General features: G+C 40.4%; 1 protein-coding gene across 1 annotated transcript; it reads right to left on the bottom strand.

Annotated features, from left to right (window-relative positions):
- Positions 1-76078: 76078 nt before the first annotated feature.
- Positions 76079-134095, bottom strand: EFNB2 (ephrin B2). The gene is made up of 5 exons (XM_077482913.1): positions 133668-134095; positions 101814-102094; positions 83432-83524; positions 81714-81827; positions 76079-79706 (listed from the first exon to the last, which is right to left on the bottom strand). Exons 1-5 carry the CDS (start codon positions 133787-133789, stop codon positions 79324-79326), a joined length of 993 nt encoding a protein of 330 aa, XP_077339039.1. The 5' UTR covers positions 133790-134095; the 3' UTR covers positions 76079-79323.
- Between the last annotated feature and the right edge of the window lie 10084 nt (positions 134096-144179).

Genomic DNA, 144179 nt, shown 5'->3' with positions numbered 1-144179 from the left:
ATGCCATGTACATACAAGCAGAAAAAGTCTGATGGAAGCTTTTCATCGTATATATTGATCGTGTGTATGCCTCATCTGACTTTTTTTTTCAAAATTTCTGACAGACCTAGAAATAGAACATGTTCTAAATATTTACGATGGAACCAATTCCTATTGGGAAAACCGCTCGTCTGTATGCTGTTACGATGAACCAAAAATGATGCATGCTCTGAAGTAAGTACAAGACAGAAGCAGTCGGTGTGGTAAAACTAGCGTTCTTATTGGAGCTAGCACATTCCTCACGCTGCTAATTCTGTGATCTTTTAATGCAGCGCATTCTTTTGTTCTTTATAATGCTAGAAGAATTAAATTGTTTTGCTGCTCATATTCACACAGAGTTCTCACAAACTTATTTCTTCATTATTTATCCTGATCTCATGAATAATATTCTATTTTTTAGAAGCGCGATCTCCATAATAATGTTTACATTTATTTTTTATAGTCATCTTTTATAATTTTTTATTTCATCAAGATTATTTTTAGGATTACATAAAAATAATTTTCAAGTGATCTCCATATCATTTTTTTTGGTGTGTCAAGTTACCACAATAACATTATTATCTTGTATTTTTTATTAAGCTCAAGGAGGTTGGTGTCCCTTTTTAATTTGATTTAGTCTTTTTGAAATGTACCTGCCTAATCACAAACAAAACTGTCCTATTTGAAGAAAAACACATAGGAAAGTATTTTCTGAAAATAAAATATCCATTTATTCTTGGTAAGAAAATAAAGAGGAAGACAACGCTGGAGAAACTTTTGGAATTTGCAAAGCCTTTTTCCCCCAGGGCACACATCAAGTCTGTGGAAAGGAAAATTGTTAGCTTGAGGAGTCCATATAATTTGAAGCACAATCTGGTCCAGGAATCCCAGAGATTAGGTCCAGCAGCAGATGACATATATGTCCCCAGGCTGTAGTACTGCAACAGCCTGCATCTTCTGTCAGACCAGACTGAACCCAGGCATCTCTTTCTTATCTTTCCTGCAGCCTTCCCTCCACACTTGGAGGCTGTGACTCTGGTGGTGGACTTGTGGCAGGAGGAGGAGGAGGAGGATGGGCTTGCTCATATATGTGGCTGTTCTCAGTCAGCTGGCCCCTAAACCACTTCTAAAGGGCATCAAAAAAATTCCCTTACAGAGGAGGCATTGGCCCTTCTCCAATCCTAGCAACCTGGTGGCTAGATAGTAGCCATAGGCCTCTTCAGCATTGGGGGGGGGGGCTCCTGAGGAAATCGCTGGCTTCCCTTATGAGGCCCAGTGCTGCCTCCTCTGTCATCGTCCCCTTCCTGGGCCTTTTGGTTGTAAGGCAGAGGGGAGGCACCTGGGATTGGGTGAGGCTCCTACTGGGCCCAGCCACCTCCTGGCTGCCACTGGGCATGGCCTCCTCCTGGCTGCCACTGGGCCCGCCCACCTCCTGGCTGACACTGGGCATGGCCTCCTCCTGGCTGACACTTTCCAGAACCTCCTCCTGGCTGAGCTCATCCTGTGTATAAAAAAGGGACATAGTTTTAGTTGTTGCTTCATAAATCACACACAATTTTTAGCTCCTGACTTGCAAATTGAATGTTAATAAATAGAAAAGACTATCATTCTGACTTCAGCATTTTTCTTTCTTGTCCCAAACATTTTGGCCACTACTGTCTATTCATATGTAAACCACTTTGTTTAAAATCATTAATTAGCTATCAATTATAACATCTAGTTAACATCACTAATTTTAGGACAATAAATATGTCTAAAAATAATATACCTAGCTCCAGCTGGGCGCATCTACTTCTTCCAGGATGGAAGGCCTAGGTTGTTCCTTTTCAGCCTCTGCTGGAGTTGGGGGAAGGGTGGAGGGAAGGCTGCAGGGAAGGGTAGAAAGTGATTCCCTCACTTCAGTCTGGTCATCCAGAAACCGCAGTTTGTTGAAGTACCACAGCCTGGGGATATACACTTGTGCTTCTGATGCTCCTGATTGGAGTGATTTCTGGATCTTATTATGCTCCTTCTTATACATGTTCCTCAAGATCCCAATTTTCTTTTCCAAGAACACCATGGTTGCATCGGGGACCCAAGTCTTTACAAATTCCAGAAGTTTCTCCAGCGATGACCTCCTAGCTTGTTTATTATAATATAAGCTGTGTTTCTCTCGAATTGGGCGGTGTGTGTGTCCATGGACAAACACAGCGCAGCTCTGCCCCCTCCCTACAAGATTTGAATGGCAGCAGTGGGAGCAGTGATGTAGAGAGCAGTGCCCCTGTAGACTGGCACAGTACTGTATAGAGATCAGGTAAGGATAAGGAGGGTGAGGGGGCGATACTTCTACTGGAACATTTTTACCTTAATGCAGGGAATGCATTAAGGTTAAAAATATTCTGCCTTTAGAAACACTTTAAAAAAATCTTATAGCATGTAATCAATAATTAAATGCATTCATATCATTGTGTATTTGTTGACACCTGTTTTGCATATAATATTTTTGATCCCATTGTAGGTCCTTAAACCTTAATTTATAGCTGCATTCCTGCCTTCCCTGTTCTAGTAGGTCTGGTTTGTGTACTGACACACCACATTCTACACCACAATACATTATCTTTGATGTGGTGGTCAACTTATTTCTTCCTTGAATATATAATTCATTGATTCAATTAACATAAATTAAGTTTGGGTTACCATATACAAATATATAAGCCCTGCATTCCTCTGACAATACATATGCTTCACTATAGCTAGGCAACAAGATGCTGTCTACAGATGGTACTTTCAGACAGAGCTGTCAGACATACTATGTTGAATTCCATAAGGTGGATGTAAGCTGATCTACATATTTTCAGACCAGCAACATGTCTAGGTCTCTATTTTTATAAGATGAAACTGTATGTGGCATTATTTTCTATCAACCTGTCAGTTTTACCTCTCGATATTTGGAGTCTAAGTATGATAAGACAGTTTACAACATCTGCTCCCAATATTCATATTAATTCAGAAGCTTTGTGAGTCAGGATATGAATGATGTCTTGATGGAAAAAGAACATACAAATGAACTACAGTGACTCTACTATTCATACTAGCAAGGTTACTCCAAACATTTGTGACCCTCACTGAAAGGTAATAAAATAAGGTCCAAACAACTTTAAATTGTTTTCCCCTATACATGTGAACACCACAAGGAAAGGACAACCTCAGACTATAATTGCTTGTATAAGTGTGGAAACAAAAATGAGTACTAAATAGACAATTTTCAAATTCAACTTCATTTTAAATTACAGGTACTCCTCACCTAATGACCAGGTTCCATTCCAACGACCAGGTCGTTACATAAATTGGTCATTAAACGAGGAGCCACAAGTAATCAATTTTTTAAGCATTCTTAACTACTGTACTGTACTGTGTTGTGAAATAAATAAATACAAAACTCTAGTTCAATAAGGTTGTTTAATTTGCATAAGTACATAACAAAAACATAAATTCTGTACTGTGCTATACAATAGAATTATGTATAGTGCGACGTTGGGGTGGGGAGAGTTGGTCGTAAGTCAGAGTGGTCTTAACACAGGTAGGTAGTTAAACAGGGAGTATCTGTATAGCTAACATTTTAGTGCAAATCAACCCATCCTTAAAATTTAAGAACAGTAACAGCTCAAAAATTCTGTAAAATGTGTTTGCTAGAATTCTGCAGAAAAACAAGGATATCACTAATGATTCATTCTTTTAATTCAATTATTTACTGATGAAATATATTGAAGTATACATAATAAAAGAGTCAAATCCAGCTGAAACTATTTATATTTTTGGTATTTACTAGTGAATTAAAAAAAAAAACTATTTCTTTTTTTCTGCTGGGAGATTCAGTTGTAGGGTCTCCATGCTTAACCACTTCAATACAGGGCACTTAAACACCTTCCTGCCCAGACCAATTTTGAGCTTTCAGCACTGTCGCACTTTGAATAACAATTGCTCGGTCATGCTACACTGTACCCAAATGAAATTTTTATCATTTTTTTTCCCACAAATAGAGCTTTCTTTTGGTGGTATTTGATCACCTCTACGGTTTTTATTTTTTGCGCTACAAATAAAAAAATACCGAAAGTTTTGAAAAAAAAATGTTTTTCTTTGTTTCAGTTTCAAAACTTTGTAAATAAGTACGTTTTCTCCTTCACTGATGGGCACTGATGGGGCTACACTGATGGGCACTGATAAGGCGGCACTGATGGGCACCAATGATGTGGCACCAATGAAGTGGCACTGATGAGGTGGCATTGATGGACACTGATATGTGGCACTGATAGGTGGCACGGATGGGTGACACGGATGGGCGACACGGATGGACACTGATAGGTGGCACAAATTGGCACTGATAGCTGGCACGGATTGGCATGGATGGGCGGCACAGATGGGCATGGATAGGCGGCACAGATGGGCATGGATAGGCAGCACAGATGGGCATGGGTGGGCACTGATAGGCGGCACAGGTGGGCACTCATAGGCGGCATTGGTGTTATACTGTACTAATGGATGCCAATCAGTGCCAAACAATAATGCATGCCAATCAGTGATGCCCATTGTGGGCACTGATTGGCATCCATTATGGGCACTGATTGGCATCCATTGTGCTGACTGGCATCCCTGGTGGTCTAGGTAGGATTACCTTTTTCTGGGCATCCCTGGTGGTCTGGTGGTGTCCCTGGTGGTCCAGTGTGGGCATCCTCGGGGGGTCTGTGCTGATCTGACAGACGCGAGTGAGGAAAAGCCGATCACCGGCTCTTCCTATTTACACTGTGATCAGCCGTGATTGGACACGGCTGATCACGTGGTAAAGAGTCTCCGTCGGAGACTCTTTACCGAGATCGTAGTTGCCGGGTGTCAGACTGACACCCCGCAACAACGATCGCCGCGATGCGCGCCCCCGGGGGCGCGCAGCGGCTCATAATCCTGATCACGTCATATGACGTCCGATCAGGATTATGAAACCTCTTTGCCACCGTCAATTGTCTATAGGGCGGGCGGCAAGTGGTTAAACACCTGGTTTGGCCAACTGGCCATTACAATGGTTTTTACATTTTACCTATAAAATATTTTTATTTATCTTATATATCTGGAAAGAAAGGAGATGATAATTGTGCAAAGGTGAGAAAACCAAAAACTCCAAGGTGGTTAAGATAGAACAGACTGGAAGTCTGTTAAGAAATATGGGAGATGGGGATTACTTACTATATTTACTAGAATAGAAACTGTTTACTGCCAAGACAACTATAGCATACATCGCATCACCACCCTCTTGATAACTATGGTTGTATCATGGTGGCATCACTACATGTCACCCTTCAGAATGGTCCTAGTTTCTGTGCCATTCACTGGAAAAATCCCTGGTGTTAATTCAGTCTTCTTCCAAGTGCTTGGAGAATTTTTTGTACCATTTGTGGTATATTACCATGTGGACATATGGGTAGAAATATCAATTCAATACAAGAAAGCAGTGCTGTTTAAAGGGATTGCATCCAACCTCAGATGGTTTGACATTAAAAATTCCCCTAGCAAATGTCAAAGCTGCATATTTTAATATTTCCTTGACCATTATTGTAATAGCCTATTCTCTAACAAATGACCTGACTATGTATTCTATATTCCACTATAGTTTGAATGGCAGCATTAAAAAAAAACAATGAGCCAACTGATATCTAAGGGTGGTACAGGGGGTGAGAGATTGTCAAATCATATTATATACATTGGTAAATTGTTTAGACTTGACAATTGGAGACCAGCATGCATCTGGTTGAAAAAATGCAGTGAGAGAGTATATTTTATAATAATCACCCATTGATTTCTGCTGACTTCCAAGTAATAAATTGACACTGTTTCCTGCCTCTGGTAATCTCTACCAACACGCAGTGAACAAAGTGTATGCCTGCTTGAGGTTGAAGTTGGGGTAGGGTAACTGCGTTTTTTTTCATTTATAACAGCGCATGCCCAATGCAATTGGTTAATTCCATCTAATTGGATGTGTCTTGTTAGGTAATTAGTAGATGTTCTCAGTTAATTAACCCTTTTGATGCTAATCTCAATCCTATCACTTCTAATATATCTTTGAAATGTGTTTTTTTCTTTTTTTACCCAAATATTTCAATACATTACAAAGAACATAGAAGTGTTTCTAAACCCAATAAATTAATATTTTAAAATCTTTTTTCGTTTCAATATGTTTTTATTTTGCATCAAGTACAGTAAACAAAGTCAACGTGAAAATGACTAAAACAGTAAGTGAAAGACAATATAGAGATATGGACATTCTTAAGATTGAATATGTCAAGCCAGTTTGCAAGCATACAGAGCATTATAATACTGACCAAAATCCAATACGAAATACATATGATGGGAAGTGCACATTCATGTAACTGAGGTAAACATTTGCCTCTAATAGGCCTGAGCTAACATAAGCATTAGAACAAATTCCCAGTCAAATAATGAAGAAAATACGTATAAAATATAATGGTCATAGAAGGAGGGAGGGATCTCCGCCACCCCATAAGGGCTCTTTGCTGTGGCCAAAGGCCCCCATCCCCCTGCCAAGAATAAAGACAGATAGGACCAGGATTAGATCAACAAGGGTTAGTAAATTATATACGTGAGCCATCATATGTAACAAAAACAGATAGCAAGGCTATAATGTAACAGTAATCCTGAGATGAAAGGAACAACATCCCTAATGGGCACAGAAACCCAGTGCAACTGGATGAAAGTACGTAAATCAGGTTTCTATGAACCGTGTGTAAAATACTGAGATCCACATTGCGATGCAGGAACTGGCCCTGAAATCAGCTGGCCCGGCCCAACTCCGCAATGAAGAGTCCATGAAAGATCGTCTCTCACTAAGCTCCTTAGAAGAAGGTGAAGAATAAAAAAATAGTAGAAAAGGAGAAGAAGAGGAAGGGAGAAAGATATAAAAAAGGAAAAGGGAAGTGGCATTTTACCACAGGAGTCGCCTGGGGGTAACAGAACCGTACTCAGGGTCTCAAACCGGGAGCATTTATGTGGATAGAGAAACTCCCACGAAGTGCGCCCATGGTTCCCAAGTGGCCCTGAATTTATCCGAGCGGTCCAGGAGTACGCTTACCATCTTTTCTTGTAACATAATCCAGCAAATTTTCCTTTTGGCCTGTATAGTGGAGACATAGGGTTGCTTCCAAGCTTTGGCAAGAGTGAGCTTAGCGCCCAATAAAATGAAAGTGATGAGGCGTTGCGTACTCCTGGAGGCTCCCTCTGTGGGGAAATTAAGAAGTGCCACCAGAGGAGACATCTGAACCGGTGTTGCAGAGACTCTGGATATCCAGGTAAAGATCCTATACCAGAACTTCCGTATTCTAGGGCATGTCCACCACGTGTGTATCATGTCACCTCGAAGGCCGCATCCCCTGAAGCACAGTGGGGAGGCGGAAGGGAACATTTTGGCCAATTTCGAAGGGACTAGGTACCATCTTGTAAGCACCTTGACACCAGCCTCTATCAAACTTGGGTTAAGGATACCTCTGAAGGATTTCAGGAACACCCCATGCCACTGCTCAATGCTCCAGGATTGGTTAAGGTCCTCTTCCCAGGCCGACATATAAGATGTCTTGGACTTTGTGGAAGACAGTGCCCTATAAATGACTGAAATCCCCCCCCTCTGCTCATCGGACTGACAGCACCACGCCTCATAAGATGTCACCTGAGGACCACTGGGAAGGGACTTGCATTTTTTGTGTAGGAAATTTGAGATCTGAGTAAATCGAAATATTTCAGTGGGGGGCATATCAAGTTTGCTGGTGCAGTAGGCTTTAGAGATTGGGCCCACTGGTCTAAGGAAATGACCTATTCTATATAGCCCCTTGTCCAGCCACCATTGAAAGGCTTTAATGTTCAGGCCCGGAGGGAAGTCTGGGTTATGGAACAGGTGAGATAAAGGTTTTAATTGGGAAATTAGGGAGCAATTATGTTTAAGGCCATCCCAAACTGCGAAGGAGTGCGAGAGAGTTGGTGAAAGGATCGGAGGTCTCATCTTTTTAGGGCTCCACATCAGGAAGTCTAGCGTGTGCCTAGGTACCGCTTGTCTCTCTATCTGTATCCAATCAGGCTGTTCCCATCTAGAATAGACAGCTGACATCTGTGCCAATTGGGCTGCTTGATAATATAAACGTAAGTTTGGAAGTCCCAAACCACCTTCCAATTTGGATCGGAATAAAATAGATTTAGAAAATCTATGTCCACCCTTACCCCAGACAAATTTAATAACTTTAGCTTGAAAGCGTTGCAGGCGTACTCTATCCACCGGGATGGGAAGAGCCCTGAAATAATACAGAATGCGAGGGAGCAGCGTCATCTTTATAGCATTGATTCTGCCCAGCCAGGATAGGGACAGCCCAGTCCACCCGATGAGATCCTCCTCCAATTTGTGGAATAACGAAGGGTAATTAGCTTGATGGAGGAGATCAATCCTAGAGGTTAATTTAATCCCCAGATACGATATTGATGTGTCACTCCAGGTGAACTTGAAGCTGTCCCTAAGCCTTTCTATGAGTGAGCTAGGAATATTAACATTAAGAGCTTGAGATTTCTGATAATTAACCCTGAGACCCGAAATCGATCCAAAGTCATCTAAGAGACTACAAATATTGGGCAACGAGGTCAGGGGGGAAGAGACGAACATAAGGATGTCGTCTGCAAATAAAGCACATTTGTGTTGGATAGAACCGCAATGGATACCTTGTATATTAGGGTTATGTCTAATGGCTATGGCCAGGGATTCGATCGCTAATGCAAAAATTAAAGGGGAAAGCGGACATCCCTGTCTTGTCCCTCTGGATATGGGGAAAGATTCCGAATAAAATCCCTGCAGACGTACCTGGGCCTTTGGGGACGAGTACAAGGCTCGCAAGACATTGAGAAAAGACTCTCCAAATCCCCAACGTTGTAGGGTGGTGAAAATATATGACCAGTGTACCGAATCAAACGCTTTTTGGAGATCCAAAGACAAGAGACATCCCTGTCTGGAAGATTTCCCGTCCCAGTTCGAGTTAAGAAGCGATATGATGTCAATGGCCCTTCTAGTTTGGTCCGGACCTTGTCGACCCGGAATGAATCCCACTTGGTCCTTATGTATGTATAAGCTAATGAAGGAAGCCAGACGGTCCGCAAGGATCTTGGTCAGAATCTTTAAATCATTATTAATAAGAGAGATTGGTCTATAATTACCGACTGAACTGGCATCTTTATTAGGCTTAGGGAGAACAGTGATGTAAGCCTCATTGAGAGAGGAATCTAAACTCCCCCCCCTTCGGAGAGCGTTGAAAAAACGGGCCATGTACGGGGCAAGCGTAGGGGCAAACGCCTTATAGTAGGGAATTGAAAACCCGTCCGGACCAGGGGCCGAATGCGTTTTCAAGTTTTTAATCACCGCGCACACCTCATCCGCTGAAATGGGCGAATCCATCCTAGATTTGTGTCTATCTTCTAGTGAGGGGATCGGGAGGGTATCTAGGAATTTGTTGATCTCTGCAGGGGATAGACTATGAGTACTACTGTACAATGCTGTGTAAAAGTCGTGGAATTCGCGCATAATGCGCTGGGGATTCTGGGAAATAGAACCTCCTTGTATTCTGATTCTGGGAAGTGCCGGGGATCGGAATTTAGGTGTCAATCGCTTGGCCAGCATAGAACCAATGTTATCACCCTGATGGTAGAATCTTGCTCTATTCCAACGAAGCCATTTTTCGGCTTTGGTGGTTAGGGCCAAGTTCAAAGCCACTCTAGCAGCATCAAGTTGGGGAATGGGGACCGAGTTTGGGTTCTTTTTATGTTGTTTGGCTAGATTGGTGTACTCCTTGTCCAGATTTTCAATGTTAACTTTGTTAGCTTTGTTGATTTGTGAAGAAAGTTGTATAAGTTGACCCCTAATTACCGCCTTATGGGCAGCCCACAGGCAAGTGTCATTTATGTCAGGTGTGTCATTTGTGGCAAAGTATTGAAGGATGTTACGTTCAATTTCTTGAACGTTAGCGGGATCACTCAAGGTAGACTCATTAAGTCTCCAACGTCTACTCGGCCTGTGATTAGCAGGACGAGAGAGGCACAAAACTACCATTGAGTGATCCGACCAGACCACCTCCTGAATACTAGCCCTTGTAGCCAGAGGAATAGAGGCAGATTCGACAAGGATGTGGTCTATCCGGGAGAAGGAACCATGAGGGTTAGAATAGTGAGTAAAGTCTTTTAGGGTCGGATTCACTTCTCTCCAGATGTCGACCAAACCCTGCTGAAAGAGCAGCTTGGCTATACGTAGGCTTTGAGTGGTGGGTCTGGTCAGGCGATGACCAGGAGGGCGTGACTTGTCTAAACCCTGGTCAAATGCGGTATTGGAGTCCCCACCGAAAACCACAGTACCTTCCAATAATGGTGATAGAGTAGAAAGCATACGTTTAAAAAAGGCTAGCTGGCCCTTGTTGGGAGCATAATAAGAAACTAAAGAGTACAGCTTTCCATCGAGATCACCCACCACTAACAAGAACCTACCCTCCGTATCCTTGAATTCGGATTTAAGTGTAAATTTGCAGCGTTTAGAAATAAAGATGCCCACTCCCCTAGTTTTATCCTCTGCATTGGCCAGATAAAATAGAGGGAATTTAGAGTGTATAAAGGAGGGGTTAAATCTATTAGGGAAGTGTGTTTCCTGAAGCATAGCCACCTCTACCCCATGTTTGTATAGATACTGAAATACTTTGCGACGTTTAATGGGAGAGTTCAGTCCCTGGGAATTGTGGGAGATAATTTTGAGTGGGGATGGTGGAGGCATGGGCGTATCAACCATTGAGCAGAGAGGGGGGACCGCCATAGAAATCAAAAGCACTTACCCCACAGAGCCCTCCAAACCCAATCCATACTACCAACCAAGGAAGTAGCCCCTGAGGAAGATGAATGTTCTGATGTGAGGAACCTCCGGCGACTCCTGTAACGAAGGTGTAAAAATAAATGCAGAGGAAAAGAAGAAAAGAGAGAAGGAAAGATAGAAAGACGGGTGACAAGAGAGCCAACCGAATAGTTGAGGGGACAGGGCCCTCAACAAGCAACGACAAAACATTCACACAAACCGTCCCTTCAAAAAATTGGGACATGGTTTGTCCAGTCACTGGGACCAATACGCCCCAGTAAGCCAGACAAATGGGGGGAACATGAGTACCGCCGCAGCAGGCAGACCCCAACAATTATGGGTAAACCATAAAACATATAAAAATAAGCTGAAATAAGGCACCATTACAACCAAGGCTTCTCGTGACCCCACTGTGAATAATAAGTTTGGATAGGCTAAAGTGGGGGGAGAAGACCGAGAGCCCGACATGCAGCAATAAATGTGTAGAAGATCAACATATGAAATATGTAAGGAAAGTGCACGCAAAAGGAACATAAAGGACACCTGAAACTGATATGAATTTAAATTCACGGACATTTGGCAGGTAGATGAGCGATCATAAAAAAAGAAAAAAAAAAAAAAAAAAAAAAAAAAAAAAAAAAAAAGGGACCCCGAACTCACGGGAGAGCGAGGATAGGAACACCTTCCTCCCCCCCCCAGAAACATGCATGACAAGGAATGGGACCTGGGGAGAAACAATGGGAAGTCCCAAAGGATGGCACACGGCCTAGTCACTCTCCAGAGTCCACCTCATGTCCACCGTGGGTGTGAGAGGCAGCAGTATACAAAGAAAAGGAACAGAATCCAAGGCACAAGTGTGGTGGCATTTGCTCCCGGGGAGCATCTGAGTGGTTAAACTTGAACAGTTTGTGGTTGGTGCTTTCAGGGGGGACCAGTTTCCTTAGACTTTTTGGAACGTACTGTCTCCCACACTGGGGGCAGGGGGCTGGTGGGCAGTTGTCTCTTGGCAGATTGTAGCGTGTTTCCATGAGGAGCTTGATTTGGAGTCTGGCTGATGAGGCCTAGCTGCAGCAGGAGTTTTTCCCCTTCATGCAGGGAACCGAAAGTGTAGGCTTTGCCTCTCCAGACAAATTTGAGCTGGAATGGAAAGAGCCACCAATATTTGATTTCTTTCTCCATCAGGACTTGAAGCAGAGGTTTCAATGTTCTCCTTTTTTGGATAGTAGACGGAGATAAGTCCGCGAAGATCTGCAAATGATGGCCTTGAAAAAGGATCTTCGGTAAGGATCTTGACTTGCGCATTATTTCCTCTTTGACTGAATAGAAGTGGGGTTTAACCACGATGTCTCGGGGGAGGCCATCCGCCCTGGGAGGCCTGAGGGCTCTGTGGGCCCTATCCAATTCCAGTCGGTGGGTCGGGATATCTGGAATTAGTGTTTTGATGAGAGAAGAAACCGCCTCAGGGACATCTTTGAAGGATTCAGGAAGCCCCCTGACCCGAAAATTGTACCTTCGATTTCTATTTTCGAGATCGTCTATTTTAGCTTGTGCAGTTTCCAATTGTTCTTGTAGATTCTGTATGCACGCCGTGTTTTGATTGGTCCTGGTAATAGTGGATTCCAAATTAGACTCAACTATTTCAATGCGAGAGCCTATATGCTGAAGGTCCGCCTTAATGTCACTTGTAATCTTATGTGCCGTTACATTCAGGAGTTCAGCAAACTTAGTAAAGAGATCAGACACATTCAAGTTATGATGTAGGCTCGAGTCCTCAGGCTGTAGTGAGGGATGCGACTGAGGTGGACCTGCCTCCATGGGTGAAAGACCCATGTCCGCCAGGGTATGCTCCAGGAGGGATGCAGTAGAGGCAGGAGAGGAGGCTCCCAGGGGGGGGAAGTCAGCTAAGGGGTCCGGAGCCAGTAAGGACGGGGATGCCGCTGTGTGTAGGCTAGACGAGCGAGCGGGGCCTGGGCCACACGGATCCGCCGCCATCTTGGCTGTTTCTGACAGGGACACAGCGGCTTCGAATGCAGGCTTCAGGTTTCTTCTTACAGCTCCCGCATACATTGGATGTGTCCCCGAAGTTTCCGCTGGCTGCGTGGGTACTTTCCGAATGAAAATTGCTGCTGGAGGTGCCAAAAAGAGAGGCCGGAGCTGCTGCGGCGGGACGGGGCTCTTGGACTACGCGTCCATCTTAGGAGCCTCCGCGCATGCGCCCCCCTTTAACTCATTTAAAGTTCACGATGGTTGTAGATGACAGACAACATTTAGATGACAGATAATGGGTGTAGATATTGTCAGAAGAATCCACTCCTCTTGCTCACTATGAGGCTGTGGTGATAGCAACTGTGAGGTACTGGGTGTAGTAAGATGGATGCCTACACCCAGAATAGGCCGAAGCCAGGGCCTTGCCTGAGTAGGACTGCAGATGGGGACTGGCTGAGTCTGCTGTAGGCTATTATATAGTCCGTGGCCCCCTTTGGAGAGGTAGAATCAAGCAAAATGAGCTCCCATCAGACAGGGGGGAGACTGGAAGGGAGGAATCATCTGAAAAGATCTTTTAGAGGCTCACCGGCAGGTGGAGGCAGGATAGAATAGCCCTAGATAGTGTCCGCCTGTGTAGGGCTTCAATTAGGAGCCACCCCCCGGGATTGCTTCACTCCGCCGCCGGAGCGGCTTCCGGCGGGTCCCGTAGGAAAGTGCGGTGCCTCCGGAGGCTTTGTAGGCCGCAAGATGGCGTCCGGCAGTGCGGCCTAACCAGAGTACAACGGGCCGAATCCCGCGGTCCCCCCCGAACAGATTTCGGAAAAAAAGGTACGGGCGTGTAGCGGGGGTCTCGGTGAACAATATGCTGCAGTCAATTGGTGAGAAAAGCTAACCGTAGCGGAGGATGGCCGCGGATTGCTGTTTAGTCAGCGGAGCTCCTGTATCTTGCGTCCGTCCTCGGATCCGGCCGGCCACGCCCCTCCAATATTTTAAAATCTTGATCTTTAAAAGTGACCGTACACTGCAATCAGTTAGATCACAAATAAATTAGATTTAGTGCAAGAGCCTGTTTGATTACCTATAACTTAAAAAAATACATAAAGGTGAACCAGCGTAAAAAAAATTGTCAAGTTTAGAGGTGCAACTGTTCAACCAGTGCAATTGCATGTACGTTGCTTAACATTTACTAAGATTTTGGCTGTGCAGTGAAAAAACTCATGTGAACGAGCGCAAGAGCCGCTTGCACATGAGCACTGCTTACATACATCTCATGCAGTTCTAAATGTACTTGCAGGCACAGCAGGCTTTCTCATTCTATTTTGGGCATATTTGTTACTTGGGCAGTTGTTACTAAACTTCCTCACATCACCCCATAATATTGGCACCTCCATCTTCTGTCAATATTGAATTGGAGATGCAGGGCGCACAGATTATTCTCCCGTGCTCCAAGATCGCAATAGTAAATGGGGGATTCGAGCTCTGTTACCGGCATACCGTTTCGTAAACATGGAAATGTGTGCTGTGCCTCGCCGTGCGCCTCTACTGATGGTGATTCGAAAATCACCCCCAATGTGTACATTTTATCATGCTGTTTAATTTTTTTTATCTTTACCTTAAACAATACATGAATTCACAAATTTATAATAGGTTTTTATAATGGGTTAAGAAGATGTAAATACTGAAACACAGTCTGACAACAGGGAATTATTATTTGGAGAGGTGCTGATAGAATTTGATTTCAAATATTTCTTTATTTAGGTTTTGCATTGTAAGATTTTAATGCAAAGTTAAACAAGACAAAACAGTAAGAACTGAATTTGTACCCATCTTACATTTGTAGGTTCAAGAGGCCTTATGGCATAGTTTGCATTCAATGTACCAGTATGATCTCTAAAAACAGAAACATTTTAGACATCTTTCCTGAATATTTCTTTGTATTTATTTATTCTTACTTAATATCAAGAATCCTTTCTAATTTCTATATAACAGGGATCAAAATCTGTTACTCCAGGCAATATATTGTTTAGGTTTTAAGACATGATATATCAGTAAATCTGACAGTTTAATTTGTTTCACCTTAGGCAAGTAGCATTTTGTAGCGATTAAAGTAATGAATATACAAATATTTTGTCCTTTATTGTAAGGTCGTCTGTATTGAAATAGCTGTTTTATTGTTTACTGCATCAGTTAGGATATTTGACATGCAGAAGAAGCAAGTGTCTGGAAGAATGTAAGATTTGTCTTTAAAGTGTATCTAAACCTTAAAACAAAAATTTAAGTGATACTAAAGGATCGTTTTGCACAGAGTGGCCCCGAACATCCATTTCTGGGGTCCCTCAGGGGCTCTTGTGGCTCCTCCCGGCATTCGATAACACCCTTGGAGAAACGTTCTCCCGGGAGGGGGGAAGATTACCTCGCGGGCGCGCTCTCGAGTCCAGCATCCATAGAGGCCAAATGTAGGACTCGACCCCACCCCCCGGCGCCCACATCATTGGATTTGATTGACAGCAGCAGGAGCCAATGTCAATGGAAATTCGGAGCTCAGGTAAGTAAAACGGGGGGGGGGGGGGCTAGGGGGCCGGTGACTGCAAGATGTTTGTTCACCTTAATTCATAGGATGTATTAAGGTGAAACAACATGAGGGTTTACAACCCCTTTAAATGTATTGCAGCTTAGTGTTTCATAGATGGGCTGCATTTGTTTTATTTTTTCAGGCTAAGTACATTTTGTATACAGAAAGTACAGAAAAAATAACTTTTTATTTTGTCAGAATTCCAGTATCGCTTTAACTTCATGTGCACTGAATTGATATATCAAACCATTTTACTAGTTTTCCCAGCTGTATTCTATGATCTACAAAAGAATGCCTCTGTAACAGAGGGAAGGAGAGGTTAATAGAGCAGACTAGTGACCAACCATGGATACCTTCATAGATACAGTGGAGACGTGAGCATAGCTACCACCCCTCGACCAGGATAAAAATGTTTTATTTGCAGGATTACCAGGTGAAAATAAAGAAAAGAAGCATGAAAAAGAAAGCTATGACTTAGTCAAACCTTATGACTTAAAAATTGCAATATATTATATTTCTGATTTGGGGTTTAGATACGGTTTAACTTCCAGTTAACAAACGTTCTACCCTAGATCCAGTCTGGATATCTTGAAACCTTTTTTTTTTGAGACCTTGTATATACTCGGTCTCTGAGGATTTACCTTTTCCCCGGCTGTGAGTTGTTTTTTGAAATCTTGGGGGGTATGTAACTATCCATATAGACCGTTGTTTGAGTCACACAAGCCACCTGATCTATACCACATCGGTGTTCTTAACTGGACGGATATGTCTGGGTCTCGGCTAATCTCTAATTTTTTTCTCTTCTTTTTTTCATTCACTTTTATTTGTTCTCTTCCCCTCTTTCTCTTTTTTCCTTTCTTCTTTTCCTAAGTGTGGCTATCGAGATCTGAAATTGATTCTAGATTTTGGTATACTTTATTCCTAGCTGACCCTTGCCGTCACCGTTTTTACTCTACCCCCCTTGTCCGTCCCCAGGGGGGGTGCCCCTCAGTTAGGGCACCTCAGCAATTGCCTTCTCTGCTTTTTGGGATTACCTCTCTATATGGGTGAGTCATTTGATTTTTTATAATACTCCAGTGTTATTATCATGTAGTTTATGTTTCTAATGTTCTTTAGTGACAATGTTATATTTGTTATATCTAATTTTGTATATGGATTCTCTTTAATAAATAATTGTTATATTTTGATAGATTTTATGGGTGACGCCTCTTGAGAAAGCGGCTTTTTTGTCGCAAAACCGGTCGAGGAATACGTCCAAACCCTCTATCCAATGGCCCCTGACCTACTGGAGGGGCACTAGACAACATTTGAACTCTATCTATTTACTATGCAGTGTTTCCATTATGTGGTTTTTCTGTGATTGTTTTCTTTAAATTTGTGCTATTGTCACCAATTCTTTAATAAATATGTACCGGTATTCGTATTTTAATATCTTTCAAATTTGACTTATTACATACTGGTACCATAATAGCCCCTTTTCCCTTTTTGCTCAAAGGTACCCTCTGGAGTTACCACTATTTGAGCTTTTGCTTCCCTATTGAAATCTTTATGGGATGATGGTACCCCTTACAACAATTTATTTACAAGGCGACACCCAATTCAAACAAAAGTGTCAGTTTTTAGTTACATAGTTAGTAAGGTTGAATAAAGACACCAGTCCATCCAGTTCAACCTGAGTGTTTACAATTTTCCCTATCCCTGTACTCATATCAGTCCCTACCCTCAAGGAGCCCACAATCGAAGGTCCCCATTCTTATACTAGGGCCAATTTTGGACAGAAGCCAATTAACCTACCCGCATGTCTTTGGAGTGCGGGAGGAAACCCACACAAGCACAGGGAAAACATGCAAACTCCAGGCAGGTAGTGTTGTGGTGTGGTGTGGTTGGGATTCAAACCAGTGATCCTTTTTACTGCTAGGCAAGAGTGTTACCCACTACACCACTGTGCCATTGTTAGCAGGGTAGAAAGCTATGCAAGAACCACCTGTAACAAGCTGTGTTGAACACTAGATGCACCATAATAAGCACCATAATACGGTATTATGTATATCGTTAGGTTGGTACTTGTTGGCTAGGGACATTACTGGAACCATTTTAATTAATTCTCATTATATACTGAATATGATATTTTGATTCAGAAAGCATATCTCCTACATTATGACTTTGAAAATTGCTTGTAACAATATTGCAATGTCTGGGTTCTTAGAGGTGATAAAAAGCCCCTCTGTGAGCTGAGCAGGGTCAATCCTTCACCCATCTATAGAGAAGAGTGGTGGCTCAAAAGTATTAAACATGTGTCAGTATCAACCTCAAGTGGGATATCTTCCCACCCTGTATGCTTGTGATGATACCTGCCTATCTATGGCCACAAAGTCTAGATTAACAGAATTTTCCCATATGATCTTCTAATTTACTAGAAATAAGCATTCTAGATAAAGGCTTTCATGATTACCTGGAGAGCCTGTTGAAAAAGAGTGGTTAGATGGGGATAATCAGATTACTGAATAGCGTAATTTTTAGTTAATTAAAGTGGCTAGTCTAAGTACACAAAGCTTCAGGCATTTTAATTAACTGTTGGACAGCTGGTTCAGGCCCAGCAGCAGATGGTAATTTCAAAAGTATACATATTGGTCTAAATCGCTAACAAAACTTGCGTTAAGAATTGCAACTAGCTATGTAGTATCCTGCTCTATGCCTTCAGCGAGCTGCATATGGGCTAATGATGACAATGGTTATGTTTAATTCATTTATACTGTAACTTGTATTTCCTTTAGCAAGAGCTGTCTAAGCAGGTGTCTCACTCATGGAGAGATAAATGAATTTCAACCAATATATTTATATTTGCCTATATGATTCTACCATGGTGGCAAATGCTTTATGTTAATATTTTTACTTTGTGCATAATGTGCTTGTTAGTTTGCAGATATACTGAAAAACATGTCTCTGGGTCTCCTCTTTCTGAACAATACTATGACTATGAAGTTTTTTTTTTCTGTTCATTGTTGTCCAATATCAAGCATTTTTCACTAACACAATGCAGCCAATGCAATACACACCATACATTATGTACAGCTCTCCAGACACATGAAACCATTTTTCAAAAAAAGTTGTTTATTAGTACCAAACTTTGTGAAATTTTTCAGTAGGAACAGAAGTTGAACTTTAGGTACAAAGGATACATAAACATGTGATACTTGACATTGTATAGTAAAAATAATATATTTACTCTTTGCTGACTTTCCTGGCATAAATCCAATGACTTTTGGATAAACTCGTGCAGATTTGGCTGTTTAGTTCAGGTTTAAAAGTCGAGTTTTTCATACCAAAATACTGATAGTGTTGGGCATGGAACAATGGAAATACTGGACCCCAATGCTGCTATTATAAAAATCAAAGAACTGGAGGTATTAAATATATTCTGCTATATATAGCCAACATCCCAAACATTAGAAATTCTCCAAAATGTTCCCCTTAAAAGGGCGGGACTTTATAGACATGAACTGTGAGACTTACAAAAAATTGTAAAAACGTATAAATTATTTTTATTTTAACAATGTATCAAAAAGACAAAAAATCTGAATATTCAAAACGTAGAACGTTATTTCCTTCATACAATCATGTTGTTTAAAACAATGTGTACATATCATCTACATTCAAAATTGCATATTTGCATATATGAAGCAAGTAGATAAATAGTGTGCATTCGATGTAGCCTACGCGTTACAGAGTGTTACTGTACTCCTTCTTCAGGTATCATTCGTTATGCACGTTTAATGCTGCTATTATGGTGGGTTGTAGAAGGATATTTGCAGCCAGGATTAGCTCACAGTAAATTTGCTTTATCAGGTATGACACTGATGAAGGTGCTGATAGCGGCCTCTATGCTGACTAATAAATATTTTTTCAGGTCCCATCCAGTTCACCATACAAAAGATTTCTTTCATTCAGGCTGAGGGCTAAACAAAAGAAATCAAGCAGATTACCTAAAGCCCTGTACACACGGGCCCAAATTATGGGGCGGTATCATTCGTTCCGTGTGTATGGCAGCTGCTCCGACAGAAGCCAGCCAAATGTCCGGCTTCTGTCAAGGGAGCGTGACCAAAAAAGGTCTACTGAACGGTGTCCAATCAGCGCTTTCAGACCCTGCTAGGCTATTGAATTCTGACAGCTGCTGGCAACAGCTATCAGAAAACTCAATCAGCGGCTGATTTGGTCTCAAATGAGTGTACTTTTTGGCTGAAACCTTTCCAGCAGGTTCCTTTAACAAAAGTTAATCAAAGATTGTCTTAACAGAGTGGGACCAGTAATGCTACCAACTAAGCAAATTTTTGCTGGTTCATCAGGAACTGGCAAAATGCTCTCAATGGCCAGCTAGTGCAGGCCATAGGGCCATAGGGTCCTCATATAGCTGTTGGAGTCAATGCACACGTGTAACACAACAGAATCAATTATCCTATTCCATGTATTGTATATTGTATTTCTATGTGAAAAGTGTGAAATTGTCTAAGCTTATAATTAATTATTTTCTCTCAATAACTGTGTGAATAATTGATTCTAGCTACTTTCTGAATACTGTATATCATTTATAATGTGAATTAATAATAAAACAGTTATTTTTCTACAATTGTGGTTTTTAATGATTTAATACTCTACCTATAAAATGGTTACTGATGAAATGTGTCTCTTAACATGATGCCAGTCATAATCTGTGTGCAATTTACATTGTGCTCAAGGAAGATACAAAATAATCACAAATAAACGCAGTTGAGGATTTCTTTAATAAATTAAATGCATTTTTACATTTAGCTAGTATAAGTATTTGAATCTGTCTTGATAGCAACATCATACTTACTAACTGTCCCGGCTATGACAGGATGTGCCTCTTTATTGGTTGTTAATCCTGGTCACCATGGTGACTGGACTCTGTGGTCATAGCATTGGGAGGGGATGGCTAACTGGTAGAGAGACAGCAGGCGGTTCTGCAGGCAGACGTCAATCCCTACAAGGAGACTTCACAAAACCACTCCCTGGTCCCACCCCTCCTCAGCACATGGCATGTTTGTTTTGCCTATATTGCATGTTTTGCCTATACTGCATGCTACTGTCTACATCAGCAGGGTGATCTGGCTGTGGAAAAAGGATCTCTGCACTGTGGAGTGAGTTCTAAAATTAACTGCGGTCAGTACAAGTGGCATTGCCTCACTAATACTACCTTATTTGGCTGAGATGTACAGTGGAACAAAGGTGTACAGGGGTGTAGCTGGGGAAGTAGACAGGGGGGGGGGGCAGGGGGGCAGTGGTGGCTGAGATGTGTTTGAGTTAATGTGGGGGTTCAGGGGTATGCTGTGGGGGATACATGCAGTGGGGAGGTTTGTTGCAGAGGTAGAAGGGAAAAATGCAGGGGTGGCATCATATGGGCCTGGCCACACCCTAATCTGGGGGTTGGCAACCCATTGGTTGTGATCTACCTATCAATTATGGGCAGGTGATGGGAAGGCCGCAATCCTTCCTTGCCAACCCCTGGACCCGAACTGTATTTTCCTCCTACAGCAGCTGATTCTCCTCCTCTCTCTCCCCCTCCTTAAATTAGGCTTCCCCTCCTCTCCTCTTCAGCTGGTTGCTGGTGGGAATGGTTTTAGGATGATGAGCAGGGAAAGTGGCAGCTAACATGAATGAACTCAGTGAGAATTCTGCGGAGAGTGTTATGGAGGCAAAGGGGTACAGTGGTAGCTAATAGGTGCAAAGGGGTACAGTGATAGCAGAGGTGTGTGAAGGGATACAGTGGTGGCAGAGGTATGCAAAGGGGTACAGTAGTGGTAGAGTTATGCTGCGAGTGCAATGGTGGAAGAGTTGTGCGGGGAGTGCTTTAGTGGCAGAATTGTGCAAAGGAGTACATTAGTGGCAGAGTTGTGTGGGGAGTGCAGTGGTGGAAGAAATGTGCAAGGAGCACAGTGGTGGAAGATGTATGAGAAGGGGAACTGTAGTGATATAAATCTGCAAAGGGGAAGAAACAGCCAGATCGCCGTTCTGTGTGTTTGTAAACACAGAACTCTTCTGTGATTGCCCACTTCCGATCAGCAGGTATACAGAATCCTTGGTTGTAACCTGCTGATAAACTCATGATGTGTCCGATCACAGCACAGATCAGCCGGGGCGTGCGCAAGCACACCCAAAAACCAGGAAGTGGATCGGGATGTACAAGTACATTGCCATGCATGGCTGCACCGCCCACTAGCAGTAAATGTACTAATAGTAGGCGGCAAGTAGTTAGGTAAGTAAAACTAGAACAAATAAAGTAATAGAAAATACACAAGCGCCCCCACCCTGTACACAGAAATTTTAAACTGGATTCACAATTTTTGCGCTGAGTTATGGTGGTCCCTGCACACATGTTAAGGCACATTGCATCACAGAAGCCCAATCATTTAAAATGGGTTGCCAACACACCCCAACACAGGCTCAAACTTACAGGGCCCAATTACATATTTGTGGTGCATGAATGCATGCATGTGCATTATGTAAGGCTTTAATGTGCGTTACGTTGAGGCAGCTCATTCAAAATTATTGTGATGCTAACACACTCTAATGTGCTTAAAAAATATACACAATGCTTTTTTTTTACCTACAGTGCATTGTGGCATGTTGCAATGCAGGTGCATTGCTTTAGTATGTTGGGGTACCATTAAAAATGAATGGCAATGCAATGTAATGGTGCATACCAAACTGCATAGAAGTTGTGCTGTAATGAGCTGCAATGTGGATGCATTGCTCTCTACTGTATTATGTGTAGTACATGTGTTGCTGTGCATTGTGGTAATAGGCAGTAAAACAAGTGTTTCACCACATTAATGCAAAGAAAAGTATCCATAAGACATTAGGGGCCCATGTATGGCAAAAGGACAGTGCATATGAAAATTTCCCCTCTCATCCTGCGAATTACTAATACCACACTCAGCAATCTCCCACTGTTCCTGTCTCCGTTCTTTTTTAATGGAGTGTCAGAACACCACAATGCACATAACATTTTTTGCAATGCCGAGCCTCGCCACACACATAGTTCCCAGGTGTGCACTGTTTTATGTTAAACCATATGTACATTGAGATTCAGTGGTAGAATTCATTGAAGTGCCAGTCAAAGTGAATGGCACCACAACTCACCACTTGCAGACTGTGAATTACCCAAATGCATATTTTTATGTTACTTTGATTTTCACCTTTTCACAAAAACCTTTTCACAACAATTTAAAGTTCACATTATTTATTAGCAATAATATAGTGTTTACTTTTTTCGAATTAGTAAGAATTTTGGAAGTCACCTAACAATGATTTTAGTCTATTTTTAAGGAAATTATAAATTATAATTTTGATAAAAATTAGTGACACCATCATGGGATGTACAAAATCACTGGAAAATTGTTTTAATTTATAGGTCCTATGTTTACAGGTGGCTATGCCAGTCACCCAGAGTGAAAAACAATGGATTGTTCCCAGCAGTGAAGGGGTCAAAGGGAAGGAGCTTTGTTTATCATTATCAGACTTAAATTCATTAAAAAGGTTATGTGTACTTCTGCCATTCATACAAATTCAGGTCTAAGACAAGAGATAGAGGTTGGGACAAACATACCATTTCTAGTTTATTGTTTAACTATTCCTTCTGGTGAGTTAACCACCTCAATACCAGACACTTTTAACCCCTTCCTGCTCAGGCCAATTTTCAGCCTAACAATTGCAAGATCGTGCAGCACTGTACCCATATAAAATGTTTTTGAGACAGATAAAGCTTTCTATTGATGTTATTTAATCACCACTGGCTTTTTAGTTTTTTGCTAAACAAACTAAAAAAGACTAAAAATTTTGAAAAAAACTAACTTTTCTCTGTTTCTGATATAAAAATTTGTAAACTTCACCGATGTGCACTGATGAGGTTGCACTGATGAGGCTGCACTTATGGTCACTGATGAAGTTGCACTGATGGGCACTGATGAGATGGCACTAATGGGCACTGAGGGGCACTGATGAGACAGCACTGATATGTTGCACTGATGGGCTCTGATATGCTGCACTGATGGGGCTGTCACAGGAAAGCCGGTTATCGACTTTCCTTTCATCAGACAGTAACAGCGGTGAGGAAAAATCCTCATAACCGGCATTTCTTTACATGTGATTAGCTGTGATTGGACACAGCTGATCACATGGTTAAGAGCCAACATCATTGGCTCTTTACCTTAATCGGTGATGCACTGTGTCCAATGGACACAGCTCACCACCGATCGCCATGCTGCTCAAATGGGAGGATGTAACATAATTCCAGAACAAGATCCCGCCCAGCGATCATTGTACAATGGGCTGGGTGGGAACCAGTTAAATTATCTGTCGGCATCTTATACCTCTCAGATAAAAAAAGTGACAAGAATTTTATACAGTATTGGTGCCCTTTTGACAAAGTCATGAAGAGGGTTTCCTTTGTTTTTTTTAATGGCTATAATTGGGTAGAAATAAAAGTTTAGCAAGGATACATTTCTGCTGATGGTTATGATAGTAACAAGCCAGAGTGATTCCAATGGCTAACAAGCACAAAAAACTAAAATATCACTTTTTTTACAAGTTGACAGAGAAGGACAATCCGCTTTTCCATGTTTCACTATTTAACTATATTTATAACGACATTGTGGTTAGTCTGCTATAGCATACACCATCATATTACTAGCTAGCCATACACATATTGATTTCTCTAGTCTATTCATCTAATACAGTGGTCATCAACCCTGTCCTCAGGGCCCACTAACAGGCCAGGTTTGCAAGATAACTGAAATACATCGCAGGTGATATCATTTGCCACTCAGTGATTGCAGTATTCTAGTCTGCATCTCCCCAAGGTAATACCCAAAACCTGGCCTGTTAGTGGGCCCTGAGGACAGGGTTGATGACCACTGATCTAATAGATTCCTCCACCCCTGTTGTCTAGTAGAAGGAATCTCTCCTGCCAGCTGTTGTATTCTGACAGCTGAAGCACGTATGGCTCCAGAACAGCTCCTTTGATTGGATGCAGTCAATGTTCAGCCGCCAATTTCTCATACAGCGCCTTTGATTGGATGCAGTCAATGTTCAGTCACCAATTTCTCATACAGCTCCTTTGATTGGATGCAGTCAATGTTCAGCCGCCAATTTCTCATACAGCGCCTTTGATTGGATGCAGTCAATGTTCAGCCACCAATTTCTCATACAGCGCCTTTGATTGGATGCAGTCAATGTTCAGCCACCAATTTCTCATACAGCTCCTTTGATTGGATGCAAAGTTCAGCCACTAATTTCTCATACAGCTCCTTTGATTGGATGCAGTCAATGTTCAGCCACCGATTTCTCATACAGCTCATTTGATTGGATGCAGTCAATATTCAGCCACCAATTTCTCATACAGCGCCTTTGATTGGATGCAGTCAACGTTCAGCCTCCAGTTTCTTATATAGCTTCTTTGATTGGATGCAGTCAATGTTCAGCCACCAATTTCTCATACAGCTCCTTTGATTGGATGCAGTCAATGTTCAGCCTCCAGTTTCTCATACAGCTCCTTTGATTGGATGAAGTCAATGTTCAGCCGCCAATTTCTCATACAGCTCCTTTGATTGGATGCAGTCAATGTTCAGCCACCGATTTCTCATACAGCTCATTGGATTGGATGCAGTCAATGTTCAGCCACTAATTTCTCATACAGCTCTTTTGATTGGATGCAGTCAATGTTCAGCCACCAATTTCTCATAAAGCTCCTTTGATTGGATGCAGTCAATGTTCAGCCACCAATTTCTCATACAGCTCCTTTGATTGGATGCAGTCAATGTTCAGCCACTAATTTCTCATACAGCTCTTTTGATTGGATGCAGTCAATGTTCAGCCACCAATTTCTCATACAGCTCATTGGATTGGATGCAGTCAATGTTCAGCCACCAATTTCTCATACAGCTCCTTTGATTGGATGCAGTCAATGTTCAGCCTCCAGTTTCTCATACAGCTCCTTTGATTGGATGCAGTCAATGTTCAGCCGCCAATTTCTCATAGCTCCTTTGATTGGGTGCAGTCAATGTTCAGCCGCCAATTTCTCATACAGCTCTTTTGATTAGATGCAGTCAATGTTCAGCCGCCAATTTCTCCTACAGCTCCTTTGATTTAATGCGGTCAATGTTCAGCCGCCAATTTCTCCTACAGCTCCTTTGATTTAATGTGGTCAATGTTCAGCCGCCAATTTCTCATGCAGCTCCTTTGATTTTCATTTGAAGTTTGTCAAGCAGAGTGGTGCCACTCATCGTTTAAATTCCAGTAAATTTGTCAGTAGTCAAACAAAATTTGAGTCATAAATTCCCAGCTCTACCCAAGCAGAGATTTGCAGCCAGGTCTGACAATAAAGTGACTCTTTCATTAGAAAAGCATGAGGGCTGCCAATGCAGGCCCTATGTTAAAAGTGCTAATTTGCTGGCTGTGGCTCCTGGCTTTAGGTTCAATACTGTTGAGTTACAGAATATGAACAAGCATGCTGTAAATGTGTGTCAGCAAAGTGTCAGAATTCCTCATCTCTATACTTGTTGTGGGTCAGGGAGTTGAAGCCAAAGCCTTAACATGACAGTCAGTGGAAAAAAAAAATTCTCAGAGCAAAGGTCAGAAATGGCAGTCCCCATAGTTTTCCCATGAAAGAGACAAATTTTGAAGAGGAACTTTACTCCATCCCATTTTTTGAATCATCTCTTTCTATTTGATGCTGGGTTATCTCCAAATAAATACACTAAGGCCGCGTACACACGAGAGGACTGTCCGTCCAACTTAGTCCGCTGAAACACATTTCAGCGGACAGTCCGCTCGTGTGTGGGCTTCAGCTGACTTTTTCAGCGGACAGTCTGGCGGACTAAGTCTTTCGGAATTTCCGTAATATTGTCCGTCCAACTTTGGTTTCAGCGGACAGTCCGCTCGTGAGTAGGCAAGTTGGACGGACTAAGTATGGCGCATGCTCAGAAAGGATTTACACGGCCGAAGGTTGCATTGCAGTGTATTGGACGTCGTATTTCTAGTCCCGTCGTACGTGCTGTACACGTCATCGCGCAAGCTTTCAGCGGACTGTCTGTTCATCGTGTGTGGTCAAGTCCGTTCATTCAAAAGTAGGACGGACTGTCTGTCGGATTGTCTGACAGACTTAGTTGGCCAGACAGTCCGCCCGTGTGTACGTGGCTTTACACATCTGGTGAATCCAGCATTGATCTGCTGGGATCCACTGTTTCATGCTACACATCAGGACCTGCGCTATCTTAATTTCTGACATAATCGGGAGCTGACTGTCTTTTCTTGTTTCAGGCAGCTGGCCATCTAATGATGTGCCAAAAGGTCTGCCCTTCTCTGACCACTGTATTTGCAGCTGCTGACTCCTCGAGTATGTGGCATACCTATTACAGGAAGCTTCAGAAAATGAGGAAATATAACTCTCTCCTAAAAATGAATAGGGGCCTGGAGCGGGATGGAGCTGAAACAAAAGTGGTACCTAAACAAAAAGGTTGCCATGTAGATGGAGGGGGGTTCGCTGGTTTGAATTAGTTTGAAGGTCATCTTTAGACATAATATGGTTATCACTCAATCTGGTTAATAACACAATGTCAATTTGACACAACTGTTCTGTTAATTCTAGATATAAAAAACCTGTACCTGTAATTTCAGGCATACCAAGAATCACCACAATAATGAATTTTCAGGGTGGTGTTATTTTTTTTTTTTTTCATTTTATTGCGTTTATTCAGTTTGTAAGCCACAGCATACTCAAGATGAGGCCACACTTGAACTTTTTATAGAATCATAAGCATTTCTTTTAAAGGTTTTTCTTTTAAAGCCAGTGTGCAGATACTCACCCTCTTCCACCAATGCAAATCTTACATCCCCTGGTTGGTGCTGGGCTTCTTCTGTGTGTTGGTTTTGGATGTGACTCCTGCACATGTGCACAGGAATCATTTATCCTGGCAAACAGGCATGCAGAGTTCAGTGTACAATTAATAGGCAAGTGCGTTCGTTTTATTGCAGAGACACATTGGGGTTGATTTACTAAAACTGGAGAGTGCAATATTTGGTGCAGCTCTACAGAGAAACCGATAAGCCGTTTTTGTCAAAACTTAATTGAACATCAATTGAACAGCTATCATGCACAGCTGCATCCGATTTTGCACTCTCCCGTTTTAGTAAATCAACCCCATAGCATGTCTCACCTGTAATAATAAAAAAAAGCTCACACTTTTTTAAAATGTAGGTTTAGCTTCACTTTAAAATATTTGTGCCTGATTTACTTAAGATGTAGATCATGTTTACTTACCTTAATGAATGTGATGAAAAAATACACAATCATGTGCAATAACTATGAAGAAAAAATAAATATTTTTGCTTGCACATAAGCGTCACCTCATTCACGATGCTAAGCGAAAAATCCCTTGCAGAGTGAAAATTCACTTTGCAAAGTGAACATGCTTTACACCTTTAGTAATTCAGACACTTTCTGTATGACTTTTGCTGGGGACCAGGGTCAAACATCACAGTACCTGAGACATATTTTTTCCTTCTACAAGTCTGTAGGTTCTTAAAAACACACTCTTTATATTCCAAATGTGAACTATCAACAACATTTCTGTGGTTCATGCAAAAATATTTTAGATCGTAATCCTACTAACAAAGTCCACTTTATGAGAAAGTACTGAATTGAGAAGAAGGAGTGAAAAGCAGTTCTCAGACACAACCAAATGTGTGGAAAGCAAAGGATATAACATGCTTGTAATGTGCCTAGAGTGGTTCTCAGGATATGTATAATCGTGGGCAGATGGATATCATTTTGACAAGGGATGTCTCTACAAAGACCTCTTCATTCAGCTTTAGTGTAGTACTTAGCTGGAAAAATACCATGTAGCTTTCAAATAAAAACAACAACCAGATGGTAAATATGTGGGTAATTTTATTTAATGAACATTTATGTTAAAATTGTACCTTATGAAATATATTAATTCACTCCTTGTGAATGAATAATTCCAGTATTATTCACAGTTGAAAAGTGTTATCAGAATCTAAGCTTTAAAGCTGATTTATAGTTTTTTTTTTTTAATTGCATTGTTACATTGGCCCAGCTCGGATCAATGTAGGTATGCATATTCCATTAGACTTCAACAAAATGGCGGCCCAAAGACACCAACTCCCCATAGCATAAATGTAATGAGATAGGAATAAGATGGCTTTAGCTCCTGTTCTCCACCTGTGGAGATCTCCTCAGACACGCTTCGCCATTTATGGGGCTTAATCGTAGAGCCTTCAATGATTTAGCCCCTAAAAAGACACAACACAACCATATGGCTGAAGTCTACTGGTGCCTGACAAGCCAATTCTGTCTGTCTTTTCACATGCTGATCAAACTGACACAGGTTTAGAGGAGCAATCGAGCAGTATATTTTCATTGTTTTGGGATATATATATATATATATATATATATATATACAAACATATTCAATTTCTAACTGATCCCTGTGGATCCATTAGATCAGCAGTGGATCCCTACTTCTACTAAAGCGATCCTCACTGTCTTCTGGGTCCTGTGCTGAGCGGCTACCCTGCTACATGGTAACCACAGGGGGTCACTGACTAAGCAGGGGCGCTCTTTTTAATGAAAACTTTAAAGAAATTTGATAAATGCAAAGCATTCTTTCATTAGACGAGGTGGGGGGATAATCTTATAATAGTTACTAGGCAGCAGAGTAGCTGCTCAGGATGGGATCCAGAAGACAGCGAGGATCACCTTGGAACTGGCGGCCATGGAGATCAATCAAGCTTGACTAATGTAACAAATTATAAATTATTTTATTAATAAATATTTATAGAATTCTCAAGTTTGCCACTGAATATTCTATATACAGTATTGCTCATAGATATTCGTTTATTGTCCATTAGCTGGGTCAGTCAATGGTCTAAAATCTGCAAGGCTCCAGCTGACACTTCTGGGTAAATAAAAATCACAGTGGTTAGTAAACCTAGTTGGATTGTTATTTTTTCCATGTAATAAGCTTATAGTGCAGGTGCATGTAGTTTGCCAAACTGCCTTGCCCATAGGGTCAAACGCTCATAACAACTATTTTCTGTTTAGGGGTCCAGCAGTTGACATAGACACCTGAGGATGGTTGGATTAAACTTGCACACTCAACAAACCTTTAAGCTGGGTTCACACTGAAGCATGGAGTGGCTTACAGAAGGGGTACGGTGCATCCCTGTTCACCATTTCAAGTCTGATTTCAGTCCAAATTTTTGTCTGAAATGGGCTAGAAGATGCACAGGAGTCCTGTGCAATTTGCACCGGAGCCGCTCCCGAGATGTGTGAACCGGCTCCATAGAGAGCACACAATCTCCTGACATGCAAATCGGATGGGGGGAAACCCACATCCAATTTACAATAGCGCGAACCCAGCCTTACTGTCTATAAACCTTTTTAGGTCTTGGATCTTATTGTTGGACACTACATTTGCATTTAAACCTTGCGCTACACAAACACATGAATTCAAACTGAAAAGACATGCCAGTAGGGTAAAGAGTTACTAAACCCACAGCAGTAAAATCAGTCTGTAAATGCAGTGAAGCATACTTGTTATACTCACTGTGGAACTTAAAGCGGAGTTCCACCCAAAAATGAACTTCCACTTTAAGGGAAGGTGACCCCCTGACATGCCACATTTAGCATGCCATTTTTTTGGGGGGTTGGATACCCTCTTTTTAGGGGGATCCAGTTCCCACTTTCTCCCGGCGCACCTTGGCATCGGAAGGGAGATCACCTCTCCCCCTCCCTCTCGGCAATCATCTGGGACACGTCACACATGCCATGTGATTGCCTGGCCAGTCACGGCACGCTACGTGGCTCGCGTATGCGCAGTGGGTGTCCGGCTTTTAAAGCCACAGCCGGGCGCCCACAGTGACAATGCTGGCGCCGCAGAGAGTAAGGGAAGAAGAGCGGGGCTTTGATTCCCTGCATTGCTGGACCCTGGGACAGGTAAGTGTCTGATTATTAAAAGTCAGCAGCTGTAGTATTTGGTTTTTTTTTAAGCGGAATTCCACTTTAAGGGGTTAATCCTCTGCTTTGTGTAAAAAGGCTGTTTGATCTTGTATGCACAGATCCTCCTCTTCCTCCCTTGATTTCAAAACATTCAACACATGCTCAGTTTGGTGCATACTGTTAGAGAGGATTTTGTTTCTTGGGAGAGTGCATGTGATCAGCACAGGGCCAATTAGCACTGTCCAGACAGAGGGTCAGGGGTCCTACATCCTGATAAGACAGCCAGTGCAGTCTGAAAACTCCTCCTACAAGTTTTAACCAGGAACTGATAGAAGACACAAGACTGCTATATACTGCTGATGAGAAAAGATATTTAGCAGTTTACATTTACTAAAATAAATGTATTTTCATTTTCTGCGTACTGTGGGAGACCAGATTTAGTGAATGCAAGCTCCTGGGTTTAGTAGCACTTTAATTGGCCTCTGTCTAAATTGACTCTAGCATGTGTATGTATGAATGCGGGTTAGGGACCTTAGATTGTAGGCTTCTTGAGGGCAGGGACTGATGTGAATGTACAATATTTATGTAAAGTGCTGCGTAAATTGTTGGTACTATATAAATACCAGCAATAAATAAATAAATAAAATATGCAGGAGCTGAGATTGACTTACTTTGGTGGCAAAGTGAAAGGATCCCAACAGGACCTTTTTTGTCCAATGAAATGCAACACAGGTTAAAGAGGAAGTAAACTTTTTACCTATAGGTGAGCCTATAATAAGGCTTACCTATAGGTAGTGTAAATATCTCATAAATGTGCACCATTTAGGAGATATTTACTGTGCATGCAGCCAGTGACATCATTGGCTGAGACACAGCAACAGCGCCATTGGCTCCCGCTGCTGTCAATCAGTCAGTTAGCCAATCAGGAGAGGGGGTAGTGCCAAACTGCAGCTCTGTGTTTGAATGGAAACATGGAACTTCGACTTTGCTCGACTGCCCCCATAGCAAGCTGCTGGCGGTGGGGGCACTCGACAGGAGGGAGGGGCCAGGAGCATCGAAGAGGGATCAGAGAAGAGGAGGTCTCTTGGCTGCTATGTGCAAAACCATTTCACAGAGCAGGTAAGTATTTATTAAGAAAACACAAAAAAACAAGACTTTAGTATCACTTTAAAGTGGTTGTAAATCTGTTACACCACTTGTACATACAGGTAAGCCTATAATAAGTAGGTACTGTAAATATCTCCTAAACCTACATGGTTTAGGAGATATTTACTCCGTCCAATCAAAGTGCCGGAGCCCGCAAGCCTGGAAATAACTCCAGGAGACATGTCGCTGGTCACAGCGGTGTACGGGGATTGCTGCAACAGCTTCGATCTAAGGTAAGTATTTCATAATGAGCTAGTAGGCAATGCATAGCTCACTATGTCTTGGTCTTGCAGTTTTTTTTTTGGGGGGTTTTTTTGATGGGTTTACAACCACTTTAAGGTTTGGTTCATACACATGTCAAACCTAAAAAAAAGCCTGATTTACTTAAGATGTAGATCATGTTTACTTACCTTAATGAATGTGATGAAAAAATACACAATCATGTGCAATAACTATGAAGAAAAAATAAATATTTTTGCTTGCACATAAGCGTCACCTCATTCACAATGCTAAGCGAAAAATCCCTTGCAGAGTGAAAATTCACTTTGCAAAGTGAACACAGTTATTACATCAATTATTTTATTTATTTATTTATTTTAGTGTGATTATTTGTTGTTAGGAGTGTATCATGATTGTTTGTTGTTGGGGCATTTATACGTTATGGTAATTACATTAATTCTTCATATTTATTTATTTTAGTTTTTTCTGATTATGTATCGATATGATTATATCAGTTTACTTATCATGTTTATGATTTATGTGCATTATGTACATCTATATATATATGAATTAAATAAATACTTTTTATGCTTTTGGACAAATGTTATCAATCCAGCATTATTTATATTATTTATTTATTAATTATCTCCATTATACAACTGCTTCATTTAAAGTCCCAAACTACCCTGTATCTTTTAATTCAAAAAAAAAGCTTGTCACAAGCCTATACTTTTATTTCAGCAATTATGCAGACATTTTAACTGTAAATATGATTTAACTTGTCACTGGTGCGCAGCTGATTATGGCAATTTAATATAAAGACAGGCAGCAGATAATTAATGATATAAAATCTGAAATAATGTTAGCACATTTTAACTTTACTACTGTTTCTTTGAATACGTGCATTATATTTGTTAATCATTACTTGAGATATATGCATACCAAATTATAACTATGCAAAAACATACATGCCTTGATATTTATTTTACCCTTATTCTGTTAGCTACTATTTTTACCAATACTTGCCATCCTGGCACTGGAACGTAGCTATAACAAACAAAACAATAAATGGCTTTATACCTGAAGTGATTGTAAAGTCTTGTTTTCTTTTCTACAAAAATAACAAACATGTTATACTTACCTCCTCTATGTAGTAGTTTTGCACAGAGCAGCCCAGATCCTCCTCTTCTCCAGTCCCTCTTCTGTGCTCCTGGCCCTTCCCTCCTGATGAGTGCTCCCACAACAAGCAGCTTACTATGGGAACACCAGATCTGAGTCACAGCTACCTGTGTCCATTCAGACACAGAGCCCCAGCTAGGCCCCACCCCCCCTCCTGATTGGCTAACTGACTTTGATTGACAGCAGCTGGAGCCAATGGCGCTGCTGCTGTGTATCAGCCAATCAGGAGGGAAAGTCTCAGATGGCCAAGACACTCGTGGACATTGCTGGATAGAGATGGGGCTCACATAAGTATTAAAGGGGCTGGGGGGGGGGGCTGCTGCACACAGAAGGCGTTTTATCTTAATGCACAGAATGCATTAAGATTTAAAAAAAACTTCTGACTTTACAACCCCTTTAACCACTTCCCGCCCGGCCTATAGCAGAATGACGGCCGGGCGGTGGTTGCCTTATCCTGACTGGGCGTCATATGACGCGATGCAGGATAACAGCCAGTGGGGTCGTGCATTGCGACGATTGGTGGTGCGGTGTGTCAGTCTCCAAGCATGGCTGATCACAATGTAAACAGGAAGAGCCGGTGATTGACTTTTCCTCGTTTGTGTCTGACAGACGTGAGTAGAGGAGAGCAAATCGGCGGCTCTCCTGACAGGGGGGTCTTCGCTGATTGTTTATCAGTGCATCCCCCCCTTTGGATGCCCACACTGGACCACCAGGGAAGCCGCCAGGACCACCGGGGAGGCACATAACATTTGGATGGCCAGGTACATCCCCCATGGCCATCCACATGTGCAAATTAATGCCAAATCTGTGCCAATTAGTGCCCACATAGTGCCCAGCAATGCCACCCATCAGTGTCATCAGTGCCACCCATCAGAGTCTATCAGTGTCACCTATCAGTGCTCATCCATGCCCATCAGTGCCCACCTATCAGTGCCACCCATAAGCACCCATCAGTGCCACCCATAAGTACCCATCAGTGCCGCCTATGAGTGCCCATCAGTGTTGCATACCAGTGCCACCTATCAGTGCCCATCAGTGCCACCTATCAGTGCCCATCATCAGTGCCCATCAGTGCCTCCTCATCAGTGCCATTTCATTGGTGCCACCTCATCTGTGCCCATCAGTGCCTGTAAGTGCAGCCATATTAGTGCCCATCATTGAAGAAGAAAATGCACTTATTTACAAAAAAAGTAACAGAAATAAAGAAAAACTTGTTTTTTTCAAAATTTTCGGTCTTTTTTTTATTTGTTGCACAAAAAATAAAAATTGCAGAGGTGATCAAATACCACCAAAAGAAAGCTCTATTTGTGGGAACAAAATGATAAAAAAACTTGTTTGAGTACAGTGTAGCATGACCGCGCAATTGTCATTCAAATTGCGACAGCGCTGAAAGTTGAAATTTGGCTTGGGCAAGTGTTTGGTATTGAAGTGGTTAAGTAGAAAAACACAGATTTGTCCAATAGGCAATGTGCATGAAAGGTATGACATGCTGGTCTGATGATAGTTATTTTCTGGGTAAGAAGATGGCAATCATTTCCTCTGCTGCGAAACCTCCTTCAGTCCTTCAGTGTTTGATTGGCCCTTTTTTTTTTTTACTTTTATGTATCATGTGCTCAGTTATTCTGTCCAATGTGTTTTGTCTTTCTTTGAAATTATAGTTCAAATAAACAAAATATGACACATTCACTTCCCAAATGTAGGTAAATCTAAAACTTATTAAAGTAGATCTAAGATCAATTACAATCTTTGACAATGAACTTTGGCATGCTATTACTTAAATGTAAAAATGTGTTTTACTTGTTTTTAAATCTGCAGCTTTCATTAGAAGAATACCTGGTGATCCTGCCATGAAGGTCCTTGTTCAGGCAATTTCCATTATGGGGTGACAACTGTCTCCTGTGCTCCTGTTTTGTCACCCTGCCACATGCACCCCTGGTGGAGAGTTTAAGAGGTCACAACAATTCCCAATGCACAGGCATAGACCACCATTATGACTGTCAGGAAGGTCCAGTGCAACAATGTACAGCGGAGACTGCAGGAAGTGGCTAAAAGAGCCTGGAGGATCTAAGATCTAAGATCTAAGATCTAAGATGATCTAGCTTTAAGATTAGACAAAAAAAGCAATGGTAATTGTATTTTTAATCTTGGCAAACATCATCCCGTTAGGATTTATATCTACTTAAAGCAACATACTTAGTATGAATATACTCCTCACTGTGCTATTAAAGTATCACTCAAAATATTTGCTTTGTTATGAACAGCTATTGTAGAAATTAGAAGGAGCCTGACTGTACAGCTGAGACCTTTGATAGCTTAACAAAACCCACAGTATATATATAGTACCATGATTTTTTGATAAACTCCAACCAAACAGTAGATATAGGTCTGTATAATGTATGCTGAAACTGAGTAAAAATGTAAGTAGTTATGGTGCTGCAAACTTCCCTCTTTCCCTGTATCTCCAGCATCCATCAGGTGCATGCACAGGAGCATACTCCTCCTTAGCTGCTGCCTGTCAAGCAGAAATGAATGCACTACACCCTGATCATGTCTCAGATGTAAAACTTGAATTGATAAAATAGAGGATTCACAACATATTGTCTCACTTGTCCACCTTCTGCTCCAACGCATTTCACCCCACTAAGGGCTTAATCATGGAGACATGATTATGGAAATTTTTTGAGCACAAAACATGGCTGATTAGTGGGAGCCAGGAAATGCACTTTTGATCATAGCTGAATCTCTAATCCAACCAATGGGCTAACAAGGAGTAAGGTGATACTTTAAATAGGGAGCTTAAAGTGATTTTAAACAATCACCTTGTAAAACAACCCACTCAGAAATAGAAATGAAAGGCAAAATATTTGTGTATAAATTAAAAAAATATATATAACTACCTTTTTTTTATAAGGGATCACATTCCCTCTGTTCTCAGCTGCAAACAAACTGGTGGGAGGGGAAGCAGCAGTACACTGAGCTTCCCAGTGAATGGCTGTGCAGGAGAGTTGTTTCAGAACAAGCCTGATCAGGAGGAGAGGATTGGAGGAGAGTACCCAGAATACCTAGAGAACTCATCACGGTGTGCTCTCCTGCTTAATGTGGTCAGCGTTTAATAGGAAAGCAGAGGGACTGTTAAGAAAACCAGGAGTCTCACATAAAGGAAGCAATACAAAGAGAACAGGATATGTTACCATACAATTACATGGTACAGCAGGCACATATCAGAAATATGAAATGTTGGGGTAACAAATGCTTTAAATAAAACCAATAGTCTAATCAGCTGCTTGGTAAGCGCTTTTATTACCCATTACCATGTAAATGTACCCATACATTCAGATGAATTCTCAATGATTTCAAGGTTTATATAGTGGATGAAGAAATGCTGCATTGGCCATCAGAACATCAGTGTGAAAGGTAAAAAACATTCAACGTTTGTTCCCAACAGGATTATCCCATATTGCATTAGCATATATATATATATATATATATATATATATATATATATATATATATATATATATATATGCATATATATATATATATATATATATATATATATATATATATATATATTTTTTTTTTTTTTTTTTAAGAATTAATTTGAATGACAGTCTGTAGATCAATTCACTCAAAAGTAGCAGCATTTCATTCCAATGTATTGCAAGGCAACACTTTGGTGGGGAAAGACTTTTGAAAACAATGAATTTCAGATATCATTTCATTTAGCTTGCGTGATAAAATGCAGCAAATGTATGACAATGCACCTGGTGGAAAGGTGCCCTTTGGCAGTTGCTATTGTTCTCTACCAGTTAAACAGAGATAAGCTGGCATTTTACATACTCATGAAGAACTTGTCTGACATGCCTATCCTCATGAAAGTGGAAAGATTATCATTGAAGAGTCTTACAATACCCGTTGACATAATCCAGACAATAGTGGTCACTTTGGGAAATTACTGTATGTCTGTGAACACTGTGATCTCTGTGAGCAGCCTCTGGCTGACCAATGGAAAACAAAACTATCCTCAATGGGAATTTCCTGAATGATCACTACTACTCTGGGATAAAGCCAGCACCGCCAGGTATATCTGCTGAGTGCATACAGATGTACATTTGACTGAACAGTGCCTATTTATGGAAATGTATTTCATTGGAAAGACTTTGGGGTTGATTAAGTAAAGGAGTAGAGGCCCCATGAACATACATCATGACATACAGAAAGATTTTTACTAGAATATGATTTATTAATTTTGTTAATTGTTATGAACATAAATTTGCCTTAATTATTAAGCTCAGTGAACATACACATAAACATACACTTCCCTAAGCTATCAGTCTCTACTTCATCGACTTACCTGTATTTATATATACACTGCTCAAAAAAAGTAACAGTTTTTAAGCAGAGTATAGCCAAGGATGGGCGAACAGTTTGGTCCGAGCCCGAGTTCAGGCCGAACATTTGCCTGTTCGGCCGTTCGCTGAACACTTGAATTTGCAGGGTGTACGTCCCGTCGAACACACTGCAATGCCCCCAGATCCAGACCCCCGCCATGTTAATGGGTGTCAGGTCACCTGAGACCAGGTGACAGATGCACACCATGGGAGTCGGAAGTGCACCGCTGGGTAGTGGACCTTAGGACTGACTGCTGCGGATTGTACCCAGGGAGATTCAGGACACAGGTCTACAGGATCACTAACACAGATCCCAATGGGAGCTGGAGCATAGATTCCCCAGGGTGCGGAGTCAAAGAGCCAGCAGGTGTTCGCCAGAGCCTCCAGTGGTGAGGATGGACTTCGCTGCAGTATGGCTCCAGGTCGCGGCCCCTAGATTCTCACAGCTCACACTCACAGTAGACTATAGGAGAAGGAAGCAGCAGGCTGGGACGACAAGGATAGTAAGGGGATAAGGCAGAGGTCAGGGCAACTAGCAGACAGGAACAACAGAGTACACACCAAAGGTTCGGGGTCACAGGCAGACAGGGATGGTTGGGGACATGCCAAAAGGTCAAGGTCACAAGCATACAGGAATCATTGAGAACATGCCAAGGTCGGTAACAGAGACAAACGTAGAGCACACGGCATGCAGGAAACAGGAAGCCAAACACACAATGGATACACAATGGTTGATCAGCACCGCTGGCTTGCAGTGCACAGGTTAATATAGGGTTCCCTGATAGGGCCTGGGGTGGAGCCACGCTTAGAGGAGAGGTTATAAAAACCACCAGGTGGAAGTGGCTGGCCTCTTAGCCCTTGTACACACGATTGGACATTCCGATGGACAATGTCCAATCGGACCGTGTTGTCGGATAATCTGACAGTGTGTGGACTCCATTGGACGGTTTCCGTCAGAGTATCCGACAGACCAAGTTTTACAGCTGGGCTATAACATTTTCCGACAACATGATCCGATCGGACTTTGTCCAATCATGTATAGAGAATTCCGATTGGACAAAGTGCCACGCTTGCTCAGATCAAATTCCTAGACCAAAGCTATTGGCTACTAGCCTGAACATAGTCCCGTCCTAACGAAATAACGTTATGGATTTTCTGACAACTTTGTTCGACTGTGTGTATGCAACAGTTTCGGACAAAATCCGTCGGACAAAATCCGACGGATTTGGTTGTCGGAATGTCCGACCGTGTGTACTAGGGCTAAGTCTGAACACATGAGGAGAGGTAAGCAAACAGAGGAAGATTACTGCATAACCATGACAATGGGTTTCGGGTACATCGTACCCCTAAAATTCACCAAAAAGTAAAAAACACAAGAGACAAATTTTTAAAATTCCTTTATTAAAAAATAAAAAATAGTGTCCCTCAATACCATTGTCAATCACGCTGCCCGCTGACCCAAAAAAAAAAAAAATTAAAAAACACTCCGCCTCCTGGGAGGCCTGCTCTGCGCTTTTACATTTCTTATATAGGTAAGGGTTGGAGCCACCTGGCCATGTCACCGGCGATCCTGCCCCCTTCTGACATCACATGCCCAGCATGCACCAGTCCGTGACCTCAGAAAGGGGCAGGGTCACTGGGTGACATGGCCAGGTGACCCCCTTACCTATATAGGAAATGTCAAAGCGCAGAGTGTTTATTGCTTTTTGACACTTTTTGCTGAATGTTTAGGGGTACAATGTACCCAATACCCATTCACAAGATGGGTCTGGATCTGGGGGCCCCTTATTTAAAGGGAGCTTCCAGATTAAGATAAGCCCCCACTGCCCGCAGACCCCTACAACCACTGGGCACAGTTGTAGGGATGAGGCCCTTGTCCCTATCAACATGGAGACAAGGTGCTTTGGAGCGAGGGGGCAGAGCCCCAAAGCACCCATACCCCCATGTTGAGGGCATGTTAAGGAAGGGGGGCGCTCGTCCCAGACTGCATGCTTGGATAAAGGTCTGGTATGGATTTTTGGGAGAACCCCACACCATTTTTATTTTTGGCGTGGGGGTTCCCCTCAAAATGCAAATCAGACCCAAAGGGACTGGTATGGACTGGGGAGACCCCACACCATTTTTTTCTTCATTTTTTCAATATCTGGATGCCAGCAATTGTAACCATGAGTCATTTTAATTGGGATTTTACTTGTTGTTTTTCTTTCGTTTAAAAAAAAAAGTTTTATTGCTACATATCCCCCAGGGCAGTACCCAGACCTCCATACCCCCTTTATGGCCAATTACATGCATATAAACCTTCAAAATGGGCACTTTTGATTTTTCCTGTTTGTTTCCTATAGACTTCAATGGGGTTCACCGTTCGGGTTAGAAGATTTCCCCTGTTCGGGAATGGGCAAGAACCACTACACTACCAAATTGATGAGGTGTGACAAGCATGGAACATGGTTCAAGTGTCTCTGTCGGAGGGCGGAGAGAAGGTTGGTGCCATTGTCACATACAACCATTCCTGGCTAAACCACCTCTGAGCCTGCCCCTGCAGAGCTGACAGAATCTCTGCCCCAGTGTGGCTCCTGTCCCCTAAGCAGACCAATTCAAGCACCGCATGGAATCTTTTTGCCATAGAGGAAGAAGAAGAGGAGGGGGTGGAGGAGAGAGCTGTGGCAGAATCGCCACTAGCATTTTGGAGGTGTGGTGACGGAACAAGCTCCAACAATACTGAACACTGTCCTGCATCCTTCCCAGCTGCCAGCAGAGTTAACCAGTGCACTGTGAAGGAAAGGTAACGTCCCCGCCCATGCCTGCTGGACCATGAGTCAGTGGTAATATGCAACTTACTGCTGACCGCCCTGTCCAATGAGGCCAAAATATTGCTTTCCACATGCCAGTAGAGAGCCGGAATGGTCTTCCGTGAAAATAAATGGCGTTTTGGAACCTGCCACTGAGGTAAAGCACATTCCACAAATTCACGAAAGGGGGCAGGCAGAATCTACCAGCTAAAAAGGCAGCAGTTGCAGTGCTAGCAATTTGGTCAGGCTAGCATTTTAATGCTGAGCATGTGGATGGCTTGGACCAAATTTATTTTAAGGTTCTACAACTGGGGTAGGGAAATTTGCCTGCTAAAATCAGATGGTGGTGTACTGCTAGCAGATTGGCTGCAAGTTCTTGGGACACCTATTGCTATACCTTCATTCCTCTCAGTGCAGGTTTTTGAGAGGACTGGAGGTATAGTAGGGTTGGAGATCCCAGATGAGAAGCAAGGAGAAGTTCGCCTTTTTCTATGATTTGGGTCTTTCAAGTTCTGTTGCCAATGGTCTGCATGGCAGGTCGTCATATGTCTGATCAAGCATGTAGTGCCCAAGCGGGTGATGTTTTGGCCACGCTTGATCAGTTTCAGACATAGGTTGCAAACAGCAACGTTGCGATCTGCTGCACACGTGTCGAAAAAGGCCCACACCAAGGAACTTTTAAAAGTCAGCGGGGAGTCAGCAGCGCCCTGCACCTGTGGAGCTCTGCGGTGTGATGCAATAGGGTGGCTGCCCTTAAGCTGACCCCTAGAGGACATCCTGCCTCGTTGGAGTTGTCCTCCCTCCTTGTCCTCCTCTCTTCTGTACCCAAGTACAGTCAGTGACCTCATCATCCCCTCCCTGTTTGTCACTGGAGCAAACTTGGCAGTATGCTGCAGCTGGGGGAACATTACTGCCAGTTTCTTGTCCTTCTTGGGCACCCCCTCTCTCTAGGGTCACGTTAATCCCTTCCTCAACCTAGGAACCAACATCGGAGCCTTCAAATCGCTGCGCATCCTTCAGCAGCATGTACCCAACACTGTGGTCGAATAATTCTGGGGACTCCTCCGTGTATGATGGTGGGGCTACAGAAGGAGTGACTGTGGACAAGGAGCCAGTGGAATAGGCTGCTTTGGCAGCTGCGTTGGAAGGCAAACTACTCTGAGCCTGGGTGATAGAGGATGAGGATGAGGACAGCTTTGTTATCCACTCCATCAACTCTTCTGCATGTTGTGACTCAATAACATGGCCAGCAGCAGAAAAAAAGGACAAGAGTGCCCCACGGCCACCTGCAGAGGATGCACCATGTCCATGACCAGCACTGTTGCCTGCAGACACAGACGGTTCCTTGCCCTCTTTTAGTGGACTGTGAGCATCTGCTGCTCTTTGGTGGCCTTCCGGACATGATGTAGTAGAAACTGTACTACGGCTGCTCTGTATTTTGTACTGTGTGCACCACCAGAAGTGTAGTAAAAACTGTACACACTGTATTAAAAACTGTGTACACCGCTTGCACTATATTAGCAACTATACTACGGCTGCACTGTTTTTTGTACTGTGTACACCACCAGAAGTGTAGTAGAAACTTTACACACTGTATTAGATACTGTGTGTCAGGAAATGTTCCATCCGCTGATAATATCTGTCTTTTGGCATGCAGTACTGGGGTCCACCAGCAGGTGTCTCCTGGCAAATTTGGAACTGTCAGGAGAGCTTTTCCCTGCTGATATGTCATCTTTGGGCTGCAGTACTGGCGTCTACCAGCGGATGGATCCTGGCAGTATGGAGCAGACAGCACCTCCTGCAATCAGGTGTCACTTGAGGCCAATCACAGGCCTATAAATAGCTGGCAAGCACTCACATGTTTACCTTGGTATTGTCCTTGTGCCCTGACCTGCTGCTTGTGATCCTGAGCCTGATTCTGAGCCTGTTCCTGTGACCCAAACCTGTGACCCGTGTTTCTGATCATGTTTCCCTGTCCTGTCCCACCTGTTATCATCATCCCTGTCCTGCATTCTTACCCCATCTGCTGATCTCCCCGTGTATGACCTTGGCCTGGCTTGTGTCTCAGATTCTGGATTGCCCTGTGTTTATCTACTGATCCTCTGTGCATGACCCTGGCCTGCCTATCGTTTACAATCCTGGTATTTCCCATTTATTGTACATATCTGTCTGTTGTTATTTGGGGGTCTCTATTGGTTGATTTATTGCACTGTGTGGTTGTATTTATATTATTCACTTTCCTTAATAAATCATTATATTTCACTTATACACGTTTGGGTTTCCTCTGTTGCAGTCCACACAGTTCTGGTCTCATCTGATATATGACACTGCGTACACCACCTGCACTGTATTAGCAACTGCACTACTGCTGCACTGTATTGTGTACTGTGTACACCACCAGAAGTGTAGTAGAAACTGTACACACTATATTAGATACTGTGTACACCGCCTGCACTTTATTATCAAATGTACTATGGCTGCACTGTATTGTGTACTGTGTACACCACCAGAAGTGTAGTAGAAACTGTACACACTGTATTAGATACTGTATACACCGCTTGCACTGTATTATCAATTTTACTACGGCTGTACTGTATTGTGTACTGTGTACACCGCCAGAAGTGTAGTAGAAACTGTACACACTGTATTAGATTCTGTGTACACCGCCTGCACTATATTAGCAACTATACTATGGCTGCACTGTTTTTTGTACTGTGTACACCACCAGAAGTGTAGTAGAAACTTTACACACTGTATTAGATACTGGGTACACCACCTGCACTGTATTAGCAACTGCACTACTGCTGCACTGTATTGTGTACTGTGTACACCACCAGAAGTGTAGTAGAAACTGTACACACTGTATTAGATTCTGTGTACACTGCCTACACTGTATTAGCAACTGTACTACGCCTGCACTGTATTGTGTACTGTGTACATCACCAGAAGTGTAGTAGAAACTGTACACACTGTATTCAATACTGTATACACTGCCTGCACTGTATTAGCAACTTTACTACGGCTGCACTGAATTGTGTACTATGTACACCACCAGAAGTGTAGTAGAAACTGTACACAATGTATTAGATACTGGGTACACCGCTTGCACTTTATTAGCAAATGTACTATGGCTGCACTGTATTGTGTACTGTGTACATCACCAGAAGTGTAGTAGAAACTGTACAGACTGTATTAGATACTGTATACACTGCCTGCACTGTATTAGCAACTTTACTATGGCTTCACTGAATTGTGTACTGTGTACACCACCAGAAGTGTAGTAGAAACTGCACACACTGTATTAGATACTGTGTACACCGCCTGCACTGTATTAGCAACTGTACAATGGCTGCACTGTATTTTATACTGTGTACACCACCAGAAGTGTAGCACAAACCCAACGCATCACATCACCCAAAGAACACCAGTGAAACATGGTGGTGGCAGCATCATGCTGTAGGGATGTTTTTCAACAGTCGGGACTAGTAAACTGGTCAGAGTTAAAGGGAAAGATGGATGCTGCTAAATACTGGGATATTCTTGAGTAAAACTTGTACCACTCAGTGTGATTTGAGGGTAGGACGGAGGTTCGCCTTCCATTAGGACAATGACCCCAAACACACTGCTAAAGAAACACTTGAGTGGTTTAAGGGGAAACGTAAATGTGTTGGAATGGCCTAATCAAAGCCCAGTCCTCAATCCAATAGAAAATCTGTGGTCAGACTTAAAGATTGCTGTTCACAAGTGCAAACCATCCAACTTGAAGGAGCTGGATCAATTTTTGCAAGGAGGAATGGGAAAAAATCTCAGTGGTGACAAGCTCATTTAGACTTATCCAAAGTGACTTGGAGCTGTGATAGCCGCAAAAAGGTGGCTCTACAAAGTATTGACTTTGGGGGTGAATAGTTATGCACATTGACTTTATCTGTTATTTTGTCCTATTTGTTGTTTGCTTCACAATAAATAAAAAGTTGTGGGCATGTTCTGTAAATGAAATGATGCAAATCCTCAAACAATCAATGTTAATTCCAGGTTGTGAGGCAACAAAACGCAAACCAGAGGTTGCAGAGCAGGACGTAGGACCCAACAAAAAAAGAATGAGGAAAACAGATTAGAAGGCATTTTTAATTTAAGCAATACAGTATTGTCAGATAAAGAAAAAGACATTTTGCATCAAGGATTGAAATGTGGACTGAAAAGACCCATAAGCAAGTTCAATGTATATGTGGATATACATAAATATATGCAGAAGCTAAGTATTAAAAAATATTTATTTTTATTTTTATTTTTATTTTTAACCCTGTAAGCGCAACTGGAAATAGTGCAGTTAGTTTAACAGCAGTAGATAGCGGTTTAAAAAAAAAACCTTGCTTTTTAATCCTCCTAATACTGCCACTCAGCACTTGGAAGTGTTTAAAAAATTGGTGTTGCAGGATCTAGACAAATTAAAACCTAAAAAGAATATAAACCCCAGGTATATACAAGAAGGGATTAAGTCTTTGGAAAAAAGGAAAGATATCGGGGGGGGGGGGGGTGGTTATACTGTCAAAAGATTATTACAATAAGCAGCTGATAGAGATGCTTTCTGATGGTGATACATATTGTAAATTAAACAGTGACCCCACTGTGCACTATAAGCCCTTGTACACACGGTCGGACATTCCGACCACAAAATCCGTCTGATTTTTTCAAACGGATTTTGTCCGAAACTGGCGTTGCATACACACGGTCGGACAAAGTTGTCGGAAAATCCGATCGTGCGGAATGTGATGATGTTTGTTTGTTCCGATGGGACTACGTTCAGCCTAGTAGCCAATAGCTTTGGTCTCCTAATTTGATCTGATCATGCGTGGCACTTTGTCCGATTGGAATTCTCTACAAACGATCAGACAAAGTCCAGTCAGATCGTGTTGTCGGAAAATTTAATATACAGCTCTCAAACTTTGTTGGTCGTACATTCCGACGGAAAAAGTCAGATGGAGCCCACACACGGTCGGATTATTCAACAACACCGTCAGATCGGACATTTTCTGTTGGAATGTCCGACCATCTGTACAAGGGCTTAGAAGCAATTAGAATCTCTGATATAGTGTGGTTATCGATCGCATGTACTATCAGAAAAAGAAAAGAGGTTCCTTGTTCCTAGCAGTTCTCGTACACCATCGATATATACTCTGCCCAAAGTACATAAAGATCGATTAAACCCTCCCCCCAGACCCATTGTGAACGAGATAGGGTCAGTTACAGCTAGGTTAGGTCAATATTTAGATAGATTCCTTCAGAAAAGTGTGACAGAGACTAGAGCATATCTTAAAGATACTAAAAGTATGTTACAATTACTGCAGGAGGTTAATTTAATGGGAAGGGATGAAGTATTTTTTTGAACTTCAGCTGTATCCTCCCTCTACACAGTGATCCAACATGAGGATGCCCTATTAGCCCTCAATTGGGCACTGAGTAAGAGGAAGGATTTACCACATGGGCAGAAAGTTTTCCTACGAAATGCGCTGGATTTCTGCCTCGCACATAATTCTTTTTGGTTTAATAGTTGCTTTTTTACCCAGAAGAGAGGTGTGGCTATGGGCGCTAGGTTTGCGCCCAGCATAGCCAACCTCTTCATGGGGGAATGGGAAGATAAGGTAGTATTTCATCAGAACTAAATAAATACCGCATCAAAATAAGGTATCTGGCCAAATTTGAACAAGGTCTGTGGCAATATTGTAAAGAGGACAAGTTTGGTTGATTTTATCTTATTTAATACATTGTGGGATTTTAATAAAAGTTATAAATAGAACTGGGCTATGTGGAGCTTTTCTCTTTTCCCATATGGTGTTTTTGGATAACCATAGGCATAGGAGTTCCGGGATATTTCCGGGATATTTTAAGTGAGGTCTAATATTTTTGGAATTGCGGTGAGTGCAAACCCCCGTGTGGAGGAATCCGGTGGATGGGTGCACAACTCATAGATAAAATATCATCATCTGTGTCTGGACTTTTACTCTGCACTTTTTTATCACTATTTTGAAACCACTATTGGGTGCCAAGTGTTCAGTTTTATTATAATTAATACCTTTGATGTTATATTGGATAAGAATTTTACTTGGTCATTATAAGAATGACAGGAGTACTGCTAATGATGAATGTCATCTGATGATTTATTTGTGATCAATAAGTTGCGTTTATCATATTATAAAACACGAAATATGCCAAGGGGGTGAATACTTTTGCAAGGCACTGTATATTAATACACTGCCTGCACTGACTAACTATAGAGTAAACACTGAATTTATAAGCTATGCTAAATGCAGAGTATATATATATATATATATATATATATATATATATATATATATATATATACTAGACTGACTGTAAATATATCAAATACACTGTCACTAACTGAATAACCTGCCTGCTTAATCTAACTCAAGCTATCTCTCTGTCCATGCCAACAACACTACACAGGGCCGCCGTGTAAGCTGCCTTATATAGTCTGGGGAGTGGACAATTATGTCTCTCTTAGCAGATGGCACTGTGATTGGCCAAAGCATGCAGGTCATGTGCATGCTTTGTCCAATCAACATACAGCAATGTACTGTGATCTCGCAGTGCATTATGGGGCATTCCATGGTGCTCGAATTTGCCGTTAACGCCCCATAATGTTCGCTGTTCTTGCGAATGGGCGAATGCCCGATGTTCGAGACGAACTTATGTTTGACCTGAACATCAAGCTCATCCCTATTTTTCACTAGTTTTGCATTTGGCTAGGGTCAGTGTCACTACTGGTAGCATGAGGCAACACCTGGACCCTATAGAGATTGCATAGACAGTCCAGCGACAGTTCACATCAATACGTGCCATTGTCAGAAGGTTTGCTGTGTCTCCCAGCAGTCTCAAGAGCATGGAGTAGATTCCAGGCAATTACTCTAGGAGAGCTGGACAGGGCTGTTGAAGTTCCTTAGACCATTAACAGGACCATTATGTGCTCCTTTGTGCAAAAAAGAACAGGATGAGCACTGCCAGAGCCCTACAAATTGACCTCCAGCAGGCCACTGGTGTGAAGGTCTCTGACCAAACAATCAGAAACAGACTTCATGAGGGTGTATCCAAAAACTGTCAATGACAATCAACACTGCGCTATCCCCAAAAAACTATAAACAAAAAGAAGCTGCTAACACGATCACAAGGATATAAAACAGTGAACAGAATTCCAAATGTTAAGTTATAGTGTAGCGCTATAAAAAAGAAAAGTAACCTGTTTATAACTACTTAGTGATATAACAATATTATATAAGTGTCAAAATTAAATGACATTCAATGATGCTTCTCAGACTGCACCACACTTGCATAGATTCGTGAAAAAAAATATAGTGAATGTGAAAAAGTCCAAAAAAATCAATAAATGATATACAAAAAAAGTCTATTATTCGATTTAAATTAAATCCAATCCACACCTGAGAGGGAAAGAACCATCCACCTTCTTCTTATGAAGACCACATGCAGGCACCCTGTGGCATTTCCATCACCAAATAGGATGTAAGCTTACCAAATTGAATGGATCCAAACGAATATACATTCGAAGGATCAATCAGGCTTTTGAACACTCTTGTATAGAGCTATCCAACATAAAAGACTCTCCAGGGAATTTTCAACCAGGTACTCAAACGATGGGAAAATCTTCCGCTTTAAACTCCAACGCACATTGTAGAACTCATACAGAAAGAAAATGAGGGCCACAATAGTGTAAATCCGTTTAAAAATTTTTTAATAAAATAAGTAATGAACTTACATGTATCCAATGAATTAAGCGCTTATATCATATAAAAATAGAGCTGCAGTAGGAGTCCCGACGCGTTTCGTCCTCAAAAGACGTCATCTGGGGTACTACTCCACTGCAAACCACTTACTTATATACTAGACATACCAATCTGGGCGAAAATTCGATCTGCCTGTGTCACCGCATGTTACTTCCGGTTTGGCATGGCGTCCGGCGTGCGTTCCACGCCTCATTGCCGTGTTATTACATAAACAACCCCATAATCATATGTCCCGAAATATTGAGAATAAGACCTTCCATAATCAGTATCACAGCTGACTTTACGAACGTTCTATGACCCAGAAAAATGAATATTTAAAAACCGTGACGCTATATACAACACGTCACTTCCGGGTCATGGGCAACAGTGAACTAATCAGCCAATCAGAGGGACGACCCAAAGCCATTCAGACATCACGTCCGGTCTACGCTGGGCTATGGCCAGACAAAGGCTGAGACGCACCACACATATAAAGTTCCCACGTGGGGATGCGTCAGACCCCGGAAGTGATGTCCATAGAAACGCCCCAATGCCAATTATTGATGGAACGCAAATAGACGTGCGCCGGAGCGCACACCTTGTAAACTAAAACTTTAATCTGGGGATACATCAGACACCAAAAATGACGTCAAATAGACACGCCCCACTACAGGTTGCTGGTGGAGCGCAAATGGACGCGCGCCGAAGCGCACCCATTCGAACAAGACCTATAACAATTCCGGGTCTCAGAAACCAGTAAAAGGAAAAAGAAAAGGAAAAAAAAGGAGAGGCGAAAAAATAAAATTATTTAAAGATAAATACACTACCCTCATATCAGGAAAGCAAAAACAGATGTGAAAAATAAATATATTACATGCCAGATTTAAATTTGGCAAAAATTTGGCAAAAATATTACATGCCAGATTATGCTTGTCAAAAATGTCAGATTATACAAAGTAAAAAGATTTTTATCACAAACTCAGTATAGTGGAACCTCAATCCCAGAAATTACCAGGAATAAATATATACATGGTAATACACATATGTGCATATAAGACACACCATAATTTCCTATATGCCAGTAAGCACATAAGAACATAAAAACCAATGCGTTGACACAAAAGGCAGATAGAATTCTATCCCAAGAACCATACATTACATAGATAGCAGCTACACAGAAAATAAAATATACAGAAAAATCCATGTTCACATAAGGTGAACAACAAAAATTCAAACAGCTAGAAGCTAGAACCATCAGGACATTGCCATTTTTTAGACCTACCCATCATTAATGAACGCATTAATGTCCCATTCTATATTTAAACCAAACGGGAAATGAGATCGGATCGTGTATATCCAGTAGGTCTCTAACTGGGAAACACCACGAATCATGGCTCCACCCCTCCAAGGGGGTGTGTATTTATCGATAGCCAAAAACTGTGTGCCCGTAGGGTCGCTATTGTGACATTCCCTATAATGTTTCGGGACAGTATGTTTAGAAATCCTACTTTTTATCAGGGATATATGCTCTCCTACTCTAGTTGCAAATGTTCTCGTGGTCCTCCCCACATATTGTTTCCCACATGGGCAAGTTATTAGATATACTACGTATCTGGTGTTACAGGTACAGAATGACTTAATAGTATGTGTTCTATTGGTTGTTGTCGATGTGAACTCAGTTGTTTTATGCCTACCAGCGGTGTTAAATTGGCACACAATACATTTCTTACAGGGATAATAGCCCGTTAGATTATGAAAGAACGATGGGCGCCTAGGTGGATTGATAACATTAGGGGCAATCAAACTCCGTAAAGAGGGTGCTCCCCTAAAGAGAACCTTAGCCCGTTCTGGCAACTTAGAGCTTAGAACTGGATCACTCCTCAACACATCCCAGTGTTTGTTTATAATGGTCTTAATTTGTCTGTGCTGTATCGAAAAAGATGTCAGCATAGACCATCTATAAGTGTCATCAGACTCCCTATATGTTTTTTCCGCAACGAGAGTTTCCCTGTTGGTGTTAATAACTTTCTGTATTTCCCCATCCAGGATCCTAGCATCATACCCCTTAACCTCAAATTTTTGCTTGAGGATTTCTGCCTGAGTCTTGAACGTATCAAGGTCGGTGCAGTTCCTCCGCAGACGTAAAAACTGGCTGCGTGGAACCGAACTCAACCATGATTTATGGTGACAGCTGTCAAGGGAAATGAAGCTATTTCGGTCTGTTGGTTTGAAATGTGTCTTAAACACAAATTTACTATCCACAATCTCTATCTCTAAATCCAAGAAAATAATCTTGGAGGAACTCATTTCAACGGAAAGTGAAATACCCCTGTCATTGCGATTCAAATCATCAAAAAATTCAACCAAAGACTCTGGAGAGCCATTCCATAGGAGGAGGATGTCGTCTATATACCTAGCCCATAGGACCAATGAAGGGTTCCGTTGGGCATAGACGACATCCTCCTCCCATTTGGCCATAAATAAATTCGTAAGACTAGGGGCAAATTTTGCCCCCATTGCAACACCCTGTTGTTGTAAATAAAAATTATCGTTAAACCAAAAATAGTTGTGCTCCATGGCAAATTCCAGAAGCTCCACAAGATATTCACATTGGAATGATGCCAAAGAGTCATCAAGATTTAAATAATGCCGAACAGCCTCAATCCCCATCCCTTGTGGGATACATGTATAAAGGGACGCTACATCCGCCGTGGCCATAATACATTGTTCATAAGGCTCAATACCTTCAAGTCTCCTGATTGTAGCCCCAGTATCTTTGAGATAGGAGGGAGTTTTCTTAACAAGGGGTTGCAAATAAAAGTCGATATAACGGCCTATGCGTGAAGTGACCGAATTAATGCCACTCACTATAGGCCTACCAGGAGGGTTCACTGGATCCTTATGGATCTTCGGTAGATAGTAGATTGTGGGGATCCGTGGAGCGATGGGAACTAGAAATGCTTTCTCTTTACTATTCAGAATTTTTAACTCGTAACCTCTATTTACTAGATCTTTAAGTTGTCTCTTGTATATATTCGTGGGATTATTGGGGAGTCGTTTATAGGTGCCTGGTTCATCCAGAATTCTCTGCATTTCAATTTCATAATGTTCTCTATCTAAAATCACAACCCCCCCGCCCTTGTCCGCTGGACGTATAACGACATCCTTTTGTTCACACAAGGATCTAAAACCAGTTGTCGAAAAGGAGGGTCGGTTTATACGTCTAGCAGGCAATTTGTCCAGATCATTTAGTAATAAATCCTTAAATATTCTTACAGCTGGCGCAGTGGGTACAGGGGGTACGAATAAAGATGGGTTGGCCAACCCTGAATGTACCGTTCCTGATGTAGCCGCTAAATAATCAGTCCTAAAGGGATTAGTTGTTAGATACCTTTGAATATTAATTTTTCTAATAAATTTATGTATGTCTATAAATGTACCAAACTTGTTAAGTTGTTTGGGAGGTGCATACTTCAATCCTTTGTCAAGCACTGACAATTCAGCCTGAGAAAAGGTTTTCTTACTCAAATTAAAAACGCCCTGTCCTGTTAAACACACCTTCTTTTTCCTCCTTTGTACTCGTTCTCCCCCTCTGCGCCCTCTCTTGGATCTTGGTCCCTTTTTCGGGCGTGTGGATCCTCCCGAAAATCCTGATTTCTATAGTTGGTATTAGGTGGATTATACACAGATGGTACATATGTGTTATTCCTATTATCTCCATCATATACCTCCCTCAACGGGGAGAACCTATTATGTGTAGAAACCATAGCCGTATTTGAGTATTGGGATCCCTCATAATGGGGGTTAGGAGGGGCACGTCTGGGTGATGGAGAATAATATGGTGAATTATTATATTCTCTATATTGATGAGCATCATGGTTATATGGACGTCCTCTATTAAAACCACGGCCTCCTCTTCTGCCTCGATTATTACCTCTTCCTCTCTGAGGGTTGTTAGGGGTATGAGGGGTATAATGATGTACCCTTTGTTGAGAAGATGGTGGGCCATCATACGGCCTTCTTTGTACTGCTTCACTATAAGACTTGGGGGGTATATCAACCCTCTCAGGTGCCACAGGGCCTGCAGGTTGGGATCCACCCATAGATTGTAAATCCATGGCGGATGCATTCTGACCCAATTTCTGCCACCCAAAGACAGTGCCCGTCTTATAATCGTTAACATCTCTGGAGTACTTCTTTTGTTTCTTATATTTTTGTTCCCTATCTTCCTTTTCTAGATGATTCCGCAAATTAGCGGAAAGAGAGTTATATTCCGGGGTATCCTTATATACTCCCAATTTATCTTTGATCTCTTTAATTTCTTGGTCAAGGAGGGCCATTCTACTGTTCTTCCTAGCAATCAGGAAACCCAGAAGACTGGTTCCTGCTTCATTAAAATATTTGAACCAAGTGTCCAAATCGATTTCGCCCTGTTGGGGGTTTACATCCCACCTGAGACTTCTTGGGACCATGTGCTCCGCAATATATTGTTGCAAGAACACTACATCCCACTGTAGGTGGAGTTCGGATGTCATAATGTTCTTAAGTCTCATGAACATCCCTCCTACCTCTGTGTTGCTACCAGTTGCAACAAATACACCATCTGTGTTAACTTTGTGTAAAGCTCGGTATTCAAAAATATCCATCCCCACAGTGATTTGTTTAAAAAATAAAAAAGGGGGGGGGGGGATTGCAGCAATGTATATATCCAAACAATGTGTATCCAAAAACTGTCAATGACAATCAACACTGCGCTATCCCCAAAAAACTATAAACAAAAAGAAGCTGCTAACACGATCACAAGGATATAAAACAGTGAACAGAATTCCAAATGTTAAGTTATAGTGTAGCGCTATAAAAAAGAAAAGTAACCTGTTTATAACTACTTAGTGATATAACAATATTATATAAGTGTCAAAATTAAATGACATTCAATGATGCTTCTCAGACTGCACCACACTTGCATAGATTCGTGAAAAAAAATATAGTGAATGTGAAAAAGTCCAAAAAAATCAATAAATGATATACAAAAAAAGTCTATTATTCGATTTAAATTAAATCCAATCCACACCTGAGAGGGAAAGAACCATCCACCTTCTTCTTATGAAGACCACATGCAGGCACCCTGTGGCATTTCCATCACCAAATAGGATGTAAGCTTACCAAATTGAATGGATCCAAACGAATATACATTCGAAGGATCAATCAGGCTTTTGAACACTCTTGTATAGAGCTATCCAACATAAAAGACTCTCCAGGGAATTTTCAACCAGGTACTCAAACGATGGGAAAATCTTCCGCTTTAAACTCCAACGCACATTGTAGAACTCATACAGAAAGAAAATGAGGGCCACAATAGTGTAAATCCGTTTAAAAATTTTTTAATAAAATAAGTAATGAACTTACATGTATCCAATGAATTAAGCGCTTATATCATATAAAAATAGAGCTGCAGTAGGAGTCCCGACGCGTTTCGTCCTCAAAAGACGTCATCTGGGGTACTACTCCACTGCAAACCACTTACTTATATACTAGACATACCAATCTGGGCGAAAATTCGATCTGCCTGTGTCACTGCATGTTACTTCCGGTTTGGCATGGCGTCCGGCGTGCGTTCCACGCCTCATTGCCGTGTTATTACATAAACAACCCCATAATCATATGTCCCGAAATATTGAGAATAAGACCTTCCATAATCAGTATCACAGCTGACTTTACGAACGTTCTATGACCCAGAAAAATGAATATTTAAAAACCGTGACGCTATATACAACACGTCACTTCCGGGTCATGGGCAACAGTGAACTAATCAGCCAATCAGAGGGACGACCCAAAGCCATTCAGACATCACGTCCGGTCTACGCTGGGCTATGGCCAGACAAAGGCTGAGACGCACCACACATATAAAGTTCCCACGTGGGGATGCGTCAGACCCCGGAAGTGATGTCCATAGAAACGCCCCAATGCCAATTATTGATGGAACGCAAATAGACGTGCGCCGGAGCGCACACCTTGTAAACTAAAACTTTAATCTGGGGATACATCAGACACCAAAAATGACGTCAAATAGACACGCCCCACTACAGGTTGCTGGTGGAGCGCAAATGGACGCGCGCCGAAGCGCACCCATTCGAACAAGACCTATAACAATTCCGGGTCTCAGAAACCAGTAAAAGGAAAAAGAAAAGGAAAAAAAAGGAGAGGCGAAAAAATAAAATTATTTAAAGATAAATACACTACCCTCATATCAGGAAAGCAAAAACAGATGTGAAAAATAAATATATTACATGCCAGATTTAAATTTGGCAAAAATTTGGCAAAAATATTACATGCCAGATTATGCTTGGCAAAAATGTCAGATTATACAAAGTAAAAAGATTTTTATCACAAACTCAGTATAGTGGAACCTCAATCCCAGAAATTACCAGGAATAAATATATACATGGTAATACACATATGTGCATATAAGACACACCATAATTTCCTATATGCCAGTAAGCACATAAGAACATAAAAACCAATGCGTTGACACAAAAGGCAGATAGAATTCTATCCCAAGAACCATACATTACATAGATAGCAGCTACACAGAAAATAAAATATACAGAAAAATCCATGTTCACATAAGGTGAACAACAAAAATTCAAACAGCTAGAAGCTAGAACCATCAGGACATTGCCATTTTTTAGACCTACCCATCATTAATGAACGCATTAATGTCCCATTCTATATTTAAACCAAACGGGAAATGAGATCGGATCGTGTATATCCAGTAGGTCTCTAACTGGGAAACACCACGAATCATGGCTCCACCCCTCCAAGGGGGTGTGTATTTATCGATAGCCAAAAACTGTGTGCCCGTAGGGTCGCTATTGTGACATTCCCTATAATGTTTCGGGACAGTATGTTTAGAAATCCTACTTTTTATCAGGGATATATGCTCTCCTACTCTAGTTGCAAATGTTCTCGTGGTCCTCCCCACATATTGTTTCCCACATGGGCAAGTTATTAGATATACTACGTATCTGGTGTTACAGGTACAGAATGACTTAATAGTATGTGTTCTATTGGTTGTTGTCGATGTGAACTCAGTTGTTTTATGCCTACCAGCGGTGTTAAATTGGCACACAATACATTTCTTACAGGGATAATAGCCCGTTAGATTATGAAAGAACGATGGGCGCCTAGGTGGATTGATAACATTAGGGGCAATCAAACTCCGTAAAGAGGGTGCTCCCCTAAAGAGAACCTTAGCCCGTTCTGGCAACTTAGAGCTTAGAACTGGATCACTCCTCAACACATCCCAGTGTTTGTTTATAATGGTCTTAATTTGTCTGTGCTGTATCGAAAAAGATGTCAGCATAGACCATCTATAAGTGTCATCAGACTCCCTATATGTTTTTTCCGCAACGAGAGTTTCCCTGTTGGTGTTAATAACTTTCTGTATTTCCCCATCCAGGATCCTAGCATCATACCCCTTAACCTCAAATTTTTGCTTGAGGATTTCTGCCTGAGTCTTGAACGTATCAAGGTCGGTGCAGTTCCTCCGCAGACGTAAAAACTGGCTGCGTGGAACCGAACTCAACCATGATTTATGGTGACAGCTGTCAAGGGAAATGAAGCTATTTCGGTCTGTTGGTTTGAAATGTGTCTTAAACACAAATTTACTATCCACAATCTCTATCTCTAAATCCAAGAAAATAATCTTGGAGGAACTCATTTCAACGGAAAGTGAAATACCCCTGTCATTGCGATTCAAATCATCAAAAAATTCAACCAAAGACTCTGGAGAGCCATTCCATAGGAGGAGGATGTCGTCTATATACCTAGCCCATAGGACCAATGAAGGGTTCCGTTGGGCATAGACGACATCCTCCTCCCATTTGGCCATAAATAAATTCGTAAGACTAGGGGCAAATTTTGCCCCCATTGCAACACCCTGTTGTTGTAAATAAAAATTATCGTTAAACCAAAAATAGTTGTGCTCCATGGCAAATTCCAGAAGCTCCACAAGATATTCACATTGGAATGATGCCAAAGAGTCATCAAGATTTAAATAATGCCGAACAGCCTCAATCCCCATCCCTTGTGGGATACATGTATAAAGGGACGCTACATCCGCCGTGGCCATAATACATTGTTCATAAGGCTCAATACCTTCAAGTCTCCTGATTGTAGCCCCAGTATCTTTGAGATAGGAGGGAGTTTTCTTAACAAGGGGTTGCAAATAAAAGTCGATATAACGGCCTATGCGTGAAGTGACCGAATTAATGCCACTCACTATAGGCCTACCAGGAGGGTTCACTGGATCCTTATGGATCTTCGGTAGATAGTAGATTGTGGGGATCCGTGGAGCGATGGGAACTAGAAATGCTTTCTCTTTACTATTCAGAATTTTTAACTCGTAACCTCTATTTACTAGATCTTTAAGTTGTCTCTTGTATATATTCGTGGGATTATTGGGGAGTCGTTTATAGGTGCCTGGTTCATCCAGAATTCTCTGCATTTCAATTTCATAATGTTCTCTATCTAAAATCACAACCCCCCCGCCCTTGTCCGCTGGACGTATAACGACATCCTTTTGTTCACACAAGGATCTAAAACCAGTTGTCGAAAAGGAGGGTCGGTTTATACGTCTAGCAGGCAATTTGTCCAGATCATTTAGTAATAAATCCTTAAATATTCTTACAGCTGGCGCAGTGGGTACAGGGGGTACGAATAAAGATGGGTTGGCCAACCCTGAATGTACCGTTCCTGATGTAGCCGCTAAATAATCAGTCCTAAAGGGATTAGTTGTTAGATACCTTTGAATATTAATTTTTCTAATAAATTTATGTATGTCTATAAATGTACCAAACTTGTTAAGTTGTTTGGGAGGTGCATACTTCAATCCTTTGTCAAGCACTGACAATTCAGCCTGAGAAAAGGTTTTCTTACTCAAATTAAAAACGCCCTGTCCTGTTAAACACACCTTCTTTTTCCTCCTTTGTACTCGTTCTCCCCCTCTGCGCCCTCTCTTGGATCTTGGTCCCTTTTTCGGGCGTGTGGATCCTCCCGAAAATCCTGATTTCTATAGTTGGTATTAGGTGGATTATACACAGATGGTACATATGTGTTATTCCTATTATCTCCATCATATACCTCCCTCAACGGGGAGAACCTATTATGTGTAGAAACCATAGCCGTATTTGAGTATTGGGATCCCTCATAATGGGGGTTAGGAGGGGCACGTCTGGGTGATGGAGAATAATATGGTGAATTATTATATTCTCTATATTGATGAGCATCATGGTTATATGGACGTCCTCTATTAAAACCACGGCCTCCTCTTCTGCCTCGATTATTACCTCTTCCTCTCTGAGGGTTGTTAGGGGTATGAGGGGTATAATGATGTACCCTTTGTTGAGAAGATGGTGGGCCATCATACGGCCTTCTTTGTACTGCTTCACTATAAGACTTGGGGGGTATATCAACCCTCTCAGGTGCCACAGGGCCTGCAGGTTGGGATCCACCCATAGATTGTAAATCCATGGCGGATGCATTCTGACCCAATTTCTGCCACCCAAAGACAGTGCCCGTCTTATAATCGTTAACATCTCTGGAGTACTTCTTTTGTTTCTTATATTTTTGTTCCCTATCTTCCTTTTCTAGATGATTCCGCAAATTAGCGGAAAGAGAGTTATATTCCGGGGTATCCTTATATACTCCCAATTTATCTTTGATCTCTTTAATTTCTTGGTCAAGGAGGGCCATTCTACTGTTCTTCCTAGCAATCAGGAAACCCAGAAGACTGGTTCCTGCTTCATTAAAATATTTGAACCAAGTGTCCAAATCGATTTCGCCCTGTTGGGGGTTTACATCCCACCTGAGACTTCTTGGGACCATGTGCTCCGCAATATATTGTTGCAAGAACACTACATCCCACTGTAGGTGGAGTTCGGATGTCATAATGTTCTTAAGTCTCATGAACATCCCTCCTACCTCTGTGTTGCTACCAGTTGCAACAAATACACCATCTGTGTTAACTTTGTGTAAAGCTCGGTATTCAAAAATATCCATCCCCACAGTGATTTGTTTAAAAAATAAAAAAGGGGGGGGGGGGATTGCAGCAATGTATATATCCAAACAATGTGTATCCAAAAACTGTCAATGACAATCAACACTGCGCTATCCCCAAAAAACTATAAACAAAAAGAAGCTGCTAACACGATCACAAGGATATAAAACAGTGAACAGAATTCCAAATGTTAAGTTATAGTGTAGCGCTATAAAAAAGAAAAGTAACCTGTTTATAACTACTTAGTGATATAACAATATTATATAAGTGTCAAAATTAAATGACATTCAATGATGCTTCTCAGACTGCACCACACTTGCATAGATTCGTGAAAAAAAATATAGTGAATGTGAAAAAGTCCAAAAAAATCAATAAATGATATACAAAAAAAGTCTATTATTCGATTTAAATTAAATCCAATCCACACGTGAGAGGGAAAGAACCATCCACCTTCTTCTTATGAAGACCACATGCAGGCACCCTGTGGCATTTCCATCACCAAATAGGATGTAAGCTTACCAAATTGAATGGATCCAAACGAATATACATTCGAAGGATCAATCAGGCTTTTGAACACTCTTGTATAGAGCTATCCAACATAAAAGACTCTCCAGGGAATTTTCAACCAGGTACTCAAACGATGGGAAAATCTTCCGCTTTAAACTCCAACGCACATTGTAGAACTCATACAGAAAGAAAATGAGGGCCACAATAGTGTAAATCCGTTTAAAAATTTTTTAATAAAATAAGTAATGAACTTACATGTATCCAATGAATTAAGCGCTTATATCATATAAAAATAGAGCTGCAGTAGGAGTCCCGACGCGTTTCGTCCTCAAAAGACGTCATCTGGGGTACTACTCCACTGCAAACCACTTACTTATATACTAGACATACCAATCTGGGCGAAAATTCGATCTGCCTGTGTCACCGCATGTTACTTCCGGTTTGGCATGGCGTCCGGCGTGCGTTCCACGCCTCATTGCCGTGTTATTACATAAACAACCCCATAATCATATGTCCCGAAATATTGAGAATAAGACCTTCCATAATCAGTATCACAGCTGACTTTACGAACGTTCTATGACCCAGAAAAATGAATATTTAAAAACCGTGACGCTATATACAACACGTCACTTCCGGGTCATGGGCAACAGTGAACTAATCAGCCAATCAGAGGGACGACCCAAAGCCATTCAGACATCACGTCCGGTCTACGCTGGGCTATGGCCAGACAAAGGCTGAGACGCACCACACATATAAAGTTCCCACGTGGGGATGCGTCAGACCCCGGAAGTGATGTCCATAGAAACGCCCCAATGCCAATTATTGATGGAACGCAAATAGACGTGCGCCGGAGCGCACACCTTGTAAACTAAAACTTTAATCTGGGGATACATCAGACACCAAAAATGACGTCAAATAGACACGCCCCACTACAGGTTGCTGGTGGAGCGCAAATGGACGCGCGCCGAAGCGCACCCATTCGAACAAGACCTATAACAATTCCGGGTCTCAGAAACCAGTAAAAGGAAAAAGAAAAGGAAAAAAAAGGAGAGGCGAAAAAATAAAATTATTTAAAGATAAATACACTACCCTCATATCAGGAAAGCAAAAACAGATGTGAAAAATAAATATATTACATGCCAGATTTAAATTTGGCAAAAATTTGGCAAAAATATTACATGCCAGATTATGCTTGTCAAAAATGTCAGATTATACAAAGTAAAAAGATTTTTATCACAAACTCAGTATAGTGGAACCTCAATCCCAGAAATTACCAGGAATAAATATATACATGGTAATACACATATGTGCATATAAGACACACCATAATTTCCTATATGCCAGTAAGCACATAAGAACATAAAAACCAATGCGTTGACACAAAAGGCAGATAGAATTCTATCCCAAGAACCATACATTACATAGATAGCAGCTACACAGAAAATAAAATATACAGAAAAATCCATGTTCACATAAGGTGAACAACAAAAATTCAAACAGCTAGAAGCTAGAACCATCAGGACATTGCCATTTTTTAGACCTACCCATCATTAATGAACGCATTAATGTCCCATTCTATATTTAAACCAAACGGGAAATGAGATCGGATCGTGTATATCCAGTAGGTCTCTAACTGGGAAACACCACGAATCATGGCTCCACCCCTCCAAGGGGGTGTGTATTTATCGATAGCCAAAAACTGTGTGCCCGTAGGGTCGCTATTGTGACATTCCCTATAATGTTTCGGGACAGTATGTTTAGAAATCCTACTTTTTATCAGGGATATATGCTCTCCTACTCTAGTTGCAAATGTTCTCGTGGTCCTCCCCACATATTGTTTCCCACATGGGCAAGTTATTAGATATACTACGTATCTGGTGTTACAGGTACAGAATGACTTAATAGTATGTGTTCTATTGGTTGTTGTCGATGTGAACTCAGTTGTTTTATGCCTACCAGCGGTGTTAAATTGGCACACAATACATTTCTTACAGGGATAATAGCCCGTTAGATTATGAAAGAACGATGGGCGCCTAGGTGGATTGATAACATTAGGGGCAATCAAACTCCGTAAAGAGGGTGCTCCCCTAAAGAGAACCTTAGCCCGTTCTGGCAACTTAGAGCTTAGAACTGGATCACTCCTCAACACATCCCAGTGTTTGTTTATAATGGTCTTAATTTGTCTGTGCTGTATCGAAAAAGATGTCAGCATAGACCATCTATAAGTGTCATCAGACTCCCTATATGTTTTTTCCGCAACGAGAGTTTCCCTGTTGGTGTTAATAACTTTCTGTATTTCCCCATCCAGGATCCTAGCATCATACCCCTTAACCTCAAATTTTTGCTTGAGGATTTCTGCCTGAGTCTTGAACGTATCAAGGTCGGTGCAGTTCCTCCGCAGACGTAAAAACTGGCTGCGTGGAACCGAACTCAACCATGATTTATGGTGACAGCTGTCAAGGGAAATGAAGCTATTTCGGTCTGTTGGTTTGAAATGTGTCTTAAACACAAATTTACTATCCACAATCTCTATCTCTAAATCCAAGAAAATAATCTTGGAGGAACTCATTTCAACGGAAAGTGAAATACCCCTGTCATTGCGATTCAAATCCTCAAAAAATTCAACCAAAGACTCTGGAGAGCCATTCCATAGGAGGAGGATGTCGTCTATATACCTAGCCCATAGGACCAATGAAGGGTTCCGTTGGGCATAGACGACATCCTCCTCCCATTTGGCCATAAATAAATTCGCAAGACTAGGGGCAAATTTTGCCCCCATTGCAACACCCTGTTGTTGTAAATAAAAATTATCGTTAAACCAAAAATAGTTGTGCTCCATGGCAAATTCCAGAAGCTCCACAAGATATTCACATTGGAATGATGCCAAAGAGTCATCAAGATTTAAATAATGCCGTTCCATCAATAATTGGCATTGGGGCGTTTCTATGGACATCACTTCCGGGGTCTGACGCATCCCCACGTGGGAACTTTATATGTGTGGTGCGTCTCAGCCTTTGTCTGGCCGTAGCCCAGCGTAGACCGGACGTGATGTCTGAATGGCTTTGGGTCGTCCCTCTGATTGGCTGATTAGTTCACTGTTGCCCATGACCCGGAAGTGACGTGTTGTATATAGCGTCACGGTTTTTAAATATTCATTTTTCTGGGTCATAGAACGTTCGTAAAGTCAGCTGTGATACTGATTATGGAAGGTCTTATTCTCAATATTTCGGGACATATGATTATGGGGTTGTTTATGTAATAACACGGCAATGAGGCGTGGAACGCACGCCGGACGCCATGCCAAACCGGAAGTAACATGCGGTGACACAGGCAGATCGAATTTTCGCCCAGATTGGTATGTCTAGTATATAAGTAAGTGGTTTGCAGTGGAGTAGTACCCCAGATGACGTCTTTTGAGGACGAAACGCGTCGGGACTCCTACTGCAGCTCTATTTTTATATGATATAAGCGCTTAATTCATTGGATACATGTAAGTTCATTACTTATTTTATTAAAAAAATTTTAAACGGATTTACACTATTGTGGCCCTCATTTTCTTTCTGTATGAGTTCTACAATGTGCGTTGGAGTTTAAAGCGGAAGATTTTCCCATCGTTTGAGTACCTGGTTGAAAATTCCCTGGAGAGTCTTTTATGTTGGATAGCTCTATACAAGAGTGTTCAAAAGCCTGATTGATCCTTCGAATGTATATTCGTTTGGATCCATTCAATTTGGTAAGCTTACATCCTATTTGGTGATGGAAATGCCACAGGGTGCCTGCATGTGGTCTTCATAAGAAGAAGGTGGATGGTTCTTTCCCTCTCACGTGTGGATTGGATTTAATTTAAATCGAATAATAGACTTTTTTTGTATATCATTTATTGATTTTTTTTGGACTTTTTCACATTCACTATATTTTTTTTCACGAATCTATGCAAGTGTGGTGCAGTCTGAGAAGCATCATTGAATGTCATTTAATTTTGACACTTATATAATATTGTTATATCACTAAGTAGTTATAAACAGGTTACTTTTCTTTTTTATAGCGCTACACTATAACTTAACATTTAGACTTCATGAGGGTGGCCTGAGGGCCTGATGTCCTCTAGTGGGCCCTATGTTCACTCCCCAACCCTGTGAAGCTCAATTGGCATTTGCCATTGAACACCAGAATTTGCAAGTAAGCCACTGGTGCCCTGTGCTTTTCACAGATGAGAGTAGGTTCACCGTGATCACATGTGACAGGGTCTGGAGAAGCTGTGGAGAACATTGTGCTGCCTGTAACATTGTTCAGCATGACCGGTTTGGTGGTGGGTCAGCGATGGTCTAGGGAGGCATATACATGGAGGGCTGCACAGACCTCTACAGTCTAGACAATGGCACCCTGACTGCTATTAGTTATTGGGATGAAATTCTTGGACTCATTGTCAGATCCTATGCTGGTGCAGTGGGTCCTGAGTTCTTCCTGGTGCACGACAATGCCCAGCCTCATGTGGTGTGAGTATGGAGCCAGTTCCTGGAGGGTGAAGGAATTGATACTATTGAATGGCCCCCACACTCGCCTGACCTAAATCTAATAGAGTGCCTCTGGAACATTATAATATAGTCCACCCGACACCACCAGGTTACACCTCAGTCTGTTCAGGAGCTTGGTGATGCCCTGGTCCAGATCTGGGAGGAAATACCCCTGGACACCATCCGTCATCTCATTAGGAGCGTGCCACAACATTGTCAGGCATGCATACAAGCACGTGGGGGCCATATAAACGACTGAGTACCATTTTGAGTTGCTTTGATTTGTGGGTGTCTTTGGATTCAGCCCTCTGTAGGTTGATCATTTTAATTTCCCTCAAACGATGTGGCATCCTTTCATTCCTAACACATTACCCAGTCCATATCAGTCCAGATATCCAGAACAATATTTTTCCCCATTGAGGTCTGATGTGTTTTCAAAGTGTTCCTTTCATTTTGTTTGAGCAGTATATCTATATCTATATCTATATCTACACTATATTGTCAAAAGTATTGGGACACCTGTCTTTATACACACATAAACTTTAATGGCATCCCAGTCTTAGTCCATAGGGTTCAATATTGAGTTGGCCCACCCTTTGCAGCTACTGTATAACAGCTTCACCTCTTCTGGAAAGGCTGTCCACAAGAGGATTGTGTCTATTGGAACGTTTGACCATTCTTCCAGAAGCGCATTTTTGAGGTCAAGCACTAACGTTGGACAAGAAGGCCTGGCTCGCTGTCTCCACTCTAATTCGTCCCAGTTCCTATAGGCCAAGCAAGCTTAACTTACTGGTACATGAGTGCCCCCAGGAATACCATGTTCTCTGGCCTGGTGTCTTGAAAGAACGTAGTCAGTGGGATTTGCAGATAGGTTGCTTTAGGTCATGTGGCAGAGACATGGTATGCAAACAGGCCAAGGATCAGTTCAGGCAGCAGGCAGAAACATGGTCAAATACACAGGTCAGGGTTAGTACAAGCAGCAGGCGGATGCAAATCTGCACTGGTGTGGTGGTAATCAGGGACCTCCTCCCTAAAAGGCATCTGTCCAACCATTTATCTATATTGGCTGGGTAGTTAAAGTTAAGATAACAACTCTCTAAAAGTGTATTTGCCTAAATTTGGAGTGACCAGCATGTCGATGGCATAACGATTGATGCAGTAAAAACGTAAAATCTTAAAATTAAGATAACAACTCTCTAACAGAATATTCACCTCACTTTGGAGGGATTTCTCCTTACATCTGTTGGCTCTACAGTAGGAATGAACCGAACAGCCTGGATTTGGTTTGAGCAGGATTCAGCGAACATCAAAGAAATTTCGGATCCCCGAAATGAGTTACCCATTGCTGACCTTGGCTTGTTGCCTGATCATGATCCTGCTATCTGTTGTTGACCTTGGCTTGCCTCCTGACCACACCTCTGCCTTCTACCTTGCCTGATACCTACCTTCCAGGTTTGTAAGCCACTGGCCTTCTTAGACTCTATCTCTAGGCTGTAGAGTTTCTGGTGCCCCTGTCAACTGTTGTTCCAGTCTGCTCCTTTATGGTACATTTACCTGCTTCTTCAGTGTCAGCAGTCTACAAGAGTACCTTTCTGCTAAGTTACCTACCAAAAATGATCGCCTGTGGACTAGACTCTCAACACCCATGCCACTTTGTGCCCTTTCACTCAAAGTAACCATTTCCAGTGGTGTTTGGATCAGAGTTGTAATGCCGTGTATACACGAGTGGACTTTTCGACGGACTAGGTCCGATGGTCTTCCCAACGGACTTTCGGCGGAGTTCTGGCGGACTTTCCAAATGAACAGACTTTGCCACACACAAGCACACCAAAGTCCGACGAATTTGAACGTAATGACGTACGACCAAACTAGAATAAGAAAGTCCATAGCTAGTAGCCAATAGATGCCCTACTGCCGGTTTTCATCTGTCAGACTAGCATACAGACGAACTGATTTTTCGACCGGACTTGAGTCCGTTGGAAAGATTTGAAACATGTTTTAAATCTAAAGTCCGTCCGATTTTTCGACAGCAAAGGTCCGATGAAGCCCATAAGGAGAGCCCTCTTATCATTTCAGACTCTAACCAGGTATGTGAAATAATTCCTCTATTAGTCCTTACATCACCAATCATCAGGGAGCAGGTGTGATATGAGCTCATCTCTGATCAAAGCTCCAATGCTCTATAAATAGGTCCCCCTCAGACACACAGGTAAATAAATATCATTTTCACTTTGCAGGCAAGTTTTCCATTATCATAGTGAATGGGGTGAATCACTTCCATCGTCCAGTCATGTGCAAGCAAAAATATTGTTTTTTTTATTTTCTCTGCACGTGATTGGGCATTAGTTGCAAAGTGAATTTTCACAACATTTACTAAGCTCTCTAAATTCCCTTGTGACGTGAACAGCCATTTTGCCTTTACTATATAAACCTCATGTTGAGTAAAGCATGGAAAGGTGGCAATAGGTAAAAAGATCAGAGACCACAGGCAAAATATTTATTTTTTTCCTCTGCTTGCCCTATTTCAACACATTTCAGGCCCTCTTTAGTATTATATTTTTTAGTAATTATTATTATTATTATTATTAATAGTTATTATTATTTAGTAATATATATATGTATATATATAAACACACACACACACACACACACACACATATATATATATATATATATATATATATATATATATATATTATATTATATTACATTATATTATATGTAAGTCGGATACAGTGTATCTTTTCCAGTAGACTAATAGAACAGGAAACATTTTTGTACTTGAATTATCTAATGCAAGCAGCCTTCCAGAGTGTCATACAAATCATTTTAAAGACTCAGTAAGTGTATTTATATAAATTAAACTTTACACACTAAGCCAGCAAGCACTAAACGTATTTTGTTTGTCTCCACATTTTCTCGCCCTGAAAATACCTAATGCATTTATCAAGTGTGAAATTTTACGCTCCTATCTATAGAACACATGAAGCATCTGCCTTTCTGTTTAATGCAAATGTACATCTCATAATGTTCAAACACAAGTACAAGTGCCAGTACTCCCAGGATCACTGGGTAACGGTCACTGTCTGGATAACTGTTTTTTGTGTTTGACACATTCACTATCTCTAGGATAGATGTGCAGCACATTGATATTTCTCTTCTTTTCTTTTTCATTTTTTTTTTTGTACTTTTCCTTTTCCCTACACATAACAGCTTCTATCAGCTCTTACAGATGACTTTCCATTCATAACCGTGGCAGTAAATTCACATTTTGTCCTTGTTCGATAATTAATAGTGTCATGTCAACAGCAATGACAAACATTCTAGTACCTATTCTGCCTCTGTCATAAGACAGGCTATAGCTATGAAAAATTGCTTCCTTTGAAGTCTACTATCGCTATGTATTTGCCACCTAACACTCAGGATGACCCCAGTGACACATTTGGGGCTTTCAACATATTTCACAGTTATGTCTTCAGACCCCCCCTGCAGTTGCATAGCGGGTGAGAAAAGGTTTTTAAAGTGGATATCAAGTTGTGTCTGGCCTTTTTTTGACCACTCTGCATATAAATGGTAGACGTTGCTTGGCTGCAATGTCAACAAGACACATTTAAGCCATTTGACAGGCTACAAGCACCCAAAGTCATGTTTTCAATAAAACTGTGTATCTTCACCTACACGTCCGTGTCTTAGAGGCATTATCTTGTCAATCACATGTCTGGAAAAGAAAAGCCAGTCTATTAAATATAACTGAGCAAAGTCAATGAGTAATTTGAAATTTTACAGAATATAAAATGTATTGTTGCTATTAAAATGGGCAATTGTTGTTAAAGCACAAAGGATGCATTTATATTGAGGCATGATGAAGAGGTAAATGTTGGAATACACTGTAGGTATGTTTTAAAGTTCTCATAATCCTTCACTGCTAACAGACAAAAACGTGAAGTGACACATCAAATCATGTCCTTCATAAAAGATGATAGGGATTAGTGATAAAAATAGATGTATTTTTTATAACGTGCTTTATGTGTGTATATGTGTTTTATGCCCAAGTGCTAGGCACATCTAACAAGCATAAGCCAGACAGCTGTCTTTATATGTTGTAATAGTTTATGGTTCAAAATATCAGTGATTATTTTTTTATGATACACAAACAGAGGTCGCTTTATGGACTCTTACATTCTGTCAGCAAGTACCATTGCTTTTTACAATTTTAACACCTTATGGGGGAGTTTTACTAAAACTGGAGCTCACTCAGTCTTATGCATCTGGGCATAGCAACCAATAAGCTTCTAACTTCTGCTTGCTCAAATACGCTTTGACAATAATACCTAGAAGCTGATTGGTTACTATGCAGAGCAGCACCAGATTCTGGGTGCCCCAGACAAAGTCCGATCGGATCATGTTGTCGAAAAAATTTTATATCCAGCTCTCAAACTTTGTTGGTCGGATATTCCGACGGAAAAAGTCAGATGAAGCCCACACACGGTCGGATTATCCGACAACACAGTCCGATTGGACATTTTCCGTCGGAATGTCCGACCGCGCGTACAAGGGCTAACAGATAAACTACATTCAAATATGGTTAATTAATTTTAAATAGAGTAGGGAATGGTTAGAACCTATGCTTTTGTTGGAGAGATATCCTTTATGTCCTGTTACAGTGGTACCCAGAGGAAATTGCTGTAAACCAGTTTTCCTGCTTATTTCCCTGCAGTGCATTCTTCTAATATTCCTATGAAGAACTAATAAGGGGCTGGACCAATATATAACAAATGGGTAGAGTTAAACATTAGTCTTTTATCCTTTTAGCAAATAGTAGTCATGAATAGATGAAATTATGCATTTAACAGGAAACTACTTTGCAACTTCCTAGACTCCATCCAGAGGTGGTTCTGGCCAGCTCAGTAGATTGCTTTAAGAAAGGCCTGGATTATTTCCTAATGCCGCGTACACACGTATCAGACTATCCGGCGGACTTAGTCCGGCACACAAATCGCTGGACTGTCCGCCGGACTTTCCGAACAAGCTATTTACCCACACACAGCACTTTTACGGCTGAGTAGGTCCGGCGGACTAAGTCCGCTGGACTATCCGCCGTACTTTTGAAATGAACGAACTCGCCCACACACATGGAGGAAAGTCCGTTCATTTTGAGCGCGGCTCCAGGTAGCCAGAACCAGTGAAGGAGGCGTCGCTGGTGCCGTCACCTGGTATGGACTTAAAGGGGAATCCCTACGCTGAAAAAATGGCGTGGGGGGTCCCCCCAGGTCTATATCAGACCCTTATCCGACCACGCTATCCGTTTTTGTCAACGTAGGGATTCCCCTTTAAGTCCATACCAGGTGACGGGGCCAGCAACGCTTCCTTCGCTGGTTCCGGCTATCTGGAGCCGCGCTCAAAGTGAGTGGACTTTTCTCCAGGCGGGAAAAGTCCGTTCATTTCAAAAGTACGGCGGACTGGCACACACACGGCCGTACTGTCTGCCGAAATGCGAGTCCGGCGGACAGATTGATGTGCAAAACTCCAATCTTAGTCCGCCAGACTTTTGGGTAAAAAAAGTCCGCCGGAGCCTACACATGGGCGGATTTCCACCGGATTGTTTAATCGTGTGTACGTGGCATAAGTGTACATAATATAACTGGGTACTAACATTTATAGGTAAAGTCGATCGGGGGAAAATCTGATTGCCTCTCGGGGGATCAGGAAGGAATTTTTTCCCCTGCTTCAGCAAATTGGATCATGCTCTGCTGGGGTTTTTCGCCTTCCTCTGGATCAACTGTGGGTATAGAATTGGATATATGGGATTGTATAGTATTATTTTTTTGTGGTTGAACTAGATGGACTTGTGTCTTTTTTCAACCTGACTAACTATGTAACTTCACTGAGAATATTTTAAAGTTATTAATGTATACAGTGGGTATAAAAAAGAATCACCACCCTTTTAAAATAATCACATTTTGTTGCTTTTCAGCCTGAAATGAACAGAGACACGGTTTTTGTTTTATCCAGCTGTATTTACTCAGTGAAACTTATAACATCCAAGTTAAAGATATAACACCAACATGTCAGAAAAAAATAAAAAAATAATAAAAAAACAGAATCACTGAGTTGGAAAAAGTCCAACTCCCTTGTGTCAGTATTTTGTTGAACCAACTTTTGCTTTAATTACAGCCTTTAGTCTGTTGGGGTATGTCTCTACTAACTTTACACTCTTCTTTGCAGAACTGCTCAAGTTCAGTTAAATTTGATGGTGACCGTTTGTGGACTGCAGCCTTCAAGTCATTAAACAGATTTCCAATGGGGTTTAAGTCTGGGCTGACTAAGCCAATGCAAGGACATTCGCCGTTCTCCTTCAACCACTGTGTGGTCATTTTTGCTGTGTGCTTTAGGTTATTGTCATGCTGGAAGGTAAACTTTCTTCCCATTGGCAACTTTCTGGCAGAGGGCAGCAGTACTTCCTCAAGAGTTTAACGGTATCTTGCTACATCCAATTTTCCTTCTATCCTGACAAGTGCTCCAGTCCCTGCTGCAAAGAAACACCCCCATAACAGGATATTACCACCAACATGCTTTACTGTAGTTAAAGTGTTATTTGGATGGTGAGCTGTATTGGATTACATAGTTTGTTGTTGAGGTCAAATAATTAAATTTTAGTCTCACCTGACCATACCATCTTTTTCCATGTGGCCTCAGAATCTTCAAGGTGCATTTTGGCAAAGCTCAGTCATGACTGCATGTGGTCTTTGAGGAGTGTTTTTTGAGTGTTTTTTTTTCTTGTACCTCACATACAAACCACATTTGTGGAGAATGTGTGATATCATTGTCACATGCACACAATGACCACTCTTTTTCATAAATTCTTGCAACTGCTTTAGCGTTGCTGTAGGCCTCTTTGTAGCCTCTCTGACCAGTTTCCTAAACTGCCAGACAGGCTTTTAGGCCTACTTTAAATTCTTTTTCAAATAAATATTTTACTATGCATCATCCTACCCATTTCTGACAATTGGCTATTTCATGCAGTTTGAAGCAATGTCCTGATCCAGAGAGGGTCTGTGTTGTACCAAATACCCTCCATTCTTAATAATAGTCTTCACTACTAGGCATTGATAAAGCCTTTGAATTTTTTTTGTATCCATCTCCTGACTTGTGCCTTGCCACAACTTTATCCCGGAGATTTTTTGACAGTCCCTTGCCACCCATAGTTGATTGCTTGCTCCAGTTGCACAACCAGGGACTGAAATGCTACAGGAAAGCTCTTTTCATGCTGAACTAATCAAATGACAACAGCAGTCAAATGTCTTTGTGTGCAATTGGGAAGGTGATTAGCCACACCTGATTCAATTTACAAGTCATTTTTAGGAGTTTTTCGAACTCTGATTCAGTTTTTTTTTTCCTCTAACATGTTGGTGTTATATATTTCACTTGGATATTATAAGTTGCACTGATTAAACACAGCTGGATTAAACAAAAATGTGTCTGTGTTTATTTCAGGCTGCAAAGCAACAAAATGTGATTGTAGCTGTATGTTGGCTCGCCCATGGCGCAGTTGCGGGCTGGCTAGCACCAGCTGCGCGCTGTGGGGTCAAGCGGACTCAATGTCCGCCAGCAAACCGTGATCACCTAGTACAGAGGCAAAACAGGGATCTGCCTTTGTAAAGAAGGTGAATCCCCATTTTGACAGGGGACATGACAGAGATCTATTGTTGCCAGTCATTGGGAACAGTGATCTCTATCATGTCCCTGGCAGCCCATCCCCCTACAGTTAGAACACACCCAAGGATCACAGTTAACCCCTTGATTGCCCTATAGTGTTAACCTCTTCCCTGCCAGTGTAATTTTTACATTGATCAGTGCATTTGTATAGCACTGATCAATGTAATAATGTCAATGGTCCCCAAAAAGTGTCATTTGGGGTAAGATTTGTATGCTGCAATGTCGCAGTTCCACTTAAAATCGCAGATCACTGCCATTACTAGTAAAAATAATAAAAAATAAATAAAAGTCCCTAAATCTATCCCATAATTTGTAGACACAATAACTTTTGCATGAACCAATTAATATATAGCTATTGGGATTTTTTTTACCAAAAATATGTAGAAGAATATATAACTGCCTAAACTGATGAATAAATTCGTTTTTTTTATATATTTTTGGGGATATGTATTATAGAAAAAAGTTTTTTTTCCCAAAATTGTGGCTCTTTGTTTATAGCGCAAAAAATAAATACCACAGTGGTGATCAAATACCACCAAAGGATAGCTCTATTTGTGGGGAAAAAAAGGACGTTTTGTTTAGGTACAGCATCGCACAACTACGCATTTGTCAGTTAAAGCGACGCAGTGCCATATCACATAAATGGCCTGCTCATTAAGGGGGCAAAGCCTTCCGGGGCTGAAGTGGTTAAAGGGGGTGATTCTTTTGTATACCCATTCTATTTTATTAAAGTAGTGCTTCGGGAATTGGCATTTTTACATTCTTGCTATGCCATATTTATTTCAAAGGGGGCAAAGCCTTCCAGGGCAGAAGCAGTTAAAGGGGGATGATTCTTTTGTATACCCATTGTATTTGATTAAAGTAGTCCTCCGGGAATTGGCATTTTTACATTCTTGCCATGCCATATTTGTGTCATTGTATTACATGTACTTATTCTCCCTGTAGTGGCTTATTTGCAATTAGTCCTTTCTTATCAACAACTTCTGGAATAAAGTCTCAACCTTGCAGACTTTGAATTCTCTAAAACTGTCATGCCGCTTACACACGGGCGGACTGTATGGCCTACTTAGTCCGTCTAAACACATTTCAGCGGACAGTCCGCTCGTGTGTGGGCTTCAGCGGACTTTTTCAGCGTGCAGTCTGGCGTACTAAGTATTTCGGAATTTCCGTAATACTGTCCGTCATACTTTGGTTTCAGCGGACAATCCGCTCGTGAGTAGGCTAGTTCGACGGACTAAGAATGGCGCATGCTCAGAAAGGATTTACACGGCGGAAGGTTGCATTGCTGTGTATTGGACTTCCTATTTCTAGTCCCGTCGTACGTGCTGTACACGTCATCGCGCAAGCTTTCGACGGACTGTTTGTGCATCCGTGTGTGGTCAAGTCCGTTCATTCGAAAGTATGACGGACTGTCCGTCGGATTGTATGACGGACTAAGTAGGCCATACAATCCGCCCGTGTGTACGCGGCTTTAGACTACACTGGTGAGCAGGGCTAGTAAGGAGTAAACCATGTATGTAAACAGAAAATATAGTTGTCCCAAGTTTACAAACTATACAAAACATCAACTGCAACAAAGCACTAATGCATACTGTGTCGGTGGGCTTTTGTTTGCACCAGAATTACTTTTCTCCCCATATAACTCAAAGTGAATGCAAAAGCAGTTGATGCAGCTCGGAAAGAGGTCAAATATACCTGTCAATGAATAAAGTGATTTTAGAAGTGTTTCAAATTGATATTAAATTCAAGCAGAATACAGCAGAAAGTAACTAAACTTAACTCTTTTAATCAACATTGACTACTTGTAATCCTTATGCTGCTAGCATTAGTAAATAGATAGAAAAGTATATCATAGTTACTTGTTTTAAAAATGTTTCCATATCTTCACTTACTTCCTGGTTTCCAAGCCTAGGCAAATTATGTTATACATCATAGGAGTTATCAGGGGCATAAGAGAGGTTTTCTTAGCTAAGCACACCCTCCTGCCTGCATGCCTAGGCTAAGTAGGCACATGGATCCCAGGAGGTAAATGCTGCATGAATCATCGCTCCTTACTCAAGATGACCACGACCAAAACAACTAGGGGGTGTTTTTTAAAGTGATTTTTTTTAACAAAATAAAGCATGGAGACATGGATGCATGGGTGAGTTTACGTTGAATATTAAAAGTAAATTAAATGGCGTTTTTGGTTTGTGGTGCTCAAATGCAGTGTAATTTCACTTTAAGTGTATCAATCATATATGTATATTAAAAAAAAATAAGTAAAAGCTTATAGCTTTCATTTAGGCAATAAGAAAATAAAAATGAGTCAGTAATCTATTGGCTGTGAACTTCAGAATACAACAGCAACCGGCTTTGCATTCATGGAAGATATATCAATACTTTGCGCCGGCGCCTCCTGGCCCTTTAACCACCTCAATACAGGGCACTTACACCCCCTTCCTGCCCAAGCCAATTTTCAGGTTTCAGCGATGTCGCTGTTTAAGGCTGGGTTCACACTGCAGCGGTGATGAGATCGGATGTGATACGCACCGCACTGCAGTGCAAATCACATCCGATCTCTGTGCGATGCGAGTTCAGCCATACAGATAGTATGGCTGAATTCGCATCGCATCCGGCCCAAACTCGCACAGGACCCTTTTTTTGGTCCGCAGCAGAATCAGATCGCATGGGTGTTCACACCATGCGATCCGATTCCTGTCTGAGTTTGCAGATCGCACTGCAATATGCGAACTGATCTGAGGGTGTCATTAATGTTTCACTGACACTCCCAGCAGTTCGCATAGGGCAGTGTGAACTGCCGCTGGGAGGCATGCGATGCGGGAACTCGCAGCAGATTCGCAGCGTTCCCGCATCGCTGCAGTGTGAACCCAGCCTAAATGACAATTGACAATGACAACTGCGCGCCCATGCTACACTGTACCCAAAAAAATTTATCATTTGTTACCACAAATAGAGCTTTCTTTTGGTGGTATTTGATCACCTCTGCATTTTTTATTTTTTGCTAAACAATCAAGAGACCCAAAATTTAGAAAATAAAAAAAGTTTTTCTTTTGTTTCTGTTATAAAATTTAGTAAATAAGTAAGTTTTCTCCTTCACTGGTGGGCACTGATAAGGTGGCACCGATGAGGTGGCGCCAATGAGGTGGCACTTATAGGCAGCACCAATGGGCACTGGTAGATGGCACTGATATGCAGTACTGATGGGCATTTATAGGCGGCACTAGTGGGCACTCATGGGTGGCACTGGTGGGCACTGATAGGAAACACTGAGGGTACCTGAAAGGCTGCACTGATGGGTGGCACTCCTGGCACTGATACATGGCACTGATATGCAGCACTGATAGATGGCAATTGATAGGCATCACTGATGGCACTGGCAGGCATTAGGGATGGGCACTAATTTGCATTTCCCTGGTGGTCCTGGAGGCTTCCTCGTGGTCCTGGGTAGGCATCCAAGGGGGGCTGCGCTGACAACCAATCAGCACAGTCCCTCCCGTCAGGAGAGCAACCAATCAGCTCCCCACTACTCGTGTCTATCAGAGGTGAGTGAGGAAAAGCTGATCAACGGCTCTTCCTGTTTACATCGTGATCAGCCATGATTGGACATGGCTGATCACGTGGTAAAGAGCCTCCGTCAGAGGCTCTTTACTGAGAACGCACCACCAATGGCCACAATGCGCTCCCCCATGGGCACGTGAGGGCAGTCGCTCTGGGAGGCCATCATATGACGTCCACCCAGAACGAGAGCCACACCGCCCAGCTGTCATTTCACAGCCGGTGGGCATGAGGGGGTTAAGAAGTTTCATATGCCAGGAGGCAGGATGCGATCACATGATCGGGAGCTTTCCGTTAACTACCAGCAACTGTTGTGGGAGTTCACAGAGCGCACGTGCTTAGTACAGCTGTGTTGGCTAATTGGTACGCAAATATGCATCTGCTCCGTGCCAAGGCCCACCTGCTGAGAGGCCGCTTATTTATGTACTGTCGCAGCCTAGGGGTTAAACTTTAAAATGCCAATATCATCAGAATAATATTTTTGAAAGCATATATTCTAGTGAAAATCAATGACAAAAATGACATGAATCCCTTGACCATAAACAAGGTACTTGGTGGCACTTCGTTATCTGGCTTCATTTTGAAATCTACCTTTAGAAACCTTTTCCATATAACAATAAAGCTGTCTTTTTATATAACCTCAAGGGCAGTTTTGTAAGTTTGTGAATAACAACTCCATAAGCTTCAGCTTAATTTAATTGTGGTACATTTACCCATTAACCTTCTGGATCAGAGAACTAAGATAATATCAGGAGGGCAGGTTCATAGGGTTTGTAAAATAGCCATTAAACACTACAGGGTTATCATGTACTGGTTAGACCCTGTGGTTTGTAAAATCTATAATCCCCTTATAGCTGTCCAACTCTGTTTATGAAATGTATGCAGATATGTGTTTATAGTGCTACCATGAATAGCTTTACATTTACCATGTCACAGCTTTCTCAGTTTTTCAAAATGTAGTTTAATACTGGTGGTAGACTATGTTATAGCTTAGGCAGGCCATACATGGGTCGAATTTTCGAAAGAATTTTCTTTTGAAAACCTTATCTAAGAATTTTCATTCGTATTTCGCACCATTAGTGGGCTGCAGCAACAGCTGATATTTGTTCAGCAATCAAATTTGAGTAATCGGACATGTTGGAAATTTTTTTAAAAACTATTTTCTAACAAATGATGGGAGAATCGTGCGAGAAATGTACCGTAATTAAAAAAGAAATGTGCATGTGCAAGAAAAGAAAATTCACAGTCACGAAAATTACTTTCTGTAGCAACGATGTGAAATTGAAGGCTTGGTTGGCCGAATTTCGAAAATCAATCAATCGGATCACAAAATGGACAAATTGTCTGACTTTCAAAAAAAAATTATTTCGAAATTCGACCATGTATGGCCAGCCTAAGGCAGTGGTTCTCAACTCCGTTCCTTAGGATCCACTAACAGGCCAGAATTTAAGTATTACCTTGGGGAGATGCAGACTAGAATACTGCAATCACTGAGCAGCAAATTATATCACCTGTGATGTATTTCAGTTATCTTGCAAACCTGGCCTGTTAGAGAGTCCCGAGGACAGGGTTGATGGCCACTGATCTAAGGCAAGTACTTGATGACAAAAGCAATAACTTTACCATTTTTAAACAGGATATGGATTATTGGAATAGCATAGGAAAAGGCTAATAAATCTAAAGATACAGCACATTCCATAGGAAAAAATATTTTATTTTTTAAGAACAAATTCAGTTTGAAACAAACGTGGAATGTGAAATTTCAGAGCTTTGTTGTCTGGTAAGGAACAGGTTGAAGGGCTAAATACAATGTGAAACTAAAGCAAAAATTGTAAACCTAGGAAAAGGCTATTTTGTTTCTTTAAAAAAAAAAAAGGAAACAAATATTTATAAACTCAGGCATAATACTGTGTTACTTACAAAATTGGACAAAAATTATTTTAAATAAATATTCATGGTACACAATTACGGCACATATATGCAGCAATTTGGCAACCTTTTTTTTTAACCTTTTCTTCCTCATTACAGTGCAAAGGGAAATGACACTGCCTTTAAACAAGCGGTAGCTAAATACATAGCAAAAATTCAATTTTATACAAAACATTTTGCTTAGACTTTGTAAAAAAAATCCAACATTGCTTTATGTACACAATCTGGTTAAGAAAATCCATTTCTGTCTTTTTTTTTTTTTTTTTTTTTTTTTACATGTGTAATTTTCTATATGAATATTTAAAAAGGTGAATAAGGCTACGGACACACCCCAAATCCAGATACAGTTCTCAACATATTTACAGCTTCACTTTGACATAATGGTGCAAATTCCTAAGTCGGGTGACTAAGGATCACATGATCTCACAAGCAAGGCATTTACAGAAAAAAATGTTCCAAACCTGAACCAACTTCTAAACAAAAGGGAACAGTTTGAAGATTGTCATTCGGCGTCAGACACAAAACAGACATAAAAGTAAAAGGCTGACACTATTTGCAGGTTGTTGCATCTGTTAGCAAGATTTTCACAGCTTTAATCTAAAGGAGATGGCCAAAAGATGTTAAACAAAAAAGAAAAAAAAAATCACTTGATTGACTGTCGATAGCACAGAGGATGGCATACTGTGGCAAAGAAAAGGCGATTACTGCCAGCTTAGTATACCATTATTTCAGGGTGCAGAGTAAATATGTGCATCATACAAAAATATAAAAAACTGTATTATGCAAATGTTAAATAAATGCCACCCTACTTTTTATTTTTTTTATTACTGACCACACATCTCTTGCTTAATGCCAACGTAATAATCAGGTTCAAGAAAAAAATAAGGAGAGCAATCAGTCTGGTGACAGTTCATTGTTGCAGGTGCTCCTTAGAGATTCAAGAACCTTAAATCGCTGCTACTAATTTTTTTTTTTCTTTCCATTTCAGAGAGCAAAGTGTTACCATAGAAACAGAACTGTGTTGATGATATCTGTTTTGCATAGCACATAAATGTAGGAAGAAGAAAAAAAAAAAAAAGCAAAAAAAGGAAAGAAGGTAGAAGAAAAAAAAGACATAAGAGAAAAATAACAAAGAAAAAAATAGGTATTGCGTTCTGTAACCTGCTGAAGTCTAGTGTAACATTTTTGCATTAAGGCAAAAAGGAAATTCGAATGCAGAAAATGACTGACAACACATTTTCTCATCTTTGTTACACTTATGATGCAGTAACACTGATTTCCTGCTTTTGGGCTTGAACTTCCTAGTCTGCTCTTGTGTGAGACGCCTTTAGAGGGCTTTGTTATTTTTCCTTTTTCTCATTATTGTTATTTTTGGAATACTGTTGTTTTCTTCCACCAGAAGCAACGTCTAATTCTGCTCTCTAACGCCAACAGTTAAGCCTATTTAGCTGTTGCAAAAATGGATTTCACATCTTCTGGTGGGGCAGGCTGTGCAATATTAAATTATATATTAGTAAAATCTTTTATTTTTTTTACTATATATCCCCTGTGTGCTATACACCTATTAAATACGTTTTTTTTTTTTAATTCTTTCCTGCTCTCCATACTAATAATTTATTTTATACCTAAGAACTGTAAAATGTTTGCCATATGTGCTTTTACTTTGAAACAGAGCACCAGCGAACTTCCATGTCAACGGCGATTCCTACACGGCACTCCCTTGGGACAGCATGACCACAAAGCGAAAGTGTCCAATGATTTATTTAATGAGTGCCAGATAAAATGGCTTTCTCTAACGAAACATATCAGTGTAGGAAAAAAATAATAATATTTCGTTTTTTTTAGCGGGCATGTTGAACATATGCTCTACTTTGACCTTTGGTTCTAGAACTCAGAGGTCAGTTTTGGCTTCCTGCTATTATCTTGAAAGCTTTCTCTATCTGAGGAATAATATGGTCAGTGTAGCACCTGAGTCTGCTTATATATTTTAGTCACAACAGACTAGGAGTTTCGTAAAACTTGTTCTTATTGCCTTTATCTCCAACAGTCTTGCCTCGTAACAACTTGCCATTGTCCTTCCCTACCTGCTTATGCTCTTTTCTAAGAATGCGTAGCGCAAAGTGTGTCACACACCACTACTGGATAGTCCGTACTCCTTCAGCTACAGTCTTACTCCACTGCATTTCATAAGATATCAAAGTGCTTTGCTGCCGATGTCAATTTCTGTCCTATGCTTTATTTCAGAGGCAATAGAATTTAACTGCATTCAGCAGTTTAGCCTGTGGACTACTGGACTTGCTGACAGTTTAACTTCTTGCTGGAAGGCTCTGTATTAGCAAATACAATTTCCATAATATATTACCCATTCGTGTGTGACTGCAGTAGAAATGGATGGAACAAGAGTCTACAAAGGTTAATGTTCCATTAGTGATAAGGGAGGTGGAGTGAAAAGAAATCTTATGTGAAGGATAGAGCAACCCTAGACAACGGATGAAAATGAAACAGTGATGGACTAAATTTTAGAAAATGCAGATATCTGTGTTTTTTTTCTAAAGTCCTAGACACAAACATTTACTGACAAATCCAGTATGCATTAAGAAAGCTAGTCGATATTAAATCAGAAGATTGCATTTCAAGATAAATAATCTAGAGCATATTTAAAAATGCCTAAGATGAGTAATGTCCTTGAATCTGTCCATGTTAACCTGGCTTTTGAATATGCTTGAATGCCTGAAGCTCATGGCTTAGAGGGTGAACATGACCAGGGCATAGATATCAGAATGGGCATATATGAAAGTCTTCCAGCTTGCAGTGAACACTTTTCAGAGGAACCATCGGATCCCATAAACTGCGCAGCTTAAAGAGGCTTTCTCTGAAGGAAGGTTTTCCCTTGTGCCTGTTCCCCAATGCAAGTCCATATTAATGCATAAGGAATCACTAAAAAACCCCATCAGGAAGCAACGGACTTTGAACTGTCCATACTATTGTCAAAAGGTACCACTGAATGCCTCAGACCTTGTAGTAGATGTTTGCTGGACTTTGTGGTGGCATCTCTTGCACAATGTAAACAGGATGTCCATAATCCCCACTGACTTTTTCATAATGTGGGCAGAAGACACTGTCTGCAGTCCTTAAAGGGATGATAATGTCACTTGGCTCTGAACCATTGTTATTGCCACTGCGCTTTGGTGTGGCTAATGTACTAAGAGACAATGTTGTCGTGTGCTGGGGCGAATGCTTTCTGTGTCGTCTTCTGTATTTCAACAAAAGCACCACTAGAGTGATGATGATGACGATGAAGATGATGCACCCTGAAGCAATCCCTGCAAATAAGGCCACCTCAGATCCAATGATACTTGTGTGTCCAGCATTTTTTCCATTTGTACTAGACCCTAGAAGAAGAAAAAAGAGCATTCAGCAAATATACATCTTAACGTAATGTAATCTTAACCTAGCTGCTATTTTATTTGGCCAGGTTTAACATTTTAAATTCTCGGTAGAGCATACAAAATGAACTGGCTCGCAGCTGAACTTTGACAAAGCAATTACCCTCTTAGATAGCTAAATGCAAACACAGGGAATACACAATCAATATTAAACAAGACTTTGTGTCTCATAAGCTTACTTTCATGCAGAAGTTCAACCACATTGTTTCTGTTATGGACATCCATCAACAAAGACAGCGATGCCTTTGTATACGCCTCTTCTTGGAGCAATTGCTGGATGTCCTGTTACTCTTGTATGGAACAGCAATTCCCATAAGAATTGTCATAACTGTACAAAGCATATCCTATTGTGTTTCCCAGCAAATGCTGATTAACCTATTTAGTGCCTGCGGGAACTGCAGCCATGTTCCCTTATTATGATACCAGTTATATTGCTCGTCGATGCAGACGGTTGTAATGTAATGTAATTTCATGTACTTATCAGTGTTGAATAAGAATCTATCTGCACTCATGAAAACCAAAGTTAATTTGGGCACCGTGGTAGAAATATTAATGATTCAGCTTATGTAATACACAATTAACTAAACAAATGACTGCACATCTGGTGTGCAGTAAAAAGTGTCACATTGGAACAGTCTGATATTCTGCTCTTTCAGCACATTATGAATTAATTAGAATAATAAGTACAAAGAGCATAATAAGCACAATAGGGGCCATTATGGATGAACACATGGCATGGAACTCCTCCCAATTCTCACATCAGAAAGTCATGCCATAGGATATGCAACACATATTTACAAAAGACTTGACACCTAACCTCTACAAACTATATTATGTAACATTTGTAGGTTTCCATCGGTGAACAAAATAACTACTCACTGTCATATACCACCTATAAACATCCCATACAGATTTTTTTCATTCTTAGACCAGGATATCATGAAGATGACTAGTCACGCCCCCGCTACCTCAAAATATATCACCAAGGGCATTTTACAAGTGGGCCTAATGTTGGGTGACATCGGCAGGTTCAATAGAAACCAGCAAACATTTGGTCTGTTTGCATGGCATCCGGTCTGACAGAAGCCGGCCATTTGGACATGCATGCTGGAAAACTGCATGGCTGCAAATGCTGATCGGAGTGTTCTGGTGGGGGGGTTTCCCCCCTGTCATAACACAACAGCTCAGTGGGAGAGATCGGTATATTAACATCGGATTGTTAGTACAGCGACTTCAACCAGGGCTGTCAGCTCTTTTTCGTTCAGCCCGCTGGGTTAAATGAAAAAAAAAAAAAAGAATGGTGTGTACTAGGCTTAAGGCCCTTTTCACATGGACCAGATCCAGTTTTGCTCAGCAGGGGATCTGTCCACTGATCTCCTGCTGAGCAGAGCGGTGGATGACAGACCACTCTGCTCTACAGGCAGCTGGATGTAAACGGACTGGCTGTCCATATACACCGGACTGCCCTCCAATATGGCCATACAGAGGGGAACAGATCCTCTTCCTTCCTTTTTTTTTTGCCAGATTTGTCCTAGAGGTAGCTGGGTGTAAACAGACAGCCAGTCCATTTACATGCGACTGCCCATAAAGGAAAATTGGGGATCCGATAGGGTCTGTCTGAAAAACAGACAGCCGGACCTCATCTCTAGTGTGAAAGGGGCCTAACACAAAAATACTCCTTAGAGGCTGACCTATAAATGCCAGGCTGCTATAAATATGCCTATTCCATGGCGGAAATGAAAGAGGAGGTATGCGATTTAATGCTTTACCACACCTTCATAGGAAACCAATACAGTACATAATAAAATACCTATCTTGATTTGTACAGGCTAGTGCAATGTAATGGATATTTTAAGAGACTTGAGAGCAGACCTGCTGATTTGAGACTGCATGAAATCTCTGTCGGGAAAAACACATTTATAAAATATTTATAATATAAAAAAACATGTATACCTTCAGGACCATTGACAAATGGACTAGTGGTAGAGCTCTTTCCATTGGTACCAGACTCTTGATTTGGGCGTCTTGTTGGGTTTGCATCTTGACTAGTACCCGGAGAGTTCGGATCTATATAAGAATATAACAAAATCATCATTACATTGAGGAAGAAACAACATATGATATGCTGTCTAAAGATATTGTATGAAATAACACTAGAGGACTAGAAGGTGAAAAAAGGAAATCCATTGTGTACGTGTTTAGTTGGGAGTAATTTTCTTTTTCTTTAAGGAAGCACAGAATGCAAGCTATTTTAGACACTTAGCCTGTAAAACCATCTGCAGAAACTATAGGGATTCTCACAGTTGGCAAGCAAAGCTCTGCAAATGACATTTCAATTTAGCAGAGTGAGTTGATTGACTACTAAACCAAGTTCTAATTAGAAATATTATTCATTCCTGACACACACTAAGTAATCTATACATGTGGGCTCAAGGAATCTTGAATAGCTTGCCTTGTATAATAAATAATGTGCATTCACAAAGTGGTTGTGAGTGATTCTTTGACAAATATTGATTCTATAGACAATTGATTCTGCTTAGATCAATCCAGGAAGAACTACAAGGCACACAATGTGCAATATAAATTTGCAAGTAAACTTAAAGTGGTTGTAAAGGCAGAAGGTTTTTTTATCTTAATGCATAATATGCATTAAGATAAAAAAACCTTCTGTGTGCAGCAGCCCCCTTAACACTTACCTGAGCCTCATCTCTATCCAGCGATGTTGTAGGATTGTCTCGGCTGCCCGGGACTCCCCTCCTCATTAGCTGAAACAGCAGCATGGTGCCATTGGCTCCCCTTACTGTAAATCAAAGTCAGTCAACCAATGAGGAGAGAAAGGGGGAAGGGCGGGTCGCAGCTCTGTGTCTGAATGAATACACAGAGCTGCAGCTCGGCTACCCCCATAGCAAGCTGCTTGATGTGGGGGCACTCGACAGGAGTGAGGAGCCAGGAGAGCCGAAGAATGGGATCTGAGAAGAGGAGGATCTGGGCTGCTCTGTGCAAATCCACTGCACATGGCAGGTAAGTATAACATGTTTATTATTTTTAGAAGAAAAAAAAAAAGACTTTACAATAATTTTAAGGTAAAAATTAGGCACATTATATTTTGGTAAACTTTATAGCTTAACAAAATCCAAAAGGATTAGCAAATGTACAATTTGTGTGGAATGTTAAAAGCTTTGAATCAGATGCCATACACTCTTTACAGAGGAAAAGTTATATATCAAAGGAGAAGCACTAATTTTTTCTATAGAGGATACATTACTCCTTGCAAAAAGTAACTTGACTCAATTGAATTAAACTGGTGCTTTGCCATTATGAAAAATCAACTTTGAAACCAAAGTCCACTTTACTAAACATGATGGAGATTGGAGTGCCCAGGCACTGGCCAACTATATAGGCAGCTGTTTATTTTTCTTGTTTCTGATCAATGGCTGTTGATTGTCCAACATTACAGAAAGTCAAATTATGTAGGTAACAAGTACCCATGTGCACAATGGCTGCGTAACTGCTTCCATAGACCATTTTTATAGGTAGAGCAATAACCCTGTCATGGGGAAGTTTACTAAATAAGCAAAACTGTATTGCACTTACTATCTGCATGTTTCTGCTCAAAACTGGTAATACTGATATGCTTGGGAGATCAAGCAAAGTTTTACGTTAGTCCTTACCTTGAGCGACTTTCATAAGGATCTTCATGGCTTTAGTAACACACACTCCCCCTTCCTGGTTATCCAAACCCTCTCTTGAGCCATTGGATGTAGCTGTTGAATAAGATAAAAAAAAAATCAATATTTAAAACCAATATAGAAATACATTTTTAACAGCACACTAACTAGTCACCACTGGTGACTTATGACCGCATTTGAGTCCAGTTCTATAAACACTGTAAATTCTAATCTACGGCTTTGATGGTGCCTCCTGAGGTTTGCTGATTTAGAATAATTTTCCCATGTTTAAGCCATTTATTTCATTGTATAAATAAGTTCAGGAAATTACAGGAATGGTATAGTGTATCAGTTAATTGTTACCATTAACAATAGTAACCTTCTTCTTGTCAACTCAAGTCTCACAATATTTCATTAACACTGTGCAGCAGGTTCATGAGTCAGTACAAGGATTCATTGTTCTTGTAAGGACTTTCAGAAATCAAAGATGGTGGCTAACATTTACATTTTTAAGGTATGCACTTTGCCAATAATTGTTGGGCCAGAGCAAGGTTCCCATGATATGATATGGACCATAAATGGTCAATGACTAGGTCTTTGACCACAGCGAGAGGTTTCTAATTTACCCTACAAATACAATTATTTTATTGCTGTCTTTGCCTTCATTTGGAGAAGCTTCAGCTCACCTCCTATCCTGGACATAGGAAGTGAGAGGAAATCTTTCTAGTGGGGAAACACAGGCACCAATAAAGACTTTATGGAGTTTCCAACCATTTTCACTCTATCAATATTTGAAGAAAAATGTTGGAGTTATAAAGTCATGCACATTATCATGTGCATGATCATCATTCAGAATACATCATTTAGGAAGCCCCAAACACAGCAAGGCAAGGTCTCCCTGTGTGCACAGATACTGAAATAGAAATGTAGTTTTTCTTCCATATTAGAGAGTTACCCTGAGTTATAGATCTTTCTTAGCACAGATCATTGTATTGTCTATTTAAGGACTGTTCATGAATAGAGCTCTGACTTGTATTTTGTCACTCACAATACCCTGGTACTAAAGGAAAAAGCTTAATCTGCATCCACTAATTGTCCTAGATACTTGTGTTACACCATTGTATGAGTTCAACACCATTGTACCACCCATCCATCTATTGTAAGCAGCTTGCTGCATCTCACAATACCCATAAATCTCTATTTCACTTCCCTAAATGTATTCTGCATTGTCTTTGTTAAATGTTAAATGGGGGATTATACATTATCACATAGTTTGAATTACTGCAGTAATTATTGATTTCCCCTTCACGTTTTTGCATACTAGTTCTTCATTTTAATTATTGCATACAATAAAGATCTGAGGATAAACCAGTATTTGAGGCACAATATTATTCAGTGCAGTCACTATGCCTCCCTGCTCCCTGTTGAGAAAAATTATCGGCAGCACAAGTGCCATTCAGTTGGGTTGGCAAAGCCATGGGCTCTCAATGTGAGGGAGTAGTAATGCACAGTCCCAGTATAGAGCTGTGGAGCACAAAGTAGAACACATGCATTTAATAAACAAATGCAGTAGCTCCCGTGTACATATGTAATTTACAAAATATACATAAATATAAGATTTGTTAAATAATAATATACATTGATAATATAATATATTGACTTTATGTTGATCTTTTAAATATACATGTAATAAAAGAAACTAGATCTACCTATAGGATTCTTCAGCTTTCTATAAACTGCACACTGGTATTTTATGTCATCAAACCTATTTTTATTCCAAACCCTTCTTTAAGCAAAAAAAAAAAAAAACAATAGTAATCTAATCTATGAGTACATCTGACAGCATGACACTAGAACACAAGGCTCACAAAATAATGGAGACATAGTTTTTTCTTTTCTTTTTTTTAGTGGAAACAAAAATCAATAGCAAGCAGCAGCCCTAGACATAAATCAAATGTGTCTGTGATAAAAGTTTTTTTTTTACGACCTATTTGCCAATGTACAGGCAAGTAAGATAGAGGAGAAATAAGTGTAGAGAAAGTAGAAGCTAAACTCGTGCTTAGCTCAATCAGTTTTCTTTTTGTTCTTCTTTTTTTACTTTATTATAATGAAACTGTAGAAAGCCTATCCTTAGACAGCCACAAATATATTCACAACTGAACAAATTCTTGAATCTGCTATCAAGGTGACAATAATGTATAATTTTTAACACTGCTGGGCTATACAAGGTCCAATTCAACAGTGATGACTGGCAGAGGTTCAGGCCATGTGAAGCTTCCCTAGAGGGTGATAAAGAGTGTTTCCGACTGTCAGAAGAACACGTTATCACTCACAACGGTTTTACAGCAGATGTCTCACTGCCCTTAAGTGTCAGCGAGACATCTTTCTATCTGAGTCCAGCTTTATTTAATAAGGCAAAGAGCAACTGTACAGTGTGGTAACCCATAGACAATATGAGCTAAAAGCTGATTGTTCCATGCAGGTTACTGTACTTACCACATTACCCATGACTACCTGCACTGTTTAAGGCTGGGTTCACACTATTTTGAATTGGATGTGGGAAACACGCATCCAATTCGCATGTCAGAAGTCTGTGACCGGCTCTCAATGGAGCTGGTTCACATAGCTCCAGGACGGCTGTGGAGTGAATTGCACAGGAATCCTGTGCGTGTTCTGGTCAGTTTCTGGTCCAAATTCAGCCAAAAATTAAGACCGAATTCGGACCTGAAACACTGAACAGGGATGCACCGGACCCCTGCTGTGAGCCGCTGTGTGGACCCAGCCTTACTGGACATATATCTGGTTCCCGACCAGCGCACGCCGATGTACTTTAGCAGAATGGCACGGGCAGGCATATTGGCGTACAGGTGCCTTCGTGGTGGTCGGGACCCCCGTGAGTCCGGTCGTGGGTCCCGCGGACTCGATCACCACGGGCATACCCACGATCATCTCACAGGGCGGCTGAATGGAGAAATGCCGTTGTAAACAGCATTTCCCCATTCTGCCTAGCAACTAGTGACGCTGATCTCTGCTCCATGTGATTGGAGCAGAGATCAGTGTTCACTAAATAAAAGCCCAGCCCCCCACAGTTAGTAACACACCCCTAGGAACACTTAACCCCTACACTGCCACCCACTGGTTAACCCCTTCACTGCCAGTGTCATTTACACAGGAATCACTGCATTTATATAGCAGATTGCTGTATAAATGACAATGGTCCCAAAAATGTGTCAAAAATGTCCGATGTGTCCGCCATAATGTCGCAGTCACAATAAAAATCGCTGATCGCCGCCATTACTAGTAAAAAAATTAATTATTAATAAAAATACCATAAAACTATCCCTATTTTGTAAACGCTATAACTTTTGCGCAAAACCAATCAATAATCACTTATTGCGATTTTTTTAATCAAAAATATGTAGAAGAATACGTATCGGCCTAAACTGGGGGAAAAAAAAGTTTTTTTTATATATTTTTGGGGGATATTTATTATAACAAAAAGCAAAAAATTATGTGTTTTTTTTTGTTTATAGCGCAAAAAATAAAAACCGCAGGGGTGATCAAATACAACCAAAAGAAAGCTCTATTTGTGGGGAAAAAAAAGGATGTCAATTTTGTTTGGGAGCCATGTCGCATGACCGCGCAATTGTCAGTTAAAGCGACGCAGTGCCGAATTGCAAAAAGTGGTCTGGTCTTTGACCAGCAAAATGGTCCGGTCTGTAAGTGGATATATTATAAATTCATGGTTAAAAAACATGCGCCATGGAAGGGTTAATCTGGAACAGTCCCAAACAAAATGGAGCATAGAGTAGGCTGATAATAGAAGCGTCAGGATCTAATTCAGACTAGAATCTTCACATAATAGAATGCCAACATAAATCTGTCTCAAAGCTACAATTCTTTATTGGGAGACATGCTTTGCTAAGGAGCTAGAAAACCACAGTTCACATAAAATGATTTCATTACTCTAATTATTATTAAGATTATAGTACATTTTATCATAAAAACAGTTAGTTTATCTTTTAACACTGTTTGATGATGGCAGTTGTGTCACGTAATTTTTGCATGTCACACTCTTTCTGCATAAGCTCCTTGAGGTTCCTAAATTAGCTTTGGGCTCAGCAAGGCTCATCTTCAAAATGAAGCGTTATCTGGTAGCAAAGCGAAAGGCCAAAACCACATTACATCCTTAATTAAAACTGACTACTTGTAACAACCTCTATAGGGAAACACAGAACACCAGCAATTTGGATGAATTCTGTTGCATCCTATTCAAAGCACAATAAAGGCTTTTTTATTAAGCAAACACATGAAATGACTAGAAGGCCTTTCTGATATTGAAGGGGTATTCTCTGTGGCCATTTTGTATTCTAAGCAGATGACAATGACATTTAAAGCAAACCCTCTAAAAGCAATAGCAAAATATCACCATAGAAACAACTAGGGAGAACAGTTGGCAGGCAACCATCTTTAAAATCGAGACATTTTCACTTTATGTTATAATTATCCCGATAAAGCAGACTAACTGAATGTTTAGATATGACACAATGCTCAAAGGTTGCTTTTCTGTTTGTGTCATTTTTATCATTATAATCTGTCTACATTCAAAAGACAAATGTGAAACGTCTGATTTGGCCTACATCAAGACCAGGCTAGGGGTAAGATTTAAACCTGCCTGGAAAAGGCTGGCTAGTATTGAAACATTCTCTTCTTTCAACCCGCTTTGGCCCCTGCAGCTTTCTCAAACCAAGGCTGTACCCTACTAACTCGTGCCTCTCTATGGACATTTTCACACCTGTGCAGAAGTGTGGGCCTTTCACACGGACATAATTTTACTTGCCAATTAGGGGAGAATAGAAATCTTTGAAGTGGGAGAGGAAACTGTATTCACCTCAAAATATTCAATTAGATTTAAAGGATAAGTTCATCTTTGGAACATGTTACATGTTCCACTCATATTTAGGATAGAACATCTAACATGTTCCAGCTCCTGCTTCCCCCTCCCTTCCTGTGACAGCAGGCAGGGGATCTTCTCCCCGCAGCCGCTGTCAGTATTTTAAAGCAGCGCCACCGTGCGGGGCTCCACCCACATAGCCACACCATTCATTCAGGGTTCCATGAATGAATAAATGACAAATAGCATCGGCCTATGTGGCCGACGGCTTGTAGCTCTCAATTAACTATGAGGGTGCTGGTAAGTGATCTCATAGTCCATAAATTTTTTCTGCCATTCAGTAACTGTCTGCCCATATCAGAGACAGTGTAGAGAGAGGATGCAGGATCCAGGCACTGGACCCATGATCTGCTGATTGTGAGTGCAATGCCATACAGGCTGCAGATTAAAAAACAACAAATGCACACATCTTTACCAGCATTTATTTATTTTAAAAAAATGTGAAAGGTGAACTTCGCCTTTAAAGTCCATATCCTCCTTTTTTTAATGAAGCTAAATTGCCTTTATTGTGTTAAAATAAAGAATAATCAGCTTTTTCTGCAATACTCACCTCCTATCATTTGGTATTTGCATTGGAAGTTGGCTAAAGATAGTAAATTAGCCCCTAAATGCACTGTATTGGAATGAGTGGCTATACTCAAAGTAATTTGAAATGTAAAAAAAAAAAAATGCATGTGGAATATGTAGGTGTATACAATGATTTAACAGTATATTAAGTTGTTAAACCCTTAAAAAATTTGTTTAAAATGATCATCTGCTGCATAGTTAATAGATGTTTTGTATTCCAATGTTTGTTAAAGGCTTAAACATTTATCACAAAGAGCATTTAAAGTACAAATGAACCAGTCATTTGTGTTGCAGCAGCTTCCCTCATACATACTGTGAGGATACACATCACAGTGAAATGGCTCTTGAAAGCAGCCATATTAATAATCCAATAACAGATATTTTGCTGCACTTTTTTTTTGCTTCACTCAAAAATAATAAGCTTTAATAATGGTACATTTTAAAAGCGAGCTTTGCCCGATTTATACTCCAGTTACAATGGATGGCTTTTTGGCTCCATAATAAAATCACAACATTCATTTCCTGCCATTTAAAAGGGAATTAATATTGCAAATGCTTTGTTTTTACAAATGGTATAGCCAAAAAAACCTTAGAGTACAGGCAAAATGCTGAAAATGGAATGTGCAATTTATATGGCCTCGGGCTGAAAGCTGTTCCTACTTTAAGAGCATTTGCTCCAATTATTTTATCATTTGCTCTAGGCCTTTGTTGTCCTTGGAAAAAAAAAAGTGCCCCTGAATTTTTAATTTATAAAGCATAGTGTGAATATTAACACAAGTAATATCAGATGTCACATCTTAATCCCAGTACTTTCTAATAAAAGGTAACGTCTAATGTTCTCATTAAGATAACCTTTTAAAAACCACTTGATGACATTAATACTGAATAAAAGGGGAGACTATTTTCATGTACAGCTCAGGATTACTGATTTGAATTACTGACACAGTACAGCGCCACTGTTCAGTAGTCTTTTTCATCTAGATATAGCTGTAGTGCACCAGTCCTACCCAGTCCCTTTTTATCAGTGATCTGAGAATCCTTGATACAAAAGCTGAGTTGCAGAACACACTATAACTGTGTCCTTCCAGCCACCTCAAACTCTAGGGTAAATGGGTAATTGTTTTGTTGCAGTGTTTGCTGGATATCAAAAGAGGGCCCCTGATTGGGTTTACATGTTGTCTGGATTTGCTCTTTAATCACTGCAGTAGTTTATGACATTCTGTAATGCCGTAAAGCAGGGGTGTCAAACTCGATTGCATTGTGGGCCACATCACCATTATGGTTGCCATCAGAGGGCTGGTTGTATCTGTAAGCCTAGGTGTTCCCCTTGTGTTGCTACCAGGAAGAAGCTGGGGGCAGAGTTGTGAAGCAGGGATTTCAGGGTCTGGAGAAGGACCAAAGGATCGCTGGAGTCAGCAATACTGAGATCAGGGGAGACGAAGACAAGGGGGTGCAGGATCTGTAGGGAGAGTTCTGTCCTTGTCTCTGCTGTCGACTGCTGAGACAAGGTGGGGGCAGAGACCAAACTGGACATGCAAAAGAGGTACGAGCATTACCATTTAAATAAACATTGTAAGTTTTTTACTCATATTTGTTTACTCCCTGATCAGCATTAACACTTCATTTAAAGTCCCATGGGCGACCGTTGCTGCTTTTCTATGTCATTTAGGGATGGAGGTGTTTCATGTTCAGGGGACAGTATTCAGACTTTTTCTCTTTCGTAAAGTAACTGGAAGCCTTGATTAAGCCGTAGCCACCACCCACTTCTCTAATCAGACTAAATTATTTTTATTAGGAATCATCCATTTCTGGGTTTCTAAACCCAATAAAAACTAGGAGGCATGAGAGATATGGCCCCACCTTATTTCTGTTACATACAGGGCCAAAATGCATTTTATAAGATATATTTTGTAGATGTTCAGCTGTTAATTCCACAAAAAGATCAGATAATTCCAAGTGGATTGCAACTGATTTAAGTCAAGTTGATCGATTTAACTTGGTACATTCAGCCTACCTATTAACGGTTCGGCCTTGATTGAAAGAACACAAACACCTACATGAAGCTAAACAGCCCTATTTATCTGCTATTATTGGAAGGCTTTAATCACAAATCTGTATGTTACCATGCTACTATGTATTAGTTATAAACTTAATAAATAAAATCACTGAAAATTAAAAATCATATTTAACAGTTAAATCATGAAGAAGATACAAAATATAGTTAAATGTATGTAATGTAACTTTAATGCTTACTTAGATCATTAAATTGTTTGGTAAGTAATTATTATATGACATGGATTGCCTGCCCACTTATTTGTATGTCTGCCCATTTTGCTTAGAGTCTGAAATGCTAAGTCAAAAGGAAAAGCTACTGAATCGTCCGCTAAAATAGAAGCAGCAGGCACAATCTGTTTCTGGCTATGGCTTTTTATAAGGTCCCCATGGAAGGGAAGTAATATTACATTTTAATATGTCTTCATTTGATCGTTATTATGCTGCCTCCCAGGAGACTAAGCTGCTGCATAGATCTTGGCTGATTTTGGCCTATCAAGACAGTAACATTGAGCTAATCAGATAGAAGAGTGAGCTGGCTGGTTTTCTGCATCTACACATACTTCCACTGTAGGCTGCAAGATAAAAAAAAAAAAGATAAATAAAAGCTATCCTTCGCTCCTGTGCTTGGCCGGTGCATTGTAGATGGCTTCAAATGGAGAATCTGTTTTCTAATTACCATCTACCTAGAATATAGTCTTCCCTTACGCTTTACGGTAATTTAATCATAGTATGAGATGAATTACCTGGGAGTTTTAAAGCCTAGTTAAACGAATATTCATTCCCCCAGTCATATCCGTTTGGGCTTTGCAAGGGAAGAAAGCAAGTGTAATAAACATCTCTAGACTCTGTAAAAAAAAAAAAAAATCTACTGTGCTCAGAAAAATTGAAAAAAAAAATACTAAAAGCCTTTGGAATCAAGCATTAATAAGAAGAAATCCTTATTGCAAGCTGTACTTGATCTAATGTCCGCTTCACGGGATTATGAAGCTCACAGCTCTTTTATCAAAGAAAATCCTTCGGTGGCAAGTCCATGCAAGTCTGTCTGACTTTGCAATACACATCACTGAATTTTGGGTCTGTTTATTCTTTTTTTTGCCTTTTAATTAGTGACCAAAACAGCCCATCGAGTACAGCCTGCTGTACTTGTAATTTTTATTTCTACATATATCACCAGGAAACTTTTACTCCCTACTTGGTAGTAGAGGAAGAGAGGCATAGAAAATGGTCTATGCAGTCAAAGCTCTCGACAGATTTCGGTAAATGCTGAAACATTAAAACCACCTAATAGTTTTATATCTCCTGTGGCTTCTGTGCTAGGATCTCTGCGCCTTTGTTGCCAGGTCTGCATACATTTTGTAGCAATTATTAAAGTGGTTGCAAAGGCACAAGATTATTTTACCTTCATGCATTATATGCATGAAGGTAAAAAACCTTCTGTGTGCAGCAGCAGCCGCCCCCCCCCCCCCCAGCCCCACCTAATACTTGCCTGAGCACCCTTTCAATCCAGCGATGTCAAGGAGAGCCTTGTCTCTCTGAGGACTCACACTCCTGACAGTCAAGCCAGTGAGACAATCAGGAGATGGAGAGGTGGGGCAGAGTCGTGGCTCCGTGTGATTGGACACAGAGCAGTGCTCAGCTCTGGTGCCCCCATAACAAGCTGCTTGCTGCAGGGGCACCCAGCAGGAGGGAGGGGCAAGGAGCACCGGCAGGGGACCTGAGAAGAGGAGGATTCCAGATTCTCTGTGCAAAACCATTGCACAAAGCGGGTAAGTATAAAATGTTTGTTATTATTTTTTAAATATAAAACAAGACTTTAATATTGCTTTAGGAAGTCCTACTTTACCAGTTGAGCTTAATTTATACCACACAGAATGAACTCAGAACATCAGTTATGTAATGGGAGAAGCAAGACTCCAAGGTGAAAAGAGTCATGAATGTTGATAGGGAAAACTTATACTTGATGTGTGTTGTTTATTGGCAAAAAAATGTTCTAGCCGTTGGCCACTTAAAGCATATCAAAGTTCAAAGTAGACAGTAAAAGATCAGGAAAAGGCTGCTGAGTTAGGCAGGCCATAGATGGATCAAATCTGAGCCGGTCCTTGCTGTACCAGCCGAGATTTGATCTATCTATCTATGGTTAGGCTGATTATACCCAATTTGATCCATCAATCTACTTGGGCACAACCAGCATGTCAGATTTTTAGCATGTAATTATTGTCAGTGGCTAAAGCCTCTAGCAGTAATCACTATGTTCTCCTGGTAGGGACGGCTCTCCATGTACCCAAGTAAATGCCTCAGCAGGCACATATCAGGAATATGAAATGTTGGGCTAACATATTCTTTAATGTATGCTCTGCATTAAGTTAAAAAGCCTTTAGTATGCAGCTCACACCTGCCTATTATATTACCACTGTTCTCTGACGCACTTCACTCTTTGTACTGGCCAAGTACCTTCCTTAACCTCATCATTCTGATTCTGTTTCCATTACCTACTGAGTCATTAATCTGGGACATGGAGAACATTTGTCCAAACTTAAAGTGTTACTAAACCCAGGATCCTGCATTCACTATATCTGGTCTCCCACAGTACACAGAAATGCAGTTATTTTAGTAAATATAACCTGCTAAATACTTTTTTCATCAGCATCTGGTCAAATAAAGCTTGCAGGAGGAGTTTTCATTCTCCTCTGACTGTCCTATGAGGCTGCATTACCCCCAACCCTCTGTCTGGGCAGTTCTGATTGGCCCTGTGCTGATCACATCACCCTCCCCAGAAAAAAAAAAGTAAAAAAAAGCTCTAGTAATACACACCAAACTAAGAAAAAAAAATTAAAAGAGGGCGCACACCAAACTGAGCATGTGCAGAGTGCCTCCTAGGGCTGTTTTATCAGCAGATGGATTGGGGACAGTAAAAGAAGGGGAATATCAGAAAAGATAGGATCAAACAACCTTTTTACACAATGCGGAGGATTAACCCCTTAGGTTCCACAGTGAGTATAATATATATTGCATATACAGACTGATTTTACTGTTGTGGGTTTAGGAACACTTTAAGACTCCGCTAGCTGTATGTTTTTTTGCATGTGAACAGCTCACTAGGCAGTGAGGTCAAAAACAGGATGACGCCAGAAGACTGCACCAACGTAATGACAGCAACAGAAGTGTCTAAATTTCTGTCCTCAAAGCTTTCCTTTAAAATAAGATTCTAGGTTACTACATAAAAAGTGTAGCACAAGCTTTGCTTTTTCCCCAAATTAATAGTTATATTCAATGGTGGGATTTTTTTTTTTTTACATTTGCTTGGCAAGTTTTAACATATGCGTATTAGCTCCTTTTATTCTAGTATATGATAATTAAACGAGGCTTCTATCAGAGCTGTGAAAACATCACTGTTTAAATAAGATGAATCCCAATTCCACATTTTCACTAGGAAACTATGAAATTGTTGCTGGTTCAGTACGGCATTTTACATTCTCATTCCAGTTCATACAGTGAAATCAAACTTCAGGTTTAGCAGCCCGTGTGGTGCACAGTACTACTAATGAGGAAGAAAAAGATTTATTTTACATTAGTTTCAGACGGAATGAAAAAAAAAAAAAAGCCATCCGCTTAGTTAAACTGCAAGTCATAATCTAAAGACTCTGAACACATTGAGGTTTGTTAACTTTTCTGGGTAGAAATGACACTTAAAACTAAAGCACACAGACATTCTGTTTAATCAGGCAAAAATAAGTATAATACTACAAACTCATTATTACATTGCACTGCAAATCATGCATGTGGAATAAAAATGTGCATGTCCACAGATATTAGGCTGGCTCTTACACAATAACATGAATACGCAGAACGGGCGGCATATTTGCGCACGTTACTTTCCTAAACAGTCTACAAGCATATGCAGCAACACTTCAGTGTTCTTGGATAAGTGAAGGACCTTCCTAGGCTCTGTAAGGATGGTGACATCTTTGTACAAGTACACTCATTGCCTCTGTATACTGTGTCTGTGCATCTGGACATTTCCATTGACCCCCCATCTATGAAAGTGTTACTGTAATCCTCCTGCAACTACGGCAACAATGTGCAGAAGACAAGAACCTGTTCAGAAACGGTAAAACTTAGGCCTTAGCCAGTCCTGTGATTCACCTCCTTTAACCTCTGACATTTCCAAACTGACCATGGAAAACATCTTTGTTTTTTCAGGTCATGCATACAAATGATGTTACAGGAGACACCCATGATACCTTATCCACTATATGTCCCAAGATCCCCAATGCATGTTTTTGTGCTTGAGTAGACCATGATGACCCACAGTGACAGCATGCATTATCAGAAGTCTGTCCAGAGACAGCTATAATGTAGGACAGCCTTGATTCTCCATTTAGCCAATATTCTATCCAGCCTCGCAGGCCTGAAAACTGCAGTACACCCTGCATTGTTAAATTTCTGTGCATGCTTACACTGTTGCAGAGGGCCTTTGTGAATTACAGAATCCAAAGAATATACAACACTCTACTAAATGGAACTCTTCTAGTAACTGAGGATGTTTCCTGAACACAGGTCACCATGTTGAATGTTTACCCCTTTTCCTATTCTATTATGAATCATTAAATGTATTCATGAGCACAGATGCTCTTAACTTCCTTTTCCCGATAATGGAAAGATAAAAAAAGCTTACTGCAATATTTCAGGGTCAAATTGTGAAGTTTTATCTCCCTGCATCAAGTGGAAACTCTGTACTCAGACAAAAGCATAGTAGGAGCTTATAAATATTCTATAGTGCTACCTTACACCTCCTTCCATTAACTGTAATCTAAGCTATATTTAGAGATTTTTTTTTTAAGGAGGGGAAAAAAATATATAACTGAATTTTTATCCGACCCACCGTATTTTAACCATTTCTGAAAGCAATCACGAGCACCAATATAATTATTTCTCATGTACTGGTCTTTCAGTAGCTACCAAGGAACACTTTAAACATGAGTGTCTTGATTTAATGAGCACAGATTTCACAGGCCACAGCTGTCTTTGTAAAGCACAGTTCATTGCCATCCATGCCGATAGCAAAGAAAGAGAATGACAAAGACACAAGTACCTTCCCAGGACAGAGCCCAGTACGCAGGCATTTTCTCAAGAAGATCAAATAGTCCTAGCAGTAATAAATTGTCTCTTATGCTGCACTCATGGCAGAGGAGGGAGGTGTTTTCCTTATTTAGGTACATGCAATATTCAGCTGTAAGATTGGGGAGTGACAATAAACACTCCATTAGTCACAGGAATCTAATGTTCTATATAATTCATGCTATAGATCTTGACAGCCCTGATGCATGTAAACAAATTGCCTATTTTGCATTCAGGTTATATAAAAAGGTAATACAGCAGCTCAGCTATATATAACTATTATATTTATATTTCTTCTTTAAACTAGTAGAGCCTATTCCATGTAATCGACCATTTTAGGCACAGTGGGGGTTATTTACTAAAGGCAAATCCACTTTGCACTGAAAGTGCACTTGGAAGTAAAGTCACTGTAGATCTGAGGAAGACGTGCAAGGAAAATTAAAAACAGCATTTTAGCTTGCACATGATTGGATGATAAAATCAGCAGAGCTTCCATTCATTTCAGAGCTTCCCCTCAGATCTACATCAATCTACAGCAACTGCACTTACAAGTGCACTTTCAAGTTTACTCGCAGTGCACTTGTAGTGCCTTTAGTAAATCAATCCCAATGAGCCTTTCTAGATAGGACTACTGTGAATGCATGGTTCCTCCATATGAACTTACAAGAAGCTATATAAAGTGTCCTACAGAAAAATAACTAATTAGAAAGTAAACTCTGTTTATGAAGACATCTCATTTTATCTCAGATTTTCAGTTCTGATAAAGATGCTGAAACCTTTACATATTAATCTGTAAATGTCATTAATTGTTCTTTTATGTATCCCAGGTTGTAGTTTTGATTTAAAAGCCCTTTAAAAGCAAATTGTGGAAGGCAAAGTACCTCACAGTTCAAGAGGCAACCTGATTAGAATAAAGAAATAAATAAATAACAATTTTAATTGCTTAAAATCAAGACTTTATAGTGGATTCCTTCAAGCCCAACTAAATTAGTACTGAGATATTATTTTTATTACCCAACTATACACTAATTTGCTGTCTAACTTGAACCTTTCAAGCTCCGCGGGGCATTCTGAGCAATATCGGCTGCACTAAATTAGAATTTATATTTACTTTTATGTTCTTGGCCTTTCTAGAGTGAGACTGGAGGGCTTCTGTTAAAATGATGGGACCAACGATAAAAGGAGCAATTAACAGTAATTTGCAGAAGAGGAAAATGCAGAGGACTGTGAATGAAATGGACAACAACTGGAAGGCACAGTAAGGTGTGAGGAGTTTGAAAAATTGTGAATAGGCTTATGCCAGCTAAGTGACATATATCAAAATGAATGGGGATCAGTGGGATACATATTTTAACTCATGCTCTTCCATGATAGACTTCCTCACAGTGCAATTACTTTATGCAAATCACTAAAATATTTTTAGGTCTAAACGTGCTTTCCCAAGATTAATCTGAATTGATCGGCTGAATTCCCTGGCTAACAAAGGGTCATGGTATAGAGAAGAGACACACACACACACTCACACACACACACTTGCTCTACTGGCACTAATTGCATGCAATGATATTAATGACCCAGTAATTGCGTTACAAGTGGCACTGAAGTGGAAAACATCATTTGGAGGCAGAGTTCATCTCTTGGTGGTGAGATTTCACCACTCACTGAGTTAATGCCAACTGACATTTTGGAATATAACACTATGAATTAAAAACACTTCATTCTCATTGTATAATAGCCCCAGTGGATGTGATGCCATATAATTTGACAGAGGACAACCTAGTGGTAAACCCAATAAATGCCACAGTTGCCCTCCCAGTGAACTTAATTCATTGGAGGGGAGCCGTTTCACTCAAAAGACAATCTAAAGCAATTTTCTACATGCTTTGACTAATGAAAAATAACTTGATTTTACATCAAAGAGACTGTGAATGTGGATTATAGATGAACACAAAATAATCTGGGTTGAGAAAAAAAAACGAGGTCTATTAGCTCAAGTATAAATTAGAAACTATAATGCAGTGGATATATATTGCTTTGTGACTTCTGAAAATGCTCCCAGTATATTAATTCAGAGGTGCTTAGCAATTTTTTTGTTCAGTTTGGACATAGCAGGGACAGACCCTCCATCAAAATTTCATTGATGTCTGTTGTCCCAGCTAGGGAGATTTTCTCACATTTTCTGTTCCATCAGGGCACTGCTATGGGGCGCACTTAGCATATATTCCTGGAAAATGAGTTTGTACTTAGTGACAGTGTCAATGACTGCCTAGTTTATATACTCGACAGGAGAAGAAAGGAGGAACCAAAGGTTCCATTAATAGCATCAATCCTGGGACAGGAAGTGAGGAAAATCTGGGCCAAAAAAGTAAAAGAAAACTCCCCAATGGGGGCCTAGGCAGCAATAAATAATCTGCTACAGAATCTAAACAAAAAAAAAGCCCAATTCTGTCCAGTTTTTGTCCCTGTGACAAAAGAACAATAAATGAGGGGTGCGGTTGTCACAGGACAGGAAGATCTTTCAGGAAGTGGTGGAAAATCTCACCAATGGGGTCGAAGGCCACAGTAAAAGCTTAACCAATGTTTTATGCCTTTTTCACTAGAATATAACTAGATACACTAAAATATAATAGATACATCTAACAAATATGTGTAGATAAACTGTAGTAATAAAGAATAAAAAAATATATATTTTAAAAAGAAAAAAAAATCATCTATTCCCCATCCCAGCCAATCCAGCTTGTCTCCTGCCTCATCTGCTAGGTATTCAGCACTTTTATACTAGTCGGAAAAACAATACACACAATTCACATAACTCTCAAAACCGCATTATCTTCTAGGTAGGCAAAGCACAGACTGTCTAATCACTCCACATCCAACCCCCTGTTTAATCAATTACAACCAGCAAGCCCATCAACAATATATTATCTGTTTAAATGAATATGCCAATAAGTTATTCCAAACTTGATAGAACACCATAACAAGGAAGAAGAACACCAATACTCTCAATAAACCTAGAACTCTACTTTTAACTTTGTATTATATGTTTTGATACTGTCTTGTCTAATGTAGTTGTGTTCCTGTCCTGTTTTAATTTTTATTCAAATTTTATCATTGATTGCACTTCAGCGTTCTTCAATGGATGGCACATTAAGACATTTGTTGCAGCTGTTCACACCTTTTATAACCCCCCTTTACTGATTTAAATGGCAGCAGCTGGACTAGGACAAGGACTGATCACAGCATTTAAAAAGAATTACTATAAATACCTAACAAAAGTAAACATAATGAGAAGATTCATGTGCTCAGTCACATATTCTGTGGTGCTACAAATAGAAAACGGGTACAAGTTTCACTTTCATATCTTCATTATCAACATTACAAATGTTCACGGTGGATTTCCACTTGAGCTATCAAAAGCATGAAAATTATATGTCATTTTTTTCATGGGAACACTAACAAGAATAGGCACAATTGTGTAGGTTCTAAGAGCTGCTTTTTCTCAACAGCGATCATTTTCACCTGTGACTTCCATTCTGTGTTTGCACTTAAGGCATTGTTTTGGAGACCTGGAACTTTTAAAGCAGGCTTAGAGAACTGGCCTCAAACGCTACAGAGCAGGAAAGCTTACAAAAAGAATCATAAAAATAAAAGTAGCGTTGACATAATAGCTTTTCGCTAGCACAGAAGCTTACTTTTTTTTTCAGTATTTCCAATGATGATTTTTATAATCCCATTGAAAGAAAACATTACTGTTCTGTCCTCAGCATGTAAGGGCTCTTCGTGTAAGAATATTGCAATCAACTACATAGAATATATAATACAGTTCAAAATATATTACGTTTTGTCAAAGTATGGTAGCTGTAATCACCTGAGATAGTAATAAAAGTTTCTAACAGCCTTCTAAATTTGCCTGTGGAGTTCATTAGGAAGTGATATTCCACACAGGATTAGAGATCTGCTTCATTACACAATGAAAAGTAAAGGTAGATTTGAAGCCTACCTACAGCCAAAATTTTGGTTTTAGCTTTAGAGTGGGAAACTACTGGAACCTCTTCCAGGTTTTAATTGTCTGTGCCCCGACGGGGAGATTTACCTTCTCTATTGGTTGTGTTTCTCAGAAGGTGATGAAAAATGTTATGGCTGTCCCTAGTTCAGAAATTGCAAGGATCTTATAATGCCGGTCTTTGACAATTAATTTTCCTCCAGTTTGGACAATTTGAATAGATTTTCTCTAACTTTCTTTTGTAAATTCCATGGGGAGAAAGATGATAAACCTACCCAGTAGGACAAGCAGCAAAAAAGAACCAAACATGGGTTCATGCCATTTCCTATCATATCCAAAAAATTCTTGGCTTTAAATACTGTATAATTTAAGGTTTAGATATTAAAGGAATGTCTTTATGTTCTCTGATAACATGCAATAATATGAGCCACTTTAAACTTTTAAGGCATGTTTTCTGATTCGTAATAAACATTTTGTACCCACAACTAAACCCATATCAGATTTGGTCAAAACCCTGCAGGAGTTAGACTTATTTGGTGACCAAATCTGCTCACATTTTGGCACCTTTAAAATGTTTTTGAACTGATGCCATTTCAGCCCATATGCCAACTTTAAACCCAACAAAAACAAGGTAGTTCAGTCCTTTATATCCTCCAGGTCTGTCCTGCCAAGCACTGGCAGATATCAGCTGACAGCACCTTAAAACTTCCCTCTGTGTCTTATAGGGTGTAAGGAATGGGTTATGGGTTTTTTTTCAGTTCAACCCTTGTTTGGGGACTTTTTGGAAATCTGCAGAACAGTGCAATTTTAGTAGGACTCTGAAAAGACTTATACAATTAATCTCTCTGGTAATCTTGTATAGCTAAAATGTATCCAAGCCAACTGCATTCCACGTTAGGTCAATTCATGCGACTGCATAGGGAATTAAATTGTTTGCACTGAGGCAAGAGGGCAATTAATTAAGAGAGTTAGATGAAAACTCAAAGGGAATAAAGAAAGACTGGACAGAACATTTAGGAAAACCTCCTTATTTGAGTGTGTGCATGTCAGAATAAATGATCATCTCAGTGTAAGCTGAACTAATGAGGTCTGCATGCAAGCTGGAGGTTTTCAGTTGAATGTTTCCCGAGGCACTCCTTTACCCACTTCACAGGTCATAAAAGATGTTAGGAAGCCGAAAAATGATTACATTTCATGATAGTCTGGGCAGTACTTTCAAAAAAGCACAGAGCAACTGGGCTTTGAGGTCTGAGGTAATGAAAGTGTGTCTCTTGCTCCTTAAGCTTTGATCAGCTCTCGGACTGCAAACCCATTTAATGCAGCTAAAAAGCTACGGCCATAATGTATATTTCATAGTATTACATGCTATTCAGTTCTAGTCCATTTCAAGCTCCTGGAGGAAAGTCTGCCCCCCCATTTTACTAGACATATATATCACAACCAGTAGCTTTTATTCTTTGAGTCTGCTTTGGGACTCCAAGCTTAATCTATTTTCAATATGAAAACACTTCTGACTTTTAAGGAGGGGGATTAGGCTGATATATCCCAATATATCGCCTGTCTCAGATCAGGTATCCAACAGACATTAGAAGACATTGCAAAAGTAAAACATACATTTTATTCTATACAAGGTACCCTTTCATAAAGTTGAATTGACATGTGTTATAAATAAAGTCAAGTATACTTACATATGATGTAGTAGTCCTTGTACTTCTGGAATTCCAGTCCCCAGAGATTCGGACTGAACTCCTGAAACTTGATGGTAAACTTCACATCTAGGTCTGGCTTATCACAGTTCAGCAAAGGTGTTTTGTCTTTTATAGTGCAGCTATCTGCTTGCTCCTTATCCACTAAGTAGACTTTATAATACTCATATTGAGCAGTAGATTTGGAGTCCACTTTAGGGCAAATTATATCCAGTTTATCTCCTATTTGTGGATACAGTATCATCCCTTGACCAGGAAGGAATCTAAATGAAAACAAATGAGGAAAAAAATCATGAGAAGACAGAAACAAAGAATACTAGAATATCTTTAAATACATGATAATACAATTATGAACATTTGACAAGAGTTCAGGATTCCTCAGCTTTAATTCAAAAGTACTTGGGTGTAGGTGGACTTGGGTGTAGGTGAACTAATGAAGGTAGAACCAGTATTGCCTATGGAATTCACCCATGATTGATGATCATAATTAATAAGGTTGAGGCAATAGAGGCACTAGTACTATTATTATTATAAGATAATAATAATCATCCAACCTTCAGTCACGTGCCTCTGTTCTGGGTTTTAGTTGATTTAACTTTAAGGAAATATAAACCTATCCAAAATAAAATTATACATTAAAAAAATGGTTACTGGTAATTTTTACCCCTTTAAAAGCTTTGACACAGAGCTTAAATATTCATGATAGACGAGTTTCGTACAGGTCAGCTGGAGCTTCTATTTTTCCTTCTTTCTAAAGATCAAAAGTCACACATTCAACATTTGTCACCTTCACAGCTCTGTTTATAAGCAGGCTGAGAATGAGTTCATGTATCTATTTCAAAACTGTAAAATCATCTCCTGAACGCACGGATTGCCATTATCAGCAAAATTGTATATGACTCAAGAGCACTGCAAGAGAAGCAGGAGCTTGCAAAGCATCCAATACTGACCAAGAAAATACTCAAAACTAGTAGAATGGAAATAAAAAAAACGGCCATAACGTAAAATGTTTTGGTGGGCCAAATTAGCAAAACCAACATTAAAAACAACAAATTCAAAAACATAATAATTAAAACACATGCTTGTTTTTGTTTTTTCTTCGGGCATAAACTTTCCTTGAAGAGCAGTTCTCTTCCAAAACCCATAAGATATTAACATTACACAACAAGCCGACCTCAGCTATAGAAATGAAGATGTAGGCCTCGGCAAGTAATACAGCATCATCCACAAATATAGTTTAGCCTTTCTGTACGTAATATTGCTTGCGGCAGAATGCCTGTGGGAAATAGAAACAAGAGCTTTCTAATCAACATCCTTTGCGCAGTAGAAACATTAAACATTGCACTTAGAAATCCCTACTCATCTGTACACAGCTAAGCCTGCAGGCTCATTAAAATATTAAAGACTGAGAACAAAGTCCTTAGCCAGGAATCCCTTCCTAGTAAGACTCAAAAAGGCCACCAGGTAAGTTTATTAATTGCTAAATCAATTCTCATGTCAGTAGACTGACACTGGATTTGGCCTAGCAGCTGAATGCCAGGCTCCAGCCTATTTGATCTTCTAACTTTATAGTTACTGCTTTTGTTGGTTAACATTATGGGTAATCAAAGCCAAGGAAGAGCCTTGCTTATTTCCCTGCAGCTATTATCTGTAATCATACAGCTAGCATATCACTTATCTCGGTGCCGGAGTAATACGATGCCACAGCCTTTTCACTCGGGGGTTGCACAGATATCTTGAAATGCTTCCTTGCTGGAATGTATAATAGCACCTGTGCTTAACCACCACCTTACCCACACACACACTCAAATATATATATATAAACATACACTAAAAAAGAGAGAGGCACTCAGGGGTTTTGAAAGGTGAATGCACAATGGCAGTTTAATTTGACGAGGCACAAGCTCATCATCCTGAGGAAGACGAGCTTGTGCCTTGTCGAAACATCGAATTGGACTGCCTTCATGCGTTCACCTTTTTTGGTTTTTATGTACTACAGTCTTTGCTGTGCACCCGGGCCAATTTTTTATCCATGACTTGTGTGCGGTGACAACCATTGGATGATATATATATATATATATATATATATATATATACACACACACATACATATATACACACACACAAACACACATAAGTGTGCATATACACACACACATAAGCATGCATATACAAACAAAGAGTTTATCGTTGGTATCACAGAATTTTCCACTAGGAAGCCATTCATATAAATTAGAAATGCCCTATTGGGACAATTAGATTTGAATATAAGTGAAAGCAAAGTGTTCATATGGATAAGCTCCCACAAAATCCACAAATTGTGTACATTTGCTTGCTTTTTTTTTTTTTGCAACAATGTATACAGCAATTTATAATCTCCAGCAAAGCCATACATATGCAATAGAGTTGTTTTAGTATAGGTTTATTGTTTTACTACTGTTTAAAGTTGTTGTAAACCTTAGGACAAAAAAAACCTGCAAGACAAAGGCATAATGAGCTAGTGTGCATAGCACATTAGCTCATCATGAATTACCTGAGAGCCATCCTCGTACCCCGCTTCGGCGGCCGGAATCGCTCCCGGAGTTACTTCCGGGTATCGCGCGCTCCGGCGCTGTGGTTGGCCGGAGCCACGATGATGTCACTCCCGTGCATGCGTGCAGGAGCCACTGGTAACAGCACACTCACTGAAGCAACGGGACGTATGTGCCGTTGCTTCAGTTTGCTTCAGTGCGCATGTGCCCATGACATCGGCACATGCCAATACAGGGGATTGTTTAGGAGATATCCTGGGTAGCTACAGGTAAGCCTTATTGTAGACTTACCTGTAGAAAAAAGTGTGTTGTAAGGGTTTACAACCACTTTAATTTTGGAAGAAAACCAGAGCACCCCAAGCAGCTTAAGCAGACACTGGAAGCACATCAAACACATAGGGGTTTGCATAGCAGTTGTTCTAGAGCTTAGTAAATGAGCAGAAGCACTGCTGACTTGAATCATCCAATCATGTGCAAGCAAAAATTCTGTTTTTCTTTTTTTTTTTTACTTGCATGTGATGGGGTATTTTTTTGCAAAGGGAAGCCATATCTCATGGGTGCCCAACCTGTGGCCCTCCAGCTGTTGCGGAACAAGCCCCATTAGGCATTGCAAGGCTGACAGTTACAAGCAGGACAGAGGCATGATGGGACTTGTAGTTTCGCAACAGCTGGAGGGCCACAGGTTGGGCACCCGTTACTAAGCTCTGAAGAAACTGCTCTTGCACAGTGCAACTGCACAGACTATTTGCCTTTTGTAAATCAACCCCCAAATGCCAGTACTCCAAAGCTATACTGTAGAAGCAACCACCAGACCACATGCTTCCCCCAAAGGCGAGTAATCTATATGTACAATACTTATAGAAAACTGATATAACAACCAGGAACGCTGCAGATTAAACAAAATTACCCTGTCATAGGCCATTGTTAAAAAAAAAAAAATTGTATGATAACATGTACTTTTAACACACTTTTTACATGTACAAGCCCTGAGACTGCTGCAGGGAGCAGCCATCTTGGATGTGGTTTCAGCCCCAGCAGGCTCAGAGCTGTCACTCTATAGCAGGGGTCTGCAAACTATGGCCCTCCAGTTGTTCAGGAACTACAATTCCCATCATGCCAAGTTATGTCTGTGAATGTCAGAGTTTTACAATGCCTCACGGGACATGGTGTTCCACAACAGCTGGAGAGCTGTAGTTTGGAGTTCACTGCTTCACAGTATTCTGCTCACTCTTTCTTTAGCTGCTACATCAAAAGGTTATGTTGGAAGGTAACGAGAGGGGCAGAGAAGCTAGGCCTGCAGACAGAAACTCCCACAAGAGGTGAGAAGCTATGTATGTGTGGGGTTATACAAGTAAATTAACTCTTCTTGGAGTAGCAGTTAAAAGGCACATTGCAAGTCAAAAATAAATTGTTAATGGAAAGGAAAAACACTGCAAGCAAGCGTTTAGAATATTTGATTTTGTTTCTGAACTTTTACCTGCATTTGTTTTTTACTTGGTGACAAGGTTTCTTTAATTCCCCCCCCCCCAATAACTGCATGCAAATGTGCTCAGGCTGCAAAGAATCAAATGAACTTATCATAATTGCCTGGATTCCTAAACTGCATAATTCTCCACAGATCTACATGAAAAAAAAATAGGAGAATCAAAAAAAAGTGCTGAATTGATGACTCCTGATTTGATCATCCCTAAGCACAATCGAAGCAGCAGTAATTTTAGCAATTCCGCAACCATTAATCCCCCCTTTTTGCCATTTTAATTCAGTGAAAATAAAGAATGATTGCTGATGGGTGGTTATGGTTTGCAGTACATTATTGCTTTATGCCAATAGGCTTTATATACTTGTACAAAAGAGAACATCCAGCAGACCAAAGCAACAATTCTAAAAGAAAAAAAAATGATCTTTATGCTCCTGCCGCTCTAATCTGATGAAATCTGATTCATTTCTAAGGGTTTTTGTTGATCCTGGTTCTTTTATGTACTACTATATAAACTCCTGGATATAAAATATTTAGCTTTATATTTATATTAACAGTAATAAATTAAACGTAAAGGGAATATATATCTTCTTTATTACTCTATATATAAATGTAAATGCAAAAAGTTAAAGAAATAAAGAGATATACTTGCAAACAATCTAATTAATGTTAATGTTTTAAAAAAAAATAAAAAAATCTTATGTCTATAAATAATTTTTATTTTATTTGCACATAAAGGCATCCACTATTTGGCCATTACATAAGCAGGCTCAGCTGCTATGCAGGGAAAGGATAGGGGGTTTGCAGTGACGTACACAACGCCCTCTAGTGGCCCACTTACAGATCTCTATGTTTAATACAGTAACCAAAAATGTGGAAGAGCGAGCATGTAAATAGGTAAACGTCTTCAAAAATTACTTAAGGGCAAACAGTGCAATAATAACTAAAAATAGACACCATCCTTCAAGCAGTTTTAACTAGTACATGAATTTTTTTAAAAAGTATGTATTATTCTCCAGGAACAATGCTACGTTATTGACTACCACACAAGCCCTGTAATTAGTGCCCTTTGTTTGATACTTTTGATAAATGATTCTGCCTGCCCTGGATAGGGACCCGCTCTTGACCTATTAAACAGCTTCACACTGGCAACCCTCCCTCTACAAAGTTGTCAATCACTTTGAAAAGAGGGTATTTTGCATTATGGGGTTCCCCTTTTTCAAAATCATGTATTTCCCAGCGTAGCAGGGGAAAAAAAAAAACTATTTAGCAATTCTTATTTATGAACAGAGAAGGAGGGTGCGGCAAAAGGCAGGCACTCCTGTCTGGTGACAAATGTACAGAGAGCTGATTTATAATTGTTTAGAAACTTAACACAATAGAATCATTAGATGAATAAACTGTGCAATAAGAAAATAAACTTTTGCAATGCATTACAAAGGAAAACTAGCTGACAATTTGTACTGTGCCAGCAAAACTGCATACCCACAACAATAGATCTATCTTTCTTGAAACATTATCATAAATGCTTATATTTGGATCCTGTTTACATATGACTAAAATAGAGCATTGCATTTGTCATGATGACAGTCTGCTTTATGTACCATGTCAGCAATTTAATTAATTCCGCAAACTTTTTTTTCTCCTCTTCTCAAAAGTATACTTCAGCTTTGATGAAATGAAAAGAAACCATGGGTTATTTTAGTGCCCATTTTAAAGGATACGTTCACCTTTTATAAAAGAAAATAATAAATGCCCATATTTTAAAGGTAAAGGGATGTTTATTTTTTTAACTGGAGTCTGTAAAGCATTGCACCCGCGAAAAGCTGATTGCGGGTACAATGCCTGGATCCTGCAGCTCCTCAGTACATTGTCTGGCTGTACCTCCAATACGGGCAAACAGCTACTGAATGTCAGGAAGAGTCAATGGACTACATGACTGCTCACCAACACCTTAATAGCTCATTGAGGGTACATAGTACAAGCCGTCAGCTCCAAAGGACGACGGTACTTGTACTTCAATCATTCACAGGAGCCTCAATGAATGACGCAGAATGTGGGTGGAGCCCTACGCTACCGCATTGTTTTTAAATTGTGACAGTGGACACAGGGAGGAGATCCACCACCCGCTATCACAGGGAGGGGGGATTAAAGGCAGGAGCTAGAACATGTTATATGTTTTACCCTAAATATGGGAACATTTTACATTTTGAACTTATCCTTTGAAGCCTATGCCCAGACAATGTTACACTTCTCAGGGTGCAGACTGGTGTTCCAGTGCTGCAGTCTTTATCTGCACTGACCAGTGCATTCACTGTGATGTCAGGACCTGACATCACAGTGAATGCACTGGTCAGTGCAGATAAAGACCAGTGCATTCACTGTGATGTCAGGACCTGAGAGGAGCCCACCTCTAGACAGCCAATGGAAGCTTTCTACATCATTCAGGCAGCAATATGGGCACTCAAAGAAGAATCCTTCCACTCTGCGGTGAAAAAGAGAAGACCCAGAAGCTAGCATGTCGCATGACCAAGAATATAGGAGAGTAAAAGGGGCTTTTAGATTTTACCCCGGATCGTGCTGGCAGCCATATCCTTTGTAAAAACGTTGTCAGTACACTGTACACATGTAAATGTGTGTGCTAACTTGCATATAGTGCAAATGCGGATGCAGGTACCACTTTGTACGCTCAGTTGCTAGAGCACAAGAGGCTTCTGCCACTTGACACCAGTGGCAGAAGCCACCTAGCACCTGGTTAGTCAGAGCCAATAGCATACATTTATACTGAATGCTATATGCATGAAAACATTTACATGTGTACAGCTTTAAAGTGGTTGTAAACCTCAGACATGAAATATGAATAAAGCATATCCCTCTATAGTGTGTGCTTGTCTCAATCCAGAGCACTAAGTGTCATTTCTGTCTGTTGCCTCATTTCTCTATCAGCATGAATCACTTCTGACAAGATTTCCTGACACCAAGAGAAAAATAGTGCAGGGGAGGGAGCTTCAGCTGATTGACAGCCTCAGCTCTGTTCCTGTGTGCTGTGTGAAGGGGGTGTATCCCTTTCCTGCCTATAAGCATTCAGAGCTCTCCTCACTGATGTAACTTCAGCTCCTTGCCCCCTGCTTTTCAGAGCTGAGAGATCCTGTGTAAATTATGCACTTTGAACAAATGTAGGGGAAAGACAGATGTAGATAAACAGGTACAACTTATGTAGGAGTTGTTTCATTACTGTGTATCTCCTGATTCCATCCACTTCACTGGTTATATGTAAGGGTTTATAATCACTTTAAAGAGGTGTTCCAGCCTGGGGGAAAAAAAAAATAAGTCAGTACCTACAAATACTGTAGCTGATGACTTTTGATATATGGACATTTACCCGTCCAGGGAGCCCACAATGTCGGCATCTCAACCGATCTTTAGATCGGCTGTCGGGTGCTGCTGCTGCCCCTTGTGCACTAAGGGAAACCGCCAGTGAAGCCTTTCGGCCTAACAGACGGTTCCCTACTGCGCATGCGCGAAGCACGCTGCACTTTATAATTGGCCCGGTGGCAGAGGAAGGAGGAGGGGGGGAACTTCCAAGGGATAGTGCCGCAGTGCCATCTCCCGGAAGTGGGGACAGGGACCTGTCAAAAACAGGTCCCCTTTCCCTCCTCCCCCCTGAAAGGTGCCAAGGGAGGGAGGAAGCAAATAGGAGGAAGTTCCGCTTTTGGGTGGAGTGCCGCTTTAAAAATGGTCAATACACAAGATTTTTCTTTTTTTTAATGCAGCTGAATACTGCTCCAGTTTATGGAGCTGGTCGCAGCTGTGTGCTAGGACCCATAGCATAACACACAGCCAAGCCCGTTAGAACACATCACAGATCTGAACACTGCATATTTTGCCTAAGCCCTTATTTTTCACGCCAACATTGCGATTAGTTAGAGGGGACTTGGTGCCCGGCGATCAGCAGTCATTAAGTCATTATTACAGTTTTTAAAAAAAAAATTACATTTTTTATAGGATTACATTTTTTAACACGTCTTCCATATTTTTTTTCTTATTGTTTAAAATATAGTGATTTTTAGATGAGTCCCCACAGGGAACTTCTGTTAGTTAAATGTTTGTTTAAGTTCAGCTCCAAGCAGGGGGCAGCGAAATACAAATATCACTGAAAAAAAAACGATTGCGATAATGACTCCAACTTCAGTATTTGCTCACTGAACACATATTATACTTTCCCTTTATTTGTTAAAATAATGATTGAAGAAAATCTTTCCTATAAATATGCTTACAATCAGGACGTTTATAAAAGATACTTGACAGTGATGAAGAAAGGAGAAAATAACGAGGTAGAAGAGAAACCAGTTCAGTAAGTACCGGTATTTCTGTGACAAGTCGAAACGCATTAGTCTACAGTCCGGAGTTAAATACAGTACAACTGAATGCTTTATTTACTAAATAGTCATTTCTACTGACATAGCTAGAGGGGGCCGTTCTTGCCCTTGGTGACCTCATGTTCTACTTAACAAAGCATGTAGAAGGATAGGTATAGCTTTACTTAATTCTTAATCAATTTCCCACCTTTTACTCACAATTGCTGTGGAAGTAACAATAATATTACATTACACAGTACAAGTCTGCACATTTGAAACTTCAATCCTGGTTCCTCCTTTGATGTCGATTTTTTTTTTTTTTTCAACCTAGTCACAGATATTATGTAAAGGGCTATCTTATTAGACCGCACCATTTGAAAAACCTAGTATTAATAACAGCAAGCATAGCACAACAGAGGATACAGCCCACAATACAATGGGTAAGTATCCATTGCAAATAAACAATAGGGCAACCATTCACTACATTCCTGAGATGGGGTTAAAGAGGACCTGTAGAAAGACAAAGCCAAATAGACTAAAAGCTGTAGTAGACAAGAAATGTCAACAGCTCGTATATAGTTTTGTGTTGTTCTACAATGTACCCATCCAGAACCACTTGAAACATCCTACCCAAGTCTCTATGCTTCCACATAGTGGAGAACGGCTCCCCCTTTTTGAGGGAAAGTGAGTCTAGGCATTTTTCTGGGCAATGCTGAAGGAACAAAACAAGCAGGTGTGAGCATGCAGTTCATACCATCAGCTACGGCTTTTGTTCAGCAGATGTCTGTTTAACAGCTCCTGTGTGCTGAGGCATAAAACCTCCAACAGGGCGGCGCCCAAGATGCTGCACGTGCTACACACAACCAACAATAAAACTGAATGGCTGTATGTGGGTATTATTATTATTATACAGGATTTATATAGCACCAACAGTTTACGCAGCACTTTACAATATAAAAGGGAGACAATACAGTTATAATACAATAAAAAAACAGAGGATTAAGAGTGCCCTGCTCAGAAGAACTTACAATCTTTGCATAGGAGATACCCCCTGTATTTTCATGTGCCGACGTGATCGTCACATGCGCACTGACACAAACTGGAGCAATGGCATGCATGCGCGGGAGTGACGTCAACGTGGCTCCGGCCAATCACAGCTTCGGAGCTGCGATACCCGGAGGTAACCCCTGGGAGTGATGTCACCAGCCGGGTGCTGTGTACAGCCACCGCAGTGAGGACTTCAATCTCAGGTGAGTATTACATAATGAGCTAGTATGCTTTGCATGCTATGCTATGCATACTAGCTCATTATGTCTTTTTCTTGCAGGTGTTTGGTATTTTTTTAAAGTGGATTTAAGGCTAGCCATAATTCTCTCAAATGTTATCTGGCTCCTGTCGAGTTGGCCAAAATTGTAGCCATCAGTGGCATCAAGGCACCAGTCAATTTAAAAAAATCAACTGAGCTGATTCTCTTTTGTTACGCCCATGGGCTGAACAAAGTAAATTGGAGCCACCTATGGCAAATGTGATCACAATCAGATTTCCCTAACAGATGATGGGATACTTTGTAGCTGATTGCTATGGGTTACTGCATGTTTTACTTTATCCAGGTTTTACAAAATAAACCTGCAAAGCAAAGGCTGACATGTGTTCAGTGCTTTTACCCTTTCATGTATTTTATAGGTTCCATTTCCATTGATACTCTTCTCCATTTCATGAGCATGTGTAGAGAAGTGTTACACTTAGCAATCACTTCCATTCTCCCTTTCTTCCATACTGTACTGGAAACATGAAAGGAACCATCTCATGAATTGCTATGGGCATGAAGAACAGTTATCTCTGTAGGCACCCACTGACAACACAATCCAACGTGTCTTTGGCAGCATACAGGCCATTTGGCGTTGTGCGTAAGGAAAACATATCACCAACCGTCAATGCCTGTCTTAGAACCTTCTGAAAGGCTTCCTGTAGTTTTCAAAGTCCAGCTGGCACCTGTTTAACAACTGGCTGTGTATGCACATCATAAATCATGACATAAGTCTGACTGACAGTACAACAGAGTAAAGTCATTTGGCTTCACCAAGCTGCCTAATATAAGAAGCTAATCATTCGTCCCCATCAGAGGATACTTTGTCGTGCCCTATCAATTTAATCTGCAGGTAATGTGCACCTGTACAGTCAGGTTGCCGGCAGCAAAGCTTCAAACCACAGACTGCGACAGAGGGTGGGTCTGTCTTGCTATGTGAAGGCGAGGCGTTAGACAAACAATGAAGAAGCCTGTAAAATATTTCAAGGCAAATGAAAAATGGGAGTGATGTCATTTCTTTTTTTTTTTTTTTTTAATTGATCTGAAAATGCAAATTACATATTTAGATTACTCAAGTGAATAAAGGAATATTTATCTGCCGTTTACTGCTTCTGACAGATTATATGACAGTCAATCACAAATGCATATAAGATGCACAATTAGTAAATTGGATGCTGACAAGTGTGTCTTTTTTACCTTTGCTACGGAAGTGTTTTTTATCCGTATTAACCAATGTGTCAATTGATTTCTATGAAAGCATTTTTTTTTTTTTTTACATAAAACTCATTTCATCACTGCTTGCATCAAATGGTATAAACAGAATTGTCTGAAGCTAATACACGTTTTGTGGATTCAGCACAGTGATATACAGGCAATACATAAAGTATTAGGGCCTATTCACACTTGTCTGTTTTGATGCAGCAAAGCCCTTGCATTCTGATGCACAAAAATGCATGTCAAGGGGAAATCTCCTTTAATATGTGGCTGGAGTTTATTGTGAGGGTTGTATCAAGTGCAAATTCCAGCCAGTTGCTAATGAATCAGCCTCCATTTTGTGGGTGGCCCTATTGGCCTCCTCCCACCCTACCACCTTTAAGGAACTGGACAAGAAACTGTAGGCCAAACAATAGCCTCATCCACTTAGATGCATACGCTGTTTGGGTATTCTGCTAGCCACTAGCAGCTGTCAGAAAGCGGATTCATCCAACAGTGCTGCACAGCATGGATGGAGGAAGATGTTCGATTTTTCTTCGTTCAGCTTGCAGTGTATGGCCAGCCAAAGGAAATTTATCAGGCCCACTTACACCTACACAAGGAACAGTGAAAAGCCAAATGAAGTAAGACATTGCAACCATTTAAAAGTCACTCTTTACAGTTCTGACAACTTTGATCGATTAACTTGGGTACAATCAGCCTGTCCATACATGGTTCGCATCTCAGTCGGTCACTACTGAACCAGCCAAGATTCGAACCGTCTATGGCCAGATTTAGACATGGTTGAAGAATGAAAAATTATAAATCGTTTTTAGATATCCTGGCTGTACTAGTAACCAGATTATGTGTAGAATTTTTTAACCGCAGTTTAACCCTGTGTGTGGTATGGAAACTCTGCTCCTCTGTATTGAGGTTGTGTTCTACTGTATCGTAACCCTAGATGATTTTCTTTTTTTACTTTCAATTACCTTTGTTTTAAGGAACAGAGCTGTTACTATTGTTCATTTTTTAAGACCTGGCCTGTTTTACTTTTTTCATTTTATAGGTTTATGGAAACAATGTGGTTTTATCATAAAAGAATATAGTAAAGATTTCTGTTCAATTCTGTTGCTGCTGATGGGCGAGTTCCAGGCTTGTTAGAGGTGCCTCAAGGGCAGAACAGAGTTTTAAAAGACCAACAGACAGGTCAACCCACGGTTGTCTACACAGGCTTGGGGTAGCCCAAGGGCATACCTGCATTTTTCTATTAATAATTGGTTGGATCGGGCATACCTTCCAACTTTTTTAGATGGGAAGCAAAAGTATGTAGGCATAGGATACACCCCCTGCCACACCCCCTTAAAGGGCAATTTTTCAAAAAAAAATGATTAGTTAAACCCAGAAGTGCTTCTTTTTTTTTACCACTACTCTTCCTTTAAATTGGCTTTTGACATCTACAAATGCAGCAATTTAAAAATGTGATTAAAGATTTAGCACTTTTTGAAAAGATACTATAAATAGTGAATTATATATACAACTATATAGATCAGACCAAAATGAGGGACAAATGGACTTTTTGTTCCAAATCAGGGACAGTCCCTCGAAATCAGGGACAGTTGGGAGCTATGGGATTGGGTTGCATCTGACCATACACGCTCATCCATGAGATTATCCCATCCGTTCTTTACAACATGGATAGGGAAATCTTCCCTGCCGACTCTTGTATTCTGATAGCCTGTGACCGCGGTTGTTGGAATACCCAAACAGTGACTGTGCTGCTGATTGGCTACAGTCACTGTTTGCCTGACAATTTTCCCTTCGGATTTATCAACTGAAGTTTGTTGAGCCTGGTGGTGTTGGCAGGGCTGCCCATAGTTAGTCTGCCATTCAAAATCAGCTAAAATTCTTGAAGATGCTAGGAATATGTACAGTGATTGCCATACAGTGCCAATTATTTTACCACTGGTAAACCTTACTCCTTCTCACAGGAGCCAACTAGAAGCCTACAAATGCTTACAATGTAGAGTCTAACAAAAACTGACTCCCTATTGGTTTTCAAAGGTTTCTATTGCACACAACAGCTCCTTGCTCATTTGTAATGCATTAAGCGCTCTTTTTTATTTTTGTAATCCATAATCTCCACATTTTCCACCCCTGGAGAGTAAATTCTAGTCTAGAAATCGGAAAGAGCTATGATTCTAGGATAGCCATATAGCATTATTTGGTATCTGTTATTATCCTCTGAACAAGCCTGCATTGTCAGGCTGTAGTCTTTACGGGCCAGAGAGAGAGGATGACCTCTGCAAAGCCCCCAGGTTTAGAAACAAAATGAATCTCCTCTGTAATATGGATTGCTATGCCTTGCAATCTTCTATCAGCATGCTAACATTTTTGTTCTTGGAACATAATAAAAACAAAGATGAGATGGAATTTGCAGACAAAACATGAAAAGGTGTGTTAAAATATTCATATTCTGACAGACAAATAGACAGCATTTCAATAAAGGGAAAATGTGTGCTACCAGGCCCGCTGAAAGTGTATAAACACTGGCAACATATGAATTCCATCTAGAACACACAGCTGCTGGTCCCATTGTCCATTCATAAAGCACTTAAAACATATGAAAACATTCAGAAGGTCTGCATGCCACATACAATCAGAGAAAGACTTTTCTAAATTTAAAATGTAGCAAAAAAATACACTGTTAAATGAAAACTCTGAAACACCAATATACAACTTCCATCAATACACCCAAGTTTTTTCCTTAGGGTGCTTAAAGCTGAACACTCTCCAGAGAAAGTAAGAATCCTTCATGGCACAATGCAAGGGTTAAATACATGCATGTGTCTAGGGGCCCGGAAAGGACAGTTTTACGTACCTTTGCACCCGCAGGCCCCCTCTGCATTGCTAGACCGCTCCCTGCAGCCTTTTCTATTATTTGCCCTCTGATGTCATCAAGTACAATGCAGAACATACAGCCCTGCACTGGACAAAAGAAGGCCCATTAACAGGCTACTGGCAGAGCATAGGGAGTAGAGAAGAGCGTTGGATACTGGGGTACTAAAACTGCTGTTCCTGGTACCCTAGACCTAAATGAGCATTTACCCCTTTGAATTGCAGGGCACCCCCACTGTAAAGGAGAATTTTTACTTTACCCTGGTGATACGCTTTAAGTTAGATGCCAAACACCAATGTATTTTAAGGTTCGTTTACACTGTAATGTGTGAGTTAAGAGCATTTGCATTCTGTGTTGCATTTTAAAATGTTCTGCAATACTTTTTATTCTTTTTTTAAACTTCATTAAACTTCATCTGCTATGAAGCAAACTTCAACTGTTTTAATTTTTCCGTCTATGCGCAATATAACACAAATTGTGTTATATTGCGCTGAATAAATTGTCATGCTGTACATAGCATTGCACGTTGGATCAATGAATTGGTGTGAACTGCTCCTATTGAAATGCATTCATTTTACAAGGTATATGCACTGGCATGTATTGATAAACACATGCCAGTGCATCTGGTGTGAAAGAACCCTAAGGCTCAGTTCACACTGTCGCAACTTGGGATCTGATTTGTGATACCCCAAGTCGCATGACATGTGAATAGCCATGTTAGTCAATGAGAGGTGTTCTAATTAGCATCACTGAAGTCGTCCTGACTTTAGAAAAGCTTTCTGTATTACTCCAATGCGACTTCTATCCGACTTGTGCCCATAGACTTTAATGAAAGTTGCCTCTAAGTCAGATCCTCATCTATATTGATGTGATTTGGATATGACATTACAGGACGATTACCCAGGCAGTGCATGGCATCTTCTTGTATGCTGCTATCGCTGTATACCTGCACAAGATAAAGTCACATCAAAGTAGTACTGAAGCAAATCAGGACGTCACCTGGCAAAGTAGCACCATAAGTTGTGCGACTTTCAGGTTGCAGTAGTGTGAACCAAGCCTTTAAAGAATAGCAAGCATTAAATGGGAGTGTGTGGTATTATTAATACAGTTATATAGTTATTATTGTAGTATTTATCATAAAGTAATTTTTGATGGGACTTTCATGGTTTTTCAAATGTGCCCTTCCGAATTTTTGTTTCTGTATTAAAACAGAACTCCAGGCAAAGACCTTTTAGTTCTTACTGTTGTCTACCTGTAATGAGATGGGTAGAATCACCACCCATTGCCACCCAACAATTTACAGTACAGCTCTTCCAGTACAGCTCATGCTATACTTCCAGGCTCCCTGCAACTATAAGAGTTGCAACTCTCATGCCTAGTAGCTACTATATAATGTTTTTGAGCTGCTCCTCTCCCCTGGTCTATTCTGAGATGTATTCTGTGAACCATACACTGAATGCAAGGCATTCTGTGAATGGGCAAGGGGTGGATAACCTATGTTCCCCACTACGCCTTGTGGTTCCATCCTTTGACCCCCCTTTCACTGCAGGACTCAGCAGTGACTAAAGGCTCATTCACACAATGCAAGCATTAACACATGCGCATTGCATTGCAGGTTTTTTGTAATGCGTTTGGTGTGCATTTTACATGTAATGAGTTTTATTTATTTTAGCCTTGCAGTGCATTGCGTTTATGAGCATTTGCACGCATCTGAAAGCGTTGCCTTGTGCTAAAATAAAAATGGTGCATGCAGTATTTTTTTCAGCACTTGTCAAATGCAACACAACACGCTTGTGTGAATTGCATTCATAGGGGACCAATATTGGGAATGCACTCACAGAGGAACCTCATCGAATCTGGTGTGAACAAAGGGAAGAAGGGACCACAAGGTGGAACGGGCAACACGGGTATCCCACACTGATGGTGACACTGACACTGATGGTCTCCTCCTCCCCATCATAAGTTTCAAATGAATTATCAGTATCCTTAATTACTGTTTTTGTTATATAATTTGTATCATTTTGTTGTATATATATATATATATATATATATATATATATATATATACACACACACATATATATATATATATAGATATATTATATACACACACACACACACACACACACACACATGTATATATATATATATATATATATATATATATATAATATATATATATATGTGTGTGTATATAGTGTTTCAGTAAGAGTTATGAGTGCTCAGATAATAGTGTCAGTAACTATACTAAAGACCAAATAACTTTATTTAGGTCACTAAGCACATTCTCAGCAAAACGTCAAGGTTTTCTGAGTAGCAGCAGCCCAGACCATGTACGCCAATCATAAAATCCTGACAGTTGGCAAAGTTCCCAAATCGAAAGCAAAATGACATTTAATTATGACTAGCCCAAAGAGAAATCTTGAACTGCACACTCCTACTGCTATTATATATTCAGTCTCCCAATCTATAAGAATCTACATCGGCTGAAGCTTTGTGTGCCAAGAATAGGCTCTTTTTTTTTTCCATTCTTACTTAGTGTCACTTTCAATAAAATGTAGTTTTTGCAATATGTACATTTACAGTGCTTCTCTATTCCCTCGAATTTTCCAATACTGCTCTCCAGCAGGCCTGCAAGATTTGTTTGAATACCCGTCTCCTTTATAATATCCCCTTCAGACTGTGGCGTGAGATGTCTGGCCCACTGTTCTGTGTCTGACATCATTTAGGTCAGAATATATGTAGTTTGTTGATACTTGTACAAATTAAAAGGCTTTTTTTTTTTTTTCGTGGAAAGAGCATGGATTCATGACACAGATTGAAAAATGCATGGCTCCGCAGCCTGGGAAAGCTAGAAAAAGAACCTAATATTTATGCCATGCCTTAAATGAGCTGCTTTGTAATTAAGAGCCGTATCCCACAATGAAATACTGGGTGTTGGCCAGTACAGCTGCCAAAAACAGAAGAAAAATGTCCTGCACTTTGAAATCGATTCTGAAAAATCAGGAAGGAGAACAGATGACTATCACGTACAATAATGTGAATGTTATCTAAAGATTGCTATACTTTGATTATACAAGCCACCGATAAGGAGCAAGAATGCATTTGGGCAGGTAATTAACTGAGTCAATGTGTGACTCACACTGTCCTAACAGGCAATTCCACACACTTCAGCCTTTTGCTGTATGGCAGATGTTACCATGCAGTTAAGAAAAAGGCAAAAGCCAGGCAAATGTTTTCCATTCTGCTGTACAGTTTGCAATCCTCACACTATGTCATCAATGTGACTAATTATAATGCCCCATACACATGGTCGGAAATTCTGACGTAAAAAGACAGATCGGATTATGTTGTCAGAAAATCCGATCATGTATGGGCTCTATCGGACTTTTTCCTAATGGAAAAAGTTTAAGAGCTGGATCTAACATTTTCCAACAACAAAATCCGATCGGACTTTTTCCGATCGTGTGTAGAGAATTCTGACCCACAAAGTGGCACGCATGCTCAGAAAAAAATTGGAGACGAAAGCTATTGGCTACTGGCCTCTACGTAATCCCGTCATACGCTTTGTATGTCACCTCGTTCCGAACGATCGGATTTTCCAACAACTTTGTGTGACCGTGTGCATGCAAGACAATCCGATGGATTTTGTGGTCGGAATGTCCGACCGTGTGTATGGGGCATAAGTGTTCTCATTCGTGCATGGGTGCCCGACCTATGGTCCTCCAGCTGTTGTGGAACTAGAAGTCCCATGAAGCATTGCAAGCCACCGACAGTTCCAAGCACGACTCCCAAAGACAGAGGCATGATGGGTCTTGTAGTTCCGCAACAGCTGGAGGGCCGTAGGTTGAGCAACCATATTCCAAGTGAAATGCCTTGGATGGACTCTGCCCACTGTTCTCAGACAGTGGTTCCCATTTTATATATAAGGGTAGACTTCATTGTACCAAGCACTACAAACAGCTGAACAGAAAGGGCCCTGCGAAATCTGGAAATGATCATTTCATTATGATATTACCCAGTCATCCCATTTATATCTGAACAGATAGACTTTAAGCAGGCCTATTAGCTGTCAGTCAACATGTGTGCACAATTTTAACTCTGAAATATCTTTCCTGTGAACTTTTGTAACATTAACAAAAATGCTCAGGTCATCCAAACATGCATTATAATGTATAGGAAGAGGGGAGAGAAGCAAGACACCCCGGGTGCTGGCGCGATCCCAAAGGAAGCAATAGGGTTGATTTACTAAGGGCAAACAGAGTGTTCATTTTGCAAGTGCAGTTGCTCTCTGCAAGGGAATTTTTTCCAAAGCTTAGAGAATGGGGTGAAGTTCTGCTGACTTCCATCAAGTCATGTGCAAAAAAAGTTTTTTCTTTTTTTTTCTTTTGTGTGATTGGGTAGTCTTTGCAAAGTAAGTTTCACCGCATTTTCTAAACTCTGGGAAAAATTGCCTTGCAGAGTGCAAAGACAGTGCATTTGCTTTTAGTAATTCAACCCCAATGTGTATCACTACTGTTTTGAGAGACAATTATCTCTCTATGAAAACCAATCTGGCCATAGACTGAAACTGGGCCAGTTCTGTAGGAACCAGCCAAATTTCGCTCCTTCTGTAGGCAGGCTGTTTGAACTCATGTTGATCCATCAATCAACTCAGCACAACCAGCCTGTTTTTTCTTTTTGTTTTTTTTGCACCATCACTGCAGGAAGGCTTCCTGCACTCCCTGCCGGTAAAACACAATAGCACTGTGGTAGGGATTCCCCTATTCAATACTGACTGTGTTGATGGGAGAATCGAGCAACTTTCTTTCCTTCATTAAATGGTTGAAGGAAAGAAAATTGCATAATGTATGGCCTGCCTTAGTCTTGTAAACCACAGAAACAACAAATAAAGGTTAATAAGTGGATTGTGGGAAAGAAATAATCCAACATTTTTGCCTTAAATAACCAAAATGAAAGGTTCTCAAGAGGCCACTGCCTTCCCCCACTAATTAATACACAGCTTTGCTCTGCTCTGTTCATTTATCAGAACCATCAATACCTGGTACGTTCATATATGGGGGAGCATCAGATCCTATGCCCTTACTGCCAGGACACAGTGGGATTGATTTACTAAAACTGGAGCGCTCAGAATCTGATGAAGCTGTACATGGTGACCAATCAGCTTCTAACATCAGCTTGTTCAATTGAGCTTTGACAAAAAAACCTGGACGCTGATTGGTTTCTGTGCAAAGCTGCACAAGATGTTGCACTCTCCAGTTTTAGTAAATCAACCCCTATGCTAAATGGGGATAGGAAAATAGTTATTAAACTGTATGTGAGCTCAGACACAGACCAACATGGAGCTCACACAACTAATGGACACGGGTCTATGAATTGAGCAACAGTGAAAGCATTAGTGGGTGAGATAAGGCCTGAATTGTCAAAGGGACAGGTTCTCTTTAACGAGAAATAGTTTACTTAAGTCAACTGTGACTGTCACTGCCTAACAAACAAATATGTATGTCTGCACCTTTTGCTAAATAGGAGATGTGGCTAAAGGATTGTTAAAAGGTTCTACTGTCAGTGAAAGAACAAAGGAATTCTCAATAACTAGCGAATGTTCTCCCTTTTGCTATACGGCTTGCTATGCCCTAATCAAAATGCACAGCCATTAATAAAAGCCTCATTAGGTTTATCAACCTCTAATTTACTTTATAGGCTGATTACCATGATGCAGTCGGTCTTCACACTGTTACGGATTTGAAATGCTTGAAAACATTATAAGTCCACTTTTTCTAAGCTGCCAGAGCTCGTGGATTGCACTTTGCTGTAAATGAATGCAGACAAGTGAATAGCATTGTAACAGCATACTTTGTAATTTCTGTGGAGAAGACATAAACAGGATTACCTGGCAGCTAATGGCTAAAATGCAATCCACCTTCCCCGGATAGCATTCGCGTTAGGCTATGTTGACGCATTTATGGCGGGTGTATAACCGAGTTTGTGATGTGGCACAGGCCAGATGTGGAAAAGAAAATAGTCAGGAGTTGAAGGAAATGAGAGTGTGCTGCTCAACATCAGCTCTTAAAGTACTGTAACCTTCCTTTTGTATAAATAAGCACGTAGGCCAACGCCATTCACTTTACTGCTTTTGTTGTTTGAATGCCATACATATGCACTATTCTCCATCTGAAAGGCTGGAGAAGGCAATAAGGCTGCTGTGGAAGCATTTGAATGTTCTCTTCTTCTTAAACCATGAATAACCTTTGCTGTACACCACTGCAAAGCATCAAGCTCGCAAAAAAAACCCTTCCCCGTCAATAAATCTCATACTTTTATGCACTGTCTAATAAAAGAACAGGCTAACCATGATGAAAATGTTACATGATTTGTCTTGTTTACTTGTTAAGACTTTGGACCCACGGTCAAGAATATTGCGCCTTTTTATGAGATCATATCATATTTTTACCTTTTTTATAAAGCCGATTACCTAGATTTAAAAAAAAAAAAAAAAAAAAAATGTACCTATATGAAGTTAAGCGGCTATCCCTAAAGACTCCATTTTTTTTTTTGCTGAAAATGTTGCTGACAAAGTCTGCCACTCTAAACCAGGCATAATCCATTTATGTCAAACACAGCTGGAGAAGATACTTTCCTCAAGGTAGTATATTTTTCTCATTTTGCCATACTGCACTTTTTTTTTTTTGTTGGTCTTAATCTGCTTTTCGCATGGTTTCCCCACATATTGCAGTTTTCCATTTTTTTAAACGTGTATAAAATATAGAGAAATCAAGTAGCAAAAAAAAAAGTTTAAACTTTCTAAATGAGGTGTTTGTTTTAGTTGCCTAATTTAAAGCTATTCTATCTGAGCAACATTTAAAGAGGTCATTGCTAACCTGGATATATACACAAAAATCAAACCAACTGACCAGATTAAGTCATGAACGGGAGATTATTTTAAGAATTTAGCTTTATGTGTGCATACATGAATTGTTTATGGGACAAAGGAAAAGTTGGTTGATGGCTGCCGGCATAAGTAGATTTGGTCACTGGGAAACCTAAGTCGTCATCCAGTTTGATATCCTAGCAGTGACCAACTATACCTAAAATTAGGTTCTTAAGCTGGCTACACACTATATAACTTTTATATTATTTTTTTAATTTTCTTGTACAACTTTCCTTTAGATTGGTCAAAATCAAACCAACTGACCAGATGAAGTCTTGAACAGGAGATTTTAAGAATTTAGCTTTACGTGTGTATACATGAATTGTTCGTGGGACAAAGGAAAAGTTGGTTGATGGCTGCTGGCGTAAGTAGATTTGGTCACTGGGAAACTTAAGTCGTCATCCAAAAACATAAAATATTAGGTCAAACCTAAACACTTTCAAATTGTATGCAATCAAGCAGGCCCTTGAACTACATAGTTGAAGGTAAATCTAAAGGGAACTGAACAAAAGTTGTATAAAGTGTATCAAGCTTAACCCTCGAAAATGTCCACACTTAGCCAATGCCCTACAGGGGTGTGGGTACAAGAACATCAAAACAGGAGTGAATATCTTTAGACAGATAGCCAATCTGGATTCCAAGTTCTGTCTTACAGGTGACTTTTTTTTTTAATCCTTTGCTGTCACCATAACTAACGACATCTAAAATGAAACGTTAAGGTATCTGCTCTTGAGTTTCAAGCAACAAAGAAAGATGTAAAATCCTGGAAAGTTATCCAAGTCACCCTGCCAAGAAACATGATTTAATGAAATCATCTGAGACACACTTAATCAAAAAAGTGTGTTTAGGATTATTTGTGCAGACAGAACAGTTACTGTGCTAGCTTCTGTGTTTTCTCCCCGTCTGTGCTATTCTTCCACCATAAAGAATTTCCTTCTAACAGCACACCGCCATTCGGGCCATAAAACAAATATCCCTCTCTCCTGCACCTGTACTACCACATCTCAGCATGGAGTTTAAAGCCCTTCTCGGTGTCATTCTTCAGTGTGTCTTGTGTCTGTAGTGACAAAGTGCAGGGGAAAACAAAAGCAAAAAGTCTTTTCTTTCTCCCTTTTACAGGGCTGTTTGAGGAGGAGAACAGAAGTCAGGAAATCATCTATCGTTTTACTGCCTTGCTGCATAACAAAACCAATGGCTTTAAACAAAGCCGTGCCTGATGCATTTAATGTGACATTCTGCGCTGCTCTTAAACGAGTGAATCCCTCCCCCACCCCTTATTTTATTCCAGCAGGCAGAAGATTTCCTATAATAGACAGAAAGGCATTTCCCATACTATAGTAAGAACCTGCTTTCTTGATAAATGTGGATCTACGATGCAGTGTGACATGCTGGATAACACCCCTCCCTAAATGTAATGCTCGCAATTAGATCTATAATTGTGTTATTTTTTTTCTACCTTACCCTAATCTTATTTTTTTATTTTTTTTCGGTTTTGAGTTTTCCAGGATACAACACAAACAATGCCCAGATTTACAGTGCTGGTCATTAAAAATCAACTGCCACTTCATAGCTTTACTGCCTCATTAAAATAAAATTACTCCTACTACTACATACAACACAAATAGTACACATTGGGGTTGATTTACTAAAACCGGAGAGTGCAAAATCTGGTGCAGCTCTGCATAGAAACCAATCAGCTTCCAGATTTTATTGTCTGAGTTTAATTGAACAAGCTGAAGTTAGAAGCCGATTGGCTACCACGCACAACTGCACACCATTTTGAACTCTCCAGTTCTGATAAATCAACCCCAAGTGTTGCCTGCTACTTCCAAGGCCTAATGCAATACACTGGCACTCAAAAAACACTCACAGTACTATTACTACCAATATTAATTCTATTAATGTTACTATGAAGACTACTATATATTTTGTTAATATGTCTTTATCTGGCGGTACATAATACCTACCTCCTTACTGAATGAAGCAGTGAAAAGAGCAGGTAGGCTCCGTGCACACGACTTCAGGCTATTAGCATTTATTTGAGCTTCAGTGTCTAGGAGCAGAAAAAAAATGTTTTGCAGAGTTTCTTTCCAGCGGTTAAAAACACTGAACGCTCCTAAATGCTAATACCATATATTTTTTTGGAGCCTTAGGTTGCACAAAGCATAGTAGTAGTAGTGGTAGTAGTAGTAATAGTCTAGCTCAAATGAAATCAGTCCTTAAAGGAGAAAGGTTATCAAGAAATAACAGTTTTGATTGGCAATAAGTACTAATTTGAGTAATTAGGGTTCATTGAGCCCGTTTGGCATTGGGGTTGATTTACTAAAGGAGTAGAGGGGTATCACCGTGATTTTTTTTTTTTTCATCACATATGATTGGCACTCCAAAGTCAACACAGGTTCACATTATTCCCTAAAATTCACTTTGCAAAGTCTGCTAGGTGAATAGCCTCTATTCTTTTAGTAAATCAGCCCTATTGCTATAGTAAAACACTAAACTTGCCTAAGGCCCCATTCACACTTGTGCGACCTGAAAGTTGCACTACTTTGACGCGACTTTTACGTGACTTGGACGTGACTTGAAGCAATGCCTGTGTAATTTTGAGGTCTATGGACATCAAGTCCCATCAAAGTCAGACCAAAGTAGTGCAGGGACTACTTTGAAGTCGCACAGATATAAATGGTACTCATTGGAAATCATGGGGTACGACTTGTCATGCAACTCTGCAGTCTCAAGTCGCACAAGTGTGAATGGGGCCTTACATGTAACAACTTTTCTTAAGGTAACCAGAAAAGTGAACTCCAACTGGCTGCTAGTTCACATCATTGCTACACACAGGGGTTGATTTACTAAACCTGGACTGCAAAATCTGGTGCAGCTGTGCATGGTAGCAAATCAGCTTCTAGCTTGTTCAAATAAGCTCTGACAAAAAGAATAAAAATAATAATCTGATTGGTTTCCAATCAGAGCTGCACCAGATTTTTCACTCTCCAGTTTTAGTAAATCAACCCATAGTGTTTTACTATATAAACCTGACATTTCATGGAGTAAAACCAGCAGCAGCCACCATGTTTTAATAGTGCTAAAAAAAACATGTTTCTGATTGGCTGCTGTAGGTTAAACATCTATACAACTAGCAGCTAAGAACTAGAAATGTCTATCCCCCCAGCCAGAAAAAGACAAGCCGTTTCTCCATACTGTTTTAATCCTTGCCTGCACATTGTGTGCAGGATTCACACAATACACAACAGCCCCAAGCAGGCCTTTCGTTCCAGCAAACCCATTCAGATACATGTCACTTCTAACATCAAGCTAATCTATGTGTTGCTATGGTTGCACCCTTTATCCTCCTTTACATTTTTTGTGATTACGTGAATTTGTGGAAAGCAGAAAAATGGTGGTTTTATTGCCATACAATCAGATTACTGCCGTTAATTTCTCTATACCCCCCTTTTTTTTTTTCCACATTTCAATCAAAAGGGATCAGTTTCTTTAGACGTTGTCCTTGATTTAAACCACCTCTGTATAGATCTAGCCCAAGTTGTAATCCCCTTATTAACTATGACCATGGGTTGATTTGCTTAAAAATAAAAGCAAATTGTGTCAGCTTTGTTTTTAAAGCGAACAGTACAAAATGGATTACTAAAGAAAATCAGCAGATTTCACACAGCTAGCGTGGTACTGAATATAAAATAAGAATTAAACAAGTCAAACAGGAAAGATGTGTGAATGGTTTACATTTTTCTTTATGAGACAAGGCCCAAATTGCTCACGTCTTTTGTCTTGCCGGACTCTAAGGAAACAATGAAGCCACAGGAGCTTAAGCAAGTTTTTTTTTTTTTCTTATAGTGACCATTTGCTTTCCTGTACTACAGGGATAAAAAAAAAAAAAAAATTTCAAGAGTTGAAATCTGGATGTAGGCCAATGAATCTGCATATCTGAATCAAAATATTTTAAACACTTGAGCACACCCATTTTAATCACCTGTATACCACACAAGGAATGAGCTCAAACAAAGTCTATTAAAATGTATGATAGCTGACCTGAAAAACAGGTTTACCATATGTCAGCCATGGAAGGAAAAGATTAGGCCTTTCTGCAAGTGCAAGGAACGTAAAAACGTAATAGTACCTTTGTGTGGTGATAAGTGTGGCCATCAGATATTTTACCCTGTCAATGAAAAGGAGCTTAGGGTGCCATTCTGTGTCCTCAACGCATGGAAATTACTAGCGCATTGAAAGTTTTATCCCCCTCAGTAGTGGATTTGGTCATAATAAATGTTGACAAAATAAGTTCAAAATGGCTGCCATAACTTAAGAGGAGGGACTCTTGAGGGATACGTCTTACTGCTACATGCTAAAAATATGCCTTACTAAAATATTATGCCGTTATCTCTGGCATATTTGCATATCATTAAGGGCATGAGCATGTAGCAAAGTAGGTTACAAGACAAGTGATACCCGGTAACTGAAAAAAAAAAAAAAACCTGATTGCTGTCATTAAACTTCTGTTAAATAAACACGAGCCTGACCTACTTTACAATGTTCTTACGTGTGTAGAATTGCCTTTAAACTATAGATCTTCACTAGCAAAGTGACAGTTTTTCACTTCTTATTTGCTAAGCAATCATGACGTAATTTGTGCTCAAACAGGGAGGCAGAGGCAGTTTATACGCCTGTAATCAAAGCTTGCAATAAAATGCAAACCATCAAGCTGGATACACTAAAAACAGCAGCTGAGTTGCAATTGCCCTTTGAGCTCTCAGAAAGTGTGCCTTATTATAAATGATACAAATAAACAGCTTCTCGTTAGATAATGTGATTAAATTATGCTGTTATAATTTGTGAAGGGTTACATTTGATGGACCTAGATCTATTTTTCAAACTAAGTTGCCAACTATATTTAATTATGCAACTGTATGACCTATTGTTTGTCCGCCGCTCGAAAAATACACATCACTTACTAATTTTCCAATTAAAATGTAACAAGTTTGTTTGCAATGTATTTCAGGCCTAATTACCTGCTGTAGGTCTGTGTATTGTAGTTAGTACAATGTTAAAAAAAAGGTTTAGTGTTCAAAGAACGAGTGAGAACTACAGTAATTGCAAACCTAGTAATGTATTGTTAAAGATGTTTTTATGTTCTGATATTATTTTTAGAAGAATTATCAATTTTTCTGACATCTCGGGTTTTACAACACAAATCTGCTTTGGCTAGCATTGTGGATCCGTAAGGAAGACAGGATGAGCTGAAAGTAAAGCCTTCAATAAATTGGTGATCGGCTGAAAGTAAAGCCTTCAATAAATTGGTGATCGGCTGAAAGTAAAGCCTTCAATAAACTGGTGATCGGCTGAAAGCAAAGCCTTCAATAAATTGGTGATCGAAAATAAAGCCTTTAATAAATTGGCGATCAGCTGAAAGTAAAGCCTTCAATAAATTGGTGATCAGCTGAAAGTAAACTGTTTTAAAAATTGGTAATCGGCTGAAAGTAAGCCGTCAATAAATTGATGATCAGCTGAAAGTAATGCCTTCAATAAATTGGTGATCACCTGAAAGTAAACTGTTTTATCAATTGGTGATCGGCTGAAAGTAAACGGTTTAATAAATTGGATATCAACAAGTAAAACATGACTATGAGTATACCAATTACTTTCTCCGGTAAGGTAACTTGTAGTCACCTATCCAATGCATCAGACATATCCCAGCATTATTCTATAGGGAACACGTATCATCCATAATGCTATGGTGTTTTCAATACAACTAAGCACCAATCGATACCCAACAACCGCCTGACTTAGATCTTTGAAATCTATTACTCCATTCTCTTTAGGGTAAAAACAGGATAAGTTAATCAGGCTAAAGACGAAACTTTAGCCAAGAATAAATAAATTGCATTGTTCTCTACCTCCACCGCCACAATCTTAAAGATAATTACAGATTTAAAACAAAGTGCTTTACCTGAGTGAGGTTTACAGATAAGAGGCTTGGAGATAATTACAACAGATAATGTAACAATTAAACCCCAGCTGAACCAAACAAGAAAGATAAAAGAGAATCTATATATCTAAATCGCAGACTCTCCTTGATATGCTTGGATGTCGGTTACTTAGTTGGGCCTAATGTGCTTTGCAGGTGTCAAAGCAATGTGAAAGGATAATGAAATAAAGGTGGTCGCATTAGTCCAGCAAAAGTACGGGTGACCGAAAAGCCGAGGTAAGTGCTTAGCAAACTACTTTAGGCCGTGCTTATGTTTCTCCAGCTTGGAACTGTAATTGAGAGGGTTAAAAGGGCCATCCCAAGGGAAAGGGCTCCTAAATAAATTCTTGTCTACAGCAGTTTACCGGAGGCTGAGATATGGTTTCAGCGGGTGCTTTGTTCAAGGGCTGGCTCAGTTGTCCCTTGGAAAAGGGGACCATTACCTCCGCTTTATGATCCTGACAAAATGCGAGGAATGTGCATGCAAAAGCAGCAACAATTCCACCCCTGGTGCTTTTGCCTTTCTCTCTATTCTATATTAAAACCGACAAGATTAACCTAAATGCAAACTGAAGAGCAGAGTTCAAGGGGGTATTCACATGGCAGTGAATGTTCATTTGTTTACCTACAAAACTCGACTCAAGTATACAATGGATGGCTGTCTAGTGTAAGTATGCAAGTGAGAAGTCTGCTTCCAATAGACTGGCCACATCACGGGTTATTAATACATCTATGCTGCTCTTGTTTGTAAAAGAAGGGTACTGATAGCATAAAAAATACACAGGAAAACGTAGGATTCAATTAGAATTCAAAAAATAAATCATCCAGATGTAATCTGAACTGCTGTGCTGCGTTTCTATTTTTATCTAATGTGCATCAGAATATTAGCCAAGCGTAAGTAACGCAAAGGCAGTGGCCTGACATATGCACGAAATGTACATGTTAATGGCACTACTGTGTTTTCTCCAACGCGCGCCCAAGATTCTGCATCTAACATGAAAGAGATGTTGTTTCATAACAATATCGCTAGTGACAGCCGACAAACTATGAAGAATGTATTTATATCTTGTGCAGTTAATCAAGCACAGCCCTGTTTAGTCATGAGTATAATGCATCCCCCATAATATTGCTTTCAAGGGCCAGAATAGGAAAGCAGAGGAGAAGAGGCCCTCAATCTTCTAATTACATGGAAGAGTGAGGATACATTTTTATAACTGGAAATGAAAGTTATTACCCTACTATATCCCCCATAGTCATAGATTTAATGCGCTGCTACAAAATCACTGTACCAAATTCCACATCTCATCTGAAAAGCAATGACATTCATATTTAATCACTGATCCCCAAAGTGGAAAATTACATTTATTATTAAATGATACTTTCAACTAATGTCCACCTAATGTAAAAATATGACTGCCTGTTTTAATTCCCTTACAAGCCAACAGTACAAGCACGTAAAATCTTTGAGGGTACATTTCTTCCAACAGCAGAGCACATAAGTAGACTACATGCTACTGTACAATACCCTGTAGGTGCCCATAGATGTCAGATGTTTCTCACAAAATCGGGATGGTTACAGTCAGATACAGAAATGGCCTGTGACCTCTACGGATGCCCTCCTGACGCATCAATATCAAATCTGATTGGACAGGTTGGAATTTCTTGGCCGAATGCTATTGCTCCTGAGATCAGGCCAGCGCCAGAGACATCAGATGAGTGTACAAATAAGCAGTACGTTTCAATAGAAGGGGTACATTTATGCCACAGATATTCTAAAGAACAATCATTGGGTGGCCAGATCTTCCAACCAACATCTCATGTCTATGGGTGTCCTAACTTTCAGAAGAAATAGAGAATGTAAGCTTAATTTGCCATGATTGACAGGTAAACCAACCTTAAACACAACCATAGCCTGCTTATTTACAAAGAAAAAAAAACCTATTTACAAAGAAACCTACCTATTGAAAAAATAAAGCTATCTATTTACAAAGAAACCCACCTATTTACAAACAGACCTACCTTTTCTCACAAATCAACTTATCTATTTACAAATAAACCTGCCTATTCACAAACATGCACTACAGATTAGTAGAAGGACACAGCTCCAAGCATGACCTGAAAAAGTGGTCTTTATCAAAGATTCATTAAAACCCGACAGTATTCTGCCTCAGCAACCAATCAAATGTTACATTTCTCCATCTATTTTCCCATGCAAGTGGATATTGGCTGTTCTGCAGCAGCACAGACAGTTCTTATTTCAGGTGGCCTGATAAATGAGGCCCAAGCGTCAGTAGGCAAAAACCAACATGCTTATCGGCAGGACCCAAGCACTTTTGAATCTTTTGAATAAGTAAAATGATTGCGACTAGGATAAAAAGAACAGATCAAATGCTGGAACTTAGAGCTACAAACGGCAACATTAGGATTCTGGAAGCAGCAGGACTGAGCGATGTGCATTGGAAGACTGACCTCTGTAGGCCTGATTTGATCACTGTTCTTGAAATGTAACATTACATCGAACAAGCGAACCCAATGGATTAGGATTGAAGGAAGATTCTTACATTTGCCAACTCAGTAACATAATGTCATGGTTTGCAAAATAAACAAAATAAAAATTTGAAATGTAAAAAAGTGACCTAATGAGAGAAGAACTATGTCATTACAGATCCTTTGGTGACATTAGACCCGATTAATTAGTGCCCTTAAAATGTACTCTTGTTTGAAATCATATCCCCTATACATGAAAGCTTACTATTACATGACATTAAAATGAAAAGGTGAAGCCCAGTGCTTCCACCCCGGCTGTGCGATGTCAGATCCCTACTGTTCCCTGAACCTTCTACCAGGTAAGGGACTGTGTAAAATGACTTTGAAAGAAAACAAGCTCCAGGATCCAGAGATAGTGACTGGAGACTGCCTATTACTTAGACTTTTACATATCAGGAGTGAAGTGGGGGGGGGGGGGGGGGAATCATAGAAAATCCAATCACCTCTTCCACTCCAGACTCTTGGGGGTATCATCAATAGCAGCCTAATGTAAATGTTAAAGACCTCCAGTCTGGTGATATGCTGATAATCCTTGAGTACAGTTCAAAAGGGAGCTGGACAAGCAACAGAGCGCACTCTTAACCTTCTGACTCCTAAAGGTCTACAAAAATGATATGGGACCGTCACCTGGGACCTCTGATATCAGGGCTTTCTGGGGGCAGCGGTGGCAGAGTGGTGTGAGAATCTGAAGGAACTGAAGAGGGAGAGAGAGAGAGAGAGGGAGAGAGAGAGAGAGAAAGAGGCACACATATAAGTGTCTATATCTATTAGAGAGAAAGAGAGAGAGTCAAGCCTATGAGAGAGCGAGATAGAGAAGGCACACATATAAGTGTCTATATCTATTAGAGAGAGACAATCATGCTACATATATAGAAGTGTGTGTATATCTATCATTGGAGAGAAAGAGAGAAAGTCAAGCCTATGAGAGAGAGAGAGAGAAAGAAAGAGGCACACATATAAGTGTGTGTGTGTATTTATTAGAGAGAGAGCCAGAATCATGCTATGTATATATATATATATATATATATATATATATATATATATATATATATATATATATATATATATATACACACACACACACACACACACACACACACACACACACATAGAAGTGTGTGTACAGAGAAAGAGAGGGAGTGAGCGTCAAGCCTATGAGAGAGAGGGAGAGTATGTCAAGCTATACATATATTGTGTGTATATCTATCTATCTTTTCGTGTGTTTTTGTATATATATATATATATATATATATATATATATATATATATATATATATATATATTTTTTTTTTTTTTTTTTTTTTTTTTTACAAGCCACTTGCATACATATACATTTATTTAATCAAAATGTATATTTCTATCAAATAATAATAATAATAATAAAAAGAAAAATATATATATAAATATATATATATATCATGTTGTAAAGTGCTGTGCAGGGTGCTGGTGCTACATAAATCCCGTATGATACTAATAATACTATATAAAATGATGTAGAATGTGTGTGGTTTGAGTATGTTGCTGATTCCGGAACTGGGATGATAGATGTGAAGAATGAAAGGTGCTGTATATAGGATTATGTATAATATGAAGTGATAGAGGTGGATGGAGGAAAGTTTCCCCCCTGTATCCATGTCCCCGGGGGTGGGGGGGGGGGGGTGGCACTGACTGTCTATGGAGGGGTGATGGTGGTGTAAGTCCATGGATCGGGGGGCACACACTGTCTATGGAGGAGTGAGTCCATGGATCGGGTGGCACTGTCTATGGAGGGGTGAGTCCATGGATCGGGTGGCACTGTCTATGGAGGGGTGAGTCCATGGATCGGGTGGCACAGACTGTCTATGGAGGGGTGAGTTCATGGATCGGGGGGCACAGACTGCCTATAGAGGGGTGAGTCCATGGATCGGGGGGCACTGTCTATGGAGGGGTGAGTCCATGGATGGGGGGCACAGACTGTCTATGGAGGGGTGAGTCCATGGATCGGGGGGCACTGTCTATGGAGGGGTGAGTCCATGGATCGGGGGGCACTGTCTATGGAGTGGTTAGTCCATGGATCGGGGGGCACTGTCTATGGAGTGGTTAGTCCATGGATCGGGGGCACCGTATATGGAGGGGTGAGTCCATGGATCGGGGGGCACTGTCTATGGAGGGGTGAGTACATGGATGGGGGGGCACAGACTGTCTATGGAGGGGTGAGTCCATGGATCAGGGGGCACTGTCTATGGAGTGGTTAGTTCATGGATCGGGGGGCACTGTCTATGGAGTGGTTAGTCCATGGATCGGGGGGCACCGTCTATGGAGTGGTTAGTCCATGGATCGGGGGGCACTGTCTATGGAGGGGTGAGTCCATGGATCAAGGGGCACTGTCTATGGAGGGGGAGATGGTGGTGCCCCCAGTCTCTCCATGCTCCCCGGGGACACTAAGCCCCCCTATCACAGACATAGTATATAGTAATAATGGCATGTTTAGGGGGGATGAGGCTCCCTGCACTCCGGTGACCCCGGATCTGACAAGGTCCAGGTGCAATGCGGCTCTTCTGGGGTGACAGAAGGACACCGCGCCGGTCTAGGTTGGCGCTCCACACACACACACACACACACATATTGTGGGGTGGTACTTACTTGGGGTTGGAGGAGTTCCAGTAAATGGGGTCCAATACTAAGGATTTGGAGATAGCAGTCCTGATCAACAGGATCCAAACTCCCAGGCTGTACTTCCACACGGAGTCCCCTCCGAGGGCCATGATACACGGGGGGGAGGGGGACACACACAGTCCTATAATACGGAGACGAGTCGGCCCACAGCAGTCCTTCCAAGTCCGGACGGACGATCACACACCAACTCCAAGCTCAGCCAGTAGTATCCTCCTAGGGCACAGCATAACCCCACACTGAGCCACCGGGGAGCCGCCGTCATCCAGATCCTCGGGAAGCACCAATCCACACACACACACGTAGTCCGATGGAGATCCCCCCGTCTATGATAAGTCCGCTCTCCTCCGACTCCTCCGCTCTATACCATCCGATCCGACAACTAACCGGGGACAGCGCACCGCTCTGTGCCTATAAACTCAGCCCGCCCTCTCCGACACCACACACTCATTGGCTCACGGGCCTCCGCCGCCCCGTCATTGGCTCACACGCACGTCACTCAGACGAGAGGCTGAGGCTTGTGTGTGTGACAGGTACAGACCTCCCATACATACATACAACATACAACATGCAGACATACAAATCAACTCATCAGCATCCTCAGTGCCCCTCATTAATATTCATGACGTGACCCGGACACTTCCAGCAACTACACATACTCCTCCTATCCCTCCACATACAAAGACTCACTGTGTCTGTACTACAACCCTCATCAGTGATCACATTAACATTAGAAAGTGTCACACAATATCTCCTCTGATGAGTAAATGGGACTACGGCCATTGTTATAGTCATGATGACATCAAGGGTTAAAGGGATTGTCCATGGGGTGATCAGATCAACTCCATCACTGGGCTCATCTCACCCCTATCCTATCAATTATGATGAGGATCGATCCATAATCACCATCCCATCTCACTGTCTGATCTATGAGATTTACTAAAGGACGACACCTTCCACTGACTTCAATGCAGATGGATTATCTGACAACATGCAGTCATACAAGGTCCCTATGTATAACAATCTATATATGTGCACATCACACATGAACATATAATGACCCACCGATTTACAATGCATTAGATATAGGACTATAAAATTATGGACTCCTATACAAAGATTGGACATAGGAGTATATAATGATGGATTGATTTAGAAAAGAAGAGCACTTTTTATTGAGTTTGATAAAGTTGTGATAACCTCCAGAATCTAGTCAGAGGAGCTTACTGTTTATAAATGTCTGTATATGTATACCCCATGCATGAATGTATAATCAAGGGCAGATTTACAAAGGATTGTACATAGGGATATACAGTATAATGAGGGACCGATTTACTAAAGGATTGTACATATACAGTATAATGAGGGACCGATTTACTAAAGGATTGTACATATACTGTATAATGAGGGACCGATTTACTAAAGGATTGTACATATACAGTATAATGAGGGACCGATTTACTAAAGGATTGCACATATACTGTATAATGAGGGACTGCTTTACTAAAGGATTGCACATAGGAATATACTGTATAACGATGGACTGATTTACTAAATGATTGTACATATACTGTATAATGAGGGACCGATTTACTAAAGGATTGTACATATACAGTATAATGAGGGACCGATTTACTAAAGGATTGCACATATACTGTATAATGAGGGACTGCTTTACTAAAGGATTGCACATAGGAATATACTGTATAACGATGGACTGATTTACTAAATGATTGTACATATACTGTATAATGAGGGACTGCTTTACTAAAGGATTGCACATAGGAATATACTCTATGATGGACTGATTTACAAAAGGATTGTACATATATACTATATAAAGATGGACTGATTTACAAAGGATTGGACATAGGAATATACTGTATAAAGCTGGACTGATTTACAAAGGATTAGACATAGGAATATATAATGATGGACTGAGGACTGATTTACTAAAGGAGAACACTTTTCATTGAGTTTGACAAAGTTGTATTATCGTCCAACATCTAGTCAGAGGAGCTTACTAATTATATATTTCTATATATGTATACACCATGCATGAATGTGTATTAATGGGCTAATATACAAAGGATTTAACATTGGAATATATAATGATGGGCTGATATACAGTGCATTGTATATCGAAATATATAATAGTCTTTACTAAAAGAGACCACTTTTTACTGAGCTCAGTGAAGTTGTATTATCTTCCAACAGCTAGTCATAGGAGTTCACAGTTTCTGAATATCTGTATTTGTATACACCATGTGTGCCTACTGTATATAAGGATGTCGTGATTTACAAAGGCCTTTATGTAGGAAAATATAACAATACAGGTATTTATAAAGGAGGGTACTTTTCAATGAAGCTAGGTATAGAATCTTAATATTTCTAAATCTCTGTATAGGTATACTATACACCATGTATGAATGCATAATGATGAACTGATAGGACTTTTCACTTAGTTTACTGAAGCTCCTTAGGAGATCTATACTTCTCAATATTTATGTATTGTATTTATTATGGGTATTTATATAGCACCAACAATTTACACTGTGCTTTATTTTACATATGTTGTACATTCACATCAAATATCTGTATATGTAGATGCCTCTCATGACTATGTATTGATGGAATGATTTAAAAAAGATTGTACATATGAATATATAATGATGGAGTAATTAATAAAAGGAGGATATTTTTCAGTGAGTTCAGTGAAGGTGTATTATCTTCCAGCATCTTGTCATAGGAGTTTGCTATTTATAAATTGATTTATACATGTACAACACCCATGATTACGTAATGATGGAGTGATTATCAGTATCTATATAGGTATGAATATATAATGATGGAGTTATTATCAGTATCTATATAGGTATGAATATATAATGATGGAGTGATTATCAGTATCTATATAGGTATGAATATATAATGATGGAGTGATTATCAGTGTCTATATAGGTATGAATATCTATTGATGGAGTGTTTATCAATATCAATACTGTATAGGTATTAATATATATTGATAGATTTTCACTTAGTTCATTATTTAAAATATGTATTTTATTATATATATATATATATGTAATATTTAAAATATATCACCAACAATTTATGTAACACTTTACATATACTGTACATTCACACTGGACATCTTTATATGTATTCACCATGTATAAATATATAATGATGGAATGGTTTACAAAAGAGGACACTTTTCAGTTAGCTCGCTGAAGCTGTATTATCTTCCAATAATTACTCCTAGGTGTTTCCTATTTCAAAATTTCTGTATAAGTATACGCCAAGCATGAATATATAATAATAGACCGATTTACGAAGAATTTCACATATGAATATATAACGACGGACTTGTTTACGGACATTTAAACGTATAAATCTAAAATAATGGACTGATTTACAAAAAAATAGCCAAGTAAGCCCATGTTCATTTTAAACAATCAATTGTATACATTGGAATTTGTAAAATAATAAGCGAATGCCAGCCTAAGCAAAGCTCACACATAAACAGCCAAATTAGCCAAAAACTAAAATATCACGCCTCTAAAAAAAATAAAATAATATGAATATATTCATTGCAGCTATTTATATAGCACAAACAAATTTACGCAGCGCTTTACAAAAGGATTAATGAATAAAGTATTGCATGCAAAAGGGAAAACAATCTATCGTAAACATGTCTGAAATGGATCCCTAAATTTAACCCCAAACCTTCATTTAACCCACCATACTTAACCTAACCTTAATACCTTAATCTGTGCTAAACATAAACATACCCCTTAACCTAACCCCCAAGGCCTAAATTACACCTCAACCTACACATATCCTTAAATATAAACCTTAACCCAACCCATAAACAGTAAACTTCAACCTAAAAATATTCCTAAATTATGGACTAAACCTAGCCTTAAACAATAACTCAACCCTCATAACTGTGAATAATGTAACGCCTTAACCCTAAAATTTACACAACCAGAGAAATTTATCACATTGTTACTATAATTATCTCATCAATAACAGCCCAATAATAGAACTTTATTTTCCTTATGCCAAAATACACAACGGACAAAAATTAGTAAAGAAACGCTGTGTCCAAATATTGTTTGGAAAACGAAGGATCCAGTAAATCATTATATGTACATGTATTGCAGCTATTGCCTTTTGTACCAAAACGCCCTCCCTTTAGAATGTAAGCTCTACGAGCAGGGCCCTCCTGTACCTTTTGTATTGAACTGTACTGTAATTGTGTCGCCCCCCTCTATACATTGTAAACTGTTAGCTCTATATAAATCGTGTATAATAATAATAATAATGTATATACTTTTTTAAATAATAATAATAATAATAAAAAAATATATATATATATATATATATATATATATATATATATATATATATATATTTTTGAAATAAATAAATAACAGAGAGAAATTTTGAGTATTAAAAAAGACACATCTAAAACATATATAGAGATCACAGCATATATTCTTCCACCAGTGCGTAATACAGTGTGTCTAGACTGTGTAGTGCATTTCTAGTACATGATGAAGGAATGCAGTGTGTAGAAAAGTTGATTATCACAGATAACCAGATTACAGGCCATGTACATAGCAGTGATGAAGTGACAAGTTGGCTTCTCTGACCTCTGTAATACACAGACTCACATAGACTCTTCCCTAGAAAGCTTTCCACAGCGGACTGCCTAGATGTAAAGGACAGTGTGGTCATTAGAATGTCCTGCATTAAATTGTAGTGTATATACATATAATATATTCTGTATATATATTGCTCAATAAAATATAAGACTATGTCATTCCCTGGATTTTACAGAGATTCTGTTGAGAGGTCCTTTATACATTAATACACTCCAACTTGTGATATAGCAGTAAGTAACCTGCCAGTAAATGAGCCCCAAAGCTTTGGGAAATTGCCTATTTTGCGCAGGTCGGCGAGGTTGGCAAGCAGAGTGCTTGTTGCAGGAGGATGGCGGCTGTGGAAATAAGGGCACAGCTCTGTCTATACACTGTATTAGGGAGCTCTAATTACTGGCGGACATACACAGCATCCATCTCAGGCTCAAATCCTTCCATTTTTAACCTGCTTTCTAGGGTTAGAGGAGACAATCTTCCCTGGAATGAAGGGATAAAGAAGTGTAAGATTGAACAAACCAATTCTTACAATGTCTAGATCCTTTCTTGATGTGTCAATGGCTTGAGAGAAGGACGGCGCCAAGAAATGCATTTTGTTGCTCATAGAAACCACTCAGCTGTATACTTTCTAAAATATAAAACAATGAATCTTAGAATCCTTCTGCTTCAGGCAATCATTCCACTTAGATCCTGAGAAAGCGATAGAGGTAATGTCACAATATACGTGGGGCCCTTACTGAAGATAGATCCCCTTATATGACACCGGAGTCTGCTCTTCCTTAGATATGGTTGGGGACACCCTCATTAATAAAGTATCACTTGCTTTCAATGCATTTCCATATGAAAGCCAAACTCTAGGAATTAGACAATATCTACCCTTGCAGGGTTAAATACACATTTAGTCTGCAGTAATAAGGTGTAATACCATATTCCCGGGCTCCCTTCATTTATGCACTTCTGCAATGGTCCATTTGCCTCCTCCATGTACAGTGCAGGGTTAATAGCCCTTCATTATACACAATGACACAAAGGGACCACCAACAGCCCAGGGCTGTGGGTAGAAGAGAACGGCACTGGAGCCTCCCGGACTGAGGGAGAGGGGATGTATTATACCTTATCCTTGCAGTGGGGAGAACTGAACGGGTAGAATTCCTAGAGTTCAGCTTTAATTAAAAAATGAAAAGGTGAACTAACACCCTATACCTGCCCCACTACTCGGACCGATGCACTTACCTCCGCAGGTGATGAGCTGTCAGTGCCAACGCAGCTGGTACAGCAGTGAAAGCCCCGCTCTTCTCTGTCTTTCTGTGGGCCTTCTGGGACTGATCAGAGCAACTCCAATTGGTCAAAGTGCTGGCACTGACCAATCAGAATTGCTCGGATCCTTTCCAGAAGCCCTAAAGAAGTGAAAGAAAAGCGGATATTTCAAATCCTTGGACCGCGTGGGCAGCGAGAGCTCATCAACCAAGGAGTTAAAGTGGAAGTAAAGGCAAATCTGAACTCTAAACCTACTCCCACCCCATTGTAAGTGTAATCTATCTAACCCTGTAAAGAAAAGATAGCTGTACTTACCTATTTTGAAGTTACTCTGGTCCAGTCTCACCCTGAGCTGTCAGTGGTGGCTTCAGTTTGTAGGAGAGGCAGCCGACAACGGAAGCCCCATAGTAAGTCTATGGGTGACGTAACTTCCCAGCCGTTGTTGGCTTTCTCCTGCACACAGAGGGCGCCTCTGCATTTCAGACCGTAGCGTGTTCAGAAAATGTATGTATAGCAATCTTTTCTTTACAGGGGTAGATAGAATGTGGGTAGGAGTAGGTTTCGAGTTAGTTAGGTTTTGTCTTTACTTCCACTTTAAGAGCCATTTTCACACTGGCAGCGCGACCGCATTAGCAGTAAAGCGCCGCTATTTTTAGTGGTGCTTTACCATTGTTTTAGATGCGCTTTTCGGCCGCTAGCGGGGCACTTTTAACCCACACTAGTGGCCGAATAAAGAGTTAAAAGTGCCTGCAAAGCGCCACTGCCCATTGATTTTAATCGATTTTTCATCATGGAAAGCATCTGGAATGCGGCAAAACGCTTAAAAAACGCATATGTCCTGAATGGAGATGGAAAAAAAGGTGGAAAAACGCACCGGAATGTATCAAAAACGTGCATGTAGAAACCAGTGGCGGCTGCTCATGCAGGGTGCAGCCCCCCAATCCATGCGCCCAGACCCTAATCTACATGCGGGGCGCAGGGCGCATGGACTCCAAAGGGGTTTTTTTTTTAAGCACATGATTGGAGCCTGAGGCTGTAATTGGCTTCAAAAAAAGGGTGAGCTTCTGGCGCAGTGAGCCCACTCAGTTGTGGGACATAAGTGAATTAATATTCGTTTAACATCTAACTGTTTCTCCTCCTGGCCAATCAGGAAGGGGATCCTGAGACCCAATTAGGCCGGGAGTCCTAAGACCCGATTGGCTGCGAGTCCTAAGTCCTGATTGGCCCGGAGAAGTGACTGCCGGGACTCGGGAGGAGACGAAGAGGGGGAAGCCGCTGAAGCTGCAACCTGGATGGGGTAAGTGCAGGGCTGGCAGGGGGGCCTGGTATGCAAGTTAGCGGTGATCAATCGAGCAAGTGGTTGGTTGGCTGGCTGGAGGCCCCCAAGAAAACTGAGCACCGTATCCGGAATGCAGAAATTGTGGTGTGAATCGGCCCTCAATGTCAACCCTTCACCCAATTAAGCTTTTGATTTCTTTCATAGATCCCAACTGTCCCTGATTTCGAGGGACTGTCCTTGATTTGGAGCAATGTCCCTCTGTCCTCCTCATTTTGGTATGACCCATATAGTTGTATATAAAATTCACTTTTTACCTTTCAAAAAGTGTTTCCCAGTACAAAATTTTAAATTGCTGCATTTGTACATTTTAAAAGCCAATATAAAGGAATAGTAGTGGTCAAAAAAAAAAAAAGCCCATATGAATTAAATTAACCTTGTTTTGTTACGTCCCCTTTAAGGGGGCGTGGCAATGGGGGCGTGTCCCATGCCTACCTACATTTGCTGGTAGGTGTCCCTCATTCCCATCTCAAAATGTTGGGAGGTATGCAAGTGGATCGGTTGTGTTGAAATGTGACCGTTCGCTCCTGATCGTGATCAAACATTTGTAGGGTTGATTTACTAAAACTGGAGAGAGCAAAACCTGATGCAGCTGTGCATGGCAGCCAATCAGCTTCTAGCTTCCGCTTGTTCAATGAAGCCGTGACTATAAAAGCTGGAAGCTGATTGGTTTCTCTGCAGAGCTGCTGCACATTTTGCTCTGTCCAGGTTTGGTGAATGAATGTATCAGACAGCTGAGTGAATATAATGATAGAGTGTGGTGGTCAGTATGATCCGGGCTCTGCACAATGTCACACGTCCTGCTCTTACTTATCAGGACCGGCTAAGAGGCTCCAACACATCCCCCTGAAGAGGTGGCCCACTAATCTCCCTGAGCTAAGAGCACGAGATAGGCAGCCTGTGTTCTCCGCACACATCACTCTGCTAATGGCGACGTGACCCGGAGCTCTACACATGGAAGGAGACACTCATCTCCGAGCACAGCGCTGGGGGAAGGGACAGGCTCCTCTATATACAGCTGCAGCACTCCGCGTCGCTCTCAGCACACACTTTATTTTTTTGCACGGAGTCACAGCGCCAACTAGCGGCCGAGGCGCCATCTCCAGTGCCGGCCTCTGCGCGCTCCCCCTGGGTCCTACAACCCGCTTCTTACCTCTTCTCTAGGACTGTGCCATGTACAAGGCATCTGCTTATATTACACACAACAAACAGGCTCGTCTACTGTACAAGTGGAACAGTCCAAGTCTGAACATCTACCGAAAGTCATATTAACCACTTCAGCTCCACTTCATGACCAGGCCATTTTTTGCGATACTTGTGCAGCGGCGGTCGTGCGATGCTGTACTCAAATAAAATCAATGTCCCTTTTTCCCCAACAAATAGACCTTTTTTTTGGTGGTATTTTGATCACCTCTGTTGATCGACAATTTAAAAAAAAAAAAAAAAAAAATATATATATATATATATATATATATATATATTTTACTTTCTACTATAAAACATATCTGATCAAATTCCTTTATCAATATGTATTGTGCTACATATTTTTGGCAACAAAAAATCCCAATAAGCATATATTGATTGATTGATTGATGAATACATTTGTTTTTTTATATAGATATTATTTTTGGATGTGTATTATAGCAGAAAGTAAAAAATATTGTTTTTTTTTGTTTGTTTGTTTTTTTCAAAATTGTCAATCAATTTACTTTCTGCTATAAAACGTATCTGGTAAAAAAAAAAAAAAAAAAATTAAAAAAAATCTAATTTCTTTATCAATTTAGCCCAATATTATTATTATTATTATGATTATTATTATTATTATTATACAGAATTGACATCAATTTAGCCCAATATTATTATTATTATTATTATTATGATTATTATTATACAGAATTGACATCAATTTAGCCCAATATGTATTCTGCTACATATTTTTGGTTAAAAAAAATGCCAATAAGGGCATGATGTGATTGGTTGAATTATATATATATATATATATATATATATATATATATATATATATTTTTTTTTTTTTTGTGGAATGCACATACATTTGCTAATAGGTGTCCCTTATTCTCCTTTTAGAAAGTTGGGAGGTATGCTTCATCCACTCCAAACAGTGTAGATGGTGGAATCCCCCCTTGCCAGTGATTGCATTCATCAGTCGGGGGGGGACACGTGGCTGCTAAATACCTGTGAACAGTGACTTCATCTGATTGAGCGCAGTCATTGATTAGCTGACACTTGTTCACTGGGCTCCTTCAACAACAGTACAGGATGCCAACCAGGCCACCCACAGCCTGCATTTCAGTAGCCAAAATTCCAGCAGTATATGGCCAGTAATAAAATGCAGCTTACCAATCATTAGATGCGATGACTGCATTAATTTCCTTGTTTTAGGCTCCCCCCTCCCCCCCTCTGTTTTCACCTGGTGATCTGGTCAGTACTACACCTCCTTTATTACAGTGCCCCCACTCTGGATGAATGAGCACAGGGGGCACAGCAGACAGCAGCATCGTCAGTCTGGGGGGAGGCGAGTGTTAGATATACTAGCAGATTTAAATACACTAACAAATTTAGCCCAAACTCCAAATAATACTTCATAAGCAGTTCTAGCAAAACATTTTTTTTTCCTTTGGAATAAAGGTTTTACATGAATAAATAAAAGCTGATCATTGTAAACACCACTGTCATTGTTAAATAATTTGTTGTATCTCTGTAACAGAGACATTCTGTTGGAGAACCTGTTCTTTAAAAAAAAACAAAAAAAAAACGAATAGAGTCATCACATCTAAGAATTGTTAATATGTCCCTCGGATTCCTCCTGTATTGATTTGTATTATAAGTGTACTGTCTGCCCACATGTTGTAAAACACTGCACAAATTGTTGGAGCTATGTACATCCTGAATAATAATAATAATATAATCAATGATTGCTTTTAGGTTTAATACTGCTTTAAGCTTAGGTTCACCCCTATGTGTTTTGCAATTGATGCATTTTGTTCTGCTTTGCATATTCGAACACACGTTTTGATGTGTTCTTGGCGCTTTTTTGATGCATTTTGCCTTTTGTTTTGGCTAATAGGAAAGCATGGCAGCTCTGTTAATAGAGTGTGACTTTGATGTGACTTGAATTGCGACTTTACACTTTCTGGTACTCAAGTCACGTCAAAGTCGCATTAAAGTCGCACTTCATGAAAAAAGGAAACTGTCAAACTT

The sequence above is a fragment of the Lithobates pipiens genome, unplaced genomic scaffold, assembly GCF_037356315.1.
Source record: "Lithobates pipiens isolate NorthernLeopardFrog02 unplaced genomic scaffold, aLitPip1_a1.2 Scaffold_16, whole genome shotgun sequence".
NCBI lineage: Eukaryota > Metazoa > Chordata > Amphibia > Anura > Ranidae > Lithobates > Lithobates pipiens.
The sequence above is the reverse complement of the archived record's forward strand: the minus strand, read 5'-3'. Positions and strand labels throughout refer to the sequence as shown.

Excerpts from the sequence above, each read along its gene's own strand:
- EFNB2 (XM_077482913.1), bottom strand. The coding sequence starts at position 133,789 with ATGGCCCTCGGAGGGGACTCCGTGTGGAAGTACAGCCTGGGAGTTTGG. Across the intron at positions 102,095-133,667 it reads TGGAACTCCTCCAACCCCAA|ATTCCTTCCTGGTCAAGGGA; the intron begins GTAAGTACCACC and ends GTTTTCATTTAG. Across the intron at positions 79,707-81,713 it reads ATTTGTCAATGGTCCTGAAG|GGTCTAGTACAAATGGAAAA; the intron begins GTATACATGTTT and ends TTCTTCTTCTAG.